General features: G+C 43.3%; 2 protein-coding genes across 2 annotated transcripts; both read left to right on the plus strand.

Moving 5' to 3' along the window:
• The first annotated feature begins 4,656 nt into the window (after positions 1-4,656).
• LOC139464083 (kalirin-like) lies at positions 4,657-94,979 on the plus strand. Its single transcript, XM_071245637.1, has 28 exons — positions 4,657-5,416; positions 7,993-8,672; positions 28,429-28,629; positions 30,240-30,383; positions 30,788-30,900; positions 31,429-31,495; positions 32,090-32,187; positions 32,580-32,649; positions 33,828-33,917; positions 39,549-39,641; positions 42,604-42,732; positions 45,916-46,113; positions 46,602-46,779; positions 48,387-48,432; positions 48,899-49,481; positions 73,178-73,395; positions 76,316-76,442; positions 78,117-78,335; positions 78,803-78,899; positions 81,227-81,358; positions 82,283-82,450; positions 83,744-83,828; positions 84,219-84,419; positions 84,659-84,797; positions 86,656-86,831; positions 88,077-88,256; positions 89,122-89,257; positions 92,827-94,979. The coding sequence occupies exons 2-28, from the start codon at positions 8,487-8,489 to the stop codon at positions 92,851-92,853; spliced, it is 4,101 nt and encodes a 1,366-aa protein (XP_071101738.1). The 5' UTR covers positions 4,657-5,416; positions 7,993-8,486; the 3' UTR covers positions 92,854-94,979.
• A 1,739-nt stretch (positions 94,980-96,718) lies between these two features.
• Positions 96,719-100,194, plus strand: LOC139463581 (galactosylceramide sulfotransferase-like). The gene is made up of 2 exons (XM_071244853.1): positions 96,719-96,943; positions 99,033-100,194. Exons 1-2 carry the CDS (start codon positions 96,927-96,929, stop codon positions 100,168-100,170), a joined length of 1,155 nt encoding a protein of 384 aa, XP_071100954.1. The 5' UTR covers positions 96,719-96,926; the 3' UTR covers positions 100,171-100,194.
• The last annotated feature ends 43,985 nt before the right edge of the window (positions 100,195-144,179 follow it).

Raw genomic sequence — 144,179 nt, forward strand, 5'->3', positions numbered from 1 at the left:
AGAGCTACAACTATCATTAGTTACGATCACCTTAGCGCTAAGATAGCTTTGTGCAACTGGGCCCTGGACTTTGAGAGATTATATATTATACCTACATGTGTCAAGACCGCTCAAGGACATAGAAGTCGCTCTGTACTTATGAACATTTTACCAGTGCTAAAGGTTGAGTTTCCCTTCCACAAACAGATTTGGTGCCAATTGGTTTCATTGCTCACCTACATCATACACTTGACTGACATAAGTAATGATTTCATAACACTAAACTGGATGTTGCCTCTTTGATGTGCTCATATGCCTATCTCACACCTGAAGCAAGGACTGCACTGATGTCCATACACGCCCTGTATAATAGTGATAGAGGCCCTGTATTGTGTAGTGCTCCATACACGCCCTGTATAATAGTGATAGAGGCCCTGTATTGTGTAGTGCTCCATTCACGCCCTGTATAATAGTGATAGAGGCCCTGTATAATAGTGATAGAGGCCCTGTATTGTGTAGTGGTTCATACACGCCCTGTAGAGATAGAGGCCCTGTATTGTGTAGTGCTCCATACACGCCCTGTAGTGATAGAGGCCCTGTATTGTGTAGTGCTCCTTACACGCCCTGTATAATAGATAGAGGCCCTGTATTGTGTAGTGCTCCATACACGCCCTGTAGTGATAGAGGCCCTTTATTGTGTAGTGGTTCATACATGCCCTGGAGTGATAGAGGCCCTGTATTGTGTAGTTCTCCATACACACCCTGTAGTGATAGAGGCCCTGTATTGTGTAGTGCTCCATACACGCCCTGTATAATAGTGATAGAGGCCCTGTATTGTGTAGTGCTCCATACACGCCCTGTAGTGATAGAGGCCCTGTATAATAGTGATAGAGGCCCTGTATTGTGTAGTGGTTCATACACGCCCTGTAGAGAATAGAGGCCCTGTATTGTGTAGTGCTCCATACACGCCCTGTAGAGATAGAGGCCCTGTATTGCGTAGTGGTTCATACACGCCCTGTATAATAGATAGAGGCCCTGTATTGTGTAGTGCTCCATACACGCCCTGTAGAGATAGAGGCCCTTTATTGTGTAGTGCTCCATACACACCCTGTAGAGATAGAGGCCCTGTATTGTGTAGTGCTCCATACACGCCCTGTAGTGATAGAGGCCCTGTATTGTGTAGTGGTTCATACATGCCCTGTAGTGATAGAGGCCCTTTATTGTGTAGTGCTCCATACACACCCTGTAGAGATAGAGGCCCTGTATTGTGTAGTGCTCCATACACGCCCTGTAGTGATAGAGGCCCTGTATTGTGTAGTGGTTCATACATGCCCTGTAATGATAGAGGCAGTTTATTCTGGGTCCACACCAGCAGGGTAAATGTGTTTACGTGAAGATTCGGGGTAGACAAGGTCTTCAACAACCAATGCTTGCCATAAAAGGTGACTATGCTTGTCATAAGAGGCGACTATCGGGATCGGGTGGTCAGGCTGGCTGGCCTGGTTGATGCATGTCATCGATCCCAATTGAGTGAATCGATGCTCATGATATCATTCACTGGATTGTCTGGTCCAGACTCGATTATTATAGCTGGAATATTGCTGAGTGCTGCGTTAAACAACAAACAAAGCAAACCTGATGCCTGCATGGAGGGACTCGTGACAGCAGTCAGGTCAAGTTGGATGGAGATGGATGTAGTGCCACATCTGTCCCAGGTCATGTGGTCGTACATGACTCAACAATGTCGGCTGCTGCAGCTGGTGCTGCCTCATGCATCTTGGAGTACACAGAGTTCATTCCTCAGTCAGGGCAACTCACCACCACTTTCAAGCATTGTGGCTGGATGTGTCATGTCTTCAAGTTTCACAATTTACTGTGATTGTCACATTCATTACTTAAGCTTACTAAGGATGCCTACTCTTGATGTCCCTGTCTTGATAAGGCTGCAACACACATGCCTACTCCTGATGTCCCTGTCTTGATAAGGCTGCAACACACATGCCTACTCTTGATGTCCCTGTCTTGATAAGGCTGCAACACACATGCCTACTCCTGATGTCCCTGTCTTGATAAGGCTGCAACACACATGCCTACTCCTGATGTCCCTGTCTTGATAAGGCTGCAACACACATGCCTACTCTTGATGTCCCTGTCTTGATAAGGCTGCAACACACATGCCTACTCCTGATGTGTGGCATATGATGGCAGGCTGAACCAAACAAGCCAGTGGTTGATATCAAGAGCATCCATCCATGCATGTTCACGGAATTTGATGAGTCATCAGTTTATGTTTATCATTGCTGACCATCATGTCTGAAGAACTGAGGTCTTTATTTTTGTTTCGATCATAAAGCAGCTATGTAGCCCCAGAAATAAGGTTATCTTATTTATAATAAATATATGTCTACAAAATAAATAAAATCCAAATGGAGCCCAGAACATACCTTAATTTCAGGGACCCTAGAGCTGAGGCAATCTAGACTTGCTTTTTCGTTTTACTGTCTAGGGTCTGGGAGACAGACTACTTACTGTGACTTAAGCAAATTTATCATCCAAAACTGGCTCCCACAGGAGATGTAGCATGGATGAGATCAAGCGATATCTACACTGTAGATATCGCTGCAATGAAATTGCATCACAATGCTTTGCAGACCATTGTGACATTACTGGTTACCATGACGTCACTATCAAATGAAATCACTAATGGCTCTGCTACTGAAGTTGTTAGCAGCACTTTTTACACTGAAAACACTGCTAATTACTGTCTGCAAACTGAAAAAGTTTGAAGAATGATGTTGGATGATAAAAAAATCTCACCCTCGTGTCTTTTGATATCAATTATATCAACACTCGTTGATAAAAGTGCCAAAATCTTTTCCGCTTTTATCAACTCGTGTTGATATGTTTGATATCAAAAGACACTTGGGTGAAATTCTCTATATAATCACTAGCTTGGTCCATCTGTAGACATACATTCAATGTCTTTAGAACTCTGTAATATGTGATGGCTTGTTTTCGAGCAATTGGTCGTAAATGGATAAGATCGGCTTTCAAAATAGCTGAATGACCAGTAGTAATAGCTAATGTGATGGCAGCATAGTGACGAGGCTCCGGTGGCTGAGACACAGGACTGACTGATGGCCATCGCCACACCATTATGTGGATTCTGTATGCAGTTAATCAAGACACATTGCAAATAAAAGGCATGTTTTCTGTGTTGCTGTAAAACAGCAAGCTGTGTTTAATGTCTGTCATCTGTAGTGTCTGCCATCTGTAGTGTCTGCCATGTGTAGTGTCTGTCATCTGTAGTGTCTGTAATCTATAGTGTCTGTCATCTGTAGTGTCTGTCATCTGTAGTGTCTGCCATGTGTAGTGTCTGTCATCTGTAGTGTCTGTCATCTGTAGTGTCTGTCATCTGTAGTGTCTGCCATGTGTAGTGTCTGTCATCTGTAGTGTCTGTCATCTGTAGTGTCTGCCATGTGTAGTGTCTGTCATCTGTAGTGTCTGTCATCTGTAGTGTCTGTCATCTGTAGTGTCTGTCATCTGTAGTGTCTGCCATGTGTAGTGCCTGCCATCTGTAGTGTCTGTCATCTGTAGTGTCTGCCATCTGTAGTGTCTGCCATCTGTAGTGTCTGTCATCTGTAGTGCCTGCCATCTGTAGTGTCTGTCATCTGTAGAGCCTGCCATCTGTAGTGCCTGCCATCTGTAGTGTCTGTCATCTGTAGTGTCTGTCATCTGTAGTGTCTGCCATGTGTAGTGTCTGTCATCTGTAGTGTCTGTCATCTGTAGTGTCTGCCATGTGTAGTGTCTGCCATCTGTAGTGTTTGTCATCTGTAGTGTCTGTCATCTGTAGTGTCTGTCATCTGTAGTGTCTGCCATGTGTAGTGTCTGTCATCTGTAGTGCCTGTCATCTGTAGTGTCTGCCATCTGTAGTGTCTGCCATCTGTAGTGTTTGTCATCTGTAGTGTCTGTCATCTGTAGTGCCTGCCATCTGTAGTGTCTGCCATCTATAGTGTCTGTCATCTGTAGTGTCTGTCATCTGTAGTGTCTGCCATCTGTAGTGTCTGCCATCTGTAGTGTCTGTCATCTGTAGTGTCTGCCATATGTAGTGTCTGTCATCTGTAGTGCCTGCCATCTGTAGCGTCTGTCTTAATCCTCCAGTGTGCACACTGGTTTCAGACTGGCTTCACTTTAATGAAGTTAGGATTCAGCTGTGATACTGTTGTGATATTTGCAAACCACTGTGTAAAACCCATACCTTCAGTCACTGCATTGTTGGCGGCCAAGGTCAGACTTACTACATTGTAAACTGCAGTCTGTATGTTCTGCTCATGAAGTGTGCAGCTGCCACTAAACCCAGTGTTGAAGTTTATGTTGAACAGATGTAGGCAGTGTATTGATTCCCCACTGTGTCTGATCATTAAAATAGCAATATGGATGGAGTCACACAACTGTTAGCGATGTCCGATTCATCTGACACAAACACCAACACTTGTACGGTCATGTCTCAATGCAGACTTGTGCCTGCGAACCGGTTGTTTGTCAACCTCTATGGGAGGTTGTGTGTTCCGGTGTTGCGATAGTTGTGGCAGAGGTCTTTCATGTATGTTGTCACAGATCAGATTGGCTGACAAGTGTGTCACATCTGTCACATAATGTCTTTCCCATTATGACCCATTTTCCTTGTCAGCGTCATCACCTGGACTGTGGTGAACAGTACTATATCCCTGTATCATGGAATTGATCCTGGAAGCTTGTGTTCAGTGGCCACAGGACAATTTGCCGTGAGTTGATTGGCTCCAGGCTGGCCCAGGTCTTGGAGGAAGACAATGTCACTCTGCCCTGCTTTTTTCTCTGCTTGTCTGTGTTGTTAGGCTTTATTGATCTCAAGTCGGAGCACAAGTTGGGAATGAGACGTGTGAAAGAATGGCTTCAATAGGGCCAGCTTGCTGGGACATTTGTGGCCAGCGAGGGAACGCTGAGTGAGCGAGATCTGGCTGAGTACTCCGTGGCTGCTGCAGACAGCTGACTGGCCACAGGTCGCTCAAATTAGGCACAATTTTTTCTCACCATGGCAACTAATAATTGATCAAGTTGAGCAAGCAGTGGATGTTGCTGAAGAGTTACAGGTTGTGTTGGAACAGTGATGTGGACGGCAGCACCGACGCCTGGTGCATCTGGTATCTGGCTGTGTACTGTGCTGTGTATGATGGAGGACATGGTGGCTTGGCTCTGGCAGTGTTGAGTTCCCTCCCCATGAAGTCACCCTGCTGCTGCGTCTTCTCCTCAGTCAGTAGCCTCATCCCCTTCCTCCAGCCCCTGTGCTGCATCTCACACCCTGCCATAAACACAGTGTGACCCTCTTGCCTTGACAACATTGTGCTGTGCTCGCAATAGGACAGCACACAGAAGCCATGTTTTGGACATACACCTGCAGGTATATAACATGTATAATGTGCCTCATCCTCCGTTGATATACACCTGCAGGTGTATAACATGTATAATGTGCCTCACTCTCCGTGGATATACACCTGCAGGTATATAACATGTATAATGTGCCTCATCCTCCGTTGATATACACCTGCAGGTGTATAACATGTATAATGTGCCTCACTCTCTGTGGATATACACCTGCAGGTATATAAAATAGTATAATGTGCCTCACCCTCCATGGATATACACCTGCATGTATATAACATGTATAGTGTGCCTCACTCACCGTTGATATACACCTGCAGGTGTATAACATGTATAATGTGCCTCACTCTCCATGGATATACACCTGCAGGTATATAACATGTATAATGTGCCTCACCCTCCGTTGATATACACCTGCAGGTGTATAACATGTATAATGTGCCTCACTCTCTGTGGATATACACCTGCAGGTATATAAAATAGTATAATGTGCCTCACCCTCCATGGATATACACCTGCATGTATATAACATGTATAATGTGCCTCACTCACCGTGGATATACACCTGCAGGTATATAACATGTATAATGTGCCTCACTCTCCATGGATATACACCTGCAGGTATATAACATGTATAATGTGCCTCACCCACAGTGGATATACACCTGCAGGTATATAACATGTATAATGTGCCTCAACCACAGTGGATATACACCTGCAGGTATATAACATGTATAATGTGCCTCACTCTCCATTAATATACACCTGCAGGTATATAACATGTATAATGTGCCTCACTCACCGTGGATATACACCTGCAGGTATATAACATGTATAATGTGCCTTTTCACCGTGGATATACACCTGCAGGTATATAACATGTATAATGTGCCTCACTCTCCATGGATGTACACCTGCAGGTATATAACATGTATAATGTGTCTCACCCACAGTGGATATACACCTGCAGGTATATAACATGTATAATGTGCCTCACTCACCGTGGATATACACCTACAGGTATATAACATGTATAATGTGCCTCACTCTCCATGGATATACACCTGCATGTATATAACATGTATAATGTGCCTCACTCACCGTGGATATACACCTGCAGGTATATAACATGTATAATGTGCCTCACTCTCCATGGATGTACACCTGCAGGTCTATAACATGTATAATGTGTCTCACCCACAGTGGATATACACCTGCAGGTATATAACATGTGTAATGTGCCTCACTCACCGTGGATATACACCTACAGGTATATAACATGTATAATGTGCCTCACTCTCCATGGATATACACCTGCAGGTATATAACATGTATAATGTGCCTCACTCACCATGGATATACACCTGCAGGTATATAACATGTATAATGTGCCTCACTCTCCGTGTTTAGGCAAACTCATTGTTCAAACCTTCTGTCATTGTTGACATTCTTATAAGGTGTATATGTCTGTATTGTCGATTGTAGACATATTAACGTTGACTGTATAAATGGCTACATGGACCCTCATGTCTGTATACACATGTTTATATGTGCTCCCCCTGAACCCACACACTTACGGCCACACCCATCCCTACCCAACCCAACCCAACCCATGTATGATCAGTCAATATATATATTCACCGCCAAAAGAAACTTGAATATCATACATTGTTGCTTAATACATGAAGATTACTCATATTCAAGAGATATTCGATTGGTTTGATGCACATACAAACTTACTGGTATGTTGTGTGAACCGATGCTCATCAACGCATCACATGTGATGTCATAGATCACGTGCAGCATATCGTGATAAGAATAATTTCACTCCATGGTAACACTTGACTGATTGTTAGTTTTGTCATTAAGTGGTACATAATGGAAACATTTCTTCTTAACGTACATACTTCTCTAAATGTTTCTATGGTTCACACTTCTTTTGGTTGGTTCCCTGGGCACGCCAGAAACCTATGATTGTGGGTTCGAATCCTAGTTCGCCCTGATTGTGTTTCTAATTTTGTCAGCACCATACCCGTCCTCGTGGGTTTCACCGAAGTGGTAAACTTCTAAGACCTGCATCACTTGGGACTTTCTTCCCACGTTAAGCTGACACGCCGTGATATAACTGGAATACTATTTAAAGCGGCGTTAAACCCAACTCACTCACTCACTCACTCTTTTGGCAGTGAGTTATACTGCTTGCTGCCCGATTACTGTATGATCAGGGTGTGAGAGCAAGAGTATGTACTAGGCTTGTGTGGAGTTGACCGGACAGTATGGCAGAGTCAGTGGGAGGAACATGTCACAATGCACAGTATTGTAGGATCAAGTATCTTCTTGGATTTATCAATGTCAGTTAATTGTTTATTATGATACACCTTGTACTTAGGATTAAATGTAGATGAGAAGTGATACTACATTCCTTCAGAGAGGAGAAAACTCATTATAGGCATTATAGTGTGTACCAACTCCAGCTAGTAATATGTGAGTGACATCTGGCTTGTTGGTGTCGATAAGATAATACCAATGTTGACATATAATCTCCATCTTCATCAGTATGTTCTCCAAATTACTAATATACATTATTTGCCACAGGTGACATTGGTGGGAACATATTGTTGCTATGACAACAAGGATTTACCACTGGTTTTGGAATATCAAGATTTGGACGTGGATATCTTCATATTGATGTCTAGAAGAATTCTGCAGACTGTGTTACTGACAGGACAGGCACCCGGGGCAGCTGTGGCCCGCTGTCAGTCGTAGATGCACCGACTGCTCTCTCCAGCTCAATAGGAACACAACCAGGAGTATTATGTGCATGCTGAAAACAGGGCAGTGGATTGGAATGGATATGTTTTGTGTAAAGAACCAAACTTTATCTTGTTTATGTAGGAGGTAGATTTGTGAGAGAGGAGACGTAATGCAGTGATCACCACGGAGAAGTGTCAGCGTGTGCCCACCTGCGTGGAGATGTTGGCATAGTTATTGAACGTAATCATTTATAAATAACTTGTATGTAAACACACATGGATTAGTACATCTCAGAGGTCTGACTGGCGTCTGGGTTTGAGGCTACGTCCCCCAGCATGCCAGGGGTTTTCCCCACACCATCAAAGTCGTGGAAACAAATTCAAGTTGGCGTGATGTTGGGCAAACGGAGAAAGAAGACGCGGCATAAGATGTCCATAGCCAAGTTGTGTTCGTGCATGGTGGGTGAGTCCGATGACTTCCCAGAGAGTGCTCGCCCTTACGATGTCACCAAGTCCTCAGGGGTGAGACCAGTCTTCTCCCAGTTTTACAGTTGAGAAAATAACCAATTATAGTTTGTTGATCGCCTAATTCTACTTGACTTTTCTGTCTCTGCTATTTACTTAAATTTGTCCCACATTCATTGAAGGTTTTTACTTCACTTAACACAGTCATACAATATCTCGTGTTAGTTCATGGATGTAAATATAGTCTCATCACAAATTCAGACACAAGAGCTTCTGTGCATGGTTTGTGATCAGTTTGGTATCATACTGTTTCTCCTTACAATTATGGTTATTGTTCAACCCACCTCCGGTACAAACATAAGCAGTTTTATCTCAGATGGTCCGAGTTTCCTAGAGTATGCTCTATACTGTGTCCTTGTTGCAGCTGGCCACAGACTATGTCCCCGGTATTCCAATAAGGACTGATTGATTGTGTGTTCTTGTACTTGGACTGACAGATTATACATGTATGTTCGATTGACGGACCACTGACCAATCCTGGCTCCTGTGTTAAGTGACATCTATAGCTGTAATATTGCTGTTTGTGCTAACTCCTTCACACACTGATGTGAGCATGAAGGTGGTGAGGCAGACTCATCCGTCCTGAAGTCCTGATCTGAAAACCAGATGTGAGGAATTATTGAGTGACAGACTTGGTTGTTATGTCAGGATGAGAGTCTAGGTTACTTCAATCTTGTTGATAGGATGGAGGAAACATTCGATGATACCATGCCCAAATAGCATTACACTGCTCAGTTATACTCCAGACAGATGTCCTGGTCTCAGTTATACCCCAGACAGATGTCCTGGTCTCAGTTATACCCCAGACAGATGTCCTGATCTCAGTTATACCCCACACCAGGGGTCCGGAAAATTTAAAATCCCAATCGGACATTTGCATTTAGGCCATGCCCCCTGCAAATAGCGTATTTTAGTACGACTTTTTACACACACATAACAAGTTGTTACGTATTCATAATATGATGAATTATGAATTGTTTCAATTTAAATTGTTTAATTCACCGGACAATTAGTAACAAATAATATCATTTTAGATATATATGGAAAACATACGTTTGTTTCTGTTATAATAACGATCTGTTAACGTAGTGAACGGTCTAAAAAATATTCATGATTCTGCTCAAGTGTACACGTTGTAACATTTGGATTGAGACTATTATCCCATATTTGGTTATCACGTGACCTCACGGGAAAAGTTTTTTTTAAAACTAAACATTATTTATAAACAAGACAGATAATATAATCATAAATACTAAAATATCGTTGATAGCAATAGTTATTTGTATACTTTTTTCATCTGTTCTTAATTATTGACCATAAAAAAATTTGGTATCGATCGTCACAGAAAGCAAAATGGCGGTCAATCAAGATTCAATATACGACTAGCTACTGAAAACAATAAAATCTGCAAATCCTCATTGTATGTCAACCAAGTGAAAGTCGTTAGCCACGACTTACAAAATGATCATTCAGACTTTGAGGGTTTGGCAGATCCGCTCGACTGATTTGCATCGGTCGACTGGCTGTCGTCACGCTTTCGCTTCTTGTCTGAGGTTACGTATCGTAGCATTGTGAGGATAATGAGGTACATCGATGATGCAAGGTATCTATGTACAGTTGAAAACACATTTTACTCAAATTAACAAGATGTTCTCAGGAATTAATCCTCGATTAATCAGTGTCAACTCAGTTTATTGCCTATTACAGTGATTGACCGATTGGACTATCATGTAGGTACAATGTATTTACAGCAATCAAAACAAACAAAGCTTGTCAGTGTAGATAATCTTCATTGTGTTACAACTGCAGACAACAACTGTTGATTACGTCCGGTCAAAATTTAAGAATGTCCGGACAATACTTTTTAAAATGTCCGGACAGAAAAATTTAAATGTCCGGTAAGCAATATTTTAAACCGGACATTTGAGATTCCCAATCAGACATGTCCGGCGCATATGACAGTTTCCAGACCCCTGCCCCAGACAGATGTCCTGGTCTCAGTTATACCCCAGACAGATGTCCTGGTCTCAGTTATACCCCAGACAGATGTCCTGGTCTCAGTTATACCCCAGAGAGATGTCATGGTCTCAGTTATACCCCAGACAGATGTCCTGGTCTCAGTTATACCCTACACAGAGATCATGGTCTCAGTTATACCCCAGACAGATGTCCTCTGAAACAAACCTATTTTGGAGCGTTGCCCAATGCTATCAGTGCAGCTGTGTGTGACAAATAGTTTCATTGGTTGATATGTTGGACTTGTTTTGACGTGTACCTTGTGATTCTTGGCCACTGTACACAGACAGATTCCGCTATTCCTGTTAATGCTACAAAAATGACAACATTGCATACATTGAAGAATGTGTGAAACGTCACTTTTGATTTTGACATTGTGAATAATTAAAATAACTTTTGGAAGAAAAATTTTGCTGGTTGAACTAGGTAACGAGGAGTGTATGTATACAGGCAGTAGGATGTTTATGTGGGGTGACATTGATGGAGAAGCAAGTAAAGAAGGGGATGTATAATCACACACGTGATGAATGGGTATACTGATGTATGGTGCAAAAGGTGTCACTTAACTAAGATCAGCTTTGGACGGACAGTCAAAGTTATTCCGCTTAGTCCAAGTTTCCAATAGTGGCTGTGCAGATATTCCGCTGCCATAATTACCGCTGTCAAATCCGATACTGTTCCTTTTCGTTCGCATAGTATATGTATTCGGGACACAGCGATAAACAAGTAAGCGACAAGTGAAGTAATTTCTTTTGGTAAGTCTGACTCGAAGCCTTGACTATAAAGCCTAAAATCCATGGCATTGAGCAACCAGTATTCATATGCTTGTTTGTTTGTTAGAATTTATTATATGTAATGGGACACGTGTTTTCTTGTATCAGTTATCGCAAATAAATATGCAGTAGTCAGGTATGGTCTCCAAGCATGCTGAAGACGTCTGGCATCTCTCGCATCCATCCACTTGTTATATCAGTAACTATTAGGCAAATATTATTTCTAGTTCTGAGACTGTGAATGACATTATGGGGAGGTCATTTATCTAGCTCTATGACTCATAAGCTTTCCATTTGACTCCCATCAAAATCCATCTATAATGCATACAGAATACATTTTTGCTGAAAATGAATAATCTGTATCAAAGGGGAATTATGATTTAAGTTCAATGCACATTAACTTAACATTAATTAGAATTACATTCTCTGGTCTGTTGATTAAGACACTTCCCTGTTTCTCTTCTCTGCTACTGCTCTGTCATGTTTCGCACTCTGTGGTGACACTAAGTGTTGTTGTTGTTCAGCGAAGTGCGAAATTTAACGGATATGCCCGAATGTGTTCAGTTGCTGATGCTTTCGGTTCCAGTAGTGGCTGTGTTGTGATTCTAATGCACCCCCGCTGTTTCAACGATAGTACTGCATTTAAATTGCATTTGAAACTATTTCTTCACACCTGGTAGCTATACACGCAATATTGATTACATAATTCCTATAATGCTTCTCACACTGGTCTCATACTGGGGTCACACTGTCCTCATTCTGGCTTCACACTGACATCACACTGGCCCAACATTGACCTCACACTGGCCTCGTACTGGGGTCACACTGGCCTCACACTGACCTCACACTGGCCCAACTTTGACCTCACACTGGCCTCATACTGGGCTCACTGGACACACACTGGACTCACACTGGCCACGCGCTGACCTCACACTGGCCTCGCACTGGCCACAAACTGGACTCGCTGCTAATAACTGGCCACACACTGACCTCGCACTGGCCACACACTAGCCTCAGACTGACTAAGCACTGACCAAACACTGGCTTTGCACTGGCCACACACTAGCCTCACTCTGGCCACACACTAGCCTCACTCTGGCTCAGCACTGACCACACACTGGACTTGCACTGGCCACACACTGGCATCATACTGGCCACAAACTGGCCTCGCACTGGCCTCACACTGACTACAGAATGGCCTCGCAGTGGCCTCACATTGACTACACACTGGCCTCACACTGACCACACACTGACTACACACTGGCCTCACACTGACCACACACTGACTACACACTGGCCTCGCACTGACTACACACTGGCCTTACACTGACCACACACTGACTACACACTGGCCTCACACTGACCACACACTGACTACACACTGGCCTCGCACTGACTACACACTGGCCTCACACTGACCACACACTGACTACACACTGGCCTCACACTGACCACACACTGACTACACACTGGCCTCACACTGACCACACACTGACTACACACTGGCCTCACACTGACCACACACTGACTACACACTGGCCTCGCACTGACTACACACTGGCCTTACACTGACCACACACTGACTACACACTGGCCTCACACTGGCCACACACTGGCATCATACTGGCCTCACACTGACTACACAATGGCCTCACACTGACCACACACTGGCCTTACATTGACCACACACTGAACTCACCCTGACTACACACTAGCCTCACACTGACAAAGCACTGACCAAATACTGGCTTTGCACTGGCCACTCACCGACCACACACTGGACTTGCACCGGCTACACACTGGCATCATACTGGCCACAAACTGGCCTCGCACTGGCCTCACACTGACTACACAATGGCCTCGCAGTGGCCTCGCACTGGCCTCACACTGGCCACACACTGAACTCACACTGACTACACACTGGCCACACACTGGCATCATACTGGCCTCGCACTGGCCTCACACTGACTACACAATGGCCTCACACTGACCACACACTGGCCAAACACTGACCACACACTGACCACACACTGGCCAAACACTGACCACACACTGAACTCACACTGACTACACACTGGCCTCGCACTGGCCACACACTAGCATCATACTGGCATCAAACTGGCCTCGCACTGGCCTCACACTGACTACACAATGGCCTCGCACTGACCACACACTGGCCAAACACTGACCACACAATGGCCTCGCACTGACCACACACTGGCCTGGCACTGGCCTGGCACTGGCCTCGCACTTGCCACACACTGGACTCAAGTTGATGCTCATGATATCAATCATTGGATTGTCTGGTCCAGACTTGATTATTTACAGACCGCCGTCATATAGCTAGAATATTATTATGTTTCTGTTCGGATGAACAAAACTTTCCAAATGGCGTGCTGGTTTTCTTGGGCGAATTAGTCTTGTTGCAAATCTTGGTGACATATTTACTGGGTGCTTGGAAAGAGATTATGGTATCACTATAGATGAGCATGTATCCTTAATGAGTCTAAATTGAAGTAATTGCTGAATGTTATTCTACTATAGGTGATGACAGATTTACTTAAATAAAAAGTTCTAGGCAATCCTTAAGACTATGTAGACATATCTTTTGTCTTATTGGATATTATGTCTGGGAGATGGGATCTCGATACCTTAGGCTAGTATTTATCTGAAAGCTTTAAATCTATTAAACTATGTAGACATAACTTCTGTCTTATTGAATAGTATGTCTAGGAGATGTGTTCTCGTTACCTTAGACTAACATCTATCTAAAAAGCTATGACTGAAACTACTGATATTTTGTATATGCATTTTACCTGATGATATGTATTACTTGCTTAACTATAATTATATGAAATGTTGTATAAATGTTATATCATGATAATATTGCTGAGTGTGGCGTTAAGCAACAAACAAACAAACAAACTGGCTTCGCACTGAGCACACACTGGACACATACTGGACTCCCTCTGGCCTTGCACTGGCCACACACTGGATTAGCACTGGCCTTGCACTGGCCACACACTGGACTCACAACGGCCCAACATTGACCTCCCACTGACTACACACTGGACTCATACTGGCCTCGCACTGGCCACACACTGGACTCACAACGGCCCAACATTGACCTCCCACTGACTACACACTGACTACACCCTGGACTCGCACTGGCCTTGCACTGGCCACACACTGGACTCACAACGGCCCAACATTGATCTCCCACTGACTACACACTGGACTCATACTGGCCTCGCACTGGCCACACACTGAACTCACACTGGCCTTGCACTGGCCACTCACTGGACTCACACTGACCATGCACTGGCCACGCACTGGACTCACACTGGCCCAACACTGACCTAACACTGACCTCACACTGGCCTCACACTGTCCACGCACTGGACTTGTACTGGCCACGCACTGGACTCACACTGGCCGAACATTGACCTCACACTGGCCTCACACTGTCCACGCACTGGACTTGTAATGGCCACGCACTGGACTCACACTGGCCCAACACTGGCCCAACGCTGACCACACACTGACCTCACACTGGACTCACACTGACCTCACACTGGCCCAACACTGACCTCACACTGGCCTCACACTGACCTCACACTGGCCCAACACTGACCACACACTGACCTCACACTGGCCCGACACTGACCTCACACTGGCCTCACACTGACCTCACACTGGCCCAACACTGACCTCACACTGACCTCACACTGGCCTCACACTGACCTCACACTGCCTCACACTTACCTCACACTGGCCTCACACTGACCACGCACTGGATTAGCACGGGGCACTGATTACTGAGGTATTCCACTGGGTGGATGAGATTTCTCGGTTTGACACCAGAAACTTGCAGTGGTGGATTGCTGACAGAACAACATCAACATTGGGTGTTATCCGATGGTTACGTCCGAAAGAAAAATAAATGAAACATTCTGAATATATTTCCACTTTATAGATGTAAGATTTTTTCAGATTTTTCAGTAAGATTTTCTCGAGGATGTGTTGTTTTTTGATAGAGTGCATGGGGAAACATTGCTTATGTGTTTTGTGCTGTATAGAAAATCTGCCAGGAACGGAGCTACTGATAATGACGATGTCATCGTAGTTCCCTGTCTATAGAATCTTGGATGTGCTGATAGGTGGGAGCTCAATCTATTGCTATAGTGTGCATCTCCTCAACAAAGTGCAGGGTCCAGTATCTTTAATCAGTTTCAAGGATTTTGTTTTTGTGTTTGTTACCAATCTGATTGATGTCTCAGTGTCAAGCCTCATGTTGAAATGTATGTGCATATTTTGTTATACATTAGATGGTGCTGTATTTGACACAGTCAAGTGGGGAGAAAATCACTGTCCAGTGACAAATCAGTTGACAGCCATGCCTTCATGTGAAGCCATTAATATGTTAGGAAAATTTATTGATTGATTATTCTATCGCAGACTTGACTGTTCCGAAAAGACAGTACCTTGAATACATTGAACACAAATAAATCCTGAATGGTTTTCCAGAAAGAGGCTAAGGGAGAATACTTGGGCAAGAAATGAAGGAAATACGGGAAAATAATCTCTCCCTCTGCTGCAGCTACACTTTGTATCAGGCGGAATATTCTTAGAGTGGTTGAAGTGGATATTTATAGCTGAGCCTACAGGAGGGGCAGGACAGGCAGACTACAGCAGCCAGCTGGGTAATTGAGTGAGTGTCACAGTCTAATGTACCCTGCGTGTGGACTGCCATACTGCCACCACCTCTGCCGTCTCCCTCCATCAACGGCTGCTGCTGTTGCTGTATCATCGTCCTCCGCTGCTGCCAGAGTCATCATCTACATCGCAGACATATGGGAGGCTGCCAGCTACAGGAGGATATGGTGCTGACATAGAAACTGGTGGCTCTCTGGTTGTGTTGAAGAAGCAGTGCGCTGTGGTGTAGCGGACTACCGTGTAGACAGACATCCCAGCCTGTGATGTCCAGGCCTGACCTGCAGCCACGGCTCCAGCCACAAGTTGGGTACAGTCTGGACCAGAGACACAGGCCTTCTGCCTGGGTAATCAGTGGTCACACACAGTGGTCACACACAGTGGTCAAAAACAGTGGTCAGATACACTGAACAGGTGGATCCCACTCCTAGACCTACACTTCTGGCTGTGTAGTGTTATGAGGACAACATTAATTATTAGGTTGGCATTATCTGTGATAGTTTGTACATTCTCCCAATGGTGATATATTTTGTTGATATCCATATATCTGTGGTACCACTGAATATCCTAACTGTCCTGTTCGTGTGATCTTTAACAGAATCAAACAGAAACTTTCGAAATAATTTGTGGTTGTGTGATACGCTGAGTGATACAAGTGAAAGACAGCAATACAGGACACTTCTAATTGGCCGAAGTAGGTCTTAACTTCCAGGAATCAGTGCCAGGGCAACATTGTTACGACACTGTCACGACACTGTCAGGCCAGTGGAGACGCCTACAGCAGCAATAACAGACACCACAATTTCCTGGATACAGATGTGGACAACAAGAGTGAAGCAGACATTGTCGGATAATGTGATGAGAATGTAGCAATAATCCGTGTGGAGAGGAAGCTGTTTCCACAAGCCTATCAAGCACACACTGCTAAGCTTTGTTTACATGTACAGTTACGCCAGAGGTATTTGCCCCATAACTCAACAAGGAGAAGGAGCAGGTCTGGAGCAGGATAAATTATAGGCGAGATAATTATACCGCTGTAGAGGTCTGCTGCCGCTGCCGACAAGTGGTGGCAGTGGTGGGATGTATGTGTGTACAGTCCTCCTCCCCTGATGGTGTAGGGTATCAAGCCCTCATGACACACTGTATCTCATCCCAGCTCACTCAGCCCCAGCCTTCAGCCGGCAGGCAGTCCATGGAGTCCTGCAAGGAGAGGATGCCAGGTCTATAAAGTAGTCAGTTACCGAGGATACGGGAATTTGTGATTCTGCTACTGCTGTGTCAATATGGGGGATGTACACTCCACTAATGCTGCAGCAGCCAACAGCTCCGATGATCAGGAGGTATATTCTGCCTTTGTTTCTTCATTGTCATCTTCCTGTTCTATGAGAGAGAAGTTTGTCTCTCATTTAGTTTCTTGTGTTGGAGAGAGACTTGTTTATGGTTAATTCCTAATGTTTCTGCCATGTGTGACAGCATCAAGTATACGGTAAACACTTCAGCCTTGCTTGTTACTTATCCCATATGATCTGAATGTCTATCTATCTGCCTACTTCCCTGATTCTGTTGTATAGCATCACCAACATTCGTTATTGCCAGTTGTATCACATGATGATATAAATATTTACCTACCTACCTGCTGTTGTATATATAACATCATATTGTTCATGGTAGCTGTAGTACATAATCTTGTTTGGTCGCAGGTTACGACGCAGGTTCATTTAGCCAGCTGTCATAAGTACATGATGCCTTTTGATCTGAGGAAGTTGTATTGCTTGCATCACAAGATTACTGTGTGTATTGTGGAACATTTGCTTGTTTAATTGCACTCAGTTGAGGGAAGATCCCGAGACATACCTTTCAGCTGGTGTTCTGGTCATGTCTGGGTGTCCCCTGTGTCCTGTATGCAGGGACCAAGTGTTTGACATATACTGGGCCAGGTTATTGGTTAGAGATTGTCCCTTGATGTGACCAGTGTGTGGTGGGAGCCAGGCAACATTGTAGCTGCAGCATCTCTGGAATGCTGGTGTTGACACTGCCACAGAGACAGACATACTTGCGGTCGGGTGAGAAGCTTGATCAGGGAGTAGAGAGGAGGTGGATCACTCAGGTCAATACTTTCAGGATTGCATCTTTACACCCTTGAATACCTCTGTACACGCCTGTACACCCCTGAATACCCCTGTACACCACTGAATACCCCTGTACACCCCGGAATACCTCTGTACACCCTGAATTCCTCTGTACACCCCTGAATACCTCTATACACCCCTGAATACCTCTGTACACCCCTGAATACCTCTGAACACCCCTGTACACCCTGGAATTCCTCTGTACACCCCTGAATACCTCTATACACCCCTGAACACCCCTGTACACCCCGGAATTCCTCTGTACACCCCTGAATACCTCTATACACCCCTGAACACCCCTGTACACCCCTGAATTCCTCTGTACACCCCTGAATACCTCTGTACACCCCTGAATACCTCTGTACACCCCTGAATACCGCTGTAGACCCCTGAATACCTCTGTACACCCCTGAATACCTCTGTACACCCCTAAATACCTCTTTACACCCTGAATACCCATGTACTTCTCTGAATACCCCTGTACACCCCTGAATATGACTAAACACCCCTGAATTCCTCTGTACACTCCTGAATATGACTATACACCCCTGAATACCTCTGTACACCCCTGAATAACTAGTACACTCCTGAAAACCTGTGCATACCCATGTACACCTCTGAATACTCCTGAATACCCTTGTACACCTCTGAATACCTCAGTACACCCCTGAATTCCTCTGTATGCCCCTGAATACTCCTGTACGCCCCTGAATACCCCTGTACACCCCTGCTCAGTGATATATGGTTGATACAACACTGTGCTACAATATTCACCCATGTACTACATCATACTATACCTGTGAAGATCCGTGGTAGAATAGGTCTTCAGCAACCCATGCATGCCATAAAAGGCGACTATGCTCGTCGTAAGAGGCGACTAATGGAATCTAGTGTCATTGTATCCCAATCGATGCTCGATATCTACAGACCGCCATCATATTGCTAAAATATTGCTGTTTCTGGCGTTAAACAACAAACAAACAAACAAAATATTATACGACTCTGTACGCCCCTGTTCCCCATATATCGGGAGGGTAAAGTGTATGCATTTGTTGTCTCAGGGCTAGACTTTGTTCTTATGAGTGTCAACAATCTGAAACCACCACCCCCCCAAAAAAAAAAGAAAAAAAAAAAGATGTGTAGTAATTCTATCCTCCTAATAGGCAAGTCTAGAGATGTGGACAGTCTAAGGACTCCAGTCTCTTATAGGGACAACTTGTTCTTATTATTAAATAATCCAAAATTATGATTTAAACTAATAATTATTGCCTCAGAGACTTGTGCAAGTCTATATTTAGAATTAAGAGCTGGATAGTCTAACAGTAAAATACCTGCATCGTGGCAACTGTGGACGTTGTATTTGTATCACCACTGTTGCAAATTCTCCATCTCAATTGTTATAACACCCCTGCTACTGAGCCCGGACTGTGTGGTCTCAAGACAGTTGGCCTGATGGACCTACAGGCACCTCAACTCCACACCATGGCTAAGGTAAAGGACAGGTCAACTGACGAAAGGTGGGGGCAAGCAATTGAATTAATGACTGTTTACAAAATGTTCTTGAAGCTGGTGATGTACCCCTGGACAATTAGACCTGCTTGTGACTGTTCCAGCTCTGCCCATCAATTCCGTGATGGAGGTGGAGGGCTTAACCCCAGATGTTGGTGGTATGGGTATCCAGTAAACACCATTGTCGTCAGAAACCCTTCATAGATGATTAAAATGCACAGGGAACTTGTTAAGATTCCCTGGAATGTTTGCTGGTATCATTCATCTTTCCAGATCCATGTTGTAAAATAATGGTTGTGTTGGACAGTGTTTTGTTTGTGTTGGATGTGACCACATTGTGTTCACAGAACATCTGCATCATCTTCCCAGTACACCTGCACTCAGCGATAATTTAATATGCTTTTTAGGATTATATTTGAATAGCTATTATCAAATTATGAACACATTACAACCTCAGAAACATATATCAATAAATGATGTTTTTGATTTCGGTAACAGCCCTAGGTTTAATGAAGGCATGCATTTCTATATTTGCCTGAGTTCTGTAAGTGCTATTAATGGATGTTCTGTACCGCAGCATGTATTCTGGACTCAGGAAGGAAGGGCAGTCCTGTCATCCATTGTTTTATAGGCTAGCGTGGGAGTAGTTTCACGCATACCTCAAACTATGATACTAAACTATTTGTTATGAGACTGTCCTGTCATGAGGGCAGCTATGTGAAGGAGAGTCACACACTTGCTATTAATATACCACGGTTACCGTGACCCATCGGGTTGACACTGGGTCCTGTGCTATAGGGTCAACTGCTGACACAAACTACAGGGGTATTGTCTGTGTGTGCAGGTTGGAAGGAAAAGCCCAAGGGAATTTCCTTTCTTGCCCAGTACATTTTCCCTTTGAAATGTTTTTGATTGTTCAAAATATTATGTCTTATGGTTTTTATGCTTTATGTATTTGTCAGTATTTATAGTCTGTCCCACATCCCACACCAGTCCACCACACCCCACACCAGACCACCACACCCCACACCAGACCACCACACCCCACACCAGTCCACCACACCCCACCCCACTCCCCCACACCCCACACCAGTCCCCCACACCCCACACCAGTCCACCACACCCCACCCCACTCCCCCACACCCCACACCAGTCCCCCACACCCCACACCAGTCCACCACACCCCACACCAGTCCCGCACACCCCACACCAGTCCACCACACCCCACACCAGTCCCGCACACCCCACACCAGTCCACCACACCCCACACCAGTCCACCACACCCCACACCAGTCCACCACACCCAACACCAGTCCCCCACACACCACACCAGTCCACCCCACCCCACACCAGTCCACCACACCCCACCCTCCACACCAGTCCACCACACCCCACCCTCCACACCAGTCCACCACACCCCACACCAGTCCACCCCATCCCACACCACACCAGTCCACCACACCCCACACCAGTCCACCACACCACATACCAGTCCACCACACCCCACACCAGTCCACCACACCCCACCCTCCACACCAGTCCACCACACTTCACACCATTTCTCACAAGACTGTGGGTATAATGTCAGTCCCAATCCATTCCTATATCTTCTCAGTCAACTCCAGGATGTGTGGAGGATATCAGGATCAGGATACTGTTTCTACCTGAGAGGCTGATAGACTCTGTTTCAGTAGATGGTGTGTGCTGTTAATGCTCTCATCCACAAACACAAATAGCCCCTCCTCGCTCACACACACGCACGCACGCACGCACACACAGGTGCATGTGCGTAAGGACATCGGAGTTGGTAGTAATTAGCTAGTGAAAGCAGGCATGGAATGGACTGTGGAACTGGCAGGTCGTCAGAACGTACAAGCCATACTGATGATGGCTGCCAAGAAAACATGGGTGTGGTCTCAGAACAAAGGAATTTGTTTAATCATTCCCAACAACACAAAAATATAGAAATCATCAGCATACAAATATTGGGAGACAGTGATGAAAAGATTATATTATTTCAACACCATTATCCTTCCTCATCTTCCTCATCCCAAGTCTTAAAGGGGGGACTGACTCGCACAGAGTGGCTGAGTTATTATAAGTAATGGACTCCCTCAGGGTAATGTTGTATTCCAGCAGCACAATAAGAGGAGTTTGTTACAATATTTATCCAGGGAGTGAAGTGTCAGCTGTTGCCTCCTGCACTCTCCGCATAGATCTACTTGAGGTAAATATTGACACAAGGCTACATATCTGCAGGCAGTAGTGGTGCCATGGTGCAAGTCTGCTGCTGTACCGAGGATGAGGAGATGTGTACAAACACTGAACATCTTGCCTCGCCAGTTGCCCCCAGGACAATCTCTGTCCACTGTCACCTCGAACTGGAGGTACCAGGTCCATTCAGTATCCGTTCTGGTGTATACGGAATATATACACTGTGTATTGTATACAAACTTCAAACTGGAGGTACCAGGTCCATTCAGTACCCGTTCTGGTGTATAGGGAATATATACACTGTGTATTGTATACATACCTCAAACTGGAGGTACCAGGTCCATTCAGTACCCGTTCTGGTGTATACGTAATATATACACTGTGTATTGTATACAAACTTCAAACTGGAGGTACCAGGTCCATTCAGTACCCGTTCTGGTGTATAGGGAATATATACACTGTGTATTGTATACATACCTCAAACTAGATTACCAGGTCCATTCAGTACCCAATCTGTTATATAAGGAAAATATTCACTGTGTATTGTATACAAACTTCAAGCCTGAGGTACAACATTTGGTACTCATTCTAGTGTATAGGGAATATATACACTCTGTATTGTAAACATACCTCAAACTGGAGGTACGAGGCGCATTCAGTACCCGTTCTGGTGTATACGGAATATATACACCGTGTTTTGTATACATACCTCAAACTGGAGGTACCACTGCTGAGGTCCATCTTGCCCTGGATGAACATCTCCAGCATCATGACAGGTCCTCATCAACATAATGCTGTTGTGATGAAACCTGATTTATGTTTGATCTGATCTTCTGATTTACTTTGGTCACATCTCATGATGTGCCATGTTTCCAAGAATTATATGGTCAAGAAGACAGGCGTTGGACCAAGGGACAAATACTGCAGTGCATGGACAGCAGAGTCGACTTGGAAGGGGTTAAAAATAGATCAACAATAATGACACATAGCAACAGTTTGCTTTGCCAAATGGTGAGAATCAGACCCAGAGTGTTAATGAGTATGTCTCATGACAGGATCAATATTGATAGAAGCTGCTATCCCTGCTGGTGTATAAGGAACATATAAACATTGTATTGTATACAGACCCACATGATTGGTGTGGGGGAAATCATCAATACACTTCAGATGAAGGCAAGGCTCTCTGGTCTGGGGATAGTTTATGTTGCTTGCTCTAGTTGCTGGATCAGCACAGAAGGGATACATGTGTCTCTGTGCACTTTATGTTACACATCTTTGATTGAAGAAAATATTTGTGCTAATAAGAGGTTAACATGTTGAAAATGTGCCCAATTTTGTGCCCAATTTAAATTATAGTTATAGAATATAATGAAAAGGAGTCCAGAGACTCTCTTCACTTTCAGATTCTGCAGTAAAATCTAGACTTGCCAAAGATTATAGACTTGCATGGGCTGTATTGGATATATTTGTTTCCGGGTCTGTATGGCAGACTAAATCTTCAGCCATGAAGTCACACATGTTTTCGTTCTTAGCCTCCTGGAGATGGTTTGTCCTGAAGGTGGATGAGGTAGGTTAAATCTTCAGCCATGAAGTCACACATGTTTTCGTTGCTGGTCTCCTGGAGATGGTTTGTCCTGAAGGTGGATGAGGTAGGCTAAATCTTCAGCCATGAAGTCACACATGTTTTCGTTGCTGGTCTCCTGGAGATGGTTTGTCCTGAAGGTGGTGAGGCAGACTAAATCTTCAGCCATGAAGTCACACATGTTTTCGTTCTTAGCCTCCTGGAGATGGTTTGTCCTGAAGGTGGTGAGGCAGACTAAATCTTCAGCCATGAAGTCACACATGTTTTCGTTCTTAGCCTCCTGGAGATGGTTTGTCCTGAAGGTGGTGAGGCAGACTAAATCTTCAGCCATGAAGTCACACATGTTTTCGTTCTTAGCCTCCTGGAGATGGTTTGTCCTGAAGGTGGTGAGGCAGACTAAATCTTCAGCCATGAAGTCACACATGTTTTCGTTGCTGGTCTCCTGGAGATGGTTTGTCCTGAAGGTGGTGAGGCAGACTAAATCTTCAGCCATGAAGTCACACATGTTTTCGTTGCTGGTCTCCTGGAGATGGTTTGTCCTGAAGGTGGTGAGGCAGACTAAATCTTCAGCCATGAAGTCACACATGTTTTCGTTCTTAGCCTCCTGGAGATGGTTTGTCCTGAAGGTGGTGAGGCAGACTAAATCTTCAGCCATGATGTCACACATGTTTTCGTTCTTAGCCTCCTGGAGATGGTTTGTCCTGAAGGTGGTGAGGCAGACTAAATCTTCAGCCATGAAGTCACACATGTTTTCGTTGCTGGTCTCCTGGAGATGGTTTGTCCTGAAGGTGGTGAAGCATACTAAATCTTCAGCCATGAAGTCACACATGTTTTCGTTGATGGTCTCCTGGAGATGGTTTGTCCTGAAGGTGGTGAGGCAGACTAAATCTTCAGCCATGAAGTCACACATGTTTTCGTTGCTGGTCTCCTGGAGATGGTTTGTCCTGAAGGTGGATGAGGCTGGCCGGGTTTTCCTCAGTCCCAGCTGATCATGTTGGGTGCTGCATGTCATATATCAGCATCAGTGCAGAGGCTTCCTCCCACAGCTTAAGAGTGCTGTTTGAAGCACGAATGTGTTTGAATATTTTTAGCGTTATCGAACGATAAAAACTTGTTAAAAGTCTGAAGTTTCTATGAGACTGACAACAGATGTGAAGATTCTATTTACATAGAAGTAGATATAAGTTCAGCATTTGTGAAATGGCCTCAAAGTGAGTATTGCCTCAGTTGAGTGTGGCCCAGCATCATGTGGAGTGAAAGATCGGATGGCAACAAGTATACATCCAACATGTTGAAGGAATTGTCTTCTCAAATAAAACATTTTTGGCAATGAAAATTTGAAATGAACCCAATTTCGCTTAGCGTGAAGGTTTCACATGGTTACTGTAGGATTCATGTGGTTACTGTAGGATTCACTTGTTTGCTGTAGGATTCATGTGGTTACTGTCGGATTCACATGGTTATTATAAGATTCACATGGTTACTGTAGGATTCACGTGGTTACTGTAGGATTCATCTGGTTACTGTAGGATTCATGTGGTTTACTGTAGGATTCATGTTGTTACTGTAGGATTCATGTGGTTACTGTGGGATTCATGTGGTTACTGTGGGATTCACATGGTTACTGTAAGATTCACATGGCTACTGTAGCATTCACATGGTAACTGTAGGATCCACGTGGTTACTGTAGGATTCATGTGGTTACTGTAAGAATCACAAGATTACTGTAGGATTCTAGGATAGTTGAAAGCAGTGCATCGTCAAGGAACACCAGCAGGAAGCCAGCTTTCCAGGCAACCTGTTTTCTGGTCTGCCTGCAGGTCTCATCACAGTGGTTAGAGTAGAAGGGTTTCACTGACGTCTCTGTCCATAAGAGAGATGATTGAAGGAGAGTTAGGTGATGGATACAGTTGATAATGGCTGGCAAAGGTCGATATCCAAATTAACGCGTACCAGAGTAGGTGAATGAGTAGACAGCTAGCCTGCCAGGTGAATGAGTAGCCAGGTAAAGCCTGCCTACCAGGTGAATGAGTAGCCAGGTAGCCTGCCAGGTGAATGAGTAGCCAGGTAGCCTGCAAGGTGAATGAGTAGCCAGGTAGCCTGCCAGGTGAATGAGTAGCCAGGTCGCCTGTCAGGTGAATAAGTAGCCATGTAGCCTGCCAGGTGAATGAGTAGCCAGGTAGCATACCAGGTGAATTGGTAACCAGGTAGCCTGCCAGGTGAATGAGTAGCCATGTAGCCTGCCAGGTGAATGAGTAGCCAGGTAGCCTACCAGGTGAATGAGTAGCCATGTAGCCTGCCAGGTGACTGAGTAGCAAGGTCACCTGCCAGGTGAATGAGTAGCCAGGTAGCCTACCAGGTGAATGAGTAGCCAGGTAGCCTGCCAGGTGAATGAGTAGCCAGGTAGCCTGCCAGGTGAATGAGTAGCCAGGTAGCATACCAGGTGAATGAGTAGCCAGGTAGCCTGCCAGGTGAATGAGTAGCCAGGTAGCATACCAGGTGAATGAGTAGCCAGGTAGCCTGCCAGGTGAATGAGTAGCAAGGTCGCCTGCCAGGTGAATGAGTAGCCAGGTAGCATACCAGGTGAATGAGTAGCCAGGTAGCCCGCCAGGTGAATGAGTAGCCAGGTAGCCTGCCAGGTGAATGGGTAGCCAGGTAGCCTGCCAGGTGAATGAGTAGCCAGGTAGCATACCAGGTGAATGAGTAGCCAGGTAGCATACCAGGTGAATGAGTAGCCAGGTAGCCTGCCAGGTGAATGAGTAGCCAGGTAGCATACCAGGTGAATGAGTAGCCAGGTAGCCTGCCAGGTGAATGAGTAGCCAGGTAGCCTGCCAGGTGAATGAGTAGCCATGTAGCCAACCAGGTGAATGAGTAGCAAGGTCGCCTGCCAGGTGAATGAGTAGCCAGGTAGCCTGCCAGGTGAATGAGTAGTCAGGCTAGGTGAATGAGTAGCCAGGTAGTCAACCAGGTGAATTGGTAGCCAGGTAGCCTGCCAGGTGAATGAGTCGCCAAGCTCCAACTTCTCCAAGTGTCACTCTGAAGTTGCCATCTCCAAGTGTCAGTCTTGTGTCGCCATATCTGGTGTCATCTTGCTTCCGCTTCATGCATTGTAATTCTGCCTGACATCTTGCCTGTACCTTTATTACACACTGTAAAGTTGTGACTGTTATGGCAATTTCCACATCCAATACAATGCAGCATGGTGATACAGATTGAGGAGGAGCACAGATGAGCGATTGATTTGAATTCCTACTAAAGACCTTTGACTATGTTATTGGTGACTTTATCAATACTAGTTAAGCTGAGCATTAGGACCATGTTGAAAGGCTGTATGGAGCCGGGGTGATAATGGTCCAGTTTCCATGTTCACTGTGTACTTGGAGCTAACACGTCTTTAATGATGAGGCATGTGTGAGGTCGGAGGTGTTCTTCCTGTCCTGGTGTTGTTCCTGTCAGCAGTGTTGTTCCTGGTGTCGCTAATGAGACACACTGAGCCCCAAGCAAGGTTGGCCGTTGTTTTGACATCTAGTGCCAGACATGCAGCATCATTAGCTGGTCGACCAGGCCCTGCCAGCTCCCAGGGTCATCGGGGAAGGGCTGCCCTACCTGGGGCACCAACTGAAATCACATCTCACTCTTGGCATTTCTTCATAGTTGATAGATGTGAAAGAAGACAACATGGTCGCTCTGGATTATCTGGCTTGAAACAAGAGTTGGACGTACACAGCACTGTCTCATAGACCATTACACAGCATGGAGTACTCCAGGAGTCTACCACAGTGTACCATAGTGTACCACAGTGAGCTACAGTGTACCACCGTGTACCATACATAGTTCATGTGGAAGAACCTTGTCTTTTAGTAACAATGTGCAGTACAATGGCCTGAGTTTGTGTTTGTGTGAAGAGCGATGATGGAAACATAATGGCTTACGTCCAACGTTGTCAGTTGACATACAAGTCTGTTTGTACAAGTACATCAGGACGAGATGACTTCAAAGATGCCTGGGGACCCATGCATACATTGAGGCTGACGATGATGTCAATGGTTTCCCTGCTGATGTCGTGAGTGTCCTTGACAGCGGATACACTCACGACTCACTGTGACTGGTTGGAATTCCACATCAGAACCCTGGAACTTAAGTGTCTTTCTGCAGTGAGATACACTATAATGGATATCGTAGGGTGTATTCTTCACTATCTCTGTCCATGTCGTAAGTTGTCCAAAAGGCGGGCACAATATCATCTTCATCACAAGGTAAATCTATTCATGGTTTTGGTCATGTTAACATAAGTAATACATGAAGGAGACCCTGCATTCTCCACAGGATATGTTTCATGAAGATTGAGTGCAAGCGTTGTGTTATGTCTCATTGCACTGTAGGTGAAAAATACTTATTGACATTGATTGCTTGAGGGCTCTTTCTCTGCCCTCCCCCCTCCCCCTGGAGCTGAGTGTTGTTTTGTAGAAGGAGGGCTCTCAGACAATGTGTTGGTAGTCAGCCAGCAGGCCCAACAATGCATCACTTATCTCTATGTTCCAGCTCAAGTAGACGCAGACCTGTACAAGGGCTCTTGTATCTTCCCAACTCACTGACTTCTCAACTTATTGACATCAGACGTGATTGTTGTGATTAATGATTTGTTTGTTTCACTTAACCCTGACTTTTTGCTTCAGGTGGCCCGGTATCACCACCATGATGAGAAGGAATCAAGTCAGAGAGCATGTCTATTTTAAACCATCTGAGCACAAAACAAACCAACATCACATTATCTCAACATTGTATGACAAATTTTCACTCCAAACTTTCACTTTCAGGAGCAGGCGGAACAGGGCCAAAATGTGGAACAGGCAGTTACACCTCAGGTTGTCATGGTTACCAATAAAGCTCCATTGGAATCCACCAATGAAGAACCAGAACCAGCTCAAGATATTGAAATACCTCCACCTATGGAAATTCAGGACCACACCTTCAAGGCGGCCCAGGAACCACCAATGGAAGAAGTCAGTACTAAACTGGTAGGTGTAGAAGCTGCAGCCAGCTGATATCTCACCCACAAATGATACTGTGACGTAAACAGCCTCCACCCCAGAAAATGATTTAAATTGTGTCAAAACTTCAAATGCCACCCATTGACATTATTGTTGTAATACATTTAGGTTATTGCACTTGAAGTGAACTGATTCATGTTGATAGTCCATAAAACTTCCTGGTCTCACCAGTCATGCACTGTGTTGGTAGTCCTGTCTGCCTGTGATAAACAATGGTTCACACATCCAAGTCAGGTGTCCTAACACCAGCAGCTGTTGAATATGCACAGGGCAGGTGTCTGAACACAAACAGCTGTTGAACATGCCTAGGGCAGGTGTCTGAACACAAGCAGCTGTTGAACATGCCCAGGGCAGGTGTCTGAACACAAGCTGCTGTTGAACATGCCCAGGGCAGGTGTCTGAACACAAACAGCTGTTGAACATGCCCAGGGCAGGTGTCTGAACACAAGCAGCTGTTGAACATGCCCAGGGCAGGTGTCTGAACACAAGCTGCTGTTGAACATGCCCAGGGCAGGTGTCTGAACACAAGCTGCTGTTGAACATGCCCAGGGCAGGTGTCTGAACACAAACAGCTGTTGAACATGCCCAGGGCAGATGTCTGAACACCAGCTGCTGTTGAATATGCCCAGGGCAGGTGTGCTTGTGTTTCATTTGCCCAATGCAAGGATTTACATGGATCTTTCAGTGTATGATTCCTGTGGACTCACTGTAATGATTTTGGGGGGTTACAGGGGTGAAAATGGGTCATCCAGATTACCACTGTCTCAACAAAAAATGAAATATTTTGTATTTCTGTATCAAGTAAAATGAACTGAATGATTATGTGAATAGAATGACATTGAGACAATGGTTACGTGCATGCTGCCAAGGCCACCACTGAATTGGCTTTACTGATTCCAATATCCATATTTTGTGACACACAGAGCATCCATTCTGAAATTGTACACATATAGGTTGCAATATTTTACCTTAAAGCAGACCCGTGAAGATCCGGGTAGAAAAGGTCTTCAGCAACCCATGCTTGCCGTAACAGGCGACTTTGCTTGTCGTTAGAGGCCACTAACGGGATCAGTTGTTCAGGTTCGCTGACTTGATTGATGCATATCATCGTGTCCCAATTGCATGGATCGATGCTTATGATTTCTTTCAGTGGCATTTAGAAGTTGGAGTGATGAAGTAAGACGAGTTCTATGGATGAACAACTTCTTTATTACAATTAGTGCAACGTTTCGGTGTAGATCCTAACACCTTTATCAAGCAATTGATGATTATGATGTCAATCACTGGATTGTCTGGTCCAGACACGATCATTTACACACCGCCGTCATATACCTGCAATATTGCTGAGTGTGGCGTTAAACAACAAACCAACCAACAACTTCTAAGCATCATCTTAAGGAATAATTATTTATTTCAACACCATATGTTCATAAGAAAGACGTATCTTATCTTGTCCGTGTCCTCTGATGGAAGCATGGGTTATGGAAGTGTCCTGCTCGGCATCCCTTGTCCCTCAAGCAGCAACAGCAACAGCAGCAACAACACTGACCCATGTGTACGTTTTGTGTCCGCTTCAGGCATCCACGCTGTCCCTCAAGCAGCAACAGCAACAGCAGCAACAACAACAGCAACAGCAGCAGCAGCAACAACAGCCTCCGGTTGAGGCAGGTGGAGCTGTGGACTTGGCCACTGAGATGGAAAACATGATCTTCCAAAGAATGGTGAGTCACTGTCACAATCTTTACCTTGGAGCACTGTGGACATGTAGTTGTGTTGTGGTGAGGCTCTGGTAGTTAGAATATGTTAAAGTGTGCCAGTCTAATGTAAGGCTCTGGTAGTTAGAATATGTTAAAGTGTGTCAGTCTGATGAAAGGCTCTGGTAGTTAGAATATGTTAAAGTGTGTCAGTCTGATGTAAGGCTCTGGTAGTTAGAATATGTTAAAGTGTGTCAGTCTGATGTACGGCTCTAGTAGTTAGAATATGTTAAAGTGTGTCAGTCTGATGTAAGGACCTGGTAGTTAGAATATATTTCAAGTGTGTCAGTCTGATGTAAGGCTCTGGTAGTTAGAATATGTTTAAAGTGTGTCAGTCTGATGCACGGCTCTGACACTGCATTGTCTTCCAGGATCAGCCTACAGAGGTGGTTCCCAAGTCGGACAGTGGGCCAGAGGATGAGGATGACAAGTCGGCTGGGGCCGATGCAGAGGGGGACAAGGCCAAGTACCTCAAGAAAAGACAGTGAGTTATTGCCTCTATTGACAGGCCATGCATTGCTGGGTCAGGTTTGGACATGTCTGTTACACATCCCTGATTGGACCCATGGCAGAACAGTCGCCCTCCTGCCCCTTCTTCTTGAGTGTGTCCTGGCCTTGGTTGGGCACAAGGACTGCATGACTGGTACTTGCATGGGATCCTACCAGGATAAGGGGCGTTGGGTAGCCTTGTAGTTAAAGTGTTCGCTCCTCACCCTGGTTCAATTCCCAACATTGGTACAATGTGTGAGCGGCGTAAAACAATACTCACTCACTTGCATGGGATCCCACCAGGAATGGTAAATTCTCATGTCCAGATTACATGGATTGTCTCCCACTCTACCAGTCACTTGTCAGGATGGATATATGGATATTCCCTTAACTATTGGGCAGTTTGGTGAGGACTGCAGGACTAGTGCCAAATTCTAATGCTGATTGTGGTAGACATTTGGACTGTGGTTGTGTTGGTGCTGTATGGGCTGATGTTCATGTGAGGTTGTGTTTGCTGTTTCAGATTTGTCCTTCAGGAGCTGGTGGACACAGAGAGGGACTACGTGAAGGACCTTGGATGTGTCGTGGATGTGAGTAGCGGACTCCATGCTGGGTTGGGGTTCAGTTTGGGGTCAGGTCGAAGGCAGGATGACGCCATAGCTACACTGAGACACTGGGAGTTGTATGTGGGATTGTCCGGTGTAGTGGCGTTACTGCAACATTACACTCTGTACCTGTCTTCAGTACCAAGAGATTATCTGTTGTATAACATGGAATGCACAATATTTTCATAATAACCATTGGTTATATTGTTGATTTTCTATAGCATGTATCTAACCAAGTCTCAAGACCTGTGAAGATCCGGGGTAGAATACATCTTCAGAAACCCATCCTTGCCATAACAGGCGACTATGCTTGTCGTAAGAAGCGACTAACGAGATCGGGTGGTCATGCTCGCTGACTTGGTTGATGCATGTCATTGTATGCCAATTGTGTGATCGATGCTCATGATGTCAATCACTGGATTTTCTGGTCCAGACTCGATTATTTACAGACCGCCATCATATAGCTGGAATATTGCTGCTGAGTGTGGCGTTAAACAACAAACAAACAATACAAAAACCAAGTCTCGTTTGGTTGCTCGTTTTAGGGCGACAGAGATGTAAGTGTTTCCTCTGTTGTAGGGTTACATGACTATGATGAAGGAGACGCCGTTACCCGAGGAGGGCAAGGATAAGATCATCTTCGGCAACATCCACCAGATCTATGACTGGCACAAAGAGTAAGTCACACTTTGCTGGCCAGTACAAGTTAGGTCTAATGTATGATTCAGAGAAGGAGAAAGATGTCTTAATGTGAATGAGTTTACATGGTGGGTGTTAGATTCAGGCGGTAAGTGACATGTACCAGGTCCCATTGACTCATGGTCCTCGAATAGCTGCCCCGCCCCTGAGTCTGTCTTTGGTGCAGACTCCAACTAAACTAGCTAGATTAGCATCACCAGAAAACCCTTTACTGTAGATCATTAACATGTGGGCTATTGGGGTTGTTTCCCTTACACGGAGTACACTGTGAGGGTCTACCTGAGTTGAACTAGGTCCACAGAGAAGTGACAGACATAGCGTTAGTCTGTCATACAACCTTCAGTTATAAACTGCATTGATTTTGTTGCAGGACGTTCCAACCTGAAATTGAGAAGATTTCCGACGAGCCAGAGCGACTTGGGATGATCTTTGTGAGATATGTAAGTGTACATACTAACAAGTACCTCCATTCAGCAATGATGTGTGATGTGTGGCACTGTGTTCTGTGATCTGTGATGTGTGACACTGTGATGTGTGATGTGTGACACGGTGTTCTGTGATGTGTGACACTGTGTTCTTTGATCTGTGATGTGTGACACTGTGATGTGTGACATTCCAACCTGAAATTGAGAAGATTTCCGACGAGCCAGAGCGACTTGGGATGATCTTTGTGAGATATGTAAGTGTACAGCTATGATGTGTGGCACTGTGTTCTGTGATCTGTGATGTGTGACACGGTGTTCTGTGATGTGTGACACGGTGTTCTGTGATGTGTGACACTGTGTTCTTTATTCTGTGATGTGTGACACTGTGTTCTTTGATCTGTGATGTGTGACACTGTGATGTGTGACACTGTGATGTGTGAGACTTTGTTCTTTGATCTGTGATGTGTGACACTGTGATGTGTGGCACTGTGTTCTGTGATCTGAGATGTGTGACACAGTGTTTTGTGATGTGTGACACTTTGTTCTTTTTATCTGTGATGTGTGACACTGTGTTCTTTGATCTGTGATGTGTGGTTCTGTGATCTGTGATGTGTGACACGGTGTTCTGTGATGTGTGACACTTTGTTCTTTGATCTGTGATGTGTGACACTGTGATGTGTGGCACTGTGATGTGTGGCACTGTGTTCTGTGATGTGTGACACTGTGATGTGTGGCACTGTGATGTGTGGCACTGTGTTCTGTGATGTGTGACACTGTGATGTGTGGCACTGTGTTCTGTGATGTGTGACACGGTGTTCTGTGATGTGTGACACTTTGTTCTTTGATCTGTGATGTGTGACACTGTGATGTGTGGCACTGTGTTCTGTGATCTGTGATGTGTGACACTGTGTTCTGTGATGACACTTTGTTCTTTGATCTGTGATGTGTGACACTGTGATGTGTGTCACTGTGTTCTTTGATCTGTGATGTGTGGCACTGTGATGTATGACACGGTGTTCTGTGATGTGTGACACTGTGATGTGTGACACTGTGATGTGTGACACTGTGATGTGTGACACTGTGTTCTGTCATCTGTAATGTGTGACTGTGATGTGTGATGTGTGACACTTTGATCTGTGATGTGTGACACTGTTATGTGATCTGTGATGTGTGACACTGTTTTCTCCCTGCAGGAGCGGAGGCTCTACATGTATGTCAAATATTGTGAGAACAAGCCGAAGTCAGAGTACATAGTTGCTGAATACGTAGAAACTTTCTTCGAGGTAAGTACACAAAATTCAGTTCTTATATTTTCTTTTATTTAAAAAGCGCATATTTCAAGAGTTTGCCTCTGGATGGTGATATGTTTGACTGGAGCTGCACTTTCCATGTAGGGAAGTAAGTTATTGAAAGGTCGAATCCACTCCATCAATTTCAGGATTACAAAATATAGCTGCGAGCATCGATGGCGGGCTCCCTATCTGAATTTTTTTAGCAGCGGATCCTGTTTTCCATTCATATAAGTAATTTTGAAAAATTGCACTTTGGTTATACAGAGTACAAAAACCATTGAAACTGAGTTCTTAATGACCCTTATCTATTAGCATTAAGACATTTTCTACTGTGGTTATATAAGTGCATTCCGATATGCGGAAGGATATGTGCATTACTGTGTACGACTATAATATGACCTGGATTATCAATAGGATATTTCACCGGTCCGTTTTGACCAAGAAAAAAATTCCCATTTTGGCTCTGGGTCTGTTCAGGATGGAAGATACCAGCATGCAGAGGTGTTGCTGACTTGTTATTGTAATATGCAGGAAACGGATCTTGTAATTTGATCCGTGCTCAGGGATGAGATGGCTTGGGACATTATCTAACAGTAAAAACACATATCAGTCCCTTCTTGTCATCTTCTTGTTAAAACAACTCATCCAATCAGCAAAGAAAAACCCGTGTGTACCACTGGTTGACAACGGCTCATTATTATATTCAGTTTCGGTAGATCTTACCCACTAGCAGTCTGCAGTACGCTTTAACATTATAGTCCGTTTCTACCTGCGCTGTCAATGATCCGGCTAGGAGCAATAGGCAACAAATGTTGTTATACATAAATTATGTATCATTTCTCTCTTATATGCTGCGTGACTACAATACTCTACCAATACACACGAAATTTAGCCGAAATCGGACCAGTAGTTCCCGAGTAACAGGTGTCTAGGGTTGTGCTATTTGGCAAGTTGATGGACTGGGGCCAAAGAGTGCCATTTTCAAAAGGCTGTAGTTTCGTTGTCCATTGAGCTACAGTCAAACCGTTTGGTGTACTGGAATCGCCAGGACAAGGGCTATCAGGAAAATATATCACATTAGACATAAATACATGTTTTCTTTGAAGTTGTTAGTATGGTACTTGGAGCCAAAGTATGGAGAGTTTGGAAGCTTTTGAGCTGGTAGTTTGAGCTGAGGAGATTTTGGGAGTCAAGTACTGAGAAATCTGGTAAAAAACAGTGCAAAAACACTTAATCCGATCTGGAGGCCAAACGAAGCAATTTCGCTACATTGGATGTGTAGAGATTTTGTCGGGCATCTGATTCCGCACCTGTTCAAGAATTTTGGAAGTCTTTGGAGCTTTCGTGGCGGAGATATGAGCTGTTGAAATTGCGATTTTTAAAGTTGTTTTGAGTTATCTGCCCTTAGTCCTTGAGTCTAGAGTCTTGAGATTTTTGTGGGCATTACTTCAGTAGCTAAGCTATCTTGCTGCAAAGTTTCAAGAGATTCTGAGCAGTAGTTTTGGAGTTACGATTGGTACAAAATACGCCGGAATAATAATAATAATAAAGAAATATAGCTGCGAGCAGCGATGGCGGGCTCCCTATCGGAATTGTTTAGCTGCGGATCCTGTTCTCCATTCATAGAAGTAATTTTGAAAAATTGCACTTTGGTTATACAGAGTACTAAAAACCATTGAAACTGATTCCTTAATGACCCTAATCTATTAGCATTATCTACTGTGGTTATATAAGTGCATTCCGATATGCGGAAGGATATGTGCACTACTGTGTACGACTATGATATGACCTGGATTATCAATAGGATATTTCACCGGTCCGTTTTGACCAAGAAAAAAATTCCCATTTTGGCTCTGGGTCTGTTCAGGTTGGAAGATACCAGCATGCAGAGGTGTTGGTGACTTGATATTGTAATATGCAGGAAATGGATCTTGTAATTTGATCCGTGCTCAGGGATGAGATGGCTTGGGACATTATCTAACAGTAACAACACATATCAGTCCCTTCTTGTCATCTTCTTGTTAAAACAACCCATCCAATCAGCAAAGAAAACCCCGTGTGTACCACTGGTTGACAACGGCTCATTATTATAGTCAGTTTCGGTAGATCTTACCCACTAGCAGTCTGCAGTACGCTTTAACATTATAGTCCGTTTCTACCTGCGCTGTCAATGATCTGGCTAGGAGCAATAGGCAACAAATGTTGTTATACATAAATTATGTATCATTTCTCTCTTATATGCTGCGTGACTACAATACTCTACCAATACACACGAAATTTAGCCGAAATCGGACCAGTAGTTCCCGAGTAACAGGTGTCTAGAGTTGTGCTATTTTGCAAGTTGATGGACTGGGGCCAAAGAGTTCCATTTTCAAAAGGCTGTAGTTTCGTTGTCCATTGAGCTACAGACAAACGGTTTGGTGTTCTGGAATCGCCAGGTCAAGTGCTATCAGGAAAATATATCACATTTGACATAAATACATGTTTTCTTTGAAGTTGTTAGTATGGTACTTGGAGCCAAAGTATGGAGAGTTTGGAAGCTTTTGAGCTGGTAGTTTGAGCTGAGGAGATTTTGGGAGTCATGTACTGAGAAATTGGGTAAAAAACAGTGCAAAAACACTTAATCCAATCTGGAGGCCAAACGAAGCAATTTCGCTACATTAGATGAGTAGAGAATTTGTTGGCCATCTGATTCCGCACCTGTTCAAGAATTTTGGAAGTCTTTGGAGCTTTCGTGGCGGAGTTATTAGCTGTTGAAATTGCGATTTTTAAAGTTGTTTTGAGTTATCTGCCCTTAGTCCTTAAGTCTAGAGTCTTGAGATTTTTGTGGGCATCACTTCAGTAGCTAAGCTATCTTGCTGCAAAGTTTCAAGAGATTCTGAGCAGTAGTTTTGGAGTTATGATTGGTACAAAATACGCCGGAATAATAATAATAATAAATAATAATAATAATAATAAATCGAACAATAACAAGAGGGCTCTTGCCTTGTAGGCAGGGAGCCCTAATAAGAAATCGTTATTTTTGCGATTTTGGCACTTTTGACCCCGGGATCGGGTAGCTGGACTAAAACCATTTTAAAAAATTCAAGGTCACCAAGGTCATGGGGTCAAGGTCATTTAGGTGGTCCGTTAAACGAAAATGTACTTTTTTTGGCGAGCTGTCACGCGACTGTTTTTGCATGTATGGGGGAAGTGGTTGGTAATTATGGATTACCCCGACCAGTTCTAGCATATGTATAGATAAATTTTGATGATATGCATGTCCGCCGTCCGTCCGCGCGTCTGTCCACCAAAATCTTGTTTTGTCATTTGCTCATGAACTATCTAACTTACAAAGCTGAAACTTTGCAGACATCTTCTAATGGTCTGTATCTAATAATGCTGTGAATATCCATGCATTCCGTTGTCACGTCTGGTTTCCATGGCAACCTGACGAAAAAAAACTTCAATCCAAGATGGCGGCCAAACGGCTGGAAATATCGATTTTGACGGCCCGATCGAAAATGATCAGTATCTTATGACGGTGTCACATGCAAAATATGGTAGCTATTGGAGCAATATTGGCGGAGATATATGCTGTTTAGTGCCGTTTTTATCACTTTTTGCATTTTCACGGTCTTTAATCCAATATGGACGCTAAATGACGCAACTTTTGACAAACAGCTAAGAACATGAAATGTTTAGCATGTGACGCTGGTGCATTGTGGTAATTTGTAGCACTTTCTATGAAGAACTTTAGCAGCTACGTCGTTTGCAAAGTAATTATATTAGAGGCTAGCTAAATCCAATATGGCCGCCACATCACGTGACTTTTCACATAAGAGCAAGAAGAGATCTTGTTCAGCAACCAAAGCAAGATTCAACAGAAGTTGTTCAAGTGCCTTACCTGATAAGTTTCCAATGCTAGAGCTTGCTAAAGATGTCCTATCAAAAGTTTCAAAATAACTTTGAGCCGGAAGTTGGAGTCAATATGGCGGTCATTGAAGACATATCTGAGGATTTTTTCTTTGAAGTTGTTAGTATGGTACTTGGAGCCAAAGTATGGAGAGTTTGGAAGCTTTTGAGCTGGTAGTTTGAGCTGAGGAGATTTTGGGAGTCATGTACTGAGAAATTGGGTAAAAAACAGTGCAAAAACACTTAATCCAATCTGGAGGCCAAACGAAGCAATTTCGCTACATTAGATGAGTAGAGAATTTGTTGGCCATCTGATTCCGCACCTGTTCAAGAATTTTGGAAGTCTTTGGAGCTTTCGTGGCGGAGTTATTAGCTGTTGAAATTGCGATTTTTAAAGTTGTTTTGAGTTATCTGCCCTTAGTCCTTAAGTCTAGAGTCTTGAGATTTTTGTGGGCATCACTTCAGTAGCTAAGCTATCTTGCTGCAAAGTTTCAAGAGATTCTGAGCAGTAGTTTTGGAGTTATGATTGGTACAAAATACGCCGGAATAATAATAATAATAAATAATAATAATAATAATAAATCGAACAATAACAAGAGGGCTCTTGCCTTGTAGGCAGGGAGCCCTAATAATAATAATAATAAATCGAACAATAACAAGAGGGCTCTTGCCTTGTAGGCAGGGAGCCCTAATAAGTGGCAGAGATAACCCCTCTCTGAGATCATTCTAATCCTGATATTAATTTAGAAGAAAAACATCTGCTCTCTCTTTTTCTGCTGTGAGGCTAATGTATCAGAATGTGATCGCTACTGCTGTGAGGCTAATCTGTCAGAATGTGATCGCTACTGCTGCGAGGCTAATGTATCAGAATGTGATCGCTACTGCTGTGAGGCTAATGTATCAGAATGTGATCGCTACTGCTGTGAGGCTAATGTATCAGAATGTGATCGCTACTGCTGTGAGGCTAATGTATCAGAATGTGATCGCTACTGCTGTGAGGCTAATGTATCAGAATGTGATCGCTACTGCTGTGAGGCTAATGTATCAGAATGTGATCGCTACTGCTGTGAGGCTAATGTATCAGAATGTGATCGCTACTGCTGTAAGGATAATGTGTCAGAATGTGATCGCTACTGCTGTGAGGCTAATGTGTCAGAATGTGATCGCTACTGCTGCGAGGCTAATGTATCAGAATGTGATCGCTACTGCTGTGAGGCTAATGTATCAGAATGTGATTGCTACTGCTGCGAGGCTAATGCATCAGAATGTGATCGCTACTGCTTTGAGGCTAATGTATCAGAATGTGATCGCTACTGCTGTAAGGATAATGTGTCAGAATGTGATCGCTACTGCTGTGAGGCTAATGTGTCAGAATGTGATCGCTACTGCTGCGAGGCTAATGTATCAGAATGTGATCGCTACTGCTGTGAGGCTAATGTATCAGAATGTGATTGCTACTGCTGCGAGGCTAATGCATCAGAATGTGATCGCTACTGCTGTGAGGCTTATGTATCAGAATGTGATCACTACTGCTGTGAGGCTAATGTATCAGAATGTGATCACTACTGCTGCGAGGCTAATGTGTCAGAATGTGATCACCGTTCTGCTGTGAGGCTAATGTATCAGAATGTGATCGCTACTGCTGTGAGGCTAATGTGTCAGAATGTGATCACTGCTGCTGTGAGGCTAATGTATCAGAATGTGATCACTATTTGGTTCTTATCCCAGGATCTGCGTCAGAAGCTCGGCCACAAGCTCACATTGCCAGATCTCCTTATCAAGCCAGTCCAGAGGATCATGAAGTACCAGCTCCTGCTGAGGGTAAGTCTCCTCTCCAATGTAACACTCCCATCTCCCATCTCACCCTCCACACTCACACCAGACTTATCTCACCCTTCACTCATACCAGACTTTATCTTGCCTCCACAGTCACACCAGACTTATCTCACCCTCCACTCATACCAGACTTTATCTTGCCTCCACAGTCACACCAGACTTTATCTCACCCTCCACTCATACCAGACTTTATCTTGCCTCCACAGTCACACCAGACTTATCTCACCCTTCACTCACACCAGACTTTATCTTGCCTCCACAGTCACACCAGACTTATCTCACCCTCCACTCATACCAGACTTTATCTTGCCTCCACAGTCACACCAGACTTTATCTCACTGTTCACACTCACACTATTCTTTATCTCACCACCACCCCCACACTCACACTAGTCTTTATCTCAACCTCCACACTCACACTAGACTTTATCTCATCCTCCATACTCACACTAGACTTTATCTTGCCCCCCACACTCACACAAGTCTATATCTCACCCCCAAACTCACACTAGTCTTTATCTCACCACCACTTTCACACCAGACTTATCTCACCAACCACTCATACCAGACTTTATCTCACCACCACACTCACACCAGACTTTATCTCACTGTTCACACTCACACCAGACTTATCTCACCCTCCACTCATACCAGACTTTATCTTGCCTCCACAGTCACACCAGACTTTATCTCACTGTTCACACTCACACTAGTCTTTATCTCACCACCACCCCCACACTCACACTAGACTTTATCTCATCCTCCACACTCACACTAGACTTTATCTTATCCTCCACACTTACATTAGACTTAATCTCACCCTCCACACTCACACTAGACTTTATCTCACCACCACCCCACACTCACACTAGTCTTTATCTCACCACCACCCCCACAATCACATTAGTCTTTATCTCACCACCACACTCACACTAGACTTTATCTCATCCTCCATACTCACACTAGACTTTATCTCACCCTCCACACTCACACTAGACTTTATCTCACCCTCCACACTCACACTAGTCTTTATCTCACCCCCAAACTCACACTAGACTTTATCTCACCCTCCACACTCACCCTAGTCTTTATCTCACCCCCAAACTCACACTATACTTTATCTCACCCTCCACACTCACACTAGTCTTTATCTCACCCCCAAACTCACACTAGACTTTATCTCACCCTCCACACTCACACTAGTCTTTATCTCACCCCCAAACTCACACTAGACTTTATCTCACCACCACGCTCACACCAGACTTTATCTCACCCTCCACTCATACCAGACTTTATGTTGCCTCCACAGTCACACCAGACTTTATCTCACCACCATACTCACACTAGACTTTATCTCACTGCTCACACTCACACTAGTCTTTTTCTCACCCCCCCCCCCCCCCCCCCACACACACACTCATACTAGACTTTATCTCACTGCTCACACTCACACTAGTCTTTTTCTCACCCCCCCCCCCCCACACACACACACTCATACTAGACTTTATCTCACCCCCCAAACTCACACTAGACTTTATCTTACCACCACACTCACACTAGACTTTATCTCACCCTCCACACTCACACTAGTCTTTATCTCACTGTTCACACTCACACTAGTCTTTATATCACCCCCACTCACTCATACTAGACTTTATCTCACCCCCCAAACTCACACTAGACTTTATCTCACCCTCCACATTCACACTAGACTTTATCTCACCCCTAAAACTCACACTAGACTTTATCTCACCACCACAGTCACACTAGTCTTTATCTCACCCTCCACACTCACGCCAGACTTTATCTCACCACCACACTCACACTAGACTTTATCTCACCCTCAACGCTCACCCTAGACTTTATCTCACCACCACATTCACACCAGACTTAATCTCATCCTCCACACTCACACTAGACTTCATCTCACCATCCACACTCACACCAGACTTTATCTCACCACCATACTCACACTAGACTTTATCTCACTGCTCACACTCACACTAGTCTTTATCTCACCCCCCCCACACACACACACACACTCATACTAGACTTTATCTCACCCCCCAAACTCACACTAGACTTTATCTCACCACCACACTCACACTAGACTTTATCTCACCCCCCACACTCACACTAGTCTTTATCTCACTGTTCACACTCACACTAGTCTTTATATCACCCCCACACACACTCATACTAGACTTTATCTCACCCCCAAACTCACACTAGACTTTATCTCACCCTCCACATTCACACTAGACTTTATCTCACCCTCCACATTCACACTAGACTTTATCTCACCCCTAAAACTCACACTAGACTTTATCTCACCACCACAGTCACACTAGTCTTTATCTCACCCTCAACGCTCACCCCAGACTTTATCTCACCACCACATTCACACCAGACTTAATCTCATCCTCCACACTGACACTAGACTTTATCTCACCCCTAAAACTCACACTAGACTTTATCTCACCACCACAGTCACACTAGTCTTTATCTCACCCTCAACGCTCACCCCAGACTTTATCTCACCACCACATTCACACCAGACTTAATCTCATCCTCCACACTCACACTAGACTTTATCTCACCCCCCAAACTCACACTAGACTTCATCTCACCCTCCACACTCAAACCAGACTTTATCTCACCACCACACTCACACTAGACCAGTCACCCTCAACGCTCACACCAAACTTTATCCAATCCACCACAACCACAACATTAGTGAGACCACCAGTTGTGATCTAGTGGTAGAGCGTCCGCTAAGAGAGCAGAAGTTCTGGGGTTCGATCCCCAGCGCGTCATACCAAAAGACGTTAAAAACACACACACATGTATGCATGTCGCTTTTATAATCTTTGACTTGACTTTAAACCCCATTTCACCTCACCCAAAAATTAGTGTGGCCTGTGCTATAAAGACTGTGCTGTTTTCAGGACATAGCCAAGTACACGGAGAGAGCTGGACTGGATGTGTCGGACCTGAAGAAGGCACTCCGAGTCATGAATGTCGTCCCCAAGGCCGCCAATGATATGATGCAGGTTGGAAGACTGCAGGGCTTCAATGTGAGTAAACCCTGGGCCAAGTTGGTATTTAGTTTCAGCGACCGCCTCCGTGCTCTAGTGGTAGAGCGTCCGCCCGGAGAGCGCAAGGTCTGGGGTTCGATCCCCGACCACGTCATACCAAAAGACGTTAAAAGATGGTACTTGTTGTTAGTTTAAACCTCTTAGTTTAAGCAAACAACCAGGTCTAGCTGGTTCCTGACAGTAGAATATTCATTATAGTGTGACTGTATAGTGGGTGTGGTGAAGGGTACGCTGTGAGACTGATGGGGTGTTGTGTGTTGCAGGGTATGCTGTGAGACTGATGGGGTGTTGTGTGTTGCAGGGTATGCTGTGAGACCTATGGGTTGTGTTGTGTGTTGCAGGGTACGCTGTGAGACTGATTGGATGTTGTGTGGTGCAGGGTACGCTGCGAGACTTATGGGTTGTGTTGTGTGTTACAGGGTAAGCTGTGAGACTGATGGGGTGTGTTGTGTGTTACAGGGTAAGCTGTGAGACTGATGGGATGTGCTGTGTGGTGCAGGGTACGCTGCGAGACTGATGGGGTGGTGTGTGTTGCAGGGTACGCTGTGAGACCTATGGGTTGTGTTGTGTGTTGCAGGGTAAGCTGTGAGATTGATGGGGTGTGTTGTGTGTTACAGGGTAAGCTGTGAGACTGATGGGATGTGCTGTGTGGTGCAGGGTACGCTGCGAGACTGATGGGGTGGTGTGTGTTGCAGGGTACGCTGTGAGACCTATGGGTTGTGTTGTGTGGTGCAGGGTAAGCTGTGAGACTGATGGGGTGTTGTGTGTTGCAGGGTACGCTGTGAGACCTATGGGTTGTGTTGTGTGTTGCAGGGTAAGCTGTGAGACTGATGGGGTGTTGTGTGTTGCAGGGTACGCTGTAAGACCTATGGGTTGTGTTGTGTGTTGCAGGGTATGCTGTGAGACTGATGGGGTGTTGTCTGTTGCAGGGTAAGCTGCGAGACTGATGGGGTGTTGTGTGTTGCAGGGTACGCTGTGAGACCTATGGGTTGTGTTGTGTGTTGCAGGGTAAGCTGTGAGACTGATGGGGTGTTGTGTGTTGCAGGGTACGCTGTGAGACCTATGGGTTGTGTTGTGTGTTGCAGGGTAAGCTGTGAGACTTATGGGGTGTTGTGTGTTGCAGGGTACGCTGTAAGACCTATGGGTTGTGTTGTGTGTTGCAGGGTATGCTGTGAGACTGATGGGGTGTTGTGTGTTGCAGGGTAAGCTGCGAGACTGATGGGGTGTTGTGTGTTGCAGGGTAAGCTGCGAGACTGATGGGGTGTTGTGTGTTGCAGGGTAAGCTGCGAGACCTATGGGTTGTGTTGTGTGTTGCAGGGTACGCTGTGAGACTGATGGGGTGTTGTGTGTTGCAGGGTAAGCTGCGAGACCTATGGGTTGTGTTGTGTGTTGCAGGGTAAGCTGTGAGACTGATGGGGTGTTGTGTGTTGCAGGGTACGCTGTGAGACCTATGGGTTGTGTTGTGTGTTGCAGGGTAAGCTGTGAGACTGATGGGGTGTTGTGTGTTGCAGGGTACGCTGTAAGACCTATGGGTTGTGTTGTGTGTTGCAGGGTATGCTGTGAGACTGATGGGGTGTTGTCTGTTGCAGGGTAAGCTGCGAGACTGATGGGGTGTTGTGTGTTGCAGGGTAAGCTGCGAGACCTATGGGTTGTGTTGTGTGTTGCAGGGTATGCTGTGAGACTGATGGGGTGTGTTGTGTGTTGCAGGGTAAGCTGCGAGACCTATGGGTTGTGTTGTGTGTTGCAGGGTAAGCTGTGAGACTCATGGGGTGTTGTGTGTTGCAGGGTACGCTGTGAGACTCATGGGTTGTTGTGCGTTGCAGGGTGAGGTGTGAGACTGATGGGGTGTTGTCTGTTGCAGGGTAAGCTGTGATACCTATGGGTTGTGTTGTGCGTTGCAGGGTGAGGTGTGAGACTGATGGGGTGCTGTGTGTTGCAGGGTAAGCTGTGAGACTCATGGGTTGTTGTGCGTTGCAGGGTGAGGTGTGAGACTGATGGGGTGTTGTGTGTTGCAGGGTAAGCTGTGAGTCTCATAGGTTGTTGTGCTTTGCAGGGTGAGGTGTGAGACTGATGGGGTGCTGTGTGTTGCAGGGTAAGCTGTGAGACTCATGGGTTGTTGTGCTTTGCAGGGTGAGGTGTGAGACTGATGGGGTGTTGTGTGTTGCAGGGTATGCTGTGAGACTCATGGGTTGTTGTGCGTTGCAGGGTGAGGTGTGAGACTTATGGGGTGCTGTGTGTTGCAGGGTAAGCTGCGAGACCTATGGGTTGTGTTGTGTGTTGCAGGGTACGCCGTGAGACTCATGGGTGAGACTGTGAGACTGATGGGATGTTGTGTGTTGCAGGGTGAGGTGTGAGACTTATGGGGTGTTGTGTTGTGCAGGGTAAGCTGCGAGATTTATGGGTTGTGTTGTGTGTTGCAGGGTAAGCTGCGAGACCTATGGGTTGTGTTGTGTGTTGAAAGGGACGCTGTGAGACTGATTGGATGTTGTGTGGTGCAGGGTACGCTGCGAAACTTATGGGTTGTGTTGTGTGTTACAGGGTAAGCTGTGAGACTGATGGGATGTGCTGTGTGGTGCAGGGTACGCTGCGAGACTGATGGGGTGTGTTGTGTGTTTCAGGGTAAGCTGTGAGACTTATGGGTTGTGTTGTGTGGTGCAGGGTACGCTGTGAGACTGATGGGTTGTGTTGTGTGTTGCAGGGTAAGCTGCGAGACCTATGGGTTGTGTTGTGTGTTGCAGGGTAAGCTGTGAGACTGATGGGGTGTTGTGTGTTGCAGGGTAAGCTGCAAGACTTATGGGGTGTTGTGTGTTGCAGGGTAAGCTGTGAGACTGATGGGTTGTGTTGTGTATTGCAGGGTACGCTGTTAGACTGATGGGGTGTTGTGTGTTGCAGGGTACGCTGCGAGACTGATGGGTTGTGTTGTGTGTTACAGGGTGAGGTGTGAGACTTATGTTGTGTTGTGTGTTACAGGGTGAGGTGTGAGACTTATGTTGGGTTGTGTGTTGCAGGGTAAGCTGTGAGACTTATGGGGTGCTGTGTGTTACAAGGTGAGGTGTGAGACTTGGGTTGTGTTGTGTGTTGCAGGGTACGCTGTGAGACTGATGGGGTGCTGTGTGTTACAGGGTACGCTGCGAGACTTATGGGGTGTGTTGTGTGTTGCAGGGTAAGATCACTGCCCAGGGCAAGCTACTGCTGCAGGACACGCTGCTTGTGTCGGAGATTTCAGGGACATCAGGACCACAGAAGTTCAAGGAACGGCGGGTGTTTCTCTTTGAGCAGATCATCATCTTCAGTGAGATGACGGAAAAAAGAAAAGGAGATTTCTCCAATGCCAACTATGTGTTCAAAAATAGTGTCAAAGTAAGTCAGTGAAGTTTGCCGAATTTCCTTGTTATCAGTGTTGGGTTGAGGATGGAGAAGATTCATTGTTGTTATTTTCTTGAGATTTGGTTTGGTCTCAGACTCCAAATAATCCAAGTCTCACTGCTGTCCTTTGCATGATATTTGATAATTTAATGATTTTTACATTTCACAAGTTATCTGTCAATGGGCCATCAGGTTCTATCCCAAAAGACGTTAAAGATGGTACTTGTTGCTACCCTGCCTGTCGCTCGGCATGAAGGAGCTGAAACAAGGACTGGTCAGCACAGAGTCAGTGTATACTGTGTCTGAGTGGAGTTTTCCTGTTAAACTGCAATATGGTATCTCAGTGGGCTAGCACTATAAAATCGGCATCAGACCATTACAAGCAGCCACACACACGTGCATGCATATCACTTTGTATGTGCAATAATCTTGGACGCGACGTTAAACCCCATTTCACCTCACCTATGGGTCATCGGTTTCAGGTCAACAAGATGTCAATGTCTGAGAATGTGGAAGGAGAACCCTTCCGCTTCGTGCTGGTGGACCGGACCCCAGGGTCTGACATGAAGTTTCACACCCAGGCCCCATCAGAAGAGATCAAACAAACCTGGATCAGGGAGATCAAGTCCATCCTCGACATGCAGGGCGACTTTCTCAGAGGTAGGGCTGAGGCTAGAGCATGGATCCTGTGTATAGAATAGTTGGCATTTTGATATCCAGTCAAACAGAACTGAATGATATGATGTGTTACTATACTCACTGTGGTACACATGACATGATGGCGGTGTCTCCCATAGACAGCGGGGCATATATCACTGAAACAAGATGGTGGTGGCAGGGCATAAATAATCCTGAGACAAGACGGTGGTGGCTGTATTTCCCATAGACAGTGGGTATATATCACTGAAACAAAATGGTGGCAGGGCATATATCATTCAGACAATATGGTGTTGGCAGGGCATATATCACTGAGACAAGATGGTGGTGGCTGTATCTCCCATAGGCAGTGGGGTATATATCACTGAGACAGATGGTGGTGGCTGTATTTCCCATAAACAGTGGGGTATATATCACTGAAACAAAATGGTGGCGGGGCATATATCATTCAGACAAGATGGTGTTGGCAGAGCATATGTCATTGGGACAAGATGAGAGTGGCTGTTGTCTCCCATAGACAGCAGGGTATATATCACTGAGACAAGACGGTGGTGGCTGTATTTCCCATAGACAGTGGGGTTTTTTATCACTGAAACAAGATGGTGGCAGGGCATATATCATTCAGACAAAATGGTGGTGGCAGAGCATATGCCATTGGGACAAGATGAGAGTGGCTGTTGTCTCCCATAGACAGCAGGGCATATATTACTGAGACATGTTGTGGAGATTGGGTATATGAACATGTGGCAGAGATTAGGTATATGGACATGTTGTGGTAGGTATTGGGTATATGGACATGTTGTGGCAGAGATTGGGTACATGGACATGTTGTGGCAGTGATTGGGTACATGGACATGTTGTGGCAGAGATTGGGTATATGGACATGTTGTGGCAGAGATTGGGTACATGGACATGTTGTGGCAGAGATTGGGTATATGGACATGTTGTGGCAGAGATTGGGTACATGGACATGTTGTGGCAGAGATTGGGTATATGGACATGTGGCAGAGATTGAGTATATGAACATGTGGCAGAGATTAGGTATATGGACATGTTGTGGCAGAGATTGGGTATATGGACATGTTGTTGCAGAGATTGGGTATATGGACATGTTGTTGCAGAGATTGGGTATATGGACATGTTGTGGTAGGGATTGGGTATATGGACATGTTGTGGTAGGTATTGGGTATATGGACATGTTGTGGCAGAGATTGGGTACATGGACATGTTGTGGCAGAGATTGGGTACATGGACATGTTGTGGCAGAGATTGGGTATATGGACATGTTGTGGCAGAGATTGGGTACATGGACATGTTGTGGCAGAGATTGGGTATATGGACATGTTGTGGCAGAGATTGGGTACATGGACATGTTGTGGCAGAGATTGGGTATATGGACATGTGGCAGAGATTGAGTATATGAACATGTGGCAGAGATTAGGTATATGGACATGTTGTGGTAGGGATTGGGTATATGGACATGTTGTGGCAGAGATTGGGTATATGGACATGTGGCAGAGATTAGGTATATGGACATGTTGTTGCAGAGATTAGGTTTATGGACATGTGGCAGAGATTGGGTATATGAACATGTTGTGTTTCTGTTTCAGCCCTACAGTCCCCCATTGCCTACCAGAAGGAACTCACCAAGGAGATGTAAGTGTGACTCCCTCTCCTGCCTCTCCCCTATTCCATGGTAGAACTGGTTTGACCCCAGAAATGTATTCTTTTACTTTTATTAGGGGCAACTGGATGGATTGGGTGATGACTCGGTGACATAGTTGATTGCATGTCAAGGTACCCCGATTGCTAAGGACATTTCTCATGATAACATTAAGCCCAGACTCGATTACTTACAAGCTGCTCTAATATAGCTGAAATATTGCTAAATATGGCGTTAAGCAATAAACAAAGAAACAAAATCATTATTCTCTTACCTCCATCGGTCTTGGCATTGTGTACATCTGGTACTCCCATGGAGTCTTACTTCAGGCCCAATTGTGGTCATCCTCAGATGCTTATGTAAATATGATGCTTAAATGCAGGGTGTGTAAGCAACTCGCCCAAATAAATGAAGAGGAGTGGTTGTCCTGCATCATGTCTGATCCTCCTCATCTTTCAGGTCTGCTCCTGAGTTCGGTAGCCTGCCCCGAGAGTCAGCATTACGGAAGACACATTCTCACCCACAGCAAGCAAAGGGTGTCAACCCCATTGCAACCAAATCAAAAGGTGGTCGTCATGACAGTAAAAAGCATGAACGATGTAAATCAGTTCCCGCACCCCTACCTGAGCTCCCTGCTGAGGACTCATCCAAGTCATCTTGCCCAAACTCTCCGATTGAAACATCGAAAGATCCTACAAACCCTGACAGAAAACTTGGTGATGGTGGTGCTAAGAAAATGAGTGCATCTGGTGGAACCACCCCTAGCAGTGAGACGAGTTCAGGGGTGGCTGGCTCACCCAAGCCAAAAAAGACAATATTTGAAGGATTTCGCAACACCCTGGGTAAAAAGAATAAAACTGATAGTGTTGGAAACAGCAGTAACACTGGCGGGACTCGGTCCCCTGAAGTTTATGCAAATACGCATTCAATGCCCGATGTTGTACAAGACAGCGATGGTGGTAGGACTATTTCTGCTGGTTCCGCTGAACCGTGTGCGGGTGCGAAACAACTCACGGATAGCCCCGGCTCCGAACAGAGCCCGGTAAGTGAGCCCGGCCATGGGCTTTTGAATAGGTGATGAAGTGTGGCCTCGTGGGAAGGATGTACGTTGCGTTTTTATAACTGTTGAATGTCTGTCTGTACCCTGTCTGTCTTAGTGTGAACTGGGAGCTAGGCAGACATACTCTGGCAGACACCCGCCCAATCCTCACCCGACACTTTCCCGGTCGAGTGAAGTGACGATTGGTTGAAATGCCCTGTATCAACTGCTGCATGCGGCCATGTTTAATATCTACTCTGAGTTGATCTTTCTTCTAGAAATTACCAGTATGCTCGTTGATTCGCTCTTCGCTCACTCATTCTAACAGCCAAAGGTTGACCGGCCAGTTCTTATCGTCTCTGCTACAGATGACAGAGTGACAGAAACAGGAAAGCTAATTTACATATCATCGTGAATATTTGTTTGCCTTCTGATTGGCTGTAGCAGTAGTAAACTATGAGGGACTGTTTCGCTGATTTGCTGGAATGGGTCGCTATTTCAGGGAACCATTTGCTCAGCTTAAGGTCAACAGAGGTCATGACCCGATGACCATGACCTTTGTGATCAATGGCATTGACTTAAATTTCCTTGGATTGCACGTGTTGGATACATAACATTTTCACCTCTAGAGTCTGTGATGTCAGGTCAGAGTTGAGACTCTCGAAGACTATAATCAATGTCCACAACTAGGATTTAAGAAATATTGAGTTTCATTGAGTTCATTTTTTTTGTTTTGCCTTTGTTCATATGTGTTAATTTCATTTTGTAACATGTCTGCTCGTGTGTGTCCTGTAGAGGACATGGTCAGGAGATAAAACTACTTCCACGTGGATTCCTGTTTATCTTGGATTGAGTAAATCTTGCAAATATGTATGTTCAAAATAATCATAAGTGATATGAGTAGTGCTGAGTAAACAATCTTTGCTGGAGGAGTCGTTTGAGCATGGTACGTCTCAAGAGCTGAGGACATTCTCAAGGGGACGGAGGGTGCTCAGGGGCTGTTGCAACCAGCCACCCCCCCTCCATATGTAGACACAATCTCAGCTGTTGCAACCAGCCCCTCATATGTAGATACTATCTCAGCTGGCGCTAGTCAGGCTGTTGCAACCAGCCCCCCCTTGTCTGTAGGTCTGCATGTGAGAATGACATAACTCCACTTAAACTGGCCGGCCACGCAGTACCACATGACCCGACATATAGAATATTAATGAATATTTACATGACATTTACCTATGATTCATGGTGATAATGAATGTGCCCAGCAGTGGCGAGTACTCCTCATCTGTGTAGCTATGTGTAGCTGGAGGGCAGTACCAGAATCTTTCAAGAAAAAACATTAAACACTGTGTCATTCTGTAGGAGAGAACAACTTGGCTTGTTGTGATTGCATAATAGTGGTGCATTTTATACCATACATCCACCCCAACCCCCAACCTTGTATATCTTATACCATACATCCACCCCACCCCCCCATACTGACACACGCACACAGCACACACACACACACACACAAACACACACCGAACTGGTACATCTTATCGTAAACATATTTTCTTGAGTATATTGCACACTGTTTTTCCCTAAAACACAGCTGTGCAGAGGGGGATGGGTTTTTCCCAGCGCAAAGAAACGACATTACTGTGAGTTTGTAACACCGGAAAAAAACATGTCAACAAATCCAAACTGACGTACGCAATTTGATCCTGTATCAGCTGTCTGGTCATTAAAAGTGTTCATGGTATATCTGGACTTATATCTGTAATCTACATTATTAACTTTATTCAAAATTTTGTTCAATATTGTTTACATAAATTTCAGTGAGATGTTGAGTGGGGTTATCGGCAGATTGCCTTAACTCACTGTTATTTACAGCAACCACGATCGGGTTGATGCTATTGATGCCTTGGAACAAACTTTAGTTGACACAGAATGGATATAAATATCATAAATGCCATGTTTTGACTTTTTAGAAGTCATATTTGTTGATTCTTATATGTCAACATAATGTTTTCATGACCGCGACCGTAGGAGCCTCGACGGTGACTGGTCAAATTGTTCCATGCATAACAAATATCCGGTCATAGCAATCTTCTGTGCCAAAGTGCTACACTTGTGGTTATCATCTGAAATATTTGTAGTAAAAGCTGCAGCTAAAATACCACGAGATTAAAATATATTATTCCTGATAAAATAATAGTTTCAGATACAATTCTTCCTATCTGTGCATCAAAATTCTAAAATTTATAATATTGGGTATGTTTTAACTGAATCACTGGCAGATTGGGACAAACTGTATGTACAGCTGATTGCTATTTCCAGTTCAATTTACAACATAATACTCACAGTAAACTTGATCTCTGCACAGAAAATAATGCCTATCAGAACAGGAAATACAGGAATTTACTTTGGTAAATCAATATTGTCTAGTGAGATTTTATTTCAAATTTCAAATTTATTGACTGGTATCAACTGTTCATTTTCCTAAAAATAATTCTCTGCATAAAATTCGAAAAAACTGGGGCGTTTTGCTTGGGTGCGCACTATACTCAAGATAATATGGAAAAGCCCCCACTTGTGACCTGTTACTGTACCTGGTATAGCCCCATCAGTCAACTGTCCTTGTCCCTCGTATAGCCCCATCAGTCAACTGTCCTTGTCCCTGTCCCTGGTATAGCTCCTTCCATCAACTGTCCTTGTCCCTGGTATAGCCCCATCCATCAACTGTACTTGTCCCTGGTATAGCCCCATCCATCAACTGTACTTGTCCCTGGTATAGCCCCATCAGTCAACTGTGCTTGTTCCTGGTATAGCCCCATCCATCAACTGTGCTTGACCCTGGTATAGCCCCATCCATCAACTGTACTTGTCCCTGGTATAGCCCCATCCATCAACTGTGCTTGTCCCTGGTATAGCCCCATCCATCAACTGTACTTGTCCCTGGTATAGCCCCATCCATCAACTGTACTTGTCCCTGGTATAGCCCCATCCATCAACTGTGCTTGTCCCTGGTATAGCCCCATCCATCAACTGTACTTGTCCCTGGTATAGCCCCATCCATCAACTGTACTTGTCCCTGGTATAGCCCCATCCATCAACTGTGCTTGTCCCTGGTATAGCCCCATCCATCAACTGTACTTGTCCCTGGTATAGCCCCATCCATCAACTGTGCTTGTCCCTGGTATAGCCCCATCCATCAACTGTACTTGTCCCTGGTATAGCCCCATCCATCAACTGTACTTGTCCCTGGTATAGCCCCATCCATCAACTGCTTGTTCCTGGTATAGCCCCATCCATCAACTGTACTTGTCCCTGGTATAGCCCCATCCATCAACTGTGCTTGTCCCTGGTATAGCCCCATCCATCAACTGTACTTGTCCCTGGTATAGCCCCATCCATCAACTGTGCTTGTCCCTGGTATAGCCCCATCCATCAACTGTGCTTGTCCCTGGTATAGCCCCATCCATCAGCTGTACTTGTCCCTGGTATAGTGCCACCAGATTTCCCCCAACGGGTATTTCATAATAACTGATGTTGCATCCATGTGTTGCTGCCAAAGTCAGGACTCTAACTTGTGCTCTTTTTATACCATAGGAACTGTAAATATCGTTATTTTTACTGATGTGAATTTTGTTCATAAGTTTTTTTGCTTTACAATGTAAATTTTTAAAACTTATGCAAATTTCAAGTGCTGAGTAAGCCCCGCGAATTTTGTTTGATTTGAGAAATTGACTTGGATTGTTCAAAACAGTTCATATGTGTATGGTATATGTTGCTTCCCTTGCTTGGAAGCCCAGAGGTATTTAAATATTTATATATTTAAGATCTGTAGTTTCTAGACAATGCGAGATGATTTTGCTCAAGTTACCAAACCATGGTATCAAAGTCCAAATTTCTTACTACAAGCTTGTGGGTATTGTTCTTCCTTTCATGGACAATATCCTCCATTGTTATGAGGTATCTTGTGATGTGGCATAGTAGGCCCTAGAATCAGTCGTAATTTCTAAACCGACATCATTCAGTCTTCACACTGATTGGTCCGTTCTAGTCACATGTTCATCTCATTGTTTCATTTTTTTGTAAATTCTCTTTAATCTGTGTATAATTTGTGTAAATTTAGGAAAAGTTTCACAGTTCATTATGTTTTTGTTAACTTAAGGATTGCCTACTGTAAACCTTCTAGAGACAGTGTGATGTATGGGACCTGTGACAGTGTAGAAAGCGTCATTGCATAGTGATCTGTGCTCTTTTAAAATAATACATGCCAAATTCGACCTATGTAACCTCGATCAGCTGTAGTGGTCAGTGGACAATAACACGTGTATGTATGTAAACAGTGGCTAGAGTAGTCCTGACATCATGTAGAGTTCATCTATTTTCTTGTCTTGATAAATTTCAAGGTGATCCAAGAGGTGAGTGTTCCCTGTGTCTTCCTGCTGACAACTTCAACTCACTCACTCACTCACTGTGCGCCTACACAGCTAAGTAGCCTACTTTACATTCAGCCTACTTTACATTCAGTCTACTTTATATTCAGTCTAGCTTTATCTCACAGCCTAATTCCGTAAGTTTAAAGTCATAATTGTGCATGTTTTTATGGCGAACATTTTGTGTTCCATGCAACTATTAGCGCCTATGTAAAGCTGTAGTTTGAGGGATGGCGCCGTGTTACCAATTCTTCCTAAGTTCTTCCACTTGTCCGATCTGGCTACTGAGACGAGTCGGGGCTGGTGAGTGAGTGAGTGAGTTGAGCCTCCAGCCTTCTCTGTGTTGAGATGCTATGTTATCAGTGAGGACAGTTTGGCATGTGTGATTTTAACAGCAACTTGACACTCATTCATCTATCTGTTCTTACATCTTCAAATTGTTTAGTTCTTAGCATGAAGACTTGGAAAATTCTCGCAACAATAGATCCTATATTTGCATATGCGAATTACATGAATGTATGTCTCTTAGATGTCAACAATTATAATTGGCAGAAAATAAACTTATTGACCAATTGAAGTTGATTTTGGGTCTTTAGTTATGAATTTTCTCTTATGCATGATTAGACATTTCTAACAATGTAGACGACTCTCACTTAGAATGTAGTAGATTTCAGCACGAGTAGACAGTCATAGATATGTATGCATTTGTGTGAAGCCAGGCATGATCTATGCATGCAGGTAGACAAGTATAGCAAGTGTTCATTCAAGGGCAGTTGCAACATTTTTTTTTGCGCTTTATTACAACAATCTCTTTCAGTTTCTCATTATGGTGTCACTGCTTCTGTCAATGCATTACTTTTATATACAGAGTTACTTCCCCCTTAATGTTGTATTAAATATGCCCTATATTCGGTTCAGTCTGACTTTGTCCAAGGTTGGCTACTAAAATGTTCCTCAACATTTGCTCGTCAACTAGAATTAATAAAGAAATATATGTTGCCAAGTTCATGACAGATGTTGGCTTATTGTGATGTATGTGGAGAGGTGTCTGATATCACATGATATTCTGTAAGTTAATTATACAACACCAAGAGTGTGTCGATGATCAGTGACATGTTACAGGATTTATTACTGGGTCAAGTGACGGTGATCAGTGACATGTTACAGGATTTATTACTGGGTCAAGTGACGATGATCAGTGACATGTTACAGGATTTATTACTGGGTCAAGTGACGATGATCAGTGACATGTAACAGGATTTATTACTGGGTCAAGCGACGATGATCAGTGACATGTTACAGGATTTATTACTGGGTCAAGCGACCATGATCAGTGACATGTTACAGGATTTATTACTGGGTCAAGTGACCATGATCAGTGACATGTTACAGGATTTATTGCTGGGTCAAGTGACCATGATCAGTGATATGTTACAGGATTTATTGCTGGGTCAAGCGACCATGATCAGTGACATGTTACAGGATTTATTGCTGGGTCAAGTGACGATGATCAGTGACATGTTACAGGATTTATTACTGGGTCAAGCGACGATGATCAGTGACATGTTACAGGATTTATTACTGGGTCAAGTGACGATGATCAGTGATATGTTACAGGATTTATTACTGGGTCAAGTGACGATGATCAGTGACATGTTACAGGATTTATTACTGGGTCAAGTGACGATGATCAGTGACATGTTACAGGATTTATTTCTGGGTCAAGTGACCATTATCAGTGATATGTTACAGGATTTATTACTGGGTCAAGCGACCATGATCAGTGACATGTTACAGGATTTATTACTGGGTCAAGCGACTTAAAATGAAAGCCAATGAAAGGACAGTTGTGTGGTCAGTTTTGTTTACTGTTTGGGTCTAAATGTTAAGTTAAATCAGCAGATAACATAGGATCTAGTTAAAGTTGCTCATCAGAGGCAGGTGATACACAGTTATTCCCCAGCCCCTAGCCTCACCGTCATGTAAACGTGCAAAGAAATGGCAGCCCGCCCCAATCCCCCCTCGCCCCTACACAGTATCATATCACACAAACATGAAAGGTGGTTCATCCACTCCTGTGTTGCTTTCCTTGTTGATTGTTTGTACATTCTCACCTGGGCGTGTCCATCACACCAATATGTAGACACCTCATGTAAATACTCATGGCTCTCAAAGACACCTCACAAGCACATCTTATGTCTATACCTCATGGCTCTCAAAGACACCTCACAAGCACATCTTATGTCTATGTCTATACCTGCTGCACACTCTCACCAGGCTCACCTGTAAGTGTTTCTTTTTGTAGCTAAGAGAAATTAGTCAAGTGAACACAAGCAAACACACACAAACAATGAATGAGCTATTCTTGAAGATGTATTTGCAAATTCAAGAAATAGGCAAACTCTAAGCACACACAGTTGGCACGCTACACCGCCATTTGTGATTCAGTGCAGGGCTCTGTGTTTCAGTGCAGTGATTCAATGCAGGGCTCTGTGATTCAGGTGAATTGTTCCCAGTGATTCAGTGCAGGGTTCCCAGTGATTCAGTGCAGGGTTCCCAGTGATTCAGTGCAAGGTTCACAGTGATTCAGTGCAGGGTTATGTGATTCAGGACAGGGTTTGCAGTGATTCAGTGCAGGGTTCACAGTGATTCATTGCAGGGCTCTGTGATTCAGGACAGGGTTTGCAGTGATTTAGTGCAGGGTTCGCAGTGATTCAGTGCAGGGCTCTGTGATTCAGTGCATTGTTCCCAGTGATTTAGTGCAGGGTTCGCAGTGATTCAGTGCAGGGCTCTGTGATTCACTGCAGGGTTTGCAGTGATTCAGTGCAGGGTTCCCAGTGATTCACTGCAGGGTTCACAGTGATTCAGTGCAGGGTTCCCAGTGATTCAGTGCAGGGTTCACAGTGATTCAGTGCAGGGTTCCCAGTGATTCAGTTCAGGGTTCCCAGTGATTCAGTGCAGGGTTCCCAGTGATTCAGTGCAGGGTTCACAGTGATTCGGTGCAGGGTTATGTGAATCAGGACAGGGTTTGCAGTGATTCAGTGCAGGGTTCACAGTGATTCATTGCAGGGCTCTGTGATTCAGGACAGGGTTTGCAGTGATTTAGTGCAGGGTTCGCAGTGATTCAGTGCAGGGCTCTGTGATTCACTGCATTGTTCCCAGTGATTTAGTGCAGGGTTCGCAGTGATTCATTGCAGGGCTCTGTGATTCAGTGCATTGTTCCCAGTGATTTAGTGCAGGGTTCGCAGTGATTCAGTGCAGGGCTCTGTGATTCAGTGCATTGTTCCCAGTGATTTAGTGCAGGGTTCGCAGTGATTCATTGCAGGGCTCTGTGATTCAGTGCATTGTTCCCAGTGATTTAGTGCAGGGTTCGCAGTGATTCAGTGCAGGGCTCTGTGATTCAGTGCATTGTTCCCAGTGATTTAGTGCAGGGTTCGCAGTGATTCAGTGCAGGGCTCTGTGATTCAGTGCATTGTTCCCAGTGATTTAGTGCAGGGTTTGCAGTGATTCAGTGCAGGGCTCTGTGATTCACTGCAGGGTTTGCAGTGATTCAGTGCAGGGCTCCCAGTGATTCAGTGCAGGGTTCCCAGTGATTCAGTGCAGGGTTCACAGTGATTCAGTGCAGGGTTCCCAGTGATTCAGTGCAGGGTTCCCAGTGATTCAGTGCAGGGTTATGTGATTCAGGACAGGGTTTGCAGTGATTCAGTGCAGGGTTCACAGTGATTCAGTGCAGGGTTATGTGATTCAGTGCAGGGTTCCCAGTGATTCAGTGCAGGGTTCACAGTGATTCAGTGCAGGGTTATGTGATTCAGGACAGGGTTTGCAGTGATTCAGTGCAGGGTTCACAGTGATTCATTGCAGGGCTCTGTGATTCAGTGCATTGTTCCCAGTGATTTAGTGCAGGGTTCGCAGTGATTCAGTGCAGGGCTCTGTGATTCACTGCAGGGTTCCCAGTGATTCAGTGCAGGGTTCCCAGTGATTCAGTGCATGGTTTGCACTGATTGCAGTGATTCAGTGCAGGGCTCTGTGATTCAGTGCAGGGTTCACAGTGATTCAGTGCAGGGTTTGCAGTGATTCAGTGCAGGGTTTGCAGTGATTCAGTGCAGGGCTCTGTGATTCAGTGCAGGGTTCACAGTGATTCAGTGCAGGGTTTGCAGTGATTCAGTGCAGGGTTCACAGTGATTCAGTGCAGGTTTTGAACTGATTGCAGTGATTCAGTCCAGGGCTCTGTGATTCAGTGCAGGGTTCACAGTGATTCAGTGCAGGGTTTGCAGTGATTCAGTGCAGGGTTCACAGTGATTCAGTGCAGGGTTTGCACTGATTGCAGTGATTCAGTGCAGGGCTCTGTGATTCAGTGCAGGGTTCGCAGTGATTCAGTGCAGGGCTCTGTGATTCAGTGCAGGGTTTGCAGTGATTCAGTGCAGGGTTTGCAGTGATTCAGTGCAGGGTTTGCAGTGATTCAGTGCAGGGTTCACAGTGATTCAGTGCAGGGTTCACAGTGATTCAGTGCAGGGTTCACAGTGATTCAGTGCAGGGTTTGCAGTGATTCAGTGCAGGGTTCACAGTGATTCAGTGCAGGGTTCACAGTGATTCAGTGCAGGGTTTGCAGTGATTCAGTGCAGGGTTCACAGTGATTCAGTGCAGGGTTCACAGTGATTCAGTGCAGGGTTCACAGTGATTCAGTGCAGGGCTCTGTGATTCAGTGCAGGGTTCACAGTGATTCAGTGCAGGGTTTGCAGTGACTCAGTCCAAGGCTCTGATTCAGTGCAGGGTTCACAGTGATTCAGTGCAGGGTTTGCACTGATTGCAGTGATTCAGTCCAGGGCTCTGTGATTCAGTGCAGGGTTCACAGTGATTCAGTGCAGGGTTTGCGTCAGGAGAGGGGCTGCCTTAATTGACTGACTTCAGATGATGACTGAGATGATATTTCAACATAAACAAACTTGTTGAAAAAGGCAAAGACTGACTGATGTTTGTAGTGTGTTTGGAAAGAACAGATTGCCGCTACAGGGCCAGGGACCATGGTAACACACAAACCTCATAATCCTCGTAAATAATATACCTTGGAATTCACTTTGTGCTTAAACATGAGTCATTGAAAGAAAGATTGAATCAGCTTGGCTGTGTACTGACTGTGTGTGCTGTGTGATCAGTTCACACACTATCTGTGGCCAACACTGAAGGAGGTGGAAGTTGAACAGACCCTGACAATAACTGCGGCAGGTTCTCTCAAGGCAGTTCTCACAAAAGTAGCTGGTCTGGACATTGACGCGTTCTTGTCGTCCCTGTGCAGGTTTTGTGTGAGATTTTCTATGCCGATATAGTGCAAGATTCTCTATGCCAGTTTTGTGTAAGATTCTCTATGCCGGTTTTGTTTAAGATTCTCTTTGCAGATTTTATGTAAGAATCTCTATGCCAATATTGTGCCAGATTCTCTATGCAGATTCTGTGCCAGATTCTCTATGTTTAAGATTCTCCATGCAGATATTGTGTAAGATGATCTTTGTGTTAGATTCTCTATGTTTAAGATTCTCCATACAGATATTGTGTAAGATGATCTTTGTGTTAGATTCTCTATGTTTAAGATTCTCCATACAGATATTGTGTAAGATTCTCTGTGTGTTAGATTCTCTATGTTTAAGATTCTCCATACAGATATTGTGTAAGATTCTCTATGCAGGTTTTGTGTAAGATTCTCTATGCAGGTTTTGTGTAAGATTCTCTATGCAGGTTTTGTGTAAGATTCTCTGTGCAGATTCTGTGTAAGATTCTCTATGCAGGTTTTGTGTAAGACTCTCTATGCAGGTTTTGTGTAAGATTCTCTGTGCCGATATTGTGTAAGATTCTCTGTGCCTATATTGTGTAAGATTCTCTGTGCTGATATTATGTAAGGTTCTTGTGCCGATATTGTGTAAGATTCTTCATGGCACTGTTTTCCACAAGTAACATCCAGCAGAAATTTACAGTCAAAGATGTATCCCTGCCTACAGCATGTAATAAGCATGTACTGTGTGGTATTTCTGCAATCAGGATTAGAATGTATCAATATTTATCAAGTGGGGTTACATGGTAGGTTCCTCCTCTCCTGTGGCAGTGTTTATTGCCCAGTAAACAACACCAGGAAATAATGACCAGTTGTCTTATGGCTCCTCCTCTCCTGGGACAGTGTTTATTGCTCAGTAAACAACACCAGGATATTTTGACCAGTTGTCTCCTGGCTCCTCCTCTCCTGTGACAGTGTTTATTGCTCAGTAAACAACACCAGGATATTATGACCAGTTGTCTTATGGCTCCTCCTCTCCTGTGACAGTGTTTATTGCTCAGTAAACAACACCAGGATATTATGACCAGTTGTCTTATGGCTCCTCCTCTCCTGTGACAGTGTTTATTGCTCAGTAAACAACACCAGGAAATTATGACCAGTTGTCTCCTGGCTCCTCCTCTCCTGTGACAGTGTTTATTGCTCAGTAAACAACACCAGGAAATTATGACCAGTTGTCTCCTGGCTCCTCCTCTCCTGTGACAGTGTTTATTGCTCAGTTAACAACACCAGGGTATTATGACCAGTTGTCTCCTGGTGTGCCAGCTCTGCTGGTCCTCCTGAGGTCTGTCCTCACTAGACCGCGATCTGCCCCCAGGTCGACCAGTATCGATTTCCAGCAGTCAATGGAATACTCCATAATTGTGGATGTGGTGTTAAATCTTATAACCCACTCTAGCAGCACCAAGCAGGGTATGGTCTGTTTCAACATCCCTCCACTAGGCTGCTGCTTGTATTCTCCAACAGAAGTCAGTCACTCACATGCTGCAGTCCTTGTGTCATGCTGGTTGCCAGTGTTCATAGTATCAGTTCAGTCAAGTATAACTATGATAGCTGAGAACATGTTTGAGATTGTAAAAGGCTGGGGAGGTGCTTTTTTGTTGCTGGCAGTGCTGCTATGTTGCTGGCAGTGCCACTATGTTGCTGGTACTGCTACTATGTTGCTGGCAGTGCCACAATGTTGCTGGTACTGCGACTATGTTGCTGGTAGTGATACTATGTTGCTGGCAGTGCCACTATGTTGCTGGTACTGCTACTATGTTGCTGGTACTGCTGCTATGTTGCTGGTACTGCTGCTATGTTGCTGGCAGTGCCACTATGTTGCTGGTACTGCTACTATGTTGCTGGCAGTGCCACTATGTTGCTGGTAGTGATACTATGTTGCCAGTAGTGCTGCTATGTTGCTGGTGCTTCTACTATGTTGCTTGTAGTGCTGCTATGTTGCTGGTAGTACTGCTACTATGTTGCTGGCAGTGCTACTATGTTGCTGGTATTGCTGGTACTGCTACTTTGTTGCTGGTAGTGCTGCTATGTTGCTTGCAGTGCCACTATGTTGCTGGTACTGCAACTATGTTGCTGGTACTGCTGCAATGTTGCTGGTAATGATACTATGTTGCCGGTAGTGCTGCAATGTTGCTGGTACTGCTACTATGTTGCTGGCAGTGCTGCTATGTTGCTGGTAGTACTGCTATGTTGCTGGTAGTGCTGCTATGTTGCCGGTAGTGCCACTATGTTGCTGGTAGTGCTGCTATGTTGCTGGTACTGCTGCTATGTTGCCAATAGTGCTACTATGTTGCTGGCAGTGCTGCTATGTTGCTGGTAGTACTGCTATGTTGCTGGTGCTGCTACTATGTTGCTGGCAGTGCTGCTATGTTGCCAGTACTACTGCTATGTTGCCGGTAGTACTGCTATGTTGCTGGTGCTGCTACTATGTTGCTGGCAGTGCTGCTATGTTGCTGGTAGTACTGCTATGTTGCCAGTACTACTGCTATGTTGCTGGTAGTACTGCTATGTTGCTGGTACTGCTGCTATGTTGCTGGTAGTGCCACTGTGTGTGGTGTGTTGGAGGTCCAGCTTGAGAGCATTTTTCTAATACAAACTATACATAATGTGGCAGGGATCTTAAATGAAGGAAATGTCACAGTTAATAAGGACTATGCTCAGTTTCAGATTGATGACAACTGGAAACACATCTCAGTATCGCTTGGAATGGGAGTAGTGGACATTTGTTACATTTCCATGTCTTGAGATTGTTACTTGTGTGTCCTGGCTTCAGAGACCCAGATGTGTGGCTTGTGTCAAGCATTGCCGGGTCTACGAAATTAAATCTATAACATTAAATCTATAACATACATCACACACAGATTTAACAAGATGAGTAGATGGTCATAGTCGATGTCCACACCTCAACACACTCCTAAACACACAACCATCTTTTGCAACCATGTCAGTCTTCTCTACAAAGGGCCAGGACACACTTCAACAGACATCAATGTCAGGCTTCTGACTGGCTCATTCAGCATTCACCCTATAAAAGAAAGTTTACCGTAAAACTACTGAAATTCCATTGATCAAAATTTGAAATTGGAAACAGACTATATCCCATATGTGACACTCCCTTGGCAAAGTGTGAATGTCAGCAGATTGCCATGATGCTCGCTCTTCCTTAGCAGGAACCATTATAGATCCCACCGTCAATGACATCGGTGTGATCCTCCTTGCCCATTGTAGAGACACATTGTAGAGACACATTGTGGGAGACACATTGTAGAGACACATTGTGGGAGACACATTGTGGGAGACACATTGTAGAGACACATTGTAGAGACACATTGTGGGAGACACATTGTGGGAGACACATTGTAGAGACACATTGTGGGAGACACATTGTAGAGACACATTGTGGGAGACACATTGTGGGAGACACATTGTAGAGACACATTGTAGAGACACATTGTGGCAGACACATTGTAGAGACACGTGGGAGACACATTGTAGAGACACATTGTGGGAGACACATTGTAGAGACACTTTGTAGAGACACAATGTGGGAGACACATTGTAGAGACACAATGTGGGAGACACATTGTGGGAGACACATTGTAGAGACACATTGTGGGAGACACATTGTAGAGACACATTGTAGAGACACATTGTGGGAGACACATTGTAGAGACACATTGTGGGAGACACATTCTAGAGACACATTGTAGAGACACAATGTGGGAGACACATTGTGGGAGACACATTGTAGAGACACATTGTAGAGACACATTGTGGGAGACACATTCTAGAGACACATTGTAGAGACACATTGTAGAGACACATTGTAGAGACACATTGTAGAGACACATTGTGGGAGACACATTGTAGAGACACATTGTAGAGCCACATTGTGGGAGACACATTGTGGGAGACACATTGTAGAGACACATTGTGGGAGACACATTGTAGAGACACAATGTAGAGACACATTGTGGGAGACACATTGTAGAGACACATTGTAGAGACACATTGCAGAGACACATTGTGGGAGAGACATTGTAGAGACATATTGTGGGAGACACATTGTAGAGACACATTGTAGAGACACATTGTGGGAGACACATTGTAGAGACACATTGTGGGAGACACATTGTAAAGACACATTGTAGAGAAACATTGTGGGAGAGACATTGTAGAGACACATTGTGGGAGACACATTGTGGGAGACACATTGTAAGGACACATTGTAGAGACACATTGTGGGAGACACATTGTAGAGACACATTGTAGAGACACATTGTGGGAGACACATTGTGGGAGACACATTGTAGAGACACATTCTAGAGACACATTGTGGGAGACACATTGTAGAGACACATTGTGGGAGACACATTGTAGAGACACATTGTAGAGACACATTGTGGGAGACACATTGTGGGAGACACATTGTAGAGACACATTGTAGAGACACATTGTGGGAGACACATTGTAGAGACACATTGTAGAGACACATTGTAGAAACACATTGTGGGAGACACATTGTAGAGACACATTGTAGAGACACATTGTGGGAGACACATTGTAGAGACACATTGTGGGAGACACATTGTAGAGACACAATGTAGAGACACATTGTGGGAGACACATTGTGGGAGACACATTGTAGAGACACATTGTAGAGACACATTGTGGGAGACACATTGTAGAGACACATTGTAGAGACACATTGTAGAGACACATTGTAGAGACACATTGTAGAAACACATTGTGGGAGACACATTGTAGAGACACATTGTAGAGACACATTGTAGAGACACATTGTGGGAGACACATTGTGGGAGACACATTGTAGAGACACATTGTGGGAGACACATTGTAGAGACACAATGTAGAGACACATTGTAGAGACACATTGCAGAGACACATTGTGGGAGAGACATTGTAGAGACATATTGTGGGAGACACATTGTAGAGACACATTTTAGAGACACATTGTGGGAGACACATTGTAGAGACACATTGTGGGAGACACATTGTAGAGAAACATTGTGGGAGAGACATTGTAGAGACACATTGTGGGAGACACATTGTGGGAGACACATTGTAGAGAAACATTGTGGGAGACACATTGTAGAGACACATTGTGGGAGACACATTGTGGGAGACACATTGTAGAGACACATTGTGGGAGACACATTGTAGAGACACATTGTGGGAGACACATTGTGGGAGACACATTGTGGGAGACGCATCGTAGAGACACATTGTAGAGACACATTGTAGAGACACATTGTAGAGACACATTGTGGGAGACACATTGTAGAGACACATTGTAGAGACACATTGTGGGAGACACATTCTAGAGACACATTGTAGAGACACATTGTAGAGACACATTGTGGGAGACACATTGTAGAGACACATTGTAGAGACACATTGTAGAGCCACATTGTGGGAGACACATTGTGGGAGACACATTGTAGAGACACATTGTGGGAGACACATTGTAGAGACACAATGTAGAGACACATTGTGGGAGACACATTGTGGGAGACACATTGTAGAGACACATTGCAGAGACACATTGTGGGAGAGACATTGTAGAGACATATTGTGGGAGACACATTGTAGAGACACATTGTAGAGACACATTGTGGGAGACACATTGTAGAGACACATTGTGGGAGACACATTGTAAAGACACATTGTAGAGAAACATTGTGGGAGAGACATTGTAGAGACACATTGTGGGAGACACATTGTGGGAGACACATTGTAGAGACACATTGTAGAGACACATTGTGGGAGACACATTGTAGAGACACATTGTGGGAGACACATTCTAGAGACACATTGTAGAGACACATTCTAGAGACACATTGTGGGAGACACATTGTAGAGACACATTGTGGGAGACACATTGTAGAGACACATTGTAGATAAACATTGTGGGAGACACATTGTGGGAGACACATTGTAGAGACACATTGTAGAGACACATTGTGGGAGACACATTGTAGAGACACATTGTAGAGACACATTGTAGAGACACATTGTAGAAACACATTGTGGGAGACACATTGTAGAGACACATTGTAGAGACACATTGTAGAGACACATTGTGGGAGACACATTGTGGGAGACACATTGTAGAGACACATTGTGGGAGACACATTGTAGAGACACAATGTAGAGACACATTGTGGGAGACACATTGTGGGAGACACATTGTAGAGACACATTGCAGAGACACATTGTGGGAGAGACATTGTAGAGACATATTGTGGGAGACACATTGTAGAGACACATTGTAGAGACACATTGTGGGAGACACATTGTAGAGACACATTGTGGGAGACACATTGTAAAGACACATTGTAGAGAAACATTGTGGGAGAGACATTGTAGAGACACATTGTGGGAGACACATTGTGGGAGACACATTGTAGAGTCACATTGTGGGAGAGACATTGTAGAGACACATTGTGGGAGACACATTGTGGGAGACACATTGTAGAGACACATTGTGGGAGACACATTGTAGAGACACATTGTGGGAGACACATTGTGGGAGACGCATCGTAGAGACACATTGTAGAGACACATTGTAGAGACACATTGTAGAGACACATTGTGGGAGACACATTGTAGAGACACATTGTGGGAGACACATTGTGGGAGACACATTGTGGGAGACACAATGTAGAGACACATTGTAGAGACACATTGTGGGAGACACATTGTAGAGACACGTTGTGGGAGACATGTTGTGGGAGACACATTGTAGAGACACATTGTAGAGACACATTGTGGGAGAGACATTGTAGAGACATATTGTGGGAGACACATTGTAGAGACACATTGTAGAGACACATTGTGGGAGACACATTGTAGAGAAACATTGTGGGAGACACATTGTAGAGACACATTGTAGAGACACATTGTAGAGACACATTGTGGGAGACACATTGTAAAGACACATTGTAGAGACACATTGTGGGAGACACATTGTAGAGACACATTGTGGGAGACACATTGTGGGAGACACATTGTAGAGACACAATGTGGGAGACACATTGTGGGAGACACATTGTAGAGACACATTGTAGAGACACATTGTGGGAGACACATTGTAGAGACACATTGTGGGAGACACATTGTAGAGACACATTGTGGGAGACACGTTGTAGAGAAACATTGTGGGAGACACATTGTAGAGAAACATTGTGGGAGACACATTGTAGAGACACATTGTGGGAGACACATTGTGGGAGACACATTGTAGAGACACATTGTAGAGAAACATTGTGGGAGACACATTGTAGAGACACATTGTGGGAGACATGTTTTCGAGACACATTGTGGGAGACACATTGTGGGAGACACATTGTGGGAGACACATTGTGAGAGACACGTTGTAGAGAAACTTTGTGGAAGACACGTAGAGAAACGTTGTGGGAGACACATTGTAGAGACACATTGTGGGAGACACATTGTAGAGACACATTGTGGGAGACACGTTGTGGGAGACACATTGTAGAGACACATTGTAGGAGACACATTGTAGAGACACATTGTGGGAGACACATTGTGGGAGACACATTGTAGAGACACATTGTGGGAGACACATTGTAGAGACACATTGTAGAGACACATTGTAGAGACACATTGTGGGAGACACATTGTAGAGACACATTGTAGAGACACATTGTAGAGACACATTGTGGGAGACACGTTGTGGGAGACACATTGTAGAGACACATTGTAGAGACACATTGTGGGAGAGACATTGTAGAGACATATTGTGGGAGACACATTGTAGAGACACATTGTATAGACACATTGTGGGAGACACATTGTAGAGAAACATTGTGGGAGACACATTGTAGAGACACATTGTAGAGACACATTGTGGGAGACACATTGTAAAGACACATTGTGGGAGACACGTTGTGGGAGACACATTGTAGAGTCACATTGTGGGAGACACATTGTAGAGACACATTGTGGGAGACACATTGTAGAGACACATTGTGGGAGAGACATTGTAGAGACACATTGTGGGAGACACATTGTAGAGACACATTGTGGGAGACACATTGTAGAGACACAATGTGGGAGACACATTGTGGGAGACACATTGTAGAGACACATTGTAGAGACACATTGTGGGAGACACATTGTAGAGACACATTGTGGGAGACACATTGTGGGAGACACATTGTAGAGACACATTGTAGAGACACATTGTGGGAGACACATTGTAGAGTCACATTGTGGGAGACACATTGTAGAGACACATTGTAGAGACACATTGTGGGAGACACATTGTAGAGACACATTGTGGGAGACACATTGTGGGAGACACATTGTAGAGACACATTGTGGGAGACACATTGTAGAGACACATTGTAGAGACACATTGTAGAGACACATTGTGGGAGACACATTGTGGGAGACACATTGTAGAGACACATTGTAGAGACACATTGTGGGAGACACATTGTAGAGACACATTGTAGAGACACATTGTAGAGACACATTGCAGAGACACATTGTGGGAGACACATTGTAGAGACACATTGTGGGAGACACATTGTAGAGACACATTGTAGAGACACATTGTGGGAGACACATTGTAGAGACACATTGTGGGAGACACATTGTAGAGACACATTGTAGAGACACATTGTGGGAGACACATTGTAGAGACACATTGTGGGAGACACATTGTGGGAGACACATTGTAGAGACACATTGTAGAGACACATTGTGGGAGACACATTGTAGAGACACATTGTAGAGACACATTGTTTTGGCGCTTTGTTCATTGTCCCCTGTTTTCAAATCAGTTGACAATCAATAGCTGATTTGTTGTATCTCATATTATCATACTGAGTGTTAGATAGAACAAGAAAGTGAGTGACAATCTCAATGTATGTGGCCACACTCTCCCTTAGTGATGGTTGAGACTATGATTGACACATGATTCCTATGTAACTGACCTGTGGTCAGAGAATGTTTACGTCACAAGCTCATCCTCTCACCTGTCACACAAGCTCCACCACACCACATCACACTCACCTCAGCTCCATACACCACCCAGCATCACCACACAACCTCCTCACAGGGATAGCCCAAATGTGGACCTCTCTATACTATACACAGCTCCCCACTGTGATAGGTGGCCACAACCATGCTTGGAGTTGAACTCACAACTGACTTATGCTTAAAAACAAGTGGTGACCACCGTGACGCTGAATACTCTTACCACAGCTAAATCATTTTCTTTGATTGTCAATTTGAATTTCTATTTCATGTAAACAATCATGTAATTGGAATAGTTAGAATGTAAGGGGAGAGTTGGGTGAAATTCCAGTTGTCTGAAATCACAAACCAATTTGATTAAACAAACCAAAAGGTAAATTCATCTGGGAAATCTGGTCAGTCGTAAACCTTTTCCAAATTCACTATGATGGCTTTCCCATAGACAAACAAAAGTGTATATATACGTGACTGTAGCTGGGGGTGGCAAATTTCAAGATTCTTGTAATAGCCACTTCCAAACTGGTGGCAGCGATATCACTGAGCGTCTCACCCGCTGGGGAGGAGCTTGATCACTGCAGCGATCCTCTGTGGCTGCTTACTTGACATAGAATTATTTATTGATAAATATCTGTCTGACATGTTTGCAGTTAATAGTTTAGCTACAACTCAAATTGCATAATATCTGCATAAAACTGTGAACAAATAGTAGTAGTATTGTAGGCGTCATGACACAGGCACAAACAAGTTGTGTGAGTTCCTGTGTGCTAGGTGTGTGAGTTCCTGTGTGCTAGGTGTGTGAGTTCCCATATGCTAGGTGTGTGAGTTCCTGTATACTAGGTGTGTGAGGTCCTGTATGCTAGGTGTGTGAGTTCCTGTGTGCTAGGTGTGTGAGATCCTGTGTGCTAGGTGTGTGAGGTCCTGTGCGCTAGGTGTGTGAGGTCCTGTATGCTGGGTGTGGTAGTTCCTGTATACTAGGTGTGTGAGTTCCTGTATGCTAGGTGTGTGAGTTCCTGTATGCTAGGTGTGTGAGGTCCTGTATGCTAGGTGTGGTAGTTCCTGTATGCTAGGTGTGTGAGTTCCTGTATGCTAGGTGTGTGAGGTCCTGTATGCTAGGTGTGGTAGTTCCTGTATGCTAGGTGTGTGAGTTCCTGTATGCTAGGTGTGGTAGTTCCTGTGTACTAGGTGTGTGAGTTCCTGTGTGCTAGGTGTGTGAGGTCCTGTATGCTAGGTAGGGTAGTTCCTGTGTGCTAGGTGTGGTAGTTCCTGTATGCTAGGTGTGTGAGGTCCTGTGTGCTGAGTATGTGAGGTACTGTGTGCTGGTCATGTGAGGTCCTGTATGCTAGGTGTGGTAGTTCCTGTGTGCTAGGTGTGGTAGTTCCTGTGTGCTAGGTGTGTGAGGTCCTGTGTACTGAGTATGTGAGGTACTGTGTGCTGGTCATGTGAGGTCCTGCGTGCTAGGTGTGTGAGTCCCTGGGTGCTAGGTGTGTGAGTTCCTGTGTGCTAGGTGTGTGAGGTCCTGTATGCTAGGTGTGGTAGTTCCTGTTTGCTAGGTGTGGTAGTTCCTGTGTGCTAGGTGTGTTAGGTCCTGTGTGCTAGGTGTGTTAGGTCCTGTGTGCTAGGTGTGTGAGGTCCTGTGTGCTAGGTGTGTGAGGTACTGTGTGCTGGTCATGTGAGGTCCTGTGTGCTAGGTGTGTTAGGTCCTGTGTGCTAGGTGTGTTAGGTCCTGTGTGCTAGGTGTGTTAGGTCCTGTGTGCTAGGTGTGTTAGGTCCTGTGTGCTAGGTGTGTGAGGTCCTGTGTGCTAGGTGTGTGAGGTACTGTGTGCTGGTCATGTGAGGTCCTGTGTGCTAGGTGTGTTAGGTCCTGTGTGCTAGGTGTGTTAGGTCCTGTGTGCTAGGTGTGGTAGTTCCTGTATGCTAGGTGTGTGAGGTCCTGTGTGCTGAGTATGTGAGGTACTGTGTGCTGGTCATGTGAGGTCCTGTGTGCTAGGTGTGTGAGGTCCTGTGTGCTAGGTGTGGTAGTTCCTGTGTGCTAGGTGTGTTAGGTCCTGTGTGCTAGGTGTGTTAGGTCCTGTGTGCTAGGTGTGTGAGGTCCTGTGTGCTAGGTGTGTTAGGTCCTGTGTGCTAGGTGTGTGAGGTCCTGTATGCTAGGTGTGTGAGGTCCTGTGTGCTAGGTGTGTGAGGTCCTGTGTGCTAGGTGTGTGAGGTCCTGTGTGCTAGGTGTGGTAGTTCCTGTGTGCTAGGTGTGTTAGGTCCTGTGTGCTAGGTGTGTTAGGTCCTGTGTGCTAGGTGTGTGAGGTCCTGTATGCTAGGTGTGTGAGGTCCTGTGTGCTAGGTGTGTGAGATCCTGTGTGCTGGGTATGTGAGATCCTGTGTGCTGGGTATGTGAGTTCCTGTGTGTTTTCATGTGTTTTTGGCTGTATCCTGCAGATAGTGATGTGAACTGGTTCATGTTTCGTCCTGTGACAGCTGTGCTTTGAGTTATCTGCCCACCACTGTGAGGGAAGCCAGACAGCTGGCCCTGTGAGTGATGTGTAGCCGACATCGATGCTGTCACTGTCAATCACAACATGTAATGTACACCATGGATAGACCTGGCCCACCTACTTCAACAACACCAACTACACCATCACCAACTGCACCAACACCTGCCTAGCAACACTGACCACACCAACAACTCCCAGCTAATGTGCCCCTCCTCCCAGCTCATGCCTCCCTCTCTCTCTCTCTCTCTCTCTCTCTCTCTCTCTCTCAAGCTCTCTCTCTCAAGCTCTCTCTCTCAAGCTCTCTCTCTCAAGCTCACACTCAACTCAAAAGCTAAGTTCATGTATAAGTGTAGCACTGAACTGAACATGTGAAGAATGTTTAAATAGTTGCCTATTGACAATGTAATGTCCCATATCACCATTCTCCCTCAGCCGATGATGTGCAACTTGGTGATATTCTGGCTTGTGAAAATATGTTGCTTTATGCATTATCAGTCTCTGTGCAGTCTTTATTATATCACGATATATCTCACCTGAGCTGGAACAAATACCCAGTCAATACAATGTACACATTTAACACAAGTATACTTATTGACTACTTAGATGTTTTTTTAATTCTGCAGTTAGTTTGCTTCAGCACTAACGTGTTGTGATGTGGTGACCTACCTAATGTTGATACACTAAACCAGCTACTCACATGTACTGAGATGCTGCCATTGTTTAGGCACTGGCACATGTTACTGAGTTAGTCAAGCTTGTCTGTCTCTTGCAGACAATATGGTAACTATCTTGCTGTTGTATTTCTTTCTCTCTGATGGCACCTTTACATAGAAGTTTATAATGAATATTTGTTGTAAACTCACTCACTCTTCTGTGTGACAAAAAAGATGTTTGCTGACATGGTGTTGTTAGCTCACCTGGTGTTATTAGCTCACCTGGTTTGTTAGCTCAACCGGTGTTGTTAGCTCACCCGGTGTTGTTGGCTCACCATGTGTTATTAGCTCACCTGGTGTTGTTAGCTCACCTGGTGACTGCATTGTTGTTAGCTCAATTATCATCTCTCAATGCAAGGGATAGCATCGTTGATAGATTAACTGGAACAAAATATTAATAATTATGTAAACAGTTCCCACAGTTGGTTATCTTCATATCTCAGTATGAAAATATTAAGCAAAAAGAAAGCAAATGGGGGACTACATTCATATATGCAAACATGGTGTGGAGTATTGGACCAGGTAAGTACAGCAAGGTGAGCTCTGACAGCCCCTTCACAATACCAGCCCTTCCACAATACCAACCCCTCCACATTACCATCCCCTCCACAATACCAGCTCCTCACAATACCAGTCCTTCCACAATACAGACGCTCCACAATATCAGTCCCTCTAGGTTACAGCCCCACCACAAGACCTGCCCCTCCATGATACAGCTCCTTGACAATACCAGCCCCTTCACAAGACCTGCCCCTCCACAATACCAGCCCCTCTACACTACCAGTCCCTCCACAATACAGTCGCTCCACAATACCAGTTCCTCCAGGTTACAGCCCCTCTACAGTACCAGTCCCTCCAAAATACAGCCCCTTGAAAATACAGCCCCTCCCCAATACCAGTCCCTCCACAATATCACACAGACCCCTCTCCGCAATACCAGTCCCAATACAAGCCCCTCCAAAATACTAGCACACACCCCCACACACAATACCAGCCCCTTTATGATACCAGTCCCTCCACAATAACACACACACCCCTCTCCGCAATACCAGTCCTAATACCAGCCCCAATACCAGCCCCTTCACAATACTAACACACACACCCACACACAATACCAGCCCCTTTATGATACCCTCCCTCCACAATACAGCCCCTCCACAATACCTGCCCCTCCCTAATACCAGCCCCTTTACAATACCAGCCCCTCTATAATACCAGCCCCTTTACAATACCAGCCCTTCCATAATACCAGCCCCATTACCACCCCCTCCGCAATAGCAGCTCCTCCACAGCCTCCACCACACACACACACACACACACACACACACACACACACACACGCACACGTACACAAGCACCAACGAGCAGCTGGAGACTTCTAAACCCAGTTGTGATTAAATACCAACAGTTTGAACAAAGGAGAGGCTCATCTCTATTGTGGTTCCATGTATGCCGTGTTCCCTGTTGGAAGCTTGGTAACTGTTTCTTATTATTTGAATATGTTCTTTTGCAACATTGCTAATAAAAATAATTATAAAATGAAATTTTGAAAACCAAGGTAGGATTTTGTGTGCGGCAAATTGATGGAGACAATCCATGGCTGTAGGATTATGAACCATTTTGGTTATTGTGGAGGGAGTGTGTCGCCCATGAGGCAGGGCTGTGTCACCATGAGGCGGGGCTGTGGCTCGATGGGACTCACTCACTCACCCTGGTTTGTCCCCAGCTGGAGGGTGGGGTCACAGAGGGACGCATCATTGTCGACTACGTGGCCATCAAGGAGGACGAGATCTCCGTATTCCGCGGCGAGCTGGTGCAGATCCTGGCCACCAATCCCACCAACATGTTCCTGGTGCATCGCGCCGCCAACCACAACTCCCCCGCCGCGGAGGGCTGGATCCCGGGACACATCCTCGGGCCCAAGGACATGGACGGCAGTCTCAAGTAAGTCACATGCCTGTCATTGCTACAGCTCAAAGTGAGTTTTTATTTGTTGTTTGTTTGTTTGTTGTTGTTCAACACCGCACTTAGCAATATTCCAGTTTTATGACGGCAGCCTGTAAATAATCGAGTCTTGACCACACTATCCAGTGATTGACATCATAAGCATCAATCCACACAATTGGGATAGGATGACATGCATCAGCCAAGTCAGCGAGCCTGGTCACCCGATCCCGTTAGTCACACATAACAACAAGCATAGTCCCCTTTTATAGCAAGCATGGGTTGGTGAAGACCTATTCTATTATTTGTACCTCACTTATTATCTTGTTCAAATCAATGTGATTTTTTTGCGATTTTTCTTTTCAGAATATTTAAGGTAAGAATTTAAAACAGAACTTTAAAAATCTTATTCTTAGCAACCACAGGACACAGGGCTTAAACATTTTGTTATACCCCCCGACAAAATGTATAGTTATACCAAGATTCCGTCTGTCCGTCCGTCCGTCCGAAAACATTGTCCGCGCAATTTCTCTTAAACTATTCAGGGGATTCATCTCAAACTTAGTACATATAATCTGTGTCATATGGAGGGGTGCAGTCAAAAGAAAAAAATAGTTTTTATTAATTTTCCATTTTTTTATGAATTTTTCAAACCCTAACGTCTGCCGGAAAACTTTGTCCGCACGATTTCTCTTAAACTGTTCAGGGGATTCATCTCAAACTTAGTACATATAATCTGTGTCATATGGAGGGGTGCAGTCAAAAGAAAAAAAATGTTTTTATTAATTTTCCATTTTTTTATGAATTTTTCAAACCAAAATGTTCGTCCGAAAACTTTGTCCGCGCGATTTCTCTTAAACTATTCAGTGGATTCATCTCAAACTTAGTACATATAATCTGTGTCATATGGAGGGGTGCAGTCAAAAGAAAAAAATTATTTACGCTTTATATATTGTTTTGCATAATTATATAGATATGCTACTAAAACTGTGCGACTGTGAGGTACACAACAAAATATATTTATTCATCAAAGTGAACGTATCTCTCACCCTTAGTGTGGCTTCGATGACAGCACGTGATGTAAACAAAGGAAAACTACGCAAATGGACAAGGTTTTTCACATTTCGGCATATTTTCTCACTAAAAGTTAACCATGACATATGTTTATCTAGATGTGTAGACTCGTAAAAAATGAAACAAAAGAAAATATTATCATTGTTGCGGTGAATAATGTGATTTGGCGCGGTCACAGTATGTGGTTAAGCGGAACCTATGGAACGGGGTAAACGGAAGTTATAAGTATCGGAGAGACACATGTTTTTGACGAAATTTAGGTAAACATTACTGAATGAAATTTTAAATAAAATTAATAAAATAGATGACAAACATAAGGTCAGATATACAGAGAACACATTTTTATTACCAGATAGTGTAACAACAGGATTAACTTGCGTAATTCAATTCGCATTTGTTATGCTATTTCCGATGACGGATCATGACAGCCTGAAATGAGACTGAAGAAAAGTCTGTGCGTATTATACACGAGAGATATTTTTTTCAGGATTTAATTGCCCATGATTAGGGTTGCGTATTATACACGAATAAATATGGTATATACGAAATGTAAAGCTTTGGGCGTGTTTGTTGTTGCTAATAAACTGTATTCAACCAGAAAATATTACAAGTGTTCACAATTCTTCAGTTCAACTTCACTGTTGATAGATAATACAAGATAACTAGATAAAAGATGTAAATGAGTTAGTGGTAATAAAATTATAATCTGACATGAAATGTATTTTGATATCCATCCATGATTAAAAATTATGTCTCACAGTTGAGACTGATGTTATTTATTCATCCTGTATTAGTGTCACTGTAAATTGTTTCATGAGCTGTGAAGTAATTAAAGATTGTGGAAAAATAAAACCAACAAGCTTTGTTTTTCATTCATATATCCTTTATTTCTCTGAAGAGCTGAGAATGAGCTGAGAACATTAATTAGCACTTGTTAACTTAAACTAAAGACATATAATATTTAAAAGATACTTAACTTTAAGTGTAACATTAACAGTGAACACTTTAAATTTCATTAATCATACAATAAAACATTTGACTCTCAAAAAATATTTTTGTCTCCCAAAAATTCAAGTCAAGGTGTCTCTCAGATATTGGAGTCTAGGGGGAACCCTGCCTAACCCTATCCTAGCTATTTAATTTGTAACTACTGACACACTAGGCGGGTCGGGGGTATTAGTGAGCCACGCTCACTTTTGCACTTGTTTGAGATTCAAATCATTCAAGGTGTCACTACTTGCACTATACATCAGTGTCATAAATAATGTAGCAAAATTATTTTTTTCTGTCTTCTTCCTTGAATCTTTTGCACCAATTAGTTCCTCACTTTAGATATTTGTACTAAATTTGTGTAAAGCCGAGTGACAATTCCGGGTTAGAATAAGTCTTCAGCAACCCATGCTTGTTGTAAGAGGCCACCAGAGGCATCATATAGCTGGAATATTACTGAGTGTTGCATTAAACAACAAACGAAAACAAAATAAACTTGCTTCCTAAATCAGGTGAGCTACATAGCCTAGTGTCTCTGTTTTTTTCAATACTTCTTGGCTTCGCAAAAGTTTCAGTTGAATTAAAGAACATATTGTCCAGATTGTTTCTTGCGATGTCTTGCACCCAATCATTGTAATATGATCCTAAACATCAACCTGGTTTCAATCTCTGATTGCATAGATAATTGTTTAAGGTACACCCACTAATACATGACATGTATAATCTCACTGAAGTATATCTCCTTGACGCTGCCCCGGAGTTTTGCTGCTGTTCTGGTACTGAGGACTGAAAGATCCACCCGATAAATGTTTTTATTGCCCAGCTGACTGATATAAGTTGTTGTTATTTTCTTCAGAAAACACTCGTGGCAGATGTTCAAACTGAAGAAGCCAAGTTTTCGGCCTGACAAGTGCGCTGATGGGATGAGCAGCCTTGAGAGGAAGGCCAAGTCACTCGGGCGGGATGGAAAGCCCAAGGTCAAGGTAGTGGTTCATTTTTAGATGATAGTCTTATCACATACTTTCATTCTTTCACCTTATTCTGTGTGTGGAGAAATAAAACTCATATCATTGCTTGTGTGGTAACATGGTTCAGGTGTCAGGCTTGTGTGTTCAGGTGAGGATGTGTCCACCTTGTGTGTTCAGGTGAGGATGTGTCAGGCTTGTGTGTTCAGGTGAGGATGTGTCCACCTTGTGTGTTCAGGTGAGGATGTGTCAGGCTTGTGTGTTCAGGTGAGGATGTGTCCACCTTGTGTGTTCAGGTGAGGATGTGTCCACCTTGTGTGTTCAGGTGAGGATGTGTCCACCTTGTGTGTTCAGGTGAGGATGTGTCAAGCTTGTGTGTTCAGGTGAGGATGTGTCCACCTTGTGTGTTCAGGTGAGGATGTGTCCACCTTGTGTGTTCAGGTGATGATGTGTCCACCTTGTGTGTTCAGGTGATGAGGTGTCCACCTTGTGTGTTCAGGTGAGGATGTGTCAGGCTTGTGTGTTCAGGTGATGATGTGTCCACCTTGTGTGTTCAGGTGAGGATGTGTCCACCTTGTGTGTTCAGGTGATGATGTGTTCACCTTGTGTGTTCAGGTGAGGATGTGTCAAGCTTGTGTGTTCAGGTGAGGATGTGTCAGGCTTGTGTGTTCAGGTGAGGATGTGTCAGGCTTGTGTGTTCAGGTGAGGATGTGTTCACCTTGTGTGTTCAGGTGAGGATGTGTCCACCTTGTGTGTTCAGGTGAGGATGTGTCAGGCTTGTGTGTTCAGGTGAGGATGTGTCCACCTTGTGTGTTCAGGTGAGGATGTGTCCACCTTGTGTGTTCAGGTGACGATGTGTCCACTTTGTGTGTTCAGGTGAGGATGTGTTCACCTTGTGTGTTCAGGTGAGGATGTGTCCTCCTTGTGTGTTCAGGTGATGATGTGTGCACCTTGTGTGTTCAGGTGAGGATGTGTCAGGCTTGTGTGTTCAGGTGAGGATGTGTCCTCCTTGTGTGTTCAGGTGAGGATGTGTCCTCCTTGTGTGTTCAGGTGATGATGTGTCCACCTTGTGTGTTCAGGTGAGGATGTGTCCTCCTTGTGTGTTTAGGTGATGATGTGTCCACCTTGTGTGTTCAGGTGATGATGTGTCCACCTTGTGTGTTCAGGTGATGATGTGTCCTCCTTGTGTGTTCAGGTGATGATGTGTCCTCCTTGTGTGTTCAGGTGATGATGTGTTCACCTTTTGTGTTCAGGTGATGATGTGTCCACCTTGTGTGATCAGGTGATGATGTGTCCTCCTTGTGTGTTAAGGTGAGGATGTGTCCACCTTGTGTGTTCAGGTGATGATGTGTTCACCTTGTGTGTTCAGGTGATGATGTGTCAACCTTGTGTGTTCGGGTGATGATGTGTTCACCTTGTGTGTTCAGGTGAGGATGTGTCAGGCTTGTGTGTTCAGGTGAGGATGTGTCAGGCTTGTGTGTTCAGGTGAGGATGTGTCCTCCTTGTGTGTTCAGGTGATGATGTGTTCACCTTGTGTGTTCAGATGATGATATGTCCTCCTTGTGTGTTTAGGTGATGATGTGTGCACCTTGTGTGTTCAGGTGATGATGTGTCAGGCTTGTGTGTTCAGGTGAGGATGTGTCCTCCTTGTGTGTTCAGGTGATGATGTGTTCGCCCACTTTGTGTGTTCAGGTGATGAGTCCAGGGGACTTCAACTACGAGGTCCCCCCAATCGTCCAGCAGCCCCTGACCAGTGTCACAGTCCAAGCGGGTGATACGGCCATCCTCACGTGTAAGATATGTGGCCGACCTCGCCCCAACATCAGCTGGCGCTTCAACGACGCCACCACCATCCTCCCAGGTCCACGAATACTGCTGCTGTACAATGAAGAGGGTGTGGCTACTCTGCAGGTAAGACTGACAAGTGAGGGGGAATCCCTGGATCCTGCTGCAACCTATGCATCATTTAAGCAGGCAAAAGTCTTGTATATAGCATATATTGGCTGCTGAGTAAAGGGTCATTTTTTGCTGCCACTATAAGGCCACGAAGGTTGACTTTCTAAAGAAAATACACAATCCAATGCATCTATGCAGTTGTAGGTTCAGATGGAATCTACGGAAATTGGACACACAAAACTTTTGCGAAAGATAATGATAGAATCATTGAGTTGAAGAAGGTGATGTGGCAATTCAAATTCGATCCTCACAATCAGTGAAACATTTGCAACTTCTTATGGAGTTTGTCATAACATAACTGTTACATATATCATCCAATAGCATGAGGTGGTTCGATGAACAAATTAACCTCAACAAACGATACAGATGACTATCCCGTGTGGTGTATTAAGATATAATGCTTGACCTTGTCCTTCTTGCAGATCACTCAGGTGTCCTTGTCTGATGCGGGAGAGTACGCCTGCTTCGCAAGTAGCGAGATTGGCTCCATCGTGACCCGCGCCAACCTCACAGTACTAGGTGGGGAATACTAAGACCTTCCTGCTCATATCACACGTCACCAAGTCTCATGTCAGATTAGGATGTGTCTGGTCTCATCTTTACAGGGATGTCTGGTCTCATATCACACAGGGATGTGTCTCATATCACACAGGGATGTCTGGTCTCATAGCACACAGGGATGTGTCTCATAGCACACAGGGATGTGTCTCATATCACACAGGGATATCTGGTCTCGTATCACACAGGGATGTGTCTCATAGCACACAGGGATAGACCGCCTCCGTGGTCTAGTGGTAGAGCGTCCGCCCAGAGAGCGGAAGGTCCGGGGTTCGATCCCCGAATGTGTCATACCAAAAGACGTTAAAACATGGTACTTGTTGTTACCCTGTCTGGCGCTCGGCATTAAGGGGTTAAAACAAGGACTGGTCGGCTCAGAGTCAGTATACTGTGTCTGAGTGGGGTATTCATGTTAAACTGCGGCATGGTATCTCAGTGAGCTAGCACTATAAATCGGCATCAGTCCAAAACTAGTATAAGCAGCCACACAAACACACACACGTACATGCACGTCGCTATGTATGTGCAATAATCTTGGACGCGACTTTAAACCCCATTTCACCTCACCTCACACAGGGATGTCTGGTCTCATATCACACAGGGGTGTGTCTGGTCTCATATCACACAGGGATGTCTGGTCTCATATCACACAGGGGTGTGTCTGGTCTCATATCACATAGGGATGTCTGGTCTCATATCACATAGGAGTGTGTCTCATATCACATAGGGATGTCTGGTCTCATATCACATAGGGATGTCTGGTCTCATATCACATAGGGATGTTTGGTCTCATATCACACAGGGATGTCTGGTCTCATATCACATAGGGATGTCTGGTCTCAAATCACACAGGGGTGTGTCTGGTCTCATATCACATAGGGATGTCTGGTCTCATATCACACAGGGATGTCTGGTCTCATATCACATAGGGATGTCTGGTCTTATATCACACAGGGATGTCTGGTCTCATATCACACAGTGATGTCTGGTCTCATATCACATAGGGATGTCTGGTCTTATATCACACAGGGGTGTGTCTGGTCTCATATCACATAGGGATGTCTGGTCTTATATCACACAACTATGTTAAGTCTTATCTAAACAAGGATGTCTGGTCTCATATCACACAAGGATGTCTGGTCTCATATCACACAGGGATGTGTCTCATATCACACAGGGATGATCTGGTCTGATATCACACAGGGATGTGTCTGGTCTCATATCACACAGGGATGTCTGGTCTTATCTAAACAGGGATATCTGGTCTCATATCACACAAGGATGTCTGGTCTCATATCACACAGGGATGTCTGGTCTCATATCACACAGGGATGTCTGGTCTCATATCACACACGGATGTCTGGTCTGATATCACACAGGGATGTGTCTGGTCTCATATCACACGGGGATGTCTGGTCTCATCAAACAGGGATGTCTGGTCTCATATCACACAGGGATGTCTGGTCTCATATCACACAGGGGTGTGTCTGGTCTCATATCACATAGGGATGTTTGGTCTCATATCACACAGGGGTGTGTCTCATATCACATAGGGATGTCTGGTCTCATATCACATAGGGATGTCTGGTTTCATATCACATAGGGATGTGTCTGGTCTCATATCACACAGGGATGTCTGGTCTCATCTAAACAGGGATGTCTGGTCTCATATCACACAGGAATGTCTTGTCTCATATCACAGGGATGTCTGGTCTCATATCACACAGGGATGTGTCTTGTCCTATATCACACAGTGATGTCTGGTCTCATATCAGATAGGCATGTGTCTCATATCACACAGATATGTCTGGTCTCATATCACATAGGCATGTGTCTGGTCTCATATCACATGGGGTTGTGTATTGTCATATCACTCAGGCATATACAATCTACAAGTGATCACCTTCCTAATATACAATCCATAGATGATCACCCATGCTATACATGATCCACATGTGATCCTTGCAACCTTGTCTGTTTAAATGTGTGTGTATTCCTGCACGGTCCCCCATCTGTTATGACATACGCCCTGGATCCATTCACTGGCACAGCTTCTTTTGTAGGCTGTTTCCAATACTAGGATGAATATCAAGAAAGGTCCAATGAAATTACTCTCTGGAGTGAGAAAAAGTCTGTGCCAGCTTAGAGACTGGAGAGATGGAGGTGTAGGGATGAAGCTGTGGTGATAATGGGTCCAGAGTATTTATCCTAATAGAATGGGAACATGTTACGCGGGATGATCTGGTCCTGTCTATGTTGGTTTGTTCCCAATGTTCTCCTGTTGGCAGATCGGCCTGGGGCCCCGGGGCAGCCTGTGATCCGCAACCAGGTGGGGACAGCTGTGCACCTGGAGTGGTCACCGCCTCCCAACTCTCACTGTGGACAAATTCAGGGCTACACCGTGGAGTTCAGGGAGAAAGGTCAGGATACATGGACAACTTAACATTGTCATTAGATCTAGGAGGGATGGATGAAGTTACACATAAAGCATTAAAGCTGAGTTCATAATACTTGGATGTTTCTTGGGTTGACAGATCCACAGCTGGATTTGGTGGGGTGTTCAGTTCATTTCAGAATATGCTTCATGCAAACAGGAATGTTTCGGTTTTTGTTATTTCATGGCATCAAATTATGACTTTATAGTGCAACAAAGGTAAATGTTATTATTCAGGACAATAACACCAGTGGTAGGGTGTTGATGAGGGTGAGACAATGAAGGTGGGGTGTTGGTGAGGGTGAGACAATGGAGGTGGAGTGTGGATGAGGGTGAGACAATGGAGGTGGGGTGTTGATGAGGGTGAGACAATGGAGATGGGGTGTTGATGAGGGTGAGACAATGAAGGTGGGGTGTTGATGAGGGTGAGACAATGGAGGTGGAGTGTGGATGAGGGTGAGACAATGGAGGTGGGGTGTGGATGAGGGTGAGACAATGGAGATGGGGTGTTGATGAGGGTGAGACAATGGAGGTGGGGTGTTGATGAGGGTGAGACAATGGAGATGGGGTGTTGATGAGGGTGAGACAATGGAGATGGGGTGTTGATGAGGGTGAGACAATGGAGGTGGGGTGTTGATGAGGGTGAGACAATGGAGATGGGGTGTTGATGAGGGTGAGACAATGGAGATGGGGTGTTGATGAGGGTGAGACAATGGAGGTGGGATGTTGATGAGGGTGAGACAATGGAGGTGGGATGTTGATGAGGGTGAGACAATGGAGGTGGGGTGTTGATAAGGGTGAGACAATGGAGGTGGGATGTTGATGAGGGTGAGACAATGGAGGTTGGATGTTGATGAGGGTGAGACAATGGAGGTGGGATGTTGATGAAGGGCACTGTTGTTGCTTGCAGCCTCTGAAGTGTGGCAGTTGGCCATCCCGTACGTCCCCAACACATCCCAGGTCATCGGGGACCTGGAGCCGGGCATCACCTACCAGTTCCGCGTCAGCGCCAACAACGCCGTAGGCATCAGTGAACCGAGCCCCCCTTCAGTGTACGTCGCTGTGCCCACAGAGTATGGTGAGGAGCAAACAGATGGAGTTGTAGTAGTTGCTGTGTCTATAATATCATTGATCTAGTGTGTTTATGGGTAGTAGTCACTGTATCTATAATGTCATTGATCTAGTGTGTTTATGGGTAGTAGTCACTGTATCCATAATGTCATTGATCTAGTGTGTTTATGGGTAGTAGTCACTGTCTATAATATCATTGATCTAGTGTGTTTATGGGTAGTAGTCACTGTACATGTATCTATAATATCATTGATCTAGTGTGTTTATGGGTAGTAGTCACTGTATCTATAATATCATTGATCTAGTGTGTTTATGGGTAGTAGTCACTGTCTATAATATCATTGATCTAGTGTGTTTATGGGTAGTAGTCACTGTATAGATCTATAATATCATTGATCTAGTGTGTTTATGGGTAGTAGTCACTGTATCTATAATATCATGGATCTAGTGTGTTTATGGGTAGTAGTCACTGTATCTGTGATGTCATTGATCGAGTGTGTTTATGGGTAGTAGTCACTGTACATGTATCTATGATGTCATTGATCTAGTGTGTTTATGGGTAGTAGTCACTGTATCTATGATATCATTGATCTAGTGTGTTTATGGGTAGTAGTCACTGTATCTATAATGTCATTGATCTAGTGTGTTTATGGGTAGTAGTCACTGTATCTATAATGTCATTGATCTAGTGTGTTTATGGGTAGTAGTCACTGTATCTATAATGTCATTGATCTAGTGTGTTTATAGGAAGTAGTTGCTTTGTCTATAATATCATTCATCTAGTGTGTTTATGGGTAGTAGTCACTGTATCTATGATGTCATTGATCTAGTGTGTTTATGGGTAGTAGTCACTGTATCTATGATGTCATTGATCTAGTGTGTTTATGGGTAGTAGTCACTGTATCTATAATGTCATTGATCTAGTGTGTTTATGGGTAGTAGTCACTGTATCTATAATGTCATTGATCTAGTGTGTTTATGGGTAGTAGTCACTGTATCTATGATGTCATTGATCTAGTGTGTTTATGGGTAGTAGTCACTGTATCTATAATGTCATTGATCTAGTGTGTTTATGGGTAGTAGTCACTGTATCTATAATGTCATGGATCTAGTGTGTTTATGGGTAGTAGTCACTGTATCTGTGATGTCATTGATCTAGTGTGTTTATGGGTAGTAGTCACTGTATCTATGATGTCATGGATCTAGTGTGTATATAGGTATTGTCAAGTCCCTCTGTGTGAGCAGGACACAGTTGTATTATTGCGATGACATTGATGATGTCATTTCTCCACGCCCACAGAGCTGAGTGCCAAGGAGGAGGCAACAGGTGCCATATGGAAGGCCACCTATGATAATGACTTTGGTGATGCAGGAGAAATTGGAAGGTAAGCCATGGAAAACTTTAACTTCGGAGGATAATTACACCTCAACCCTGAGGTAACAGTACATACATAGTCGTATCCTATATATCTGTGATCTGTGATCAAATTTCACATGGCCGAGAATAGTAAACGTTTTTAGTGAAAAATCAAACGTTGCTGCTGTGGCCATGACTTGTTGGAAGACAAAAATGTCTTTACATTTTTTAGAAATTTCGGTCCAGTTATCTCTTAACGAACTTATGGTTTGGGGTACCAGTGATACATTGCCCCTCTCTAGGGCAAACTTCTTACAATTGGAGACATCAGATGCTGTGTGTTTCAACAAGAAGTTGGTTCTCCAGACAACCAACTTGTGACACTATCTGCCATAAAGCTTTCTGTTGTGTCTACCAGAGGAAGGTTTGCAGTGGTCCGTAAGTGTATCCAGAAGTGCTCAGGCCAGGAGCTGGCAGCAAAAGTGATCTCGCGGAAGTTGGTGAGGAAGGAGGCGGTGGAGACGGAGTTCAACACACTGCAGAGTTTGCAACACTCGCACCTGGTGCAGGCGTACGACCTGTACGAGAGTCACGCCAACCTCATCATCATCATGCAACTGTAAGTAGCTCTTGTCTCCTCGTCCTGTCTGCTTCGAGTTGTCCTGTTAGCTCTAGTCCTCAGTGACCTGTGAAATGCGATGAATAAACTGTGCCATGTGATTAATAAACTGAGACGTGAGATGAATGACCTGTGACATGCGATGAATGAACTGTGACATACGATGAATGAACTTTGCCATACAATGAATAAACTGTGACATGTGATCAATGACCTGTGAAATGCGATGTGTGTTGCAGGCTGCCTCACGGCCGCTTGTTGGAATACATCTGCGGGAAGCCTCACTTTGACGAGATCCAAGCCGCGGAGTACATGAGACAACTTCTTGATGTAGTGCAGTACCTCCACAACTGCCGCATCGCTCACCTGGACATTAAGGTACGTACCTCCACAACTGCTGCATCGCTCACCTGGACATTAAGGTACATACCTCCACGACTGCCGTATCGCTCACCTTGACATTAAGGCATATACCTCCACAACTGCCCTATCGCTCACCTGGACATTAAGGTACTAGCTCCACAACTGCCACATCACTCACCTGGACATTAAGGCATATTCCTCCACAACTGCCGTATCGCTCTCCTGGACATTAAGGCATATACCTCCACAAATGCCACATCGCACACCTGGGTGCCAATATACAAAACAACCCTAGCGCTACCACTGTCTTAAGTCAATCTTAAGGTATGGGAGACACAATCACCTTACCGCTAAGATCGCTTTGTACAACGGCATCCTGGACATTAAGGTACATCCCTCCACAACTGCATGTGTTATTCTGATGTCATGTGCTACATGTATTCTCGCAATAGTCAGTCTCAGTCCCATATAATTATTATGTTATGTGCTATTCCTATAATGTTCAATGATATTCCCGTATTATATTATGCGCTATTCCTATAATGTTCAGTGATATTCCCGTATTATATTATGCGCTATTCCTATAATGTTCAGTGATATTCCCTTATTATATTACGTGCTATTCCTATAATGCTCAGTGATATTCCCATATTTATTATCTGCTATTCCTATAATGTTCAGTGATAATCCAGTATTATATTAAGCGTTATTCCTATAATGTTCAGTGATATATCCGTATTATATTATGTGCTATTCCTATAATGTTCAGTGATATTCCCTTATTATATTATGCGCTATTCCTATAATGTTCAGTGATATTCCCGTATTATATTATGCACTATTCCTATAATGTTCAGTGATATTCCCTTATTATATTACGTGCTATTCCTATAATGCTCAGTGATATTCCCATATTTATTATCTGCTATTCCTATAATGTTCAGTGATAATCCAGTATTATATTAAGCGTTATTCCTATAATGTTCAGTGATATATCCGTATTATATTATGTGCTATTCCTATAATGTTCAGTGATATTCCCTTATTATATTATGCGCTATTCCTATAATGTTCAGTGATATTCCCGTATTATATTATGCGCTATTCCTATAATGTTCAGTGATACTCCCTTATTATATTACGTGCTATTCCTATAATGCTCAGTGATATTCCCATATTATATTATGTGCTATTCCTATAATGTTCAGTGATAATCCAGTATTATATTACGCGTTATTCCTATAATGTTCAGTGATATATCCGTATTATATTATGTGCTATTCCTATAATGTTCAGTGATATTCCCTTATTATATTACGTGCTATTCCTATAATGCTCAGTGATATTCCCATATTATATTATGTGCTATTCCTATAATGTTCAGTGATAATCCAGTATTATATTACGCGTTATTCCTATAATGTTCAGTGATATATCCGTATTATATTATGTGCTATTCCTATAATGTTCAGTGATATTCCCGTATTATATTATGCGCTATTCCTATAATGTTCAGTGATATTCCCGTATTATATTATGCGCTATTCCTATAATGTTCAGTGATATTCCCGTATTATATTACGTGCTTTTCCTATAATGTTCAGTGATATTCACGTATTACATTATGCGCTATTCCTATAATGTTCAGTGATATTCCCGTGTTATATTATGCGCTATTCCTATAATGTTCAGTGATATTCCCGCATTATATTATGCGCTATTCCTATAATGTTCAGTGATAATCCCATATTATATTATGAGCTATTTCTATAATGTTCAGTCTTATTCTCATGTTATGTGCTATTCCTGTTTGAGTCAGTGCCATTCTCCATATTACTGTGTTATGCAATGTGTTTGTCTTCACATTATCCAGCCTGAGAATCTTTTGGTGGAAGTTGGTGCCATGGGAACCGGTCTCAAGCTCACCGACTTTGGCGACGCCCGCCACATCTACAACAACTACTACATCCACCCCATCATGGGCAACACCGAATTCATGAGTCCCGAGCTGATCAGTGGAACCCCAGTGGGACTCCTCACGGATGTCTGGTCAGTTTACCCACATCATGTTAACTCATTATAACATAGCTAATGAACAGTATTGCTGCTTATATCCCCTGTCTCAGCAACCCCATCATGATTGTATTCTTGTCCAGTCCATGATGGAGTGCAGGTGTTGATGATTGAATGCAGGTGATAATGATGGAGTGCAGGTGTTGATGATAGAGTGCAGGTGTTGATGGAGTGCAGGTGTTGAAGTGCAGGTGTTGATGATTGAATGCAGGTGTTGATGATGGAGTGCAGGTGTTGATGGAGTGCAGGTGTTGATGATGGAGCGCAGGTGTTGATGATGGAGTGCAGGTGTTGATGGAGTGCAGGTGTTGATGATGGAGTGCAGGTGTTGATGATGGAGTGCAGGTGTTGATGATGGAGTGCAGGTGTTGATGGAGTGCAGGTGTTGATGATGGAGTGCAGGTGTTGATGATGGAGTGCAGGTGTTGATGATGGAGTGCAGGTGTTGATGGAGTGCAGGTGTTGATGATGGAGTGCAGGTGATGATGATGGAGTGCAGGTGTTGAAGATGGAGTGCAGGTGTTGATGGAGTGCAGGTGTTGATGATGGTTGATGATGGAGTGCAGGTGTTGATGATGGAGTGCAGGTGTTGATGTAGTGCAGGTGTTGATGATGTAGTGCAGGTGTTGATGATGGAGTGCAGGTGTTGATGATGGAGTGCAGGTGTTGAAGATGGAGTGCAGGTGTTGATGGAGTGCAGGTGTTGATGGAGTGCAGGTGTTGATGATGGAGTGCAGGTGCTGATGATGGAGTGCAGGTGTTGAAGATGGAGTGCAGGTGTTGATGGAGTGCAGGTGTTGATGGAGTGCAGGTGTTGATGGAGTGCAGGTGTTGAAGATGGAGTGCAGGTGTTGATGGAGTGCAGGTGTTGATGATGGAGTGCAGGTGCTGATGATGGAGTGCAGGTGTTGAAGATGGAGTGCAGGTGTTGATGGAGTGCAGGTGTTGATGGAGTGCAGGTGTTGATGGAGTCCAGGTGTTGAAGATGGAGTACAGGTGTTGATGGAGTGTAGGTGTTGATGGAGTGCAGGTGTTGATGGAGTGCAGGTGCTGATGATGGAGTGCAGGTGTTGAAGATGGAGTGCAGGTGTTGATGGAGTGCAGGTGTTGATGATGGTTGATGATGGAGTGCAGGTGTTGATGATGGAGTGCAGGTGTTGATGATGGAGTGCAGGTGTTGATGATGGAGTGCAGGTGTTGATGATGGAGTGTTATTTGCAGGAGTATCGGCATCATCGTGTACGTGCTGCTCAGTGGAGTGTCCCCGTTCCTGGATGAGAGTCAGGAGGAGACGTGCTCCAACATCATCCGTAACGACTACTGCTTCCCCGATGAGTACTTTGCAGGCATCTCTCAGGATGCCAAGGACCTGATCCGGACCATGCTTGTCGAAGAACTCAGGTAGGAAGTCCTCCCACTCACCTCATCAACCCAATGTTGGAGTAAAGAGTGAGCTGCTGATCGGAAACCCTGGAGGACTGCAGACAAACAAACACACTTCAGCTCGTGCTGACATTGCACCACAAGCTGCGAGATTTGCGTATCACATGGCTGGATTTTCTTTTATTTGTACACAAACTCACGTATACTGACATCACAGCAGTCCATACTATTGGAGGTCTTTAAATGTGATTTACAGATTTGCACAATTCAGAAGAAATTCTTCTCTTGTTCTATTATGTTGAGGAGTATGAGAAGACATCTTCACACCTCACAGTGGCTGTGCCACTACCTGTCCGATAAGGTTCAATGTTTGCATGTGGAACCAGGGCTTTATCAAGGATTCCAAATTAAGAGTCAAGGCCTCTGAGCACGTCCAGAAAACTCCCTGCGAACCATGCCACGATTGTAAACAAAGACTAATTAATCAAAAGGAGAAATGTTATTCACATGTTATATTTTCCCAATCTTTATCTAAATATGTAGAATTTTCAAGATTGAAATGAATGATAATCCAAATGAAGTGTAAGATGTGACACTCAGGACATCACACTGGCCTGAACTCAAGGTAGGAGAACACTCAATAAACAACACAGGGGAGATAACTGATATTGTATCATGCTTATTGTTGCATGGGTTCAACATGAGGATTGTCTCCCCGTGACCATCAGTGGAACTAGAGCTTATGTTGCCTTCAGTATTACCTGGGATGAAATGCTGATAATGTCAGCCATACTGTGCTGACCATACTGTGATGATATCAACCAATCTCTGTAGCGTGCTGACTATGCTGTGATAATATTCAGTTATATTGCTATGTTTTCAGCAAGCGCCCCTCTGCTCAGACGTGTATAGAATGTGCCTGGATTAAGAAAGCCTCTGTCCCGAGGAGTTCCCCGCTGCGTCCAAAACCTATTGCCACAGCTCGGTTGTGTGACTTCATCGAGCGGCGGCGACACCAGGTACCAACTTCTTGCCGGTCTGTTATAGGATCCAGTGATATAATATGATACAGTGATATAATATGATATGATACAATATGATATGATACAATTAAATAAATGATCTTGTGATAATAAACAATCCTATACCAATACACAGTTGTACAAGTTATTCAAATAGCAATACACAGTTGAACAAGCTATACAAATAGGAATACACAGTTGTACAAGCTATACAAATAGCAATACACAGTTGTACAAGCTATACAAATAGTAATACACAGTTGTACAAGCTATACAAATAGCAATACACAGTTGTACAAGCTATACAAATAGCAATACACAGTTGAACAAGCTATTCAAATAGCAATACACAGTTGTACAAGCTATGCAAATAACAATACACAGTTGTACAAGCTATACAAATAGCAATACACAGTTGAACAAGCTATACAAATAGGAATACACAGTTGAACAAGCTATTCAAATAGTAATACACAGTTGTACAAGCTATGCAAATAACAATACACAGTTGTACAAGCTATACAAATAGCAATACACAGTTGAACAAGCTATTCAAATAGCAATACACAGTTGTACAAGCTATGCAAATAACAATACACAGTTGTACAAGCTATACAAATAGCATTACACAGTTGAACAAGCTATACAAATAGGAATACACAGTTGTACAAGCTATACAAATAGCAATACACAGTTGTACAAGCTATACAAATAGCAATACACAGTTGTACAAGCTATACAAATAACAATACACAGTTGAACAAGCTATACAAATAACAATACACAGTTGAACAAGCTATTCAAATAGTAATACACAGTTGTACAAGCTATGCAAATAACAATACACAGTTGTACAAGCTATACAAATAGCAATACACAGTTGAACAAGCTATTCAAATAGCAATACACAGTTGTACAAGCTATGCAAATAACAATACACAGTTGTACAAGCTATACAAATAGCAATACACAGTTGTACAAGCTATACAAATAGTAATACACAGTTGTACAAGTTATTCAAATAGTAATACACAGTTGTACAAGCTATACAAATAGCATTACACAGTTGAACAAGCTATACAAATAGCAATACACAGTTGTACAAGTTATTCAAATAGTAATACACAGTTGTACAAGCTATACAAATAGCAATACACAGTTGTACAAGCTATACAAATAGTAATACACAGTTGTACAAGTTATACAAATAGCAATACACAGTTGAACAAGCTATACAAATAGGAATACACAGTTGTACAAGCTATACAAATAGCAATACACAGTTGTACAAGCTATACAAATAGCAATACACAGTTGTACAAGCTATACAAATAACAATACACAGTTGTACAAGCTATACAAATAGCAATACACAGTTGTACAAGCTATACAAATAGCAATACACAGTTGTACAAGCTATACAAATAACAATACACAGTTGTACAAGCTATACAAATAGTAATACACAGTTGTACAAGCTATACAAATAGTAATACACAGTTGTACAAGCTATACAAATAGCAATACACAGTTGTACAAGCTATACAAATAGCAATACACAGTTGTACAAGCTATACAAATAGCAATACACAGTTGTACAAGCTATGCAAATAACAATACACAGTTGTACAAGCTATACAAATAGCAATACACAGTTGTACAAGCTATACAAATAGCAATACACAGTTGTACAAGCTATACAAATAGCAATACACAGTTGTACAAGTTATACAAATAGCAATACACAGTTGTACAAGCTATACAAATAGCAATACACAGTTGTACAAGCTATACAAATAACAATACACAGTTGTTCAAGCTATACAAATAGTAATACACAGTTGTACAAGCTATACAAATAGCAATACACAGTTGTACAAGCTATACAAATAGCAATACACAGTTGTACAAGCTATACAAATAGTAATACACAGTTGTACAAGTTATTCAAATAGCAATACACAGTTGTACAAGCTATACAAATAGCAATACACAGTTGTACAAGCTATACAAATAGTAATACACAGTTGTACAAGCTATGCAAATAGCAATACACAGTTGTACAAGCTATACAAATAGCAATACACAGTTGTACAAGCTATACAAATAGTTATACACAGTTGTACAAGTTATTCAAATAGTAATACACAGTTGTACAAGCTATACAAATAGCAATACACAGTTGCACAAGCTATACAAATAGTAATACACAGTTGTACAAGCTATACAAATAGTAATACACAGTTGTACAAGCTATACAAAGAGCAATACACAGTTGTACAAGCTATACAAATAGTAATACACAGTTGTACAAGCTATACAAATAGTAATACACAGTTGTACAAGCTATACAAATAGCAATACACAGTTGTACAAGCTATGCAAATAGCAATACACAGTTGTACAAGCTATACAAATAGCAATACACAGTTGTACAAGCTATACAAATAGCAATACACAGTTGAACAAGCTATACAAATAACAATACACAGTTGTACAAGCTATACAAATAGCAATACACAGTTGTACAAGCTATACAAATAGCAATACACAGTTGTACAAGCTATACAAATAACAATACACAGTTGTACAAGCTATACAAATAGCAATACACAGTTGTACAAGCTAAACAGATAGCAATACACAGTTGTACAAGCTATACAAATAGCAATACACAGTTGTACAAGCTATACAAATAACAATACACAGTTATGAATGTCCACAGTGTGTGTAGATGGCGGTGTGAATGTCCACAGTGTGTGTAGATTATGGTTTGAATGTCCACAGTGTGTGTAGATTGTGGTGTGAATGTCCATAGTGTGTGTAGATTGTGGTGTGAATGTCCACAGTGTGTGTGTAGATTGTGGTGTGAGTGTATACAGAGTTTCTGTAGATTGTGGTGTGAATGTCCACAGTGTGTGTGTGTAGATTGTGGTGCGAGTGTATACAGTGTGTGTGGATAGTGGTGTGAATGTCCACAGTGTGTGTAGATTGTGGTGTGAATGTCGGTGTGTATATATTGTGGTGTGAATGTTGGTGTGTGTAGGATGTGGTGTGAATGTCCACAGTGTGTGTAGATTGTGGTGTGAATGTCCACAGCGTGTGTAGATTGTGGTGTGAATGTATACAGTGTTTGTGTAGATTGTGGTGTGAATGTCCACAGTGTGTGTAGATTGTGGTGTAAATGTCCACAGTGTGTGTAGATTGTGGTGTGAATGTCCACAGCATGTGTAGATTGTGGTGTGAATGTCCACAGTGTGTGTAGATTGTGGTGTGAATGTCCACAGTGTGTGTAGATTGTGGTGTGAATGTCGGTGTGTATATATTGTGGTGTGAATGTTGGTGTGTGTAGGATGTGGTGTGAATGTCCTGAGTGTGTGTAGATTGTGGTGTGTGTGTCTACGCCGTATGTGTTGATTGTGGTGTGAATGTTGGTGTGTGTAGATTGTGGTGTAAATGTTGGCGTGTGTAGATTGTGGTGTGTGTGTCTACGCCGTGTGTGTAGATTGTTGTGTGAATGTCGGTGTGTGTAGTTTTACTCACTTGTACTCCCATTGTGTTTGCAGAGTGACACCATGAAGGTGATGTCCTAGCCGGATCCTCCTCCATTGTCTGTGATGCTAGCAGCCTTCAACACGGCCCCAATGTCTAGCGTGTGGCTGAATGCATGATGTGACCCTCAACATGGATAGGTCTGCTCTACCTCTCCCGATCTGCCCATGAAGTTGCAGCAAGGTCAAGTCCACCACCTACTGTCTACTGTCTATTGTGTAGATGTGTCAGACAGATCAACATGTCTTGCAGGACGAAGGAAATTGCTGCATCAACATGGACAACACAACATCTGCAACTTGGACAACACAACATCAGGAACGTGAACGACACAACAACATCAGCATCAGCCATCATGCTCTGTTCCGTGGAGTCCGAGACAACCGCTGCAGCGGGAGGAGGCTGCGACACATGCTTCATCACTAGTGTGACACCCACAGCATTTCCTTTGATTTGTGAAATATTTGGCCGGACTGAAAATGAGAGGAACTTTAGTAGCACATTTAAGATGATTACCTAAACTGATGGGAGGTTTTGTCTAGGTGCATCATTGTGCAGATGTCAGGCTTTTGTTACTGAACCTGAATGGCCAATGTCTGAAGGGAGTATGTACATTGAGGTAGTTCTAGTCCAACATCTTTCTGATTATGACAAGTTGAGCCAATGATTGTACAATCCAGATGTATGAAATATAAGAGTTAATTTCGATTCTATCTTTCACTGCAAGATGGGGTGTGTCTGCCTGTACAATACAATATTCTCCATAGATGTGCCAAGGGTGTGGTGTCCTTGTGCCAGCAGTGGGTCGGCGTGGTGTCCTTGTGCCAGCAGTGGGTCGGCGTGGTGTCCTTGTGCCAGCAGGGGGTCGGCGTGTGGGATGAGGTGGCCAGCAGGGGGTCGGCGTGTGGGAAGAGGTGACAGATGCGCCTCCACTGTAAGGGGGCTGATGTGTATCCTCTGTGAATTAATCATTTAATGTGACATGTGAATAAAAACATTGCAATAGATGGTAGAGTACTCCATGAAGATAGTCAATTGTGCCAAGTCGTGATGGCGTGCTGCCCAGTAGTCATGGCTTGCTGTAGACTGTACATCCTGGTTCCTGTAAATACAACCACTTTATTCCACCATGCGTAATGAAACAAGGACATTTTACATTTCAGTGTAATCATTTTCACATTTTTTACCTTTTCCGATGCAATTTGATCATGAATGGTGATTGTGTATTTATTCCCTGGTTCTTTCATCTTCAAAATAAGAATGCTTTTGTGTAACAGGGGTAGATAACTCTGCTGTCCCAACTCTCTGCAGCCATGTGACGTCTCTACCGCTGATGCTGCTTGTCTAGAAATAAACACAGTATCTTCACTCCGGTATTTCACCACAAAATACTTTTGCCTAATTTAGGTCATTAAAACAGGCTTTGTCAAGACCTGTGTCATAGAAGTAAGCAACATTTCTAGATTTGTAAACTCTTGTGTTTATGATAACATTTGACTGTGTATCACGGGGAAGAGTGCAACTTGTGCGATCATCTGGGTGACCACACGTCATGTTTCGTTTTCGTATGACGCGAGGTTGTTCAGTAGCTGTTTATTTCTGTTTAATGGTAGAACATTATTGAGTGGTTTACATCTATGAAGACATTACTGAGTGGTTTACATCTGTGAAAACATTGTTGATTTGTTCACATCATTATTCGCACCCTAGAATTATCGCCACTCGCCCCGCAGTTCTCAGTATTCCTCGTGAGCTGTGATATTCGGACATCGGATCGGAATGTAGTGGAACTCTGATGCTGATGGAAACATTTGTTTACACACCTTAGGCTGTACCTAGCCGAACCTGGAGATCGTGAGGGGTCATGACGTAGTTGACCCACACAGTATAGTGGCAGTAGTGTACTTAATGCTCATAGTTAAAAAGGTTTTCATGACAGAAAATTCCAATGACTTTTGTTAACAATTTACCTTTTGGGTTCAGTATTTATTTCCATGTAATGTGTTTCTAGTCCGTGTGTTTGATCACCAGAACTCGGTACTCCTAATGAAGTCTCGTACACACGGGCGGTGCATGGGCCATCAGCCGGGTGCAGGCGAGGTGGCCGACTTCAGTACTTGTATAATTGTTATTATGATATCATATGTTGCTATGAAACATAAAAAGCATCAATAATATCACCTGTGTTTGTGCTTTGTAGGACGGTCTGTGGTTCCAGCAGTTTTACCTGCAGTGTAAACACAATGTAGTGAGGTTTGAATGAATGAATGTTGTGGCAGTCAGCCTTAGTTCAGAGTTATGGCATCAGCCTGTAAATGGCTGAATCTGAAAAATACACACCAGGGCTGATGGTAAGGGCGAGGATCAATGGGGCGTCCTCATTGGAAGTGAGTATGCTTTTACACCTCTTTTTTTGCAATATTCCAGTCATGTCACGTTGGGAGACACCAGAAATGGGTTTTACACATTGTACCTATGTGTGAACCCGGCCTTTGCGTGACGAGGGGGCATGGTGGGCCAGTCATCTGAGGCGTCACAATTCGCTGTGCAGTGTTGTGTCCTGGGGCATGCCAGGAACATATCATTGTGGATTCGAATCCCGGTTCCCCATGATTATGTTTCTATGTTTGTCAGCATCATCCATGCTCCTGGGTTTCACCGAAGTGGTAGACATTAACGACCTGCATCACTTTGGACCTTCCTCCCACATTAAGCTGACAGCCCGTGATATAACTGGAATATTGTTCAAAGCAGGGATAAACCCAACTCACTCAATCAGACGAGTGAAGGCTTTAACCACGAGGCTACCCCACGGCTGTACCAGGCATCTCGTCTGTTGTGGGGGACTCGGCTCACAGCTCAGGCAGTTGATTTGAAGTAAACAGCTTTAGATGCAGATATGGGTGGGTGGTCTGGCATTGCAGGAATAACCAGTGAAGGCAGACAGGACAGTGCGTGTGAGTAGTAAGTCGGTCGCCGGACGATAATAGTAAGTAATAAACATTGTAAACAACATGTACTCCTCTCTGATGTTGGCATGTGTAATAAATAAGTAACCTTTTCTACAGTAGCTACGGAGGCGACTATGCTTGTCGTAAAAGGCGACTAACGGGATCGGGTGGTCAGGCTCGCTGACTTTGTTGATACAACTCATCGATCCCAATTGCATGGATCGATGCTCATGATATTAATCACTGGATTGTGTGGTCCAGACTCGATTATTTACAGACCGCCGTCATATAGCTGGAATATTGCTGAGTGCGGCGTTAAACAACCAACAGTAGCTACGGTACCGTATCCCCTTGTCCATTCACCATCCAGTATCAGTTTTCTATACGTCACTACGGGGCAACGTCGGCCAACGTACGCTGTAGGGTTTACAGCCTATGTCTACATCTCAGGACGGCTACAAATCATAAATTATTTGTAAAATCTATATATCAATCTTTTTAATCACTCCAAACGCGAATAATTCATTCACCGAAAGTTAACTTTGAATAAGGATTGCAGATCGAAATAAACACAGGTGGCCTTTTCGAATCTTGTTTTCCAAAATCCACACCGGTTGAGTTTTTCTCACCTAACGGTCATCGCAGCTAATTGTACAGGTGCTAGACAGGAGACGGTGCCCCCCGCTACTGACGGCCCTACAATGCGTACTGCAGGTACATGCGTTTGGTAAGGTCTAGAGGCCGCCCATACATAGAGATTGGCGACAAAACAAATGTACATTTCCATGTGTACTGTAATCACATGAAGGCTGCGACAGAGTCGAGGACCTATCCGAAATTGCGTGGGGTTTGATACGTTCAAGTTCTGCGTAATTACCTCTGTAATTGCTAGAACCCTGCTGCTGACATTACTTTACATACTTTACTTCGAGCCAGACGCGGGGCAACTGTGACAAGCAGGTTTTTTTTCAGTGGCTATAGAAGCTCAGTACAAGACAGCATTCTGTTATCTTGGCAGACTAAAACCTCCCCTAATAACTCCTTCCTTGGTCGTATACGGCTTGGCTGGTCGAGCAGCTGCATGGAAGGCGGTGTTGCCGCGGTGGATGTAGCCGAGGTCCACGTCGTCCACCTCAACCTTTGGAGTCTACTGCATCAACAACATGAGGAGCAACCTGAGGTAGGCGGCGTTGACATCCGTCAACCGGTTTTGTTTTTTCCCGGACCTTATGTCCACCATATGTCTACACTTCCACATGCCATAGTTGCACGGTAAGAACGAAACAAGCCGTAGCACTGAATACATAATGTCATACCAATTGGTTTATAAGGGCTATATACGCAATTGTTTTGTTTGTCGTTAAACGCCGTACTCTGCAATATTCCAGCTGCATGATGGCGGTCTGTAAATAATCGGGTCTCGGCCAGACAATCCAGTGATTGACATCATGAGAATCGATTCACGCAATTGGGATCGATGACATGCATCAACCGAGTCAGCACATCTGACCACCCGATCCCGCTAGTCGCCTCTCACAACAAGCATGGTCGCGTTTTACGGCAAGCATGGGTTGCTGAAGACCCATTCTACCTCGGATCTTCACGGGTCTGTTGAATGACATCATTTGCGAAATGTCAATTGTTGGCAGTAATAGCTATATTCTATTTTAGCTTTCACTCCAATCACGTGGTAGTTAACACTAATGACAGGAATAATAATCATTACCCCGCCTAAATTCACCATAAAGGATTTACGTCCCTTGGGTGTAGCAGGATCCTATGATCATCTATTCGAATACATGGCTTCTTCCTGGTTGTGATAATTTCCTTTCCCGCAACATACCCGGCGGCAAAGGGAAACTCGTGGGGTTTCTGCTGATTTCACAATCATTAATAAACAATTATATAAAGTCTGTCGACTTTAGGTAGACACTGTTGTTGATGTAATGCAGACACTATTGTTGCCATAGCGTCGGTGACGTCACAGTCTACTAAATGTATACTGTACACTGCAATATACGCCGTGTCACACCCACCCGTCACTCTGGAGGACACAACACCCTTGTGGGAAGCAGTCACCAAATAAATAATATCTTGTCCAATTCAGCGTCGGTGGTCCGAGGCAAGGTTTTGACCATTTCAACGAATTGTATACCCTATATTTAAAATGTGTTTTCTGACAACTGTCTGTTCGTGTCATCCGTTATTTACTTCTTGGTTTTTTTTGTAAATTGTATTCAGCAGCTGTCAACTGGGAGCGCAGACTGGCCAAGAAACGAGCATTAAAGTGCAGTAAAACGTACTTCAAGCTCAGTAAAGCACTTTAGCATTTAGGAGAAGAACATCAGTTAATATCACTTATTAAAGTAGAATAACTACCTACTGAAACCTGTTCTGGTTAGCGACCAGTTATCGCCGAGGTCCAACTACCGTAACAGCGCGCACATGATCCCATCTCGTTTTAATTAGAAGAGAGAAATATTTACATGAAAATTATGAACAAGACGGACTCTTGTGACGAAATATTTTAGAAACACACCATATAATCACCTTGCTCAAATACCACTTCAGTTAAAACACGCGGGTGGTGTCACGTGACTAATTCACGCGAAAATAAAAATCGAACATGCACATTCAGTTCTGTCATTACTTACTATCTGTCTGTCATTTCTTCACAAAGAAACAATGCTAAACCCTATTTGAACTATTTTCCCCAAACTACAGAGTTGAATTTCACTAGTGCACAGTAGCACATATATATGAAGAATTTCACAAAATAATCACACGACACGACTTGCCCTCTTCTATGTTTCGGTTCAATCTTCAGGGAAATTATGATAAAGATAAAGAAGATAAAACTACTGCAACATGTACGAGAGCAAGTCGGGGCATGCATCAAGTCAGCGTGGCTGGCCACCCGATCCCGTTAGTCCCCTCTTACGGCAAGCAAGGGTAACTCAAGACCTATTCTACCCCGGATCTTCACGGACAAATAGAAGTGACGCATTATATTAGTGATAAAAATAACGACTATATTTTTGTAGTGCCTGTAGGCATGCCCACAGCCCCACAGCGACCTAGTGTTATTACCCCAGAATGTCCTCAAAGGCCTCAGCTCCCTGAGGAATAGTGTGTTCGTGTGTCCACTATTCCGCCTTATGTTTCAATCCATGACTTTAGTACAACCTCAGTGTATCATTCAGTCCGGTACACTGCACGTTCAAATAGTAACCCGATGTATTGTCAAAACATATGTTTCTGTATCCCAGGTTCGTGGTCATCCTTGCCTGCGTCATGCTGCTGTTATGGATCTCACTCAACACATCAGTTTTCCTTCAAAACCAGCAACCCGACAGAATCCCGTGTAAACCTCCCATCACACATACACCCGAGTCCTACACGAAGTCCGCCTGCACTGTGGTCACCCACGTCGCATTTCTAAAGGTGCACAAGGCAGGCAGTTCCACGGTGGCGAACATCATACAGCGCTTTGGAATCCAGAGAAACCTCTCTTTTGTTGTTCCCAAAAAACCGTTCCACGGGTTAAGCTACAACTACATCGGCGGGGCTCGGGACACCGTCAGCAGAGACAATGTCATTCCGCCGCCGGCAGGCTCAACGTACGACGTGTTGTGGAACCATGTCGTCTACAATCGCAGTGCCTTCAAGAACGTCATGCCGACGGACACCAGATACATCTCTATCGTCAGACATCCAATGGATCAGTTTGTGTCAGCTTTTGAATACTATGGCCCTGGACAGCATGTCACTGACGCGTTCTGGGGGCTTAAAGACCACCAATCTATTGTCAATGGCTTTCTCGATAATCCTTGGGATTTTGAAGACAAAGATGTTGTGATGAGTCATACCCTCAACTCTCTGGCATACGACTTCGGTTTCACGGACGAAATGATTCAGAACAAAACTAGTCGTTTTCTCTACTTGACACAGATGGCAGAAGATTTCCAGTTGGTGATGGTAATGGAACATTTCGACGAGTCATTGGTGCTTCTAAAGCGGTACTTTTGTTGGAGCACTAAAGATATTTTGTACTTACCCAAAAACAAGAATGAAAAAAAGAAAAGGCTTACATTCACTGACAAATATCGTGAACGTCATCGCCAGGTGGCAGAGACAGATTACGACATCTACGCTTACTTCCGGTCACTTTTCTGGAGGAAGATTTGGCAAGAGGGTCCGTCGTTTCACTCCGAGGTGGCGCACTTCAAATATGTCAACTCAGTCGTCACTGATCACTGCCTCCTGAATAAAACTCTCCATGTGGCGGCAAGTCCCTGGGATGATCCCTACACGGTCAACTGGATGGATTGTCACTACATAAACAGCAACGAACTCGATCTGTATGACGTCATTTACAACAGCACGGTGGGCAGGACACAGCAGTAGGGTCCAGTAACACCTGAGAGAGAGAGAGAGAGAGAGAGAGAGAGAGAGAGAGAGGGGGGGGGGGGGGGGGGGGGGGTAAAAGATCGTACGTGGAACAATCTTAGTTGACCTGTATGACACAAGCACTAAGTCATGGGCATTCATGCAATATTAATCTATAATGAGCTGTAACAGGTGGCATGTCCCTTAATCATCAAATAGTACTTTTGGTGTGTGACGTCAGTGCGCCAACTGTGCTAGACGATAGGGTTTTACTCAAATGATTTTACTTTAACTTACATTCTTTATGCTTGTGTAAATTATGTATATCTGTGTGTACATTTATGTAAACGAATGCACGTAAAGGTCGGTGTGTGACAGTGTGCGATTACAAGCATCCTTGGTTACCTCCTCCGGAGTTGTATATAATTGTAAAATGTCAAGTTATCTTCATTTTCCGCATAGACGACATTGATTGATTTGACATAGTACATTGCAGTCAGCAGATTAATATAGAAACCTGACCGAGCTTTCGCGAGTTCGATACAAGAACCATTCACGAGTGTCATCAACTTTGTATTACACGGAGCTCGTTTAGTATTTTGTTTATTACTTGCCGTTTAAAACTTTTTAAAACCTCATTTGATGGAAACAAAATCAATGGAAACACTTCATCATATTTTCAAATTCATTGTTTTGCCTTAAGGCACTTAAAGTGTTTCGTCATAACATCCTATAATCCTCGACTTATTAGACCTTTTCAATCTTTCAACTGGCCAATGTGACATCTCGTTTTCCCCACTCCATATTCCGTATAGCGATTTCAAACCAACCATCAAAACTTGGAATTGGAAAATGTAGGAATTGATAAACTTAAATTTAAACCAACAATCGGTCATACCTTCTTGGGTTGTCAGTCAAGACATGATATCACACAAATATCTGCTTAAGACAGATGAGGACGAACCTCCTAAGTGTATCCCTTGTGATGAAAGGTTCACCGTCGAGCATATATTGCAATTGCAAGGGTTTCACATTATCAAATAGTAGATCTGAAAGATCTTTTTTCCCGTTACGTGGGCATCTAATCTAAGCTACACGAAAGAAATTGGTCTGTATAATAAATTGAAATATTTATGTGAGTAACTAAATGTTTGTTTATAAAATTGGTGTGATGCTTCTCTCAACAAAGATTATCGAAGGCTCTGCCCAGTAAGTTAAACTACCGTAAAGAGATTGCCCACACCCCATCTCACTCAGTTGATGGAACTATGGGAATTCCCGCCATAAACGATGAATACAATATGTCAATGTCGGGTGTGAATATGCAGACATCGACGCGATCCACTGTATAATCCATTTGACTTCAACAGAATTATGCAAACACATCGAAAGTTGACATGTATTAATTAGTCACAATAGAACCCCATGACGTAATTTGTGAAATTTTATTGTAAGATTGACCCGCACAACATGGTCCTGTGACGTCATCCTAGCACACAAGGTCCTGTGACGTCATCCTAGCACACAAGGTCCTGTGACGTCATCCTAGCACACAAGGTCCTGTGACGTCATCCTAGCACACAAGGTCGCATCGGCAGTACAAAAGCACGCGCTTTGGCATCAAACGATGTTTCATTCAGATATAATTAAATTTTCGTTGTGTTCATGGATATTCCTCCATTCTGATTAGCTGAATTGGTCACGTGTTATTGCATTCATTTCCCAATGAATGTAAAAAATTAAGCCACGCCCACCGCGGCGCACTACTTTTATTACTGAGGAATGTCGGGGAATCCCAATATTACAGTCGATTGAATTCCCTTTCTGCTCACGTGTATCGTCATGTACAAGACATTTAGCGACTGTCATGCATATTCATTGTCCAAACTACCCTTTCAAACCGAAGGCCGAGAATGAATGAAACAGCAAACGTGCAGGCTCGCTTATTTGAAACAGCCGCCTTCTCTCGGACATACTTCTTCCGGTTCGTTACAGTCTGACTGTTGCAAGTCTTTTCGCCTCTTGCCTTAATTGACAGGTCCAATGAACATTGTTTTAATCCCACTCTCCGTTGATTAGCTACTGAGTGTGTAGGCGTGTCAAGTTATGTGCATAAATTAAACGATCACCTGATTCATGTCACGCTACTGTATGTATTCCTACACCTGGAATGTTTATCAATGTCGTCATTTTTGTCTGTTTTGATATATGCAACTGTTTTGGGTTAAACTATTGTAGATAAAACATGTTTCACGTTGTCGAATTTAATTATAAGCATTGACTGTGTATTTTTTTCGGTTCATTGAGGTATGAATCGAAAAACCGATGTCCAAACTTTTGTAAGAATCCGCTACGCGGATTCATACAGTTTGCACATCGGTTTTTCGATTCATACCTCAATGAACCGAAAAAAATACACAGTCAATCCTTAAGTATTTTTATTAAGGGGATATCTCTTAACGGATGGGTAATAAATGAGGATATTATTTTGTGTTCTGTTCGTTATGATACATAACCCACGGGTTACATAGCTGTTCAATATAGTTCACGTAACTGCAAAGTTAAGTAGCATATACAAGCCGGGCAGTTTAATTATCAATTAGTAAGAAATAGCATTTAATAACGCTTATTACAGCGATGGCCCGGACCATGTATAATGTATCAGTCCCGGACCACGCATAGTCGATCAGGCCCGGACCATGTATAATGTATCAGGCCCGGACCACGCAGCTGGCGAACTGAGATACCATGTCCCAGTTTAACATGGGCAACCCAGCCAGACACTGTATATCGACTTCGAGCCATCCAGTCCTTGTTTCATCACCGTAATGACGAGCGCCAGTCAGGGTAACAACAAGTACCATCCGTCAGCGTATTTTTGTATGACGCAGTCGGGGATCGAATCACCCATATTGCACTCTCTGGGCAGAAAACGTGTCCCCACTGAAGTCGGAGGCCAAACCTATATACCATCACCAGTTTCTCTATAGACCCGTGAAGATCCGGGGTAGAATAGGTCTTCAGCTATCCATGATTGCCATAAAAGGCATCCATGCTTGTCGTAAGAGTCGACTAACGGGATCGGGTGATCAGGCTCGTAGTAGTGCTGCCTGACATGTGTCACTCCGCGATGACTTAACCTAGCAAATGATATTGGATATTGGAATTACAAATTCCGCAAAAAACGTCGGCCAGTATGTGTTATTGCATGTCATGAAACTAAACAATTGAATATATATAATATCCTGTGCAATTTATAAGACAGATTGTAAAGCTTATAAAGCCATACTAATAACTTAATCAATTTATAATTTAAAGAATATTCCATGTGGACAGAGCGTACAGATAGATAAACTTCCAAATTAGACCCACGTTAGAGATAGTTTGACAGGCATTGATAGGTAGATAAGCTTGCAGGTTTCTTTTCGGCTCCAGACGAAAGTAACGGCTAATGACACGTGAAGATGAATGAGCAGCTAGATACGGGAGAGAATCAAACGTGAACTAAATAACGTAAAGGCTTATTGGAATGTTAGTTGAGACCAAATGACTTACTGAAATATGTATTCATTTCTATGTTGTAGTTTGGTCAAAATATATCATTATAATACAGTGCTTAAAAGATGTCAATAGCCCACGGCCCATGTCAAGACCCCAAGGCCCATGTCAACACCCCCAACACCCCAAGGCCAATGTCAACACTCCAAGGCCCATGTCAACGCCCCAATGCCAATGTCAACGTCCCAAGGCCCAAGTCAACACCCCAAGGCCCATGTCAACACCCCAAGGCCCATGTCAACGCCCCAAGGCCCATGTCAACGCTCCAAGGCCCATGTCAACGCCCCAAGGCCCAAGTCAACACCCCAAGGCCCATGTCAACGCCCTAAGGCCCATGTCAATGGTGAGAGCATATATTACATAACATAATATTCACGGACATTCATCGCCCCAATAACAAAAGTACTTACAGTTTGCGAATTACAGCTGTGGGCACAATACACATACATGGGCACAATACTATACGCTCTCTGGATTACCGTACCACAATCCTCGTGTAAAACCTCACGAGGCCTACAAATTCACTTTGAGAATGTCAACAAATGGTCACACCCATCTGGAACGGCTTGATAGAAGCTGTACTTGTGTTCAGGGCAGGGCAGGGCAGGGCAGGGCAGGGCAGGGCAGGTACAGCCACATAATGTGCAGCCTCGGTTCACACTGCCCAAACCTCGCCCTTCACCTCAGCATGCAATAAACATTCTCATCTAGTCTCGACATACACATTCTGTCACTACAGGGTACCCATTTCCATGGGCACTAAATGAAGCTAGACCATCAAGGAAGACATACAACATGCGGTACAGTGTGGAGCCAGACCATCAAGGAAGACATACAACATGCCCTACAGTGTGGAGCCAGACCATCAAGGAAGACATACAGCATGCGGTACAGTGTGGAGCCAGACCATCAAGGAAGACATACAGCATGCGGTACAGTGTGGAGCCAGACCATCAAGGAAGACATACAGCATGCGGTACAGTGTGGAGCCAGACCATCAAGGAAGACATACAACATGCAGTACAGTGTGGAGCCAGACCATCAAGGAAGACATACAGCATGCGGTACAGTGTGGAGCCAGACCATCAAGGAAGACATACAACATGCCCTACAGTGTGGAGCCAGACCATCAAGAAAGACATACAACATGCGGTACAGTGTGGAGCCAGACCATCAAGGAAGACATACAACATGCGGTACAGTGTGGAGCTAGACCATCAAGAAAGACATACAGCATGCGGTACATTGTGGAGCCAGACCATCAAGGAAGACATACAACATGCGGTACAGTGTGGAGCCAGACCATCAAGGAAGACATACAACATGCGGTACAGTGTGGAGCCAGACCATCAAGGAAGACATACAACATGCGGTACATTGTGGAGCCAGACCATCAAGGAAGACATACAACATGCCCTACAGTGTGGAGCTAGACCATCAAGGAAGACATACAACATGCGGTACAGTGTGGAGCCAGACCATCAAGGAAGACATACAGCATGCGGTACATTGTGGAGCCAGACCATCAAGGAAGACATACAGCATGCGGTACAGTGTGGAGCCAGACCATCAAGGAAGACATACAACATGCGGTACAGTGTGGAGCTAGACCATCAAGGAAGACATACAGCATGCGGTACATTGTGGAGCCAGACCATCAAGGAAGACATACAGCATGCGGTACAGTGTGGAGCCAGACCATCAAGGAAGACATACAACATGCGGTACAGTGTGGAGCCAGACCATCAAGGAAGACATACAACATGCGGTACATTGTGGAGCTAGACCATCAAGGAAGACATACAGCATGCGGTACAGTGTGGAGCCAGACCATCAAGGAAGACATACAACATGCGGTACAGTGTGGAGCCAGACCATCAAGGAAGACATACAGCATGCGGTACAGTGTGGAGCCAGACCATCAAGGAAGACATACAGCATGCGGTACATTGTGGAGCCAGACCATCAAGGAAGACATACAACATGCGGTACAGTGTGGAGCCAGACCATCAAGGAAGACATACAACATGCGGTACAGTGTGGAGCCAGACCATCAAGGAAGACATACAGCATGCGGTACAGTGTGGAGCCAGACCATCAAGGAAGACATACAACATGTGGTACAGTGTGGAGCCAGACCATCAAGGAAGACATACAACATGCGGTACAGTGTGGAGCCAGACCATTAAGGAAGACATACAACATGCGGTACAGTGTGGAGCCAGACCATTAAGGAAGACATACAACATGCGGTACAGTGTGGAGCCAGACCATCAAGGAAGACATACAACATGCGGTACAGTGTGGAGCCAGACCATCAAGGAAGACATACAGCATGCGGTACAGTGTGGAGCCAGACCATCAAGGAAAACATACAACATGCGGTACAGTGTGGAGCCAGACCATCAAGGAAGACATACAACATGTGGTACAGTGTGGAGCCAGACCATCAAGGAAGACATACAACATGCGGTACAGTGTGGAGCCAGACCATTAAGGAAGACATACAACATGCGGTACAGTGTGGAGCCAGACCATTAAGGAAGACATACAACATGCGGTACAGTGTGGAGCCAGACCATCAAGGAAGACATACAACATGCGGTACATTGTGGAGCCAGACCATCAAGGAAGACATACAGCATGCGGTACAGTGTGGAGCCAGACCATCAAGGAAGACATACAACATGTGGTACAGTGTGGAGCCAGACCATCAAGGAAGACATACAACATGCGGTACAGTGTGGAGCCAGACCATTAAGGAAGACATACAACATGCGGTACAGTGTGGAGCTAGACCATCAAGGAAGACATACAGCATGCGGTACAGTGTGGAGCCAGACCATCAAGGAAGACATACAACATGCGGTACAGTGTGGAGCCAGACCATCAAGGAAGACATACAACATGCGGTACAGTGTGGAGCCAGACCATCAAGGAAGACATACAGCATGCGGTACATTGTGGAGCCAGACCATCAAGGAAGACATACAACATGCGGTACAGTGTGGAGCCAGACCATCAAGAAAGACATACAACATGCCCTACAGTGTGGAGCCAGACCATCAAGGAAGACATACAGCATGCGGTACAGTGTGGAGCCAGACCATCAAGGAAGACATACAACATGCCCTACAGTGTGGAGCCAGACCATCAAGAAAGACATACAACATGCCCTACAGTGTGGAGCCAGACCATCAAGGAAGACATACAACATGTGGTACAGTGTGGAGCCAGACCATCAAGGAAGACATACAACATGCCCTACAGTGTGGAGCCAGACCATCAAGGAAGACATACAACATGCGGTACAGTGTGGAGCCAGACCATCAAGAAAGACATACAACATGCCCTACAGTGTGGAGCCAGACCATCAAGGAAGACATACAGCATGCGGTACAGTGTGGAGCCAGACCATCAAGGAAGACATACAACATGCCCTACAGTGTGGAGCCAGACCATCAAGAAAGACATACAACATGCCCTACAGTGTGGAGCCAGACCATCAAGGAAGACATACAACATGCGGTACAGTGTGGAGCCAGACCATCAAGAAAGACATACAACATGCCCTACAGTGTGGAGCCAGACCATCAAGGAAGACATACAACATGCGGTACAGTGTGGAGCCAGACCATCAAGGAAGACATACAACATGCCCTACAGTGTGGAGCCAGACCATCAAGGAAGACATACAACATGCGGTACAGTGTGGAGCCAGACCATCAAGGAAGACATACAACATGCGGTACAGTGTGGAGCCAGACCATGAAGGAAGACATACAACATGCGGTACAGTGTGGAGCCAGACCATCAAGGAAGACATACAACATGCGGTACATTGTGGAGCCAGACCATCAAGGAAGACATACAACATGCGGTACAGTGTGGAGCCAGACCATGAAGGAAGACATACAACATGCGGTACAGTGTGGAGCCAGACCATGAAGGAAGACATACAACATGCGGTACAGTGTGGAGCCAGACCATCAAGGAAGACACACAACATGCGGTACAGTGTGGAGCCAGACTGTCAAGGAACATGTTGATGATGCCATGATGAATCATGTTTCAAGTACATCAATATATTGTTTTTAATTATACATGCATAAATGGGCAAAGCTGACATTTACAGTATGGCTAATTGACCTATCTGACAACCTTCAACAAAACAACAGGGTGAATGCGTCAGTGAGTTGATTTTAACATCATTGTTATTGATGTGACAAGGCACGTCAGCTTGAAGTGGGAGGAGAGCCCAAGAGACTCAAGTCTGACATTGTTACCACTTTGGTAAAACCCTGCTGCAATGGTGCTGACAAAACTAGAAACATATTCAGGTTGAACCCATGATCATAGGTTTCGCAGAGATAACCGAGGGATGCCTCCTTGCCAGGAGAATTCCCCAGTCACTAAGGTGACTGGGCCGCCGGGACCCCTTCTAAATGAAGAAGCAATGTCTGGAAAGGTGTGAGGTCTACCATGCTCCATATGGGTTTATCACATGATTGCTGACGCTGTGATACAAGCCTCATACATAAAGGTATGACTATATGATTGCTGATACTGAGTTGAGTTTAAAAAGTCTTAGATTGACAACATTACCTAAATGAATGAATATTTAAAATCACAATTTGTTTGGATTGACACTGCAGATGACCTGTCAATAAATCTAAACCATTGGTTGTTTGCACGAGCAACAATCCCCACTGGAAGGGCACAATGCCCTACTGTATCAGGGCACAATACCCCACTGTATCAGGGCACGATGCCCCACTGTATCAGGGCACAATGCCCCACTGTATCAGGGCACAATACCCCACTGTATCAGGGCACAATGCCCCACTGTATCAGGGCACAATGCCCCACTGTATCAGGGCACAATGCCCCACTGTATCAGGGCACAATACCCCACTGTATCAGGGCATAATGCCCCACTGTATCAGGGCACAATACCCCACTGTATCAGGGCACAATGCCCCACTGTATCAGGGCATAATGCCCCACTGTAATAGGGCACAATGCCCCACTGTATCAGGGCACAATGCCCCACTGTATCAGGGCACAATGCCCCACTGTATCAGGGCACAATACCCCACTGTATCAGGGCACAATGCCCCACTGTATTAGGGCACAATGCCCCACTGTATCAGGGCAAAATGCCCCACTGTATCAGGGCACAATGCCCCACTGTATCACTGTATAAATCTAAACCATTGGCTCCTCGACATGAATGACGTCGATGATCCACGGGATCCGATCCTATGAGGCACATGAAATATGTAATATAAGGATAGCCTCCTACTTGAAATTTAGTTTATTAAATACGTTCAACATTTAAAAAACCCAACCCATATCGTTGAAACGTTGCCTTCTCCAAAAGTACGTCCCCAGAGATCTGTTTGCAGAGGATATTTAGAACTAAAATAACACAGAATATTACTACAGCTATCTCATAAGCTCAGGCTAACATGAATCAGGCTTTACTAGAATCAAAACGTGAAGAAAATTTGCATCCAGATACCTTCCGGAAACCTTCAACAATCTAAAATTTCCTTGGTAAGTTTCAAACATGTTTTATGTGTTTCACGCTTGATTATAGAAAATGCACCACCCAAAGTTTTACAATATTTTTGGAAGGTTTGTCTAAGATGTCCGGAAGGTAGGTGGGCCGGATTCAAAGTAGGAAGGTATCCGGAAACCTACACGTTTTTACTGTGCAAGTTGAACAAGTACGCATGATTCTGAGGTGACCTTATATAAATTCTCATTCTTGATGCAACTGTTTGTTGAACTGTCCCTGTTTGACATACACATGCGCGAAACAAACACAAATAGTAACATAAGAAATTATTTCAGAATTTGTTTGCGTTTATGGCGGTATAAGTAATATACTATATATATCACGTGACTCGAATTATGTGGGGCCGAGCTAAGAAGGCCAGGCGTTGACTTCCTTGTCGCTGGTTACTGTGAGTTGAGGCGTTTTCTTGTCGTACATGTTGCAACTTTATTTCCACAACCAATGTTAGAAAACTGCGGCAACGGAAATAGTGTGGTCACCGAGTTGGTTGCTGTGGTTACCGAGTTGGTTGCCGTGATACCGTGACCGACGTGAATGGACGGCCTTGGGCGGAGGAAGAGCGATACAGCAGCAGTCTTGTTTAACCGCTAAATGTATGTTGCTAAATGCCGTACGCCGAGCAACAGGTGTAAATGCGGTTGTGAAAGTTTTCAAGGATTGCTCATTCTTTTCGGGGGTAGACTGCAGTTGACCCATTCCTTTGACCCGAGGTAGACCACCCGAGATAGACATAGTTCGGAGGCACCAGCGCCCGACTCAGGCTTGTGCGACTGCTGTGGCAAACAAAGAAAACAATGGTTGGTTTCAATGTTTCTGATATGCCTGCGGTGCGGCATGAGAGATCTTTCACGTATTTCTTCCAACGTAATAATATTCAAATATTAGACAACTTAAAAGAAAGAAATGACTTTTGTTTTGTTATTTTAGTTGAGATTGTTAGTGAGTAAATGCATCGGATGAATCACCCCCTGAACAAAATAATGCAGTTTGCGTGGTACGAGCTGGATGGTGGATGATTTGCAATTACTTGTCAGCGCCATCAAGTTTCAATGCAATCCAAATATACTGAACCGCAAAAGAAACGTCACCATGGATAAATATATGAGAAACCTTATTAACACTGTAAACATACTTTGAGACATATCAAAAAGATGAAACTTGGCAACACTGATCATCAGGGTTGAAGTTAAAGTGGCCCTTGGTCTTCAACTACGTGGTCGGTCTACTGTAGTGTTGGTGGTCTGGTACCGTTGCTGGAGCCTGTATATTGTCCTTCCGTGGACTTGAAATGCATTGGATACGTGCCGGGCGGTTTGTCCAGCTTGCAGTCGTCCAAGGGCTTGGTGTCGCTGATGTCTTGTCAATCTTGGCATGTAGTAGCAATTCAATAACGAATGTATGTTATCAGATCTGGGTGGATTTTTATAGGGCAAGGAATGGGGGAACGCATGTGCATTTCAATTTGCACGGAACTCACATGCATCGGGTTACCATGGCCGTTGTGGTGATGCGTTTGGAAGAGTTTTATTGTCATCTGCTTTCGGTTTTTTATCAACAAATTTCATTTTTCCGGACAAGGTAATGTTAAATACCGAATAGATGAGTCGTTACCCAATGAAAAATGCTGTAACCCAATTAATATAGAAACCTGCGAGTAAAACCTCAATTGCTCAAAACATTATCTGGAGCTCTGACAGCAATGCAAATAACGGAAAAAATAGGTGTTACATGCGTATGTAAGTTACTTTCCAATCTGCAGCTGACTGCTATCGAAAGGATTAGAGGGACTGTATGGTCAGAAAATGCAGACAGTCTACATGTCCTTGAGTCGATGTACTTAATCAAGCCGACCACAATGTACACTGACTCCAGCTGTCATCCAGTCTACTGCTGTCTGTGGTGAATCAACTTTAGGACTAAACACTTTTCTAGTTGTCCAATCCATTAGTACCTTCGGCACCCGTTCTGTATATATTTTCTGGGGATTTCAATCATGTATCTATCATATGTTTACCGTTCATTTCCGTTTTCTCCATACCTAGAAGGGCCCTTTTGATGGAATCTTCACTTTTCAAATTTCCAAAATAGACCCCATTAAAACCTGACTGGGCTGACGCCACTCAACTTCATCACTTCCCTCAGCCTCTACGGGTGTTCTGGGGACAACAAGACATCCTACCAGACTCGCCACAGAAACTTCTTATCTTCAGAGCTGTGTGGATCAATTGAGCCAGCGAGGTAGAGTAAAATCAGATCGCGCCCCAAGATACTGTCTTCTTGTACCGCACCCAAGTAACAGCATGTCACACTCCTTACTATGACATCCAAGGGTCTCAGTGACCTTGTGTTTCCAATCGGAAACTACGCCACAAGTGTCTGTGGGTTTGTCTTCTCCGCGTTGCTGTACATATACAGTAAACACCCATAGGAGATATTTCAAAATTGGCTGTAATGATTGTTTGTGCAGAGTCGCAAAAACGGCTGTATGTGTAATAAGGATTTTACATTACTTACCAACTGTCATCTGACGTTTACTGAGAAAACAATTTGTGAAATGCTGGACTTTCTCGTTGTTATAATATATATGACATTGGGGGATCAGACTTTTAGGCTAGAACTAGATATCCCAATTGGCACCAAGTGTGCCCCCCTCCTGTTGCTGTGTCCACATATGAACTGGAAATTCTGCTCGGATTGGCAAAATTAAAACAAAAGAATTTGGTCAAGAAGTTTAAGCTTCAGTTATATCAATATCTGATATTGTTCACTAATGGTCAAATAGCCAATTCCCTTTCACCGATTTTCTCCCCTCAACTAAAAGAGACCAACCAAACTGCCTTACCTGTTTTATATTTAGATCTATGTATAAAGTTTAAGAGTTACTTAAACTTCTACACAAGACTGTATGACAATAGGGTGAGGCGAAATGGGATTTAACGTCGCATTTACGATTATTGCACTTATAATGCTCGTGCTTGTACTAAGCCTGACTCATGCTAGTATTACAGTGCTAGACCACTAAGATACTATGCCGCGTTTTAACATGGATACCCCACTCTGACACGTTATAGCAGTTGTTGTATCCCCTTAATGCCAATGTAATAACAAGTACCATCTTCTAACGTCTTTTGGTCGGACGCGCCAGGGATCAAACCATAAGATTGTAATGACTACAACTTTCCAATAGTCAACTTCCCCCTCGACATAGAGCAATATAAAACAGCTCAAGCCTTTCTATGAGGATTTCAAAGTGCCTCATACGACTCTTGTTCAAAAGCTTTCTGATCAATGTCACAATACGCAAGGCCTCAGTAAAGCCTTCCAAACGTTTTAAGGTAGAAATGTGGAGGACATATTTTGTTCAAATTTGACACATGAGTGACAAAATTATGTCCGATGCAATTCCCTATTTTGATTTGGACCATTTATTCCCGTGATTTTTCACGTCTACAATTGACTTGCCTTTCCAAGTTTGTAACAATATGTCCCAATATTATGTACTAATAAAAAAAATAGTAAAGAATCCATGAACTATACGTATTAATACCAAGTAATACCAATACCAGAACAAAGATAAGTGTTGACGACAAACATCCTGTGCAAGAACGTTTATGTCTGTTAAACATAACACCAAACTACATGGAAACACCGACCGTTTGCCCGTGCCGCACGCAGTAGCCACACAAGCGTTTAGGTTGTCATTTTTTATTTTATTTTTTAAGAGTGTATATAGAAATAGGAATATGTGGTTGATCACTGGAAGAGTGATCAGCCACAAGAACCATCGACATTTATGTTCTGATGCCTGACTTTATTGCTCTGTGATAACATTTTCTCAAGACGCGGCTTGAGTCTGACATAACGATTGCCAAAACAGTGGATCTTCCCTGAACGTATATGTCTCGCACTAACTTGCGAAAAAGCACCAACTATATTCCACACTTGAATATGGTTTATGTTCATCCTTAGATTTGGGGATGTTGAGATCCTGGCCAAATTCTTGTGCTGTTTGTCGAAACACATTTCACAATGTATATACTCAACAACAAAAGTTCCTGTGACACCAATATTTTAGTGTATTTTTCAAACAAGTAAAGTTTGGTTTTCAATATTGTAGTACATGTATGGAATCAAGTCACAAAAACGCAACTGCTACAGAAAAGCATGCATTCCATGCAAAAGTTGACTTTTATGCAAACCCCATGCATTTCACTACCAAAGAATGGGTATAAAAACGTGCGTTAACGGGATTCCATATGCCTTGTTTAGCATCGTGCTGACAACAACCACTCAGAAAAACAACATAATTACGCAATTATTCAACATTACGAAATGCCTCGCCTGTCAGAAAATTAGCGTCTGCGAGCCAACGTGATGTTGCAAGACAATTTAACGTCCACAAAAACACCATTTGGTGTTTATGGCAACGTTGGCAACAGACGAATGCAGTCAGAGACCATCCTCGGAGTGGCAGGCCACGCATAACCAATAATCGACAAGACAACTGGATTCGAACAACACACCTACGAAATCGATTCCAGCCAGCAACACTGACTGCAAGAAGCATCCCTGGTCCTCGACGAATATCTTCACAAACCGTATGTCGTCCCCTCAGATGTGCAGGGATTGTCGCCAGAAGACCCGCCAGACGTCCCATTTTGACAGGAAACCATCGTCAAGCACGTCTACAGTGGTGCAGACAGCGTCTACGCTGGACGGCCATGCAGTGGGGACAAGTTCTATTTACTGACGAGTCTCGTTTTTACCTCAGCCACAGCGTTGGACGGATTCGAGTGTACCGACGTCGAGGTGAACGTTACGTCAATCATTGTGTCATGGAAGAAGATCAGTTCGGGGGCGGCGGCGTTATGGTATGGGGTGGGATTACAGCAAGAAGGAGGACCCGTTTCATAGTGGTAGAGGGAAATCTCAATGGACAGCGCTACCGCGACGAGATCACAGGCCCTGTTGTTCTACCTGTTGTTCGTCGTCATGGCCCAGGCATTACCTTTCAACATGACAACGCCCGGCCTCATATTGCTCGACTTGTTCAGGATTCTCTTCAACAAAACAACGTGAATGTTATTCCCTGGCCGGCTCGCTCCCCTGATCTCTCACCAATCGAGCACATGTGGGATGAGATGGATCGGCGCCTTCGACGTCAACCACGTGTTCCACAGATACTCCAGGAACTTCGAAACATGCTCCAGCAGATTTTGACAGATATCCCACAGGACTTTGTGCGACGCCTGGTCCATTCCATGAGACGAAGATGTATTGCTTGCATCGCACCCAGAGGTGGACACACACGCTATTGATTTGTAAATTGACATTTTGGCATGTTCATGTGGTTTTTTTATGAAATCACGCATTTTCTGAAGTCATTATGGCAAATTAAACCATTTGAACACTTTTATCTGTTGCAAACCGAAATTGTTTCAGATTTGGAAAAACATAACTTTGCTTTAAATCTTATTCAATGTCACAGGAACTTTTGTTGTTCAGTATATTTGGTAACATCTTATGGACACGACCTTGAAACTCCAGTATTGCAGCAGATAGAAGAACGAAATAAACTAGTGTCCAAAAGAAACGATACCAACTTATTTTCAAAATTGTTTTTTACTAAGTGAATTGTCTAGTATGAAAACATGCCAATTCGTATTGCACATCCCAAACACAGCATAGTCGATAAAAAATACCGGGAACACGTGATCACTTCCGGGAAAAAACGTAAATTTCGTGAATGTGACATTTCCCTCTCTAGCATCTTCTGCACGTGCATAAAAACTGTATAAAACGGCTGATCAGACACGTTGATATCACAGCAACAAAAAGAACAAAAGATATGCCACGTTTGACAGCCATCGAGAGAGAGAGAGAGAGAGAGCCGTTGGAATGGTCCAACAAGGAGCGTCACACGTCGACGTCGCCAGAAGGTTGGGCTGCGCACGCATCACTATCCCCAGGTTGACGCAGCGGTTACGTCAGACAGGTCAGACGTCAGACAGGCCCAGGAGTGGAAGACCACGAGTAACCACGCCCCGTGAAGATCGTTACATCCGGGTATTACACCTGAGGAACCGCACCGTAACAGCGACGTCCACGGCGGCTACAGCACTGGCACAGGATCAGTCAACAGACCGTCTACAGGAGACTACGGCAGTATGGTATCCGGCCACGTCATCCCTACCGCGGACCGCTCCTGACGCCTCGACACCGGAACAACAGACTGATCTGGACCAGGCGAGTTCGACGTTGGCAACGGCGGGACTGGGCACGTGTTATGTTCTCTGATGAGAGCAGATTCCTCATCTTCAGAAACGATGGACGGCAGCTTGTATACCGACGATTTGGTGAACGTTTGGCGCCTAACTGTATCCAACAGGTCCGGCCGTTTGGAGGTGGAGGGTTAATGGTATGGGGTGGCATATGTGGTGACGTCAAAACGATGCTTGTCGTAATTCGTGGAAACCTGAATGCACAGCGTTATCTTGATGACATCCTACGGCCTGTTGTGGTGCCCTTTATTCCTTTATTCAGCAACAGCCTCGTGGACTCCTTTTCCAACATGACAATGCAAGGCCACACACAGCAAGATTGACACAGAACTTCCTTGCCAACGCCAACGTACAGGTTTTGCCATGGCCCGCATGTTCACCGGACATGAATCCCATCGAGCACTTATGGGACCACCTCGATCGGCAAATCCGACGTCGCCGTGTGCCTCCAGTCAACGTCCAGGACTTGGAACGATGTCTCCTCGAGGAATGGCAACGCATCACTCCCAACGTCATCAGACGTTTGACGTCATCAGTCCGTAGGCGTGTTCTGGCATGTATTGATGCTCACGGTGGACATACCCGCTACTGACTTGACTTTGAGACGTGTGGTGTGACATTCCCCGTTGTTTCTGTGATCAGTACTCTAACGAAATGTTCATTTTTCGACCCCACCCATCTTTAAAGGCTTGTCATATTGGTTGTACAGATTTTATTGAAATGAAATTTTTGTACAGATGTTGTGAAAGGATTTCTCAAAAGCATAACACCAATCCTAAACTTCTGCCTTGTTAAGTTTTTCTTTTATGTCGTTGCAAACAGGTGGTATCGTTTCTTTTGGACACTAGTTTAGTTACATATTATATTATGCTAGGATTAAAGGTACAACAAATTATTGTACTGTAACTTTGCATCTGAAGGGTATTATGTACAAGTACAACGCAATGGCAGTACTGACACCGGGAATATATTTCGCATATTGTCATGTACACACATGCAAGGAGGGGTAAAATATGTAATAAAATAATTGCCATGTACAACGAGGAAAACAACTACTTCCTCTGGACATATAATTCATCTGTATCTGAGACTGATATTAAACTAAACGCGTTTTTGGTTTAACAATAATTGTGAACAATAAATTTTGTGAATAAAGAGTGTACAATACTTCTAATACAGTATGGAACAAACTGAGAACATGGTATGTCTGTATTGTAGCATTGCATAAGAAGAAAGGGAACTGGTTTATAAAAACGATGAATCATAATTGTACTTACAGAGACGATGCCAAGCTTGTCCAATCTACCGGCTCTGTAATAATTAACCTTCAATGTCCACTATAAGTGAGTGAGTGGTAATTTTACATCGCATCCGCAATATTGCAGCCATATCGCGATGAGAACAGGTTTAGTAGTATAGGTAATGATGGTTCTGGCTCACTTCCACTGGAGCCAGATTCATATACCTATACTGCTACTACAGATGGAATTTTTTATGCCAAAATGATGACGCGATTCAACGATAGTCATGAGATTCAGTTAAATTGGCTCTAGCTCACCAATACCTGGGGCCAATCATTGCTTTAGATGAGCCTAAATGGTAATAAAAATATTCTTCATTATTTTTATCGATAAAGCGATATTCAACATTTTTATTAAGTTCTTCGTTCATTTTACTAGGAGATCAGACTATATAACTACACTCATCTTGTAAATTGATAAGAAACAATTGATTACCGTATTTGGTTGGTTTGACATCACTGATATAATAAAAACCTTGTGGTAATTCTCTCCATTTAATAGCTTTTTCCATTATTATATATATTTATGTAAGCATTTGTCTAAATGTGATCAAACGATAGTAAGCAATCTATTTTTAATCTCCAACCAGTTCTTTGGTTTTGGCACGGAATAATTGACGCGCTTGTTGCCTCCCCTGTTCTATGAACTTTTTTTTCTCATCCTCGCTAATACCACTGGTCTTATGAGATTTTGATCGAATCTCCTGCTTCATTTCATTGTTTTTGGTGAGTTCCGACAGCACTAAATGAAACTCATCCTCGGATATCTTACAATCGGCCATTGCTGTCGAAATATGATCCTCAATGCTGTTTTAATGCTTTCTTTTGTAACCTACGAGAAATGAATTTTATCGCTATTCCTGCCAGTCCCGAGACTCCAGCGGTTATTTCCATGCCGAACACGATAGGCGCGGCGATTATAGTTGATAGTAAACCAACACCGGCTACACCGAGTCCCATGCCAGCTACTACAAGAGCGGTGTCAACTACATCCAGAGCATTCACGGCTCTGCGATACTTTTTATACAATCCAAGTCTAAACTCCCTATCCTTCTCTATACGACTTTTTATGTCGCTTATTTGATGTAATCGAAATCTATCAACAGTTTCCATCTTTTCAATTGCTTCATCGAGCGCTGGATATAAACTCATAGTGTATATTACGAATATATAATAGTCTTTAATTGGTCTTGCTTAAATGTTTTGAGAGTATACATCAACCTTATCAAATGTATATTATACGGCAAGAATATCTTAGAAAGAGAAATACTACCACTTTTAATAATTTGAACCCCCTCGAGGGTTGTAACGGGTGATGCACCGACATGAATAATACTGCAACGTTGACGCTCGTGTTTCTTGAGCCATTTAATCGATAGACCTGGTAATATTTCGAAGGCATCTACCGGTGCATCTCCGAACAAGACTTCAATAATAAGCAAAGAAATATTAGGTATTGCACTCAAGTTAACTTTAATATCATCGAATTCTGTAACCAAATTTAAACTAACATTTTGGATTGCCGGACGACTATATGACCTGGTTTTTCTGGCAGGGGAGAGACTAACACACTTTTTCGTTTTGACGGGATATAGGCCGAGAGTACGATACCACTATTTATTATCTTAGTTAAATTATGTCCCTTACCCATCATCACATAAGGTGGGGTAATGACGATATTCAGTAGCCACTCGATGTTTGCTTCGACCATAGTCCATTTATTCTCACTGTTGTAAATAATATTGTACGGAGTGGTTTTAAGGAGTCTACTAATGTCGACATTGCTTAAATCTTCTAGATTTTCAGGGAATATAACTTCTTTCCGCTTGTATACATTATCGTGTAAGTGTAAAGCGTATAACTTACCATTGTTACCGGGTTTACCGAATCCTTCCGTGTCTCCAAGATCGGAAAGCGCAATTGTATTACATTATCTAAGCATTCCAGGGCCTGATGCATCCACCATTATTTATAATATGGAGTGTTACACTTAAGTATCCTATATGTACAGGTTGGTGTTTTACATCTAATATAGAAATTTTGAGGTCTGAAATAATACCCCCCTTTAATTTTTTATATTGTAATGATGAGAAAGATTCCGTTCTACCGCTATTGTATTTTTCATTTTTCACTGGAACACTTCTGAGCAGAGTTGAAGGACTTTCTAGTTGAATATTATCCGTCGTGCTTATTTGATCAAGATGGATGAACAACTCTTTATAGGGAACTAAATCGGGTAATTTAGATCCATAAGATGTTGCTTTGAATAACTCCATATATCCGTATTCACCAATTAGTGCTCGTGCAAATCCAAGTTTATCTGATAATTTCTCATGAATAAATATACCTTTTTTTCCAGTGTCTAATTTCAGTATCCCATTCGACTCATTTTGTGTGAGACTAGATCCCAAAGGCTTAAAAATTTCATCATTGAGTGAGCTTACGCTGTAATACCCATCAGGTATAGTAATGTGGTCGAAAATACCTAATATAGTCATCTCATTATTTCTTTTTGCAGCATTTATATTGGTCCACCTAGGGTAATACATTACATCGCATAGAGCGACTTCGAGTTGTCCATCCGAGTTATCGATAGTACGAAGCAGTTGAATAGACTGACCATTTGTTATTCCCGTAAGTGTAACATACATATTAAATATACAATGATACTATATCATAACTTAAATATGGAATCAACCATTATATATAATATGGAGTGTTACACTTAAGTATCCTCTATGTACAGGTTGGTGTTTTACATCTAATACAGAAATTTTGAGGTCTGAAATAATAACGCTTTAATTTTTTATATTGTAATGTTGAGAAAGATTCCGTTCTACCGCTATTATATTTTTCATCTTTCACTGGAACACTTCTGAGTAGAGTTGAAGGACTTTCTTGTTGAATATTATCCGTCGTACTGATTTGATCAAGATGGATGCACAACTCTTTATAGGGAACTAAATCGGGTAAATCGAGTCCCTGATCTGATGTCTTGATTACTGTTATTTCTCCTCTCCATCCAAGTGTGTATGCTAAGTTCTCGTAAAGCTTTACATCCTTTTTTCCAGAGTTTAAAATCAGTAACCCATTCGACTCATTTTGTGTTAGACTAATTCCATTAGGCTTAAAAAATTCATCATTGAGTGAGCATACTCTGTAATACCCATCAGGTATAATGTATTTTTGACCATTTATTTCTGTCTCATTATTATAACCCCTCGTAGCATTTATATTGGTCAACCGTGGGTAATATGTTACATCACATAGAGCTACTTCGAGTTGTCCATCCGAGTTATCGATAGTATGAAGCAGTTCAAATAGACTGACCATTTGTTATTCCCGGGAGTGTAACATACATATTAAATATACAATGATACTATATCATAACTTAAATATGAAATCGAGATACATTACTAATCAATCGATTAGTAACTGCCTCTGGTGCTGAATTTTTCGTTAAATTCCCCGATATCTTTGAAAATTACAGGGTCACGGCAACTAGCGATAAAATAGTGCACGATTGGTTTCACAATCCGATGCAATTTTGGCAGAATCAGTTAAACTTTGCCATATGGTGTGCCACAACGGAATGTGGCGTATCTCTTTACGCTCCAGGATTTGAACTGAATAAGTCTGTTATGTCATTTCACGTGTATTATCAGATTAGACGTATACTTAAAGAAATTAATGCTCCATTACCGCACGATCGAGCGTGGAATTCCACAAATAATAATTATGATAGGTCCGCGTATGAGCGTATTTGTCAGGAATTTAATGTTTCTACGAGTAAAGATTGGCGTATTAAAGGAGTAAACCATGGTCTAGGTGTTCCTAACACAGAGGAAAAAATATCCGTCAAAGAAGAAAGCGATTATGTATATAAAAAACTTAATAAACCTCCAGTTAATTTTGGTAAGTTGTATAGTACCAGCAAACTTTACGCAAGAATATATGATCATTGGCATAAAACCGGTGATTGGTATAAAGGCTGGGAACTTTATAGTAACGATTGGAGAGGGGATATTATGAGTTTTAAGAGTGGTTTAATTTATATTGTTAAAAAATTTGTACAAATGAACGATACCGCAGACGCTTGGAATGAATTCCTTAATGATAAAACGGAAAATAATTTTACTAACCCAGGATTTGTAAGAGTTAATGAATCGATAAGAACTTATGTATTGACAATTCTCGGAGCGTAATCGCAAACATGAACGTCCATTATCGGTTCTGGGACGGCGCTCGATGCACAAAAACAGTTTGTCTCAAACGTGGAGGACACCATTAATTCACCAGTTGACATACCATCGTCTATAAAGCGTTTTCAAGATGCATTACAGTACGCTCAATCCAAAGTGGACTACGTTTATGCACTGGGACTATACATGTCTCCGAGTAATATGGAACTTAAGATTGGTCAAGTGATAGGCTATAATAATAAAATTGTTATCGCTACCGATCAACAAAAACAAGGTATAAATTCAGATATGAATACCGAATTAATAACGCAAACGACCACGGGCGAAAAGGGAATAGTCAAGCCACAAACACCAACTATTGCGCAAACATCTACCGATGCACAAGTGTCACCGCATATTGCTGCTAAAAATCAACAACATATCGATGAAAAAACAGTGCTTATAGTGGGTAGAGTCACGGCTGGTTTACTCATGATTTGGTTAGCGAACTGATTTGGTTAAATAGTTCTTAGCGAATACATACAACAGCCCTGCAATTGCTACGATCAACCCCAGCAGGTTTTGACTAAGCCAAGTGGTGGTCTTAGCTAATAAATTCAATAGCCAGGAAACTATACTCCCTATTATACCGGGAAGTGCGGCCGCGGCTTTCTCAGCGAGCTTTCCCAGTGGTGAACCTAATGCTTTTAAATGCTTTTTTATCCACTCTTTTATCCCGTTTTTATCATTAGGCGGTGTGGGCGGTGTACCACCACCTGTGCCACCTGTTAACGCGAGAGTCAAAGTCGATATAATAAGTCCCAACGCGGTTAAAATACTGGCAATTGTTATTCCCTGTTCTCTGAACAATGTTTTAATTTTATCGGCCAGTGTAGTGTCATCGTTGAGGACTCGATCGATAGTTTCTTAAATTCTACTGATTTGTGAACGAAGTGCCTTTTCATTACTGGAAGCTGCTTCGAGGCGGGCTGATCTTTCGTCTTCTAAGTCACGTATTCTTTTCGCTACGCGGCGTCTACTGAACTCATCGCCCGCCTGTTCGAGGTTTGTTTTCTCGTAAGCTATATGCTTGTTGAGTTCGGATAGCTTGGCTGTATTATTGATGAGTTCTCCCCGCATTGTTTGCATTGCCTTGTCAAGACCTCGTAATTCCCTAATATGGTTCTCTAAGGATGGTGATAACTCTAACTGAGGATCATTAATGGTGGCCAAGATATCTCCGAGTCCGTTCGAGGCTGCTCCCACATCATCTGTATTACGGAGTTCTTCCGGCACAGTCTTAAGAACCTAAGTAGTCTTCGCGGGTGCTCGTCCGTATTCTACAAAACCTAATTTATCACGAACTAACTCGCGGCTATGTCTGCCGGCTATAGTGGACAAGGCTAGGGGCATACGAGTACTATAATGCATAAGATCAATATGCGGAGAGTCACGCACTCGCAATGTTCCTTTACTATCTAGCATAAACTTTGAATAGTCACGACCTATTGGGATAACATAATTTTTATCTTTTTCTTTTACGGCATCGTAAAAATCATCGACGGCTGCTTGTAAAATTTCATTGTTAAGACTACTTAACCTGGTTTCATTAGTATCTTCGATTGGATTCTGGTTATCAAAGTCATCAAAGGTATCTAGTTCAAAATCACCCATTTTTATATTAAACATATGGTTATATAATTTCAATATAACAATGTCGTCGCAATACGGACGCAAGTTAAACCCACAACGTAGACTTCGAGATCCATTAGGGGTCAAGGTAATTCGTCAGTCTGTTACTATAACTAATAACCCTAGTACCATCGATCAGAATCAAACGCTTCTGGTTCGCTTTCCTAATCTCGGCGCACACGATGTGTTAGTTCCGGGAACTGTCCGACTAGCATTTACTATTAGTTTGACTTCTACCGACATTAACAGGGAGCCCGTTCTGAACATAGGTCGTGCTATCATTAAGAAAATCGCTATTAAAATTAGCGGTAATGAAGTTTTGAGTATCGACGATAGCGATGTATACTATTGTTACATGGATCTCTGGAGAACAGATAAAGAGCTGCTGAAGATGCTAGCTATTCCATTGACAATATCTCGCTGGAGTACGATATGATAACGGATCCCGAATTAGCCAGACAAATTCGTAACCAGTATTCAGGAAGTTTAGCCATTTTGTACGATCACGTGCTGCGACACCGAAAGATCACGAGGGACAAAAGAGATACGATGTGGAATATAAATCTAAACGTCCCCACGAGGGCGTTGAAGGGTATTTTAATGTTGTTCGAGGACCCCTCCAATGCGTTTAAAAGAAATACCAAGAAGTTCTACAATTACAAAAGTAGAATTGACTATCGAGGGCGTTCCTAATCAACTATATAGCCAAGGAATGCTAGCGTATCACCAGTGGGATGAGATTAAAAAACTTCCTTCCATAAAACGTTCTCCGGAAGTTAACGCGGTTGTGAAAGATCTGTCTCTCGGAAGTGTATCGACGGGTGAATACCTCACCACGATTTATTCTAGATATTTTACAAAGTCATTATCGGGACGTTTTCGATCATATTATTATTCTGTGCCCCACTATAAGCGTTAATAAAACATAGAGAGAGATTGGGGAATGACGACGGGGTACACAGAGTCGATCCGGGCGATCGTTCACAAGACTGTCTCCGAGTATGTCACGAAAAATACAAAGGAGAATCAACCCTTTTCGTAATAGACGACTGCAGCGCTAGTAAAGAACTCACAAAAAAGAAAGATATGCTTTCGTATTTAGCATTCTCCTGTCGGCATACTCAACATAGCGGTTGGGTACTTACTCAAAAATACAACTCTGTCCTGAAAGATCTCAGAGAGCAGACCAAATGGGTAGCACTCTTTCACTGCAAAGATCGAGATTCATTCGAGGAATGTTTACGCGAAAATGACGTCATTTATACCAAGGTTGAACGAGATAAAGTCAGAAAAGTGTTAGCGGCAACGAAGCACTGTAAACTCGTATTAAAAACTGATCAACCAGCTGCTTATGCAATTGCTTAGCAAAATGTAGCAAAATGTAGCAAAATGTAGCAAAATTATAGCAAAATGTAGCAAATTGAACATTAGCGGTTAATATGACATAATGTGGTTCGAAATCCTCATTCTTTCGCAACAGTTCATTATTACGGGATGTATTGGATATGTCATATTCCATTATGTTAGACTTAAATATCTCCTTAGGTATTACATTATGGAATGCGACGAACTCATCGAACAAATGCTCAAAGAGCCTGATGTAGATAAATCTTTAGATAAACATAGAGAAAGACTCGCGGCTTTGGTAGCCGGTGGAAAATGTTCCCAATATTTGGGAGAAAATTATACCATCGAAAAAATTGATAACATGACCGATGAAGAGATTAAAAAACTGTACGCTCGTTACGAGTCTAGACTGGGAGCTACCATGACTAAAACGATAGGGTCGTCTATATTACAACTATACACAGTCGTAGTTAGTACGTTTCTCCCCATCCTGGCAGAACATCGCATGTATTTATGCGAATCTCTCGAGAAAGACCCATTCATCGAACACGCTATAAGCGCAGTGAGCTGTGAGTTTTATCATAGACTCAGAATGTTTTTAGCTCCACTCACCACAGCTTTAATAACGGCTAGGTATTGTCAATTTAAACATACGTGCCCACTTAATTATATAAAGAACGAAGTTCAAATAAGTAATGGAGACTCAACAGATTGCGGAAACACAATCACAACAGGTGACACCACAACAGATTGTGAAAGAGGAACCACAACAGATTGCGGAAACGCAACAACAGATTGCGGAAACGGAACAACATGTGAATGAGAAAACACAAAAACAACCCAGAGTTACTAAGAACCCCCCAAAAATAGCCGCAGGAAGGAAGGGAGGACTTTTGAGGAAAGCGAAATTAATAAATAATTCAAATATTTATCCGATTAAAACATGGGCACTAGTAGGAGTTGCTGGTATAGCGGCTGTATGGTTCTTTTATAAGACCGGAGAAGAGAAAACATCACCCCCGCCGCAACAACAAGTTCAATTAGAGGTTTGTCCTCATATAATGCTATAAGAAGCATGACTACTCCAGTTACAGATGGTAAAATGTTGGTAAACGCGACGTATCATTCAGCGGTGGTCACGGCTTGGCCATTGGCTATGCCCGTATGGCTAAAATGATTACTAAAGCCACACCTCCCAAGCTAGATTTTAATGGATTTGACATCGGTATGATGGTTATGGATATTGGATTGGCTATGGCAACGAAGGATATGCTCATCAAACAAGGACTTATCCCGGAAGACATAATGAAGTAATTAAACATTTGAATATTTATATTCATATAAACATTTGAATATTTTATATTCATATACTATGGCATCAAATGCGATGATGGTCGGTGGAGCTGTTCGGGGAGTAATTATTTATTTTCCAGTATGAGGGAATCAAACGCTAAAGAAGTTGAAGAGGAACGTAAACGACATAACGAAGCTTTAGAACAATTCCAAGCAGCCCAGTTACAATATACGCAGCAGAGAATGAAGAGATTAGACTTTATTCATGAAAAACTGCTTAAGGAAGGACATTCAATTCAAACGTTTAAGGATGTCGAATATGCCATGCACGAATACTACCTCGTTTTTGGGAAAAAACTAGACCCAATACCGATACCAACAATGAGTCAGTTTTATACACCGTCAGAGGCTCAGAAAGACCGTGAGGTCGCATTTGTGATTATTGGGTTATCTGCTGTATTGATTTTCAGCTATACCATGACTACGCAGTGACAGCTGTGGCTATGCATAAACCATGATCTATAAATAGCCTAATCAATATCTCACCAGTGTAGCTGTGATTTGCATTTAGACAAATGATATGATAGATGTATAAACATTGCATTTAGACAGATGATATGATAGATGTATAACGATGAATAATTGCAAAATTACACTCATGGGGAAGACGACTCTATGTAATCGACGCTGTGTTGATATTTACTGCGGTATACACAATTATTACATCAAGCATGGACACATAAACTATACGTGTTCTGAATGCGGGATAGGGGTCAAAGGTCGTTATTGTTTATGTAAGAAACACGGTGCTGATAGGGTCAGGAATCAGATTATTTATGCTAGGAAGAGAGATTATTAATTCCAACATGGATGTTAACGATATTAAGCCCATCATACCGAGTAAAATTAACGAGGAGTTAGATGATTTACATAGTATAAAATACCAGCTGACGATTAAAATGTCATTGAGTAAAAGTAACACAGACGATAGCGTCGAATATACCGAACCATATTTCCAAAGCAATCAAGAAGTTATAACCGAATCCGATACTATAAACGCATCATTAGATACATCAATTCAGAGGATACAGGAAACTTTAGAATGCTGGACTAATAGAGGTTCGGGTTGGGGTGTGGATAAAATCGATAGTTTATATTTAGATATAGCGAATTATATGCCCTTCAAAGGTGGATCTTATATAGATTTACCCCCGTATTATAAGAAGAAAAAAGCCATAATTAACGTAACAAATAAATCAGATGACTGTTTAAGAATGATGATAAGATCTCCATTGTTCCCCGTAGACAAGAATCCGGATAGACCTTCTAGCTATCCCCAAAACGATGGACTCAACTTCCATGGTATAGACGAACCTACACAGAGGTCCCGATGCAGCGGGAAAGTTCCTAGAATATCTACAAAATGAAGAGAGAATAATCTGGGAAAAATTATCGTGTAAGAAACCCATGCGAATGACGAGGGATGATTGGAGGGCCCACAAGAAGTCAATGAGTTGTCACGTTTGTAATAAACCCCTGGATGGGGATTCCGTAAGAGATCATTGTCACGTCACGGGTAATTATCGGGGTGCCGCTCATAACGAGTGTAACTTGAAACCAAAAATGAATGCTCAAACAATACCCATCCCCGTTGTGTTTCATAACCTTAGAGGATATGATTCACATCTCATTATGCAAGCTATCTCAAAGAGCGACGGTGGTTTAACGTGCATTCCTAACAATATGGAAAAATACATATCGTTCTCGTTGACTAAACCTATACATTATAGGGACAAGGATGGGAAATCTAGAATAAAGCAAAGTAATGGGCTTAGATTCATAGACTCCGTACAGTTTCTGTTATCTTCCCTGGACAATTTAGCTAAAGCGAACAATCCTGATGACTTTGCGATAACAAATCAATATACAGATAAGATAACTCGTCATTTGCTGCTGAGAAAAGGTGTATATCCTTACGAATATATGGATGATTGGTCTAGATTCGATGAAACTGAATTACCACCCCTCGAATCATTCTATAGTAACTTAACAGAATCTAGAATAACAGATGCCGATTATGAACACGTTCTGACGGTCTGGGAAATATTAGGTTGTAAGAATTTAGGCGATTATCACGATCTGTACTTTAAAACCGATGTACTGTTACTCTCCGATATATTCGAGATATTTAGAAAGACGTGTTTAAAACAATACGGCTTGGACCCGGCATGGTACTATTCCAGTCCTGGACTATCCTGGGATGCATTGTTGAAGAAGACCGGCGTAGAACTAAAACTACTCACAGATTACGATATGCACTTGTTTATTGAGAAAGGATTAAGAGGTGGTATATCGATGGCAGCGAAAAGGTATTCTAAGGCTAATAATAAATTAGTGGAAGGATACGATCCGAGTAAACCCGACACGCACATATTATATCTCGACGCTAACAATTTGTAAGGATGGGCTATGAGTCAACCTTTCCCCAGGGGTGGTTTTGAGTGGGTCGATGATATCGATATCCATAATAATGATGAGAATAAAGGGTACATACTAGAAGTTGACTTGGAATATCCAAATTCCTTACATAAAGACCATAACAGTTATCCGCTAGCTCCCGAAAGATTAATGGTTAATAAAGATTGGATGTCGGAATATCAACACTCCTTGATGGGTAATAGTAGGTTAGCTAACGTAGAAAAACTCGTACCAAATTTGATGGACAAGACAAAATATATAGTTCACTACAGAAATCTCCAGTTATATCTATCGTTAGGTATGAAACTTAAATACACAGAGTTCTAAAGTTTGATCAAAGCCCTTGGATGGAGCCCTATATAAGGTTGAACACAGATTTAAGAAAGATAGCTACCAGCGATTTCGAAAAGAATCTGTATAAGCTCATGAATAACTGTGTTTGGTAAAACTATGGAGAATCTAAGGAAGCGTGTTGATGTTAAATTAGTCAGATCTAATGAGGAAGAACGACTCAGGAAACTTATAGCCAGTCCGGCTTTTAACAGAAGCAAGATATTCGATAACGACTTAGCCGTGTTGCATATGCAGAAAAGTAATATAAAATTCAACAGACCTGTGTACATCGGTATGAGTATTCTCGACTTGTCAAAACACTTAATGTATGACTTTTATTACAACGAACTTAAGAAGCAATACGGCGATAGATGCGAGGTGTTATATACCGACACAGATTCTTTGTTGATGGAAATACAAACCGAGGATGTGTATAAAGATATGGCAGAAAAAATAGATATGTACGACACGAGCGATAACCCTAAAGATAATCCACTGCACAGCGTTGTAAATAAAAAGGTATTAGGTAAGATGAAGGATGAATGTGGTGGGACCCCTATAGCGGAGTATGTAGGATTAAGACCTAAGATGTATTCTATAAAGAAGTCTGATAATGGAGAGATAAGAAAAGCTAAGGGTGTTAAGAAGTATGTTGTAAAAAAGCATATCAAACACGAACAGTATAAAGAATCATTATTCAACGGTAGAACGTTCAAACACGAGATGAACTCTTTAAGAAGTTACGATCATAGGATATATGGATTAAGAATGAACAAGACATCATTATCCCCCTTAGATACAAAGAGATGGATTGATAATGATGGTGTAACTACCTACCCGGTCCATCTTGAAGATAATAAAGAATAGGCTCTCCTTCTTTCGTAACCAATCGACTAATGTTATACGTCTTAAGGGACCATATGGGATCGGTTGCGCGACGTAGGCCTCCCTCGAGTTCACCGGGCTGGTATAAATATCTTACCCTTACTCTATCCGGAAGTTTTCGTTCTTTGCCTCTCCTCGGTGCTGAAGATTCGGAAGTCATGGATTTCATTTTAATAGCATCGGATGGTTTCTTCCCTATTAATCTCGTTACTTCACTATACAGCGCTGATACAACGGCTGATAATCGTGTCACCCATTCGGTTGATCTCAATCGCTCGGATTTCATTTCGATCCCATACTGATAGCCAAACAAACGTTCCGCTAATGTCCTGTTAAATCTTTCGACGATACCTTGACTGCGGTGGGCCTCTCTTTCACCATGGACAATTTCAACATCGTGCTTTGTTAACAGTTTAGTTATCGATCCCATGAACTCGCGACCGGGATCTACTTGAAATAGCTTAGGCCATTTTAGCGGTCCGCGTTTATATATGCGGCTCAGTGCATTAGCTACTTCTGTTGAATCTTTCGAGGTTAATGGCTCAGCCTCTTTGTATCGACTAGCCACATCCACTACCGTTAAAGCGTATTTATACGTTTTGCGTTTTACCTTATTGTGAGGAAGAAACAAGAGGTCAGCCTGATGAACTTCATTCGTTGTAAAAATATCAAACTTCTTCCTTGGTATATAACGCGGTGCCGGTAAATATATTTGCCACAACGCTTGTTTCTTTAACCAATCCTTGGCCACATCTTTAGATACCTTAGCCGCAGTGGCTAATTTTTTTATTGCTCCTATACCTTTCCAATATCCTCGTGGGCTATAGTAAATTTTATCCATTATTAATTAATATTGATGTTTCGTTTAATACAACTCATGACTATCGTTGAATCGCATCATCATTTTGGCATAAAAAATTCCCTCTGTAGTAGCAGTATAGGTATATGAATCCGGCTCCAGTGGAAGTGAGCCAGAACCATCACTACCTATACTACTGGTTTATTATTATAAAATTCCTGTCGTCAAAGGTCAGTAAAATGGTAAGGTAAATATCACAGTGTAGACATAAAACAAACATGAGTCATATTAAAACAAAGAAGTTTTCAGTCAATTTTCAGACAAACCTCTACACAACTTTAACCCCCTGAGTTGCACCGCCTTCATTAATCTCAGTTGACAATAATATCCCACCATTATAAAACAATTCAAAATTTATCAAATAATACTATTTCTTTTAAAAAACCGAGACTTATATGAGCACTTACATTATAAAAAAAGATCCTTTAAAGATGGTGACTGATAATAGTTATCCCCTGTGAGAAAAAAATCAACACAGTCAAGCAAAACTTGCTTAACTGTGATTCTCTCATCACAAGGGACACAGAAAGGAGGATCCTCACCTGTTATAGATACTCATGAGCATATCGACTGTGTCCAATACGACATCGTCGTAAAACAACTTTGTCATGTCTCGAATGGGAACCCAAGTAGGTATGAACTAGAGTTGGTTGTATAGCATGAAGTTTGTTTATACCTACTTGGGTGTTCCTCTTCTTTTGCATTAGATTTTTGATGTAATCTAATTATTGGTTTGTAATCACTGTAAGGTAAAGGAGTGCTGCCTTTGAAGCAGTATCAGCCATAGTGTTACCAGTGAATCCAACATGACTGGGCAACCAGCAAAAGACGATGTCTTATTGGGCAGTGGCGAGAACATTATTCAATTCTAAAATATCAAGAATCAGCGGATGATTTGAAGAACAATTATGTATTGCCTGAAGGCATGACAAAGAATCAGAAAAGATGATGAACTGTTGAGATGATTAGTTTTAAATGTAATCCAATGCTACAAGAATAGCATTGGCCTCAGCTGTAAAAATAGAACTATTACCTGTGATTCTTGAAGACACCCTTTTAGATCCAATGACAGTGGCACTTTAAACTTTGCCACCATCCTTGGAGCCATCGGTAAAAATAGAGCGATAAGTATCATATTTTGACCGCAAATGGGCATATTCTTGTTGCTAGACCAATAGGTTTGTGTCAGCTTTTTTAGGGTAGTTAGTATTAGGTCTACCTCTGGTTTAACTAGTTGCCAAGGAGGTGTAGACAGTAACCGGTAAGGTGAGATAGTAGAAAGATCAATATTAGCTGCGATTATATGTGGCTTAATTCTGAACCGTAGAGGAAGAACAAGTTTTGGTTTTGATAGAAATAAATTTTCATACATAGGATTAAACATGCAATCGTATGCTGGATTCGACGGATTTGAGTATAATTTAGTCACATATTGCAATGACAGTTTAATTCGACATTGTTTGAGAGAAGGCTCGTCACCCTCTACATATAAGCTATCAACTGGTGATGTTCTAAAGGCACCAAGACAAAGCCTCAGGCCTTGATGATGTACTGAATCGAATAATTTTTAGTTACTTTTACAGGCTCCGACATAAATGATGGAGCCACAATCGAGTTTGGAACGGATGAGAGGATATAAATGAGAGGATATAAATGATCCCCTCCCCATTTTGAACGAGAAACGCCTTTCAACAAGTCAATTGCCTTCAGACATTTATATGAGGTAAAAATAAAAATGTTAAATGATTATCAAAAATAATACCGAAGTACCAGCCAAAAATAGTTCAGGGTCCTTATGCAGTTTATATTTGCATCAAAATCGATACAGTTTGTTTTGACTTAAAAGAACTTAAACACATTCTCTCGTGACCATTTCTGAATTTTATGGAGGCATAATCATAGCTGTCTCTTAATAGTGTGCATATTTTTACCACGACAAGATAAACTGACGTCCAAAAGAAACTTTACCAACTGAAAATATAAATTTCAGACAAAGTATACATTTTTTTTCGATGAAGTCTATCGAAAACACATAACCTAAATACAACAATAGCGTATGCAGAAAATGTTAATCGTCTGTTACATGTTTGTGAGATAACACGCGAAAAAGTGAAAAACACGTGCACCACGGACAACTGCAAATGCAGGTGCGGGTAAGGGTATAAAACGATTGCAACGGCAAGTCAGACATCCACAGTGATAAAAAAACACAAAAGAAATTCCACAACTCACAGTCGAACAACGTGAACGAGCCTTGGGTATGGTACAGATGAGAGCCACCCACGCCCATTTTGCACGAACCTTTGGTTGCTTCCGTGTTGCTGTTACCAACTTGATGCAACGTTACAGACAGACAGGGCGGACCGCTGACAGGCCAAGAACAGGCAGACCCAGGGTGACCACGCCCCATGATGACCGGTACTTGCGTACCTTGCAGCTCTGAAATCGCTTCCTGACAGTAACGTCATCGGCGACAAATGCCTTAAGTCACAGGGTTAGTCAACAGACAGTGGCCAGGAGACTCAGGGCTCATGGAATCAGGGCTTTTAGACCATACAGAGGACAGCTATTGACAGCGCAACATCATCGACTGCGATTGAGATGGGCCCGGACTGTACGACGTTGGCAACGACGTGACTGGCAGAGGGTTGTCTTCACTGACGAAAGTCGATTCTGTATGTTTAGGGCTGATGGAAGAAAATGTGTTTACCGTCGAAGAGGTGAACGAACGGCGGCGTGTTGCGTGCAGCAGGTCGTACCATATAGTGGAGGGAGTGTCATGGTGTGGGGAGGAGTCTGTGGGCAGGAGAGGACACCGTCCAGTTGTCCTACCATTTCTCCAACAGCAGCCACGTGGTGTCATTTATCAGCATGACAACGCTAGAGCCCATACAGCCAGAATTGTCACTAACTTCCTCACAGCCAACAACGTCAACGATCTCCCATGGCCTGCACGCTCACCCGACACATAGAACACCTCTGGGACTTGATGGATCGTCGTGTTCGACAACGACCACACTCTCCAGCCAACAGGCAAGAACTGATCTTGGCCCTCCAAGAAGAATGGCGTCAAATCCCACGTGACCTCCAGCTTTCTCAAGATCGAAAAATATTGACATTGCATGTTGTTTGTTGACATTCGCATTTTTTACAAACGATTCCAATCATACTAAATGAACAATAGTGCTTCAGTAGATTATTGGTTTCCAAGAACCAAACTAATCTATTATTCACCATTCGCTCCATGGTTTTACATACACAACTGGTTGCAGAAATAGGGCTGTAATTTGAGGGATCTGTATGATCCCGACCAGGCTTTGGGATAGGAACTACAATGGTATTATGCCACGAAGTAGGAAAATTCCCCGACGTCAATATTTGGTCAAATATATCTAAAAGTGTTTCGAGACATGATTTAGGCAAATGTTTCAGGAGCTGATAGTGAATATTATCAGCACCAGCCGCTGTATCATGAGCTTGCCCTAGGGCTGTATGTAGCCCATGGAAGGAAAACACTTCATTATAGTCTTCCCCGTTATCAGTTAAAATTAACATTTTTCTTTTCTTGTTGTTTCTGATATTTTATGAATTCAGGGACATAATTAGACGATAACGAATGTTTTCCAATGTTTCACCAGGTTAATTAGCAATGTCTGATGTATCAGTTAATAACTGATCACCTTCCTTAAGATGGTGAACAGAAGACTTTAATCCTTTGCCTTTGATTTTTTGTATCATGTCCCATGCCTTGGACATAGGTGTACAGGAATTTATTTTGGAATCAAAGTTCCTCCAAGATTGACGCTTATTTTGTTTATAAGCCCGCCTGGCTTTTGCATTTGTAATTTTTACTTGATCTAAATTATGAACTGTAGTATGTAGGCGGAAGTACTTTTCCGCTTTCTTCCTACACTTCCGTGCCTGTTTGCATTCGTAAGTAAACCATGGTTTGCGAATATGAGGATTTGCAGAGGATTTAGGAATTGTTTGATCGGCTATTTCATTCAGCTGATCTGAAAACAATTGAATCAGATCTTCAATATTTTGAAAATGATGAGGGGTTAATTTTGCAGTACACAATGTTTCATACAATGACCAAATAGGCCTTTGTAAAATTCCACCTGGATGTGGAGGTTTCAGGATTGGGTTCACAGCTTTAAGAATGGTGGGAAAGTGATCGCTTCCACAGAAGTCATCAGGGCCCGACCATTCAAACTCGTTAAATAGATTTGAATCTGTGAGAGACAGATCAAGTACTGAGTATATTCCAGTGGTAGGATGTAAATAGGCGTTCGAAGCTTTATTACAGATTATTATAAATTATTATCAGAAATGAATTCCTCAAGTACTTTCCCTTGATTGTTTGTGGTAACACTTCCCCGCAGGGGGTTGTGCCCATTCAGATCACCAACGATGATACATGACTTGGCGAGTTGATCATACAGATTTTGAAGATCAGATTGTCGAAGCAAAGTAGATGGAGGAATATACAAGGAACACAGCGTAAAGACAATGTTCAAAGTTAAACGAACAGCAACAGCTTGAAGATTTGAATTGATAGAAACAGGGCTGTGAATCACGCCCTGTCTCACCAAGACAGACGACCCTCCAGTTGCTTTGTCACCTGGGGTGAATATGAATGATGACAGTTGTACTGCCTAATATAAATTTTATTTGTACTTTTAAGGTATTGAAAGAAGACTCAAGTAAACTAAAACGATGTTTACTTGTTCAGATCAAAACCATAACGGACAACACAACGGTATTACTATGATGCCATCATCACAACACTCACACAACCATTCCAAACTACGTCAACATTCTATATATAGAAAAACTTCCGGGTTTAGAGTTACCTCCCTTACATCAGTATGTTTCATGAAGACATAAAGCAGACGGTTTCAAATCCTGTATCAGTAATTGAATGTCAATCAAATTATTTCTAAGTCCCCCGCAATTCCATTGGAGTATAGTAGGTAAATGAATCATGGTGGCTCAATAGGCGATCTCTCACGCGAACGCTATCAGAATGCTATGACGATGGAGTTACTTCCATATCCAGAGCCATATAAGAGTTGTGGATAGGCACTTTTGAAAGATCGAGATTCTTGGGTGATTTGTTTTTGTGTGACTTTTTCCTTTCCTTTCTTTTCAGATGGACAGATTCAGTTGCAGGTTGTTCGAGGACTAATTCAGGAGGAGTCTGACTCTCTGCCTGAGATGTTGAAGGTGGTGTTAATGTGTGAGCATCAGATTTGTCAAGCTCGATGTCAAGTGCAGTTGCCACGGATCGATCAGATTTGACCAATGTCAACTCAGTCTGACACGAGACAGACGTAGATTGAGCTGGCTTAGAGACAGCAGCAGAGTAATTAAGTGTTGATTGAGGTGGTGATTGAGATTTAAAAAGTTTTCCTGCTTCTCCAAAGGCCGCACAGGGCAGAATTTAGAGGATGCCATATGTTTACCATCACAGTTTGCACATTTGAGTGCTTGCTGGCAATCACTGTTCTCGTGGTTGTCACCACAGCATTGACAAACAAGGGAACGAGTACAGGACTTAGAGCCATGGCCAAAATGTTGACATCTAAAACATTGGAGTGGAGACATACATCTCCACTCCGATGTTGACATAACCAGCTTTGATTGACTGAGGTATTGAAGATACTATTGAAGGTATTTCAATAGTTGAATCGTCTTCTTTCTTGTGAAACGTTTCACAGAAGACACTGCTTCAATTTTTAATTCATCTGCTTTTGCTTGCTCTCATATGTCGGACAAGTAATGGGTCCTGTCACAACCATGCCTCGGCAGGAGGCCCGTGTTCAGAAACAACAACCTCAACATTGGCAAATTGGCTTATTGGATAATAAATTGAGGGATTGTTGTTTCCTTACACATTCTACAAGAAGGGAGCCAGAACGAATTTGGGTCACATTTTTCACATCTCCACAATATCCATGGATTGCTTTAGAAATGGCAAAGGAATTAAGTTGATGGGTTGATGATCTTTAGCCTCGATTACAAGGAATCGAGCCCAGGAATATAACTTTGCAACAGTCTCATCAGATGAGCCTGATTCTAAATGCCTACGCTTTGAACCGGAATGATTGTGAGTCATGGTGAAAAAAAATATTCAGCAACCCTGCTCCCCACCCACCATGGAGTGTCAACAAGGACAGTGTTACATTGCACCGGATATCCAGGATGCAAACACTAGGGATACAGGGGTGTTATACCCCAGCAAATACGACACGATGAGCTATATTTATCTTCCAATTCGATGTCAGACTGGTTCTGCCCTTGACAAGAAATTTGAGACATACATCATTCGGAGGTCAGCATCACCAGATGAGCCACCGCCTTCTGGCAAAAGACTCTAGGCAATTAATTTCATCACAATTTGTGAGTTCAGGCAAGTTAAACATAACCAAGACCAAAATATACATTAAAATACAACATATGTTTGCATATACAATATTACGCACAGGGCTTGGTATGACCAGCCGATTGATAAGGCCGCGACCATCCTACCACCCGTCTAGGCGAAGTAAGGGTCGAAGTAGTGTGTTGGGCAAAGGAACACAGTTCCAGGAACCAGTGCCCTCAACCACCAGACTCCATTCCTCCGCCGACACAGGGACGCAACTCACGGCAAACAGCCTGCCCAATTTGTTCACCTTTTACGACAAGCAATGGGGTGCTGAGGACACATTCTACCCCGGGTCAACACGGGGGAAGAGCTACTAGCGTTACCCAGCAATCACCGAGGGGAGGTTGCTCTTCACGACTGCCATCTACTATAAGCGTAAATCTACTATGCTGCAGCACTATTTCCATATTTGGCACAACAACGAAGTGGTATGCATTCCCTTTCAAATTTGGACTGTCTATTGTGTCTGCGCATGCTCAGCGTTAGCCTGTCACTGTCTGACAATTCTTATATACCAATACCTCAGCTGTAAGCAGAAACAGTATTCCATAATCTAGTCCTTTTGTTATATATTTTAACCATATCGAATTGTACACAGCCACCCTCATAATATATATAAATCATCTTACACTTATTCAGGCTATGAGATGTTGATTAGCTTGTACCTTTCACGCTTGTTCATGACATGATCTTCCCGTACTACTACGGGAGCCCGAACCAACATTGTCTGGGTCCAAGGGTTTTGCACTTGTGCGATAGTGCACACGTCAATGAATTTGTGTATGAGACGATATATAACTTTAGCATTTTTTCATTTCCAAATGACTCACATAAGTGGAAATAAACCTACGGCCAAAAGAAACTTTATCACTTTAAAAATGACATTGCAAACATTCAAACACACAAGTTTAAACTAAATCAATGCAGAACACATCGTCCAAACACAACAATGCTCTATGCAGAACGTGAAACAGATCCACGACACATCTTTCGTAGAAAATACGAAAACGTGAAAAATATGTGTCGCTTGGGCAGCCGAAACTATAATTGCAATAAGGATATATAAATGATACCGGCATCCACAGAAATACAACGACTAACACCAGAACAACGCGATCGGGCCCTGGATATGATGCAGATGGAAGCCAGACGCCCACATTGCTTCGTATTGCTGTAAATAACCTGATGTAACAAGATAGACACAATGTTTATGGATAACAACTTCTTTAATACTGGGAAAAGCGACGTTTCGGTATAGATCCTTATACCGAGGATTAACAGTAGAGGATTAACAGTAACAAATTGTGTCTATCTTGTTATCCATCAACTTCTAAGTAATGCCTATAAAACAATTTAACCTGATGTAAAATTACAGAACGAGCAGACATCAGACAGGCCCAGAACGCAGGGAGACCCTGGGTAACTACGCCCAGTGAAGAAGGGTATTTGCGTACTTTGCATCTCCAGAATCGATTCCTGACAGTAAAGCCATCAACGACGAATACCTAAGGGCATAAGTTATCAACACACAGTGGCCAGGCGACTCGGGGCTCAAGGAATAAGGGCTTACACACCTTAAAGAGGATAGTTATTGACAGCGCAACATCGTCGTCACAGATTGAGATTGGCCCGGAGTGTACATGGTTTGGCAACAACGTGACTAGCAGAGGGTCGTCTTCACTGATGAAAGTCTGTTCTGTCTGTTCAGAGGTAATGGAAGACAGCGTGTTTCCCCAAAAGGGGAGAACGCGTGACGGCATGGAGCTTTCAGGATGTCGTGCCGTGGAGGAGTGGAATGGGTAGGAGAGAACACCACTGGTCATCGTTAACGGACATTTGACAACTCATCGTTACATGGATGGCATTCTTCGTCCGATATTCTTACCATTTCTACAACAGCTGCCACAGTGTGTGTCCTCTATCAGCATGACAATGTCAAGCTCACCGACTGGTCGACTTGTTGATGTTCCAGCTATTTACTCGTCATAATGTAATTATGTTAACTGTTGTGGTTTGTGATAATAAGGGTAACACTATTTCTCAGGGCATTATCATTTGCAGAGGCCCGAGGTCTTCCATTAACTGCCCGAGGAAGGAGGGCAGTTGAAAAGGCCGAGGGCTTCTGCAAATGACAATGCCCTGAAAAATAGTGTTACCGTTATTATAGCTAAAATGGATAGAATTAGTTATCAAATAAAAATAAACAACAACGTCAGTTTTGAAACATTTACTGCAATCAACACACAACAAATGTCACTGACCCACGTGACTACATCCGACTTTGGCCTTTGTTATCAATACTAACCACTGCTGCATGTTATGGTACAATTGTTAAGATTGGCGATCACAAGAAAGTTCCTACAGCCCCCTAAACGGGAAACAGGTACATTTGAGGGAATGTAGGAGTCGTCTAAGGGGCCGCGATTCGCTGTGCAGAGTTGCGTCCCTTGGGCACGCCAGAAACCTATGATTGTGGGTTCGAATCCCGGTTCGCCCCGACTATGTTTCTAGGTTTGTCAGCACCATACCCGTGCCCGTGGGTTTCCCCGAAGTGGTAAACGTCTGAGACCTGCAATACTTTGGGCTTTCCTCCCACATTAAGCTGACACGCCGCGATATGACTGTAATACTGTTAAAAGCGGCGTTAAACCCAACTCACTCACTCACTCATGTTTCAAGGATTACTCCTCGACTTGTGTTTTGTGATGTTGCATATCTGCTTGGTGTCAACACCGACATGGTGGAGGTATGTGATTGTTGATGCCCGGCCAGAGTGACAAGTGCACACCTTGGACAAACCCGCCTTTCTAGATATTTTCTGCATCATGGTGCTAAGGTTATTTTTACCTAAGGGGCCATAATTGTACCAAATCCCGGATTTCTGGAAGCACCTGCGTGGACTTTGTAATAGTGCATCACAATCTGGATGAAGTTTTGACAGGTAGAAGAGATAGACGCTCACCGGATTTGTTGCTGACTCCGAACATCCGAGCAATATTGATCGGAATTACTACCCCCCCTGCCAGTTTTTGGTCTTCTCAGCCGATGCAAAGGTAAGATAGTGCTTATTGTTATCATCACATTTTAGTTGAAGTGTAGTTTTAGTAAAACCTCTCCATCCTTCGCGTGCCCGCCTCCCCCCTCCCCCCATCCCCCCCCCCCCCACACACACACACACAAACACACCACCCTCCATTATAGCTATAATGTTCATTATCGGCATGTGTATATGTTGCATCAATAACGTGTAGGTACATGTATGGTCATCGAAAATGAAGTAAGTTGCCAACAGTAACGTTGACCCGTCTTGACCATGTCGGTCGGACCTTTAGGCAGTTTTCTGTCATGTGAACAAAATGCTGTGCAAAATATTTCGTCGGGGCTACGGTATTGCCGCTATAATGACATATATGTTGACTCGAACACAATAGCAACACATTCAAGAGTCGATGAACAGCAATTGGTAAACAGTCTCAACGCCCGCACACACGCCTCTTGGAACAGCCGTCGGTGAGTGTACGTCTACTTTCCATATAGGTTTCTTCAAGCTCCTGACTGCGTTAGCCCGTTCATGGAGCTCTTGAAACGACCCGTCAAGTTACGCCCAACACGGCTTTGTTACCCTTAATAAAGAAATTACTCTTAACGTAAAAAAAATAATACTGTAATTAAGTGTTAATATCGAACATATCGTCCCTTATTTTCCAAAAAAACAACCAACCTTGTAAACGAGGTTTTGTTGGAAATATTTATTTGTATTTGTTTTATGCTCGGTTTCTTATAATTAATTGAAATATTATTTATTCCTCTATACATTTTGTGCATTTTCTCGAAAACTGGAAGAGCCATGGAACTGGTGTATGTTCAACTTTCATATTCCAACGACCTCTTGACAACGACCACCTGGTTGTTATTTACAGGTAATCCTTTACTGGTCTTTACTAATATGTCATCAGTCATTTTTTCAATCTTGGTACATAGGTGTATCTATGGACACTATACAATTTACCCTACTACCTTGCGTCCATGGCAACGAAAAGGCGGCCTCTACAGCAACAGAGCTGATTGAACGATATTAAGAGATTTCGGTCAAATTTGGTATTTGGTACAATGTATTTCGGGATTCAACGCTATGGTGTTAGGATAGTGATGGATATGAGGTCATCTTGTAGAGTATCCTACGGTACACCTTTGAACTACAGTAAGTTTGATAGAAATCGGTAAAAGGATAAGGAATGATAACCTCTTTATTAAAACCCGCACTGAGCAGCCAGGTGGTCATTGTGGAGAGGGAACCGAAAACTGACTCGTGATTTGCAAATCTAGTCAAAGTAACGATCAACTAAACCTGCGAAGATTCATGAACTTTCGATAATTATTATTTCATAGCGATGACCCTAAATGTAAAAATATAAATTGCGTGGGTCGATGCTCATTATGTCAATCACTGGATTGTCTGGATCAGACTCGATTATTTACAGACAACCGTCACCCAGCTGGAATATTGCTGCGTGCGGCTTTAAACAACAAACAAACAGATAATGATAACTGAAAAACTTCTATGCATAGTCCAATCAAAATCGGTCGATTCCAGGATTTGCATACCTTGCACACCGTCAACTCCGCGTTGAAAGATATGTTCCAAATAGTTTCATTTATCTTTTAATCAAGGTGCTCAAGTAATTGAATACACCTCGCGCAGTTAGACCCGTTTTATTACAATATAGATCTTGATCGAGATCGTCTTGACTTGAGCGCTGCAAGTTTTGTTTGAAGCAAATGCAAGATAATATGAGAGGTGGAATCTGATTGGGCAGTTGGGGAACAAAGAAGGGACATCACTCGTATTAGCCACTGGTGGCGCTACGATCGAGCCATCCAGCCTAGTTCCGCACTAGACTTGCATAGTCAGTTCACACCCTTGCCTCGGTAAAGCTGACATGTGCTGCATCACGTCATGGTTGCATCCAGTTCAGAACATCTCTTGGACTGATATAGTCTAGAACAGTTCACGGGTTATGTGTAAACGGATCTTCGAATGCAAACGCTGAATGTATTCAGTAATGATCACACTTAATCCACAACTGTGTACATAAACAGTGAGATTTTGATTAATTTCACATACAAGCCTTGCATTCATTAATTGGAGAACTTGGAGAAATGTTTGTTTTTTGTCAAATTGTTTTATTACATGTGTTTTCTTCCCACACACTTCTCCTGGAAATATATATCATCTATAACACAGTTACGCAATGAAACGTCGTTTGTCCAGACAATACTCCTTCCATCACAACTGATCATTTGGTGCCATTCTGATGCCTTCACAGCATAGATCCCTTACCTTGACCTCTATGTACCTGTTGACTTGACTCTTAAACCTGAAGACATGTCCATCCATTTCTCTTCTGTACTGCATTCCAAAGCTCCTAAAAAATATGTACAAAGAGAGATATATTGCTGGGTCCAGCAAAAGTACAAAAGTAAAATTTATGAAAACTTCATTCCTTGCTCTTTGGGGCTTGTGTTACCCATTGATACAAATCCTAAATGTACATGCATATATATATATTCCAAATACTTTAGGATCATGAATAAAGATCAAAACATTACGAAACGATATGGGTAACTTTATCGACCAAATTACACGAAGTGAGTGTACTAAAACGTCTCGGAGAAGAGCCTGAAAAAGACACAATTGGTCAAACAAAGATTAGTGATTAAATGTGACTAAACCCTCTCCATATTCGTAAGAAATCTATGCCAAAATCAGAGTCGGTTAAACAATTCCGACTTTATCACGAGCCTGGTTTATGAATCACTGTCACAAATTGATGATACCAGGTATCCTGCCCCACCAGTTGCACCCGTCACAAACACATGCTAAGGCAAGTCAAGTATTCATCTGCAAAAAACCCGGAACATTTGGCACAAGTCAAATCTATATATTTGAAAGAATTGTTTGACATAAACTGAATAACGAACCTGCTGTTATTCAAAAGTACTGAATTGGATGATGATGTAAGACGAACCTGCTGTCATATATTAAATGACTTTCAGTGAATTTGACCACATCACTGTAGTTGTTCAATATACAGCCTTTGAATAACGATCCCGGTGCTGGTTTGTTTTTCGTTATTCAAAAATACTGAATAACTTAACAGCTTTTGGATGATGATGTAAGATGAACCGGCTGTCATATATTAAATGACTTTCAGTGAATTTGACCACATCACTGTTGTTGTTTAATATACAGCTTATGAATAACGAACCCGCTGCTAACTTCAGGCCCCTACAACCCCTACAGGTTGGACAGTATAAAAGACACTGTTTCACAATCGGAATAATCATTGAAAATATCCCAGACTTGAGTTCATCTTCTTAATAATGGCGCTCTGATTTCAATATAAAGGGGGCAGTGTGACCAGAAGTGTCAGTCATGCTCCACACACTCTATATAATTAACTATGGCAAGTTTTCGTATCTTCCTGTTTCTACTCTTAAAGGCGCCACACCACAGCGCAGGTGAGCCAGTGAACGCCTTTGCGACCAGGGGAGGGAACTCTGTACGTACCTCTCAGCTACATAAATGTCTTCTCAAGCAGTGAGCGATATGTTGATACCCATCCTAAAGTATCTATGTGACTGAAGTGAGCTATATTTTTTATATTTTATCGGCCAGCTATCCACCAGTTCTTGATACTTCCAGGGTGGCTGACTCTGTATATGCTTTGTACGTCTTTTACCATGTCTTTTTAGACATGTAGCTGATTGTTACAGGACATATTGCGGCCTCTTGACGAAGCCTTCTTAACGCTAATATTGGTGTCAAGGTGTCGTAGCGGAAACAATCTTAGCCAAGTCTGTTCTCGAAGCTGTCGTAGCGCTAAGCTGTCTTAAGTATTAAGACCCGTCTTAGGAGCTTACGACACTCACAGGTACAATTGCGGCCAAAACACGGTAGGTTGAAGAAAACAATTCGACAGTATGCGTCTACAGTATCCTTCCTGACCACAACACGGATTCTATCAAACACTGCTGAAACAAGGTATTTACCGATTATGATTTATGTCTGAAAACGAGTCCAAAACAGATGATTAGAATCATTTCATACAAAATGGAACAACACATCTTCGTTTATTTCGGTAGAAACTCGAGCAATGTATTTGCAGGCTATCGCAAAGATGCGTCCTTTCCTTGCCAAGGGCAGTTCAGTAATATGGAAAGTGGTAGTGGCGTCCCTTTGACTTTGCGTACAACGTATGAAATATATAGCGACTATTAGAGTGAGCTCCTGGTCGATTATGTACAATTCGATGGTATGTTGTTGAAAATCATTTAGTCCATGAATGAATATTCTATTTGGAATGATAAAAGAAAACGTAATCGTTTCCTCAATGTTTTGTCAAAACTATTTTAGATTTTAGTCCGGTCAACAACCTTGTTTGTTTGTTGGTTAACGCCGCACTCTGCAATTATCCAGCTATATGACGGCGGTCTGTAAATAATCGAGTCTGGACCAGACAATCCAGTGATAGGCGTCATGAGCATCGATCATCGCAAATGAGATACGATGACATGCGTCAACCAAGTCAGCGACCCTGACCACCAGAACCAGATAGTCGTCTCTTATGACAAGCATAGTCGCCTGTTACGGCAAGCATGGGTTGCTGAAGACCTATTCTATGCCGGTCCCTCACGGGTCGGGTTTACACTCTAGGTGAGTTGATTCACATAACATTACTTTCCAAATTTCGATTTGGCTCTAATCTGCTAATCTGCGGGGCGTCCTGTGTGAGTGTATGA

This window comes from Haliotis cracherodii, unplaced genomic scaffold (genome assembly GCF_022045235.1).
Source record: "Haliotis cracherodii isolate W230 unplaced genomic scaffold, xgHalCrac1.p SCAF_16, whole genome shotgun sequence".
Classification (NCBI taxonomy): domain Eukaryota; kingdom Metazoa; phylum Mollusca; class Gastropoda; order Lepetellida; family Haliotidae; genus Haliotis; species Haliotis cracherodii.

Bases quoted from the DNA above. Each gene is read 5' to 3' on its own strand.
- LOC139464083 (XM_071245637.1), top strand. From the start codon at position 8,487: ATGCCAGGGGTTTTCCCCACACCATCAAAGTCGTGGAAACAAATTCAA. The intron at 32,188-32,579 runs GTAAGTCACACT...ATTTTGTTGCAG, and splicing joins ATCTATGACTGGCACAAAGA to GACGTTCCAACCTGAAATTG. The intron at 33,918-39,548 runs GTAAGTACACAA...TTCTTATCCCAG, and splicing joins ACGTAGAAACTTTCTTCGAG to GATCTGCGTCAGAAGCTCGG.